At 37.6% G+C, this 131,601-nt stretch overlaps 6 protein-coding genes across 7 annotated transcripts; 4 read left to right on the forward strand and 2 right to left on the reverse strand.

The window, feature by feature from the left end:
• Positions 1 to 5,183: 5,183 nt before the first annotated feature.
• Positions 5,184 to 55,587, reverse strand: commd10 (COMM domain containing 10). The gene is made up of 7 exons (XM_007260782.4): positions 55,431 to 55,587; positions 53,463 to 53,553; positions 51,207 to 51,317; positions 49,079 to 49,234; positions 46,705 to 46,818; positions 6,354 to 6,413; positions 5,184 to 6,220 (listed from the first exon to the last, which is right to left on the reverse strand). The coding sequence occupies exons 1-7, from the start codon at positions 55,457 to 55,459 to the stop codon at positions 6,182 to 6,184; spliced, it is 600 nt and encodes a 199-aa protein (XP_007260844.3). The 5' UTR covers positions 55,460 to 55,587; the 3' UTR covers positions 5,184 to 6,181.
• Positions 55,588 to 61,703: 6,116 nt separating this feature from the next.
• ap3s1 (adaptor related protein complex 3 subunit sigma 1) lies at positions 61,704 to 78,305 on the reverse strand. 2 transcript variants are annotated; one of them, XM_007260784.3, is made up of 7 exons: positions 78,074 to 78,305; positions 69,912 to 70,003; positions 69,690 to 69,801; positions 69,493 to 69,564; positions 68,790 to 68,897; positions 66,939 to 66,980; positions 62,246 to 62,309 (listed from the first exon to the last, which is right to left on the reverse strand). In XM_007260784.3, the coding sequence occupies exons 1-6, from the start codon at positions 78,140 to 78,142 to the stop codon at positions 66,945 to 66,947; spliced, it is 489 nt and encodes a 162-aa protein (XP_007260846.1). In that variant the 5' UTR covers positions 78,143 to 78,305; the 3' UTR covers positions 62,246 to 62,309; positions 66,939 to 66,944. The 2 variants fall into 2 exon arrangements, with proteins under 2 accessions (XP_007260845.1, XP_007260846.1); XM_007260783.3 differs by lacking the exon at positions 66,939 to 66,980 and having other exon boundaries at positions 61,704 to 62,309.
• A 2,386-nt stretch (positions 78,306 to 80,691) lies between these two features.
• Positions 80,692 to 89,477, forward strand: cdo1 (cysteine dioxygenase, type I). Its single transcript, XM_007260785.3, has 5 exons — positions 80,692 to 80,899; positions 82,516 to 82,593; positions 83,470 to 83,627; positions 84,064 to 84,233; positions 88,457 to 89,477. Exons 1-5 carry the CDS (start codon positions 80,730 to 80,732, stop codon positions 88,484 to 88,486), a joined length of 606 nt encoding a protein of 201 aa, XP_007260847.1. The 5' UTR covers positions 80,692 to 80,729; the 3' UTR covers positions 88,487 to 89,477.
• Positions 89,478 to 101,867: 12,390 nt separating this feature from the next.
• Positions 101,868 to 108,860, forward strand: tmed7 (transmembrane p24 trafficking protein 7). The gene is made up of 4 exons (XM_007260786.4): positions 101,868 to 101,942; positions 103,271 to 103,488; positions 106,120 to 106,365; positions 106,812 to 108,860. Exons 2-4 carry the CDS (start codon positions 103,330 to 103,332, stop codon positions 107,046 to 107,048), a joined length of 642 nt encoding a protein of 213 aa, XP_007260848.1. The 5' UTR covers positions 101,868 to 101,942; positions 103,271 to 103,329; the 3' UTR covers positions 107,049 to 108,860.
• Positions 108,861 to 109,906: 1,046 nt separating this feature from the next.
• On the forward strand, positions 109,907 to 111,979 carry LOC103047443 (cation channel sperm-associated protein 3). Its single transcript, XM_007260806.4, has one exon. It carries the CDS (start codon positions 110,636 to 110,638, stop codon positions 111,689 to 111,691), a length of 1,056 nt encoding a protein of 351 aa, XP_007260868.2. The 5' UTR covers positions 109,907 to 110,635; the 3' UTR covers positions 111,692 to 111,979.
• A 2,801-nt stretch (positions 111,980 to 114,780) lies between these two features.
• Positions 114,781 to 121,508, forward strand: fem1c (fem-1 homolog c). The gene is made up of 3 exons (XM_007260788.4): positions 114,781 to 115,243; positions 118,206 to 118,768; positions 119,078 to 121,508. The coding sequence occupies exons 2-3, from the start codon at positions 118,225 to 118,227 to the stop codon at positions 120,385 to 120,387; spliced, it is 1,854 nt and encodes a 617-aa protein (XP_007260850.1). The 5' UTR covers positions 114,781 to 115,243; positions 118,206 to 118,224; the 3' UTR covers positions 120,388 to 121,508.
• Positions 121,509 to 131,601: the final 10,093 nt, after the last annotated feature.

Genomic DNA, 131,601 nt, shown 5'->3' on the forward strand with positions numbered 1-131,601 from the left:
ACCATAACAGTCAGTAAACTTATAGCTAGCTAACTGGTAACACTTTACAATAAGGGTACATTAAGTAACAGTATTTATGACAAAATATTTTATGTTATTAATTGACACAAAGTAAGACATAATTAATAATTACAAAATGTTTAATATATGTAATCTAAATTCATTATTGTGATATATAGCCAATGTGATGTATTATTTATGATATTTGTGACCCTTATTGTAAAGTGTTACAATCTAACAATGATCAAAAAAATAGATATAATGGTCCAAATAAACGTGTTACTGAAAGATTAATTTTTAGGCCAAGCATTTTATAGCAAAGCAGTTTAGCAGTCTCCAGAAAAAGCATTTAAAAATAGGTTATAATAAAAACAATAGCTGACAGAAATTGGACTGAATGAAGTGTTCCTCCCCAGAGAACCTGATGAGCTAGCAAACACTGCTTATCAGAACAGAGCTGGATGCAGATAAGCACTTTTCTACACAAGGGCTTTTCTCCCCAGTGGATGAACAGTGGGAACATTTAGATTTGTCAGAGAAATGTATTTTCTGTACTGTTTCTGAACTGAGCTAGCTAACATCAGCTAGAGTAATTAGACCTCCATCACATCTGCATTCTCAATCACATTCTAAACCACATACTATTACCAGCACCAGCCACATGTTTACAATTTCAGTCCTGTAAATGTATAAAATCATTATTATGCCTTTATACTGTCTAATTCTTCCTGTGATTAAATGTAACACACTTATGAATATTTTACTTTAGTATTAAACGTTCATAAACTATACTAGTGCATCTCAAAAAAATTTACATTATTAAAAATTACTTTATTTCAATAAAGTAAATTTAGTTCAAAATATAGATGTAATACACAGTGATCTATTTTAAGTGTTTATATTTTTAATTGTTGATGATTATGGCTTAAAGTCAGTAAAAACCCAAAAATCTGTGTTTTTTTTTTTTTTTTATTTGAATATTATATAAGACAATTGGTACTTTTGGCAGTGTGCCAAGTAAAAAAATCTTACAGCACTTCATGCTTCCCCCTGTTGACAACTTTTTAATGAAGATGCAAATTTCATTTTCCAGCAGGACTTGGCACACTGCCCACACTGCCAAAAGTACCAATTGGTCTTATATAATATTCTAATTTTCTGACATACTGGCTTTTGTGTTTTCATTGGCTGTAAGTTATAATCATCAACAATAAAAAAAAATGCTTAAAATAGATCACTCTGTGTGTAAAACATCTATATAATATACAAATTTCACATTTTAAACTGAATTACTAAAATAAAGTAACTTTTCAATGATATACAATTTTTTTTCGATGCCCCAGTAGTCATTCAACAGTGTCTAGAGACAGCGATCAACCAATTTGTTGACACACTTTCTAATAAATGCATTTAGCAACTACTAGTAATATAAATACAGCCTTATAATTATACTATACTTATCAATACTATATATTCTACTTATTAGTATAATGATTAGTTATTTTTATAGCTATTAAATGCTATTGCTATTAATTGCTGTAGCATAATACCAGGTAGCCATGCGCTGTTTAATTAGATACTAGAGCCTTTAAAACTGTTAATTAACAGTAAAAAAATATAAAATTGTCTCTTACAACAAAGAGTAGAGAAGATAAAAAGTGTCTTGAAAAGGTCTTGGCTGTTTTAACATGATTACATGATAACGTGATTCTAAAACTGCCCCCAAAGTTACAGTCATGATAAAATATTGTATACTGACCAGCAGGATTATAGATTATTGGATTATGCTAATTCCAATAATATTGTGTCATTTGGGTCGAACCATAGTCCTGGTTTCTCCAAAGATTTATTCCTCTTAGAGTGAGGGAGTTTTTCCTTGCCACTGTTGCCACTATCATCATGGTGCTTACTTATAAGAGGCTTGCGTAGCTTGTTTTAATACGGTAAAGCGCAGGCTACAGTCCGATATACTCACCTCTGAACAGCGAAAGAGCTAAAGTGGTTAGCGGCTAATGCTAATGCTGCTCCAGCGGTGCTAGTTGGGGTTAGCAGCAGGATACAGGGCAATAATACTCACCTCCAAACAGCGAAAGAGCTAGCTATTAACACTTAGCGGCTAATGCTAATGCTGCTGGAGAAACTAAACTGCAACATCTGTATAACGCTGTACTTTAGCAGAGTGGCTTTACTGCTCCTTTTTGACCTGGTTAAATTCATACATAAGGCGCGCTAGATTATAAGGTGTTGATTTTTGGGAAAATTAAAGGATTTTGAGTGTGAAAAATACGGTATATAAATATTCACTTTACACAATGGAGAACTGCAGGGGAAGAGAGTGGGCCCTGTGTACAGCCCCAGTTGTTAGGTTCTGGATTTGTCATCTTCCTGTATTACATTATGTAGAACATGCTTAAAATCATTTACATATAAAACTATACGCAGTTCTTACCTTCAATTTCTCCATAATTTCTCATGAGGATTTCTCAGACATAGAGAGCCCTACTGCTTTAATAACAGCTGCTATAAGTTCAAATTTATACTCAGATACATTAATAATGTATTTTAAGTAATGGCTTTGCATAATCATAATAATGACAGCAACAACAATAAGTGTGAGATCTGTATTATAATAACTAGAATGACTGTCACCCAAATTGAAAACGTGCTGTGAAATCCATGGGGCGTGTTCTGTTTCCCCATATACTACATCTCAAGCGTAGCCGACACATTTGCCATCCAGCACAGTGGAGGATCTATTTTCCCTGAACTGTTTCTGCCTCATTTTCTACTTACCGAGGCAGAACTCTAACTACTCTCCATCCAGCTCGTCAGGAACCGCTCCAAGTCCTCCGCAGGTTAATCTACTTTCAGTGGGCTACCTGCAGACCCGAGCCTGTGCCTAAACGCCTCTTAGAACTGAGCCCTCATGTCAGTGTTTACGGTCCAGAAGGCCTCCAAACCCACTCTCTATTATAGAACTCTCTGTTCTGTGTTTTGCTCCTTCTCTGCTGGAGTCATTCAGCACCAACCGGTCTCACCATCGCAAGGCTCTGAGCTGCCATCTGTTCTCCATGCTGTGGGACACACTTTTCCCTTAGGCACCGGCTTTGGTGCTTTTTCCACGTTGTGAAGGGAAAAAAAATGTAAATTGGGTACAATGGCAGCTTTCGCGGAGCACATGAATGGATGTTACTCAAAGTCTTCTAAAGGCACCTGGCTATTTTCGAGATTTCATGCAGGGAAGAGAAGGTTTTGTGAAAAAAAAGGCCTTGGTGTGTGGAAGTGAACATGTTCCATAAGCTAATCTTAAATGAAGGACTTACTCATCCATTTTATAGCATATGCCATTATCCTATTAGCCGTGGTGAAAAGTAATGGGCTACATGCATTTCATTACTCTGCTTAAGTAGCTGTTTCAAGGACCTGTACATTTGGATTCCTGGTTTTTGGCGAGCTTAACGTCTACCTTCTAACTCACGGTATTGCTGGCTATACATTATGGCCATGTAAAAGAGTGGCAGCTTATTTTTCTTCATATGGGACACAGATGTCTTTTGTGTGGATGTTCAAATAGCATTTGGGTTTGATTTCGGGCACTTTCAAATGTGTTTTAGAAATTTGATATTACAGCTCTGAAAAAAAAATAAGACCACTTAAAAATGATGAGTTTCTTTGATTTTACCAAATCGAAAAACTCTGGAATATAATCAAGAGGAAGATGGATGACCACAAGATCACAAGAAACCAAGCTGAACTGGCATAAAGTTATCCAAAAGCAGTGTGCAAGACTGGTGGAGGAGAACATGCCAAGGTGCACGAAAACCAGGGTTATTCCACCAAATATTTATTTCTGAACTAAAAAAAAAAAACTTTATGAATATGAACTTGTTTTCTTTGCCTTATTTGCGGTCTTAAAGCTCTGCACCTTTTTTATTTCAGCGATTTCTCATTTTCTGCAGATAAATGCTCAAAATGAATATTTTTATTTAGAATTTGTAAGACATGTTGTTTGTAGTTTATAAACAAAAAAAAATCTCAATTTTATTCAAACATATACCTATAAATAGCAAAGTCAGAGAAATTGATTCAGAAAATGAAGTGGTCTCTTAATTTTGTCCAGAGCTGCACAACCGATGGAACATTTATGTGAATGAGAAGGAAAAAATGGGCCTGAAGAGAAGGGAAAATGAACAGAAATAAAGAGGAAAATCGGCAACAGCAATGAGGGAGGTTTTCAATAGCAGGATAATGAGAAAATATGTGAGGTAAAGGCTCAAATAATATTAAAAGGCACAGGTCACAAGTGTTTCTAAAGAAACTGACAAACTCAGCCAAAAGGGTGTGTGGCTAAAAGTTAAAGGAAAATAAAAAGATTAGAATCAACATTAAAAGTAATCAAGGACCCAAAGCGAACATGTCTTTTTTTTTTTTTACAGTGACGAGTCCAAATGTGAGTCTTTGGACCTCCTTGATAGCTACTGTGATGCTGGTGAAGATGAAACCGAAACTTCACGTGAAACATCACCCTTTTGCACATACATGTTGATTTAACGGTGCAACTATTCAGACAAATCTAGAATATATGGTGCATTTAAAAGATAGTGTGAACAGCTCACAATTAACATTGGATTAGGGGGAAGAGTCCGATTTTAACCACTTTTACTATCGGTGTGAGCTACGAAAGGCTATGAAAGATCTGCCTGCTATTATGATGAAGATGTAAGTAGTTGAGAGGTGAACTGAATAAAAAGTGCTCAGGTTTATATTTCAGGTCTGATTAGAGCAAAGGTAGACAGAGTGATGATCACCACAGCCCATCAAAGCGGTCAGATTCCCTGTAAAGGAATGCAGTAGCTTGACTTGTTCTGTAAATCTAAAGAGAAAAACCAGACATGAATCACACATAGCGAGCACTTAAAATTTTAAACACTTGAAAATCCCCTCATAAATAATTGCAATACATTTCCTTCCACTGTCTATCAGTCCCCAACACCTGCTCTTTCTCACATTATATATATATATATATATATATATATATATATATATATATATATATATATATATATATATATATATATATATATATATATATATACTGTGCATTATACCAAAAACTAAGAAAAATATATATATTATATAAATAAAAATAAAGGAAAATAGTGACCCACAAAACAAAGAGAAAGCATTTTTTACACACTGCTGCTTTAATACACATTGATACACACATACAAAACATTATCAATTATTAACGTAATGAAAGTTTGGTCCTTGATTGCCACAGTGATTGTAGCACAGAAACAGTTCTCTGCAAGATTACATGGTACAGGGCAGAAATCATGTAAGGCAAATTAAATAATTCATGTCATGTTACAACTTGCTTGATACAAAAGGAAAAATTAATTGCTCTACTTTTTCATGTTAGTATAATTATATTCATATTATAATTAAATGCTGTATTACTGACTTCTTAGGGAATCTGGTCAAAATTTATATAACAGAACAACATATTGTATAATATTGCAATTATATTTTTTCTCAATATCAGGCAACCCTACTTTACATTAAGACTTTACAGTGTTTTGTGTTTTTGAGTCAAACAAGGAACTTAAACAATTCTAGTTCCACGTAATCCCAATTAGCACATGCTATATACATCGTCACATTACCGTTTAATAGGATTTCATAAATCAAATCTGTAAAGCCATTTAACGCAGGCACTCCAGTACACTTAGTAACTGATCAAGAGTGTGACTTCACACTCTCACACTTTTTAAGTGACGAAACTTCGAGCTGCATATGATTATGGGGAGCTTTAGGCGAGCATGTACTTTCATGATTATCATTCCTGCACTCTGCTACGGAGTAAAGACACAGTCAATAGATTCTGACCATTGCACAGTTTAGGGATCCAAAAAGGAGAACTGCTTGAGGCAAGGTCTGTGCTCTGATTCAAATCTGCAGCAGAGCACCTCATTCATACAGAGGAGGACTATACACACACACAATCCACGCAATTTAGACCACAGACTGTTGCATGTGCATGAGGTGACAATTAATGAAAGTGTGAGAAAAACTGTGGTTATCATCTATTTTTTTTTTTTAGATCAGACTTTAGATCAAACTTACAAAAGATAACAATGGGAAATAATGGGGTTTGCTCTCACAAAGGTCAGCAGGAACATCAAGTAAGGGAGTCCAGCTGAGCCTGAATCGTCTCTAGCTGCAAAGGAAAGAAAGAATGAATGAAAGAAAGAAATAAACAGAAAAGAGTGTGTGACAGTTTGAAGATAGGTATCGTGGCTGACAGCGTTGGCTAAGCAGTCAAGCGGAAAACTAAACGAATGTAGTCTGACCTTGTTGTAGAACTCCAGCAGTTCCTGGTGGCTGAATTCCACAAAAACGTTCTGCAGATGCTAGAGGACAGAAAAAAAAAAAGAAAGAAAGAAAAACAGCAATGAGCGCCACAGCCGGCCCCTGTCAGCTCCCCATATAAATGAATGAATTATTAGTGCACATCTGTCCAGATAAAGTCAGTTTCCATTAAACAGACAAAAGCGTCTACATTGACCTGTTTTTATCTGTGAGCAGGACGCATTGATAACATAAAAATGTGGCAAAGAAAAAAAAAGCATTAATATATATATAGATTTTATATTTATATGACTGTGCATTAAACTACTTTCAAGGGACAATTCTTACAATTTAAAAAATAAAGCAGTAATAATATTGCTTTTACTACTGTTGATTTTGAGTAGAAAATGCAACATGTGGAGACGTTCCAGTAGGAGACTCCCAACATCTGAGCTAAAACGGAATGCCCAAATCCCCAAAATCCCCAAAAAATACAAATTACCTCTTTAACATACACTCCTTAAAAACATAAATCAGCTTGAAAAGGTTTTGAACGATGCCACAGCAGAACCACTCTATAAAAACCCTAGAGTTTGTGGTAGATATGAAAAGTGTGTGAAAACCTTTCAAAGTGATAAAGTTGGGGGGCTCCTAGTGGTCCAGCAGCTAAGCAATGCCACTATAATCAGGAGATAGCCGGTTCGAATCCTGTTCATGTAGCTTGCCAGTGGCCACTGGAGCCCTGAGAGAGCACAATTGGCTTTGCTCTCTCGTTCTCTGGGTGGGTAGATGGTGCTTTTTCTCCACATCACTTTTGAGGTGATGTCGCTCAGCACAAGGCGTCTGTGAGCTTATGTATCTAAGCGTGCTGAGATGCTACTTGGCAATGCTGCATCAGCAGCAGCTCCAAAAGAGGCGGTGGCTGACTTCACATGTCTAGGAGGAGGCATGTGCTAGTCTTTACCCTTCTGGTGTGTTGGGGCATCACTAGTGATAGGGGGAGTCCTAATAAGTGGGTTGGGTAATTGGCCATGTAAATTGGGGCGAAAATGGAAACAATATTGAAATAAAATATAAAAGTGATAAAGTCAATGTTCCCCGAACTTAAATATGGTACATAATGGAACCAAAAAAGAAGGATTTTTTTTTCTATGAATTCGCGCAACCACAGAACCATCTGAAGCTCCAACATGTATAAGAATAATGTATGAGAAAACCTGCAAAATGTCAAGGCAGTACCATGCAGAAGTGCACATGCAGTAACTGTCATAATAGAAATCATGAATATCACATGTATGCTGGTGGTTACTGTGGAGCGTCTTTCCTCGAACCAGAACAGAAGTGGCGTGAGGCTGAGGGGCTGAAATCTCTTAGGGGGAGCAATGTGTCAGCCCACATTAATGGCAAGGACATTAATTAGACGCGACATTATCATCCATAATTAAGAGTAAAAGGGGAAACGTTATCTTTAGCAGGGGCCACTGGAGATATGGTGTATATGTAGGCCAGACTCGTCCTGGACAAAGGCAGCACATTATCTATAGGCTAAAACAAACATGATGCAAATAACTGAGTGTGCATAGAAACTGCTCCAGCAAGAGAATATTCCAGTCTTTTGGGACCAAATCAAAACAATGATTACCATCTTAACTGTACAGAACTGTTCTGCTTTTGTGCAGACAATGTCTTTCCAAAATCTGATGTAAGAGTAGGGGAGGGCGATATGGCCCTAAAATAATATCACAATATTTCAGGGTATTTCTGTGATAACTATATTTTTTTAGATATGAAAAAAAGAACACTGATAAAATGTATTTGTTTTAAGAATTTTACTACTGCAGCAAAATAACTATTCAAGTTTTATTTTATATAGGATAACAGTTTCAGGGTGCTGAGTGGTCTAGCCGTCTACTGCACTGCCATTATGATCGGGAAAATCACTGGTTCGAATCCTGGTCATGCAGCTTGCCATCAGCTGCTAGAGCACATTAAGTGCTCTCTCAGGATGGGTACATGGCGTTTTTTCTCCTCATCACAGCTAGGGTGATGTCGATCAGCACAAGGCATCTGTGAGCTGATGTATCAGAACCGAGTCGCTGCGCTTTCCTCCAAATGTGCTGTGATGCTACTCACCAATACTGCATCAGCAGCAGTTTAAAAATGGGTTGTGGCTGACTTCACATGTATCGGAGGAGGCATGTGCTAGTCTTCACCCTCCTTGTGTTGAGGGAGATGTACAGCTGACTAGCAGCTGAATGGATGGGACAATTGGCCTAGCTAAATTTGGAGAAAATGGGAAAATTTGAGGAAAAAAAGGATAACAATTAGAATTTTTATTCCGCACAAACTAGTAAATTAAGACCATATATTAGTTTAAGCTTCTCTAACTTTTTATTTTTTCCTTGGCTGTGCTTACATGAACACAGTCCACAGCGTACAGAGCTCCCTTTGTTGCTGCATGTGGCTAAAACAATTTGAGCTGGATTTGAATCTGATGTTTTTGCAGCTCTTTTGATGTGTTTATCGTAAACACATATTGCAATAACGATAAAAATATGATTTATCTTTTAGCCCTGATCTGATGTGGAACATAAAACAAAAACCTGCTGCCATATGAATCTTAAATCTCTGGGAAAACTAAAGTATCAGCACACTCTGGGAAAGATTCTCAGGATGCCCAAACAATAACAAGCCTTATCTTTAAGCCTGACAACTATGTGGCATGAAGACATTCTCTATATCCTAACGTGGGAGGTTTGCACTGCAAAAAAAACAGGAGATCTGTGCTTTGTGTGTGTGTATGTGTATGTGTGAGTGTGTGTGTGTGTGTGTGTGTGTGTGAGTGTGTGTGTGACGAGCCTCCTGCACACCAGGGATGAAAGCAAATGTGTGTCAAATAGCAAGGGTTAAAATCCAGCCCAGTGTTGCAACACAAGAGCCATGCTTCTTCTGACATATCTAGGTTAACACTAATGGGTGTACTTTCCTGCACACCCAAAACGCTGAGGTGAACCTCAGAACTCTGGAGATAAGCCCTGAAAGAGAGGTAGCTTCTTATCGTTTTCACCCTCTCATGGCAGCACTGTGTTCAAATATACAGCAGGGACAACTCTCAGGAAGACGACGCCCTTTGAGCAGCCATCGCCGAGGTTTATTTATGATTTCTGAATGAAACATTAATGACTAATGTTGATTCATACGATGGTGGAGCCTGACATTTTTCGCTTTTCGTTTTTTTTTTTTTCTTTCTCGGAGCTGAGCAAGTGAGGAGGAACAGCTGACACAAAAAGGCACTTCTCATGAATCATTTGGTTTCGTGGGCCACAGATTTTTCTCTCTTTTTTTCAAAGTTTGATGTCAGAGAAATTCCCTAAAAAATCTTCAAAAATATATATTTTTTAGTTTTATTCATACAAAAAAAAAAAACAACACAAACTAAAAACTAAACGGCCAGTCTGCTGGCTCCCCACTACCTCTCTACCCCCGTCACTCACAGGCATTACAGTGCCAAACGGTGAAATGAGTATATATAAGCAAAAAAACGAGTGCTAAGCGAAACCCCCAGGCGTGAGTATCCTCGTCTCCAGTATTTTTTTTTTTTTTAGACCTCGCATTCCGAAAGCTCTTTATCAAGAAGAAATTATATAACATATGGTGAGCAGAGCTGCCAGATGCAGCGACAGATTAAGATTGAAATATATCCGTAAATAGGGTTAAGGAGCATTGTGTTTGTAAGCATGTTAAGATCTGAAAACTGACTAAACGCTGCCCCTGGCGTGGGAGAAGAGGCCGGCGCTGACGACAACGGCTAAAGAAATATCGCATCTGATACGGCATTGTGTGCTGCGTCAGTGTAATTTGAGGATTCAGAAAATACATTCAAAAGGATTAAATTCCTATCCTCAGAAATAGGCTGCAGCTGAATCACCACCTGTGAAACCTAATTAGAGCAACTCTTTATACAGTCTTAAACTGGTATAACGCCTCATGTATGAAGAAAGAAAAGAAACAGTGATAGAAACCCTCGCCAAAGTGGAGAAGATAAGAGAAGACAAAAATCAATACAGAGAAACCTGTGCGCTGTGGCTTAGATTCTGAAGGATATACTGTATGTATATATATATATATATATATATATATATATATATATATATATATATATATATATATATATGGAAAATGTATATATTGACCCTGCAAATCTTTGACTGAAATGTTGACCAAAGCCGAGCTCCTCCAAACATCCTTAATTATGAATAGCCCCCCCCTCCCAGCCCTCCAACCCCCCCCCCCCCCCCCCCCCCGATTCCTAGGTTAACTGGTTGCCATGGTCACCGAGCTCTTGGAAAGCCTTTTCTGCCATACTACGCTGCCTGTCTCTGTACAAAATGTCAGTCTCCCTTTGTGTAATTGCCCTGCCGCTCTGAGGAATACATTGTAAAGTTTTGTTTGTCATTTCAAGGTGGTGGGAGTTTCTTCTGGATAATGACGAAAATTGGGAAAGCATGCTGGAACAAGGAACCTGCAAATAACTATGCTTAAAAGCAATTTCCTATTATGCCTGGCCTCGACATTTACAAAATTAATAATATGTTTGCAGAAAATTGTTTTCCACCCTTCCTATCTAAATGAAACATGGGGGGGGGGGGGGAAGAAATTCTGACCATCTTAATTGAGCGGTGCTGTTTTTCAGCCACTATGAATTGCTAATGAAACATGCTGGACAAATTTAATGAGCATATTGCCTGGGTTTAGAGCAGCATTATTATCTACATAGTAAAATGTGTTTCACATCCTGTCAAAGAGGAACGGCCCTCAAATATTTGGCCATGCACCCTGATGCTCGTAGGGAACAAACAGTGTGGAGATATAAAGACCGCAGCACGACCGTGAACTCTGCACAAATAAACAAATAAAAGGTCTTAAACAAACTGAAACTTTGTAGCTCTAGCTATTGTCTTTTAAAGACAATGGACTAAACTGAGAAGGCCACGTACAGGGAGGGGGAAGAATGGTCATCTCCCCCCAAACTGTAAACATACCGGAGGACGTTAGCCAATAGGTGGCTGCTTAGAGACAGCAAGACAGCAAAGCCTCTAAGGAATTGGGATCAGTCCCAGAGCAACCAACAAGCGAATGAGAAGCAGCAGGATACAAGCACAACGAGACGTGCTAGGAGTCATATGTGTGTGTGTATACAATGTGAAACATGTGAGCCAACTGTAAGCATAAACAGGGATGGGGTGTGGCGGTTAATCGCTGTGTTTTTATTTCCTGTTGATTTCATACACAACACAGATCATTCACAAAAGACAGCTCAGGAAGACACTCGCTCAGAGCAACTCGATTCAGAATTCCACCGCAGGAAATGCAGTGTTCAAAAAAAGAAGCATGTCCCCTTTTTTTCAATCTACAGACTGAAAACTCATTTATTTAAAAGGAAGACACATGCTGCCAAAAATCAGGCTCGGTTGTTCCCCTCGCCGTAGGACGCACTTTAGAGTAAACAGAGCCCAGATGTGATATCAAAAATATCCAATAGTTGATGTAGAGGCGGGTGTGCGCGGCACCCTCTGTTTTTTTCGCACCTCTTCTTCAGCAACTGAAGCACCCTGGAGGCGAGTGTGTGTTTTTCATGTGTTTTCAGCACTCGGAGAACGGAGAAGCCTAAATGCGGATGCGCTATCAGAGAGGCATCCATCCGCCTCGCCGCCGGATTGGCATTTATCGAAAGCCAAGATGGAGTCGGCCTCCAGATAAATAGAATGATCCAATTAGAGGAGAGAAGAAGAGGAGAGCATGTCAGACGCTCGCACCCGTTCAGACAGAAAACAAAATGGCATTCGTGATTGGAAAAAAAGCAGAGAAACGGAGGGAGCTCACAACAGGCCACTTTAATCTGAGTAATGCATTCTCTTACAGGCCTCTGTAGGATTTTGTTATCTCGTAAATCAGTCCGCTTCTTGTTTAGAGGCACTGATGATTTCTCAGTTCCCCCACCCCCCCCCCCCCCCCACAACTGACTTAACTACTTAATAGGTACCTACAGCTCTGGAAAAAAATTAAACCATTTAAAAATTATGAGTTTCTTTGATTTTACCCAATTGTAGAACCTCATATGTTAATTAGTTAAGAGGAAGATGGATGATCAAACGCCATTAAACCAAGCTGAACTGCTTGAATATGTGCAACAGGAGTGGCATAAAGTTATCCAAAATCAGTGTGTAAGACTAATGAAGGAGAACATGCCAAGATGCATGAAACCTGTGATTAAAAACCAGGGTTATTCCACCAAATATTGATTTCTGAGCTCTGCATTTTCTGCAACTAAATGCTCTAAATTACAATATTTTTATTTGGAATTTGAGAGAAATGTCGTCAGTGGTTTATAGAATAACAAAATATTAATTTTACTCAAATATATACCTATAAATAGCAAAATCAGAGACTGATTCAGAAACTGAAGCACAAGAATGATGCAAAATCCAGTCCGGTGATATTATTTTGGTATTCTATTAATATTGGCACATTCCCCATCCACTGAACTACAATACCTAGAAGGTTCTACACCACATTGGGTGCTCCATTCCTCCTCCCTCCATGACAGAGGCTACATGCAGTGTTGACAACTTTGCGAAAAGCAACAATTCTAGCAACTTTTTTGGTACAACACAGCTTCACAGATACTTCCCACAGAGGACAATCATCCAAACTGCCCAGCGTGAGCTTGCCCACTCTCTCCCTCACTCCCCCTTTAGAAATTGATCCCATGAGTTATTGAATTTGCAGCAAAACAAAAAAGATGTGAGATGTCTAGTTCAAGCAGACAGACATGTCCTCTGGCCCACGGCTTTATTGAGACTTTAGGTCACTGACACACCTCCTAAAAACTCTGATTTTTATAACATTACAGTTATAGTTTTTTTGTTGTTCTTTTATCTCTATCCTAAATAAGATATAATAAGCACGATAAAACAATATTCACCAGAGATTATACAATTTAAAAGCTTCAGATACAAAAAAATGTGGTAACATGAGAAACAAATAGTAGGACAACTCATCCACAGGCATATTACAAGCAGCAAATAGTCATCATCAGGTCTATCCACACAAATGAGGAAGCAATGAGACATAACTCCTTACCTTGTAATTTGTTTAGTAAAGATGAGGTCACCTTGGACAGGGGCGGACCCTTCGCTGTTCCACCATCACAATAAACCACATCCACTCTTGTGGCTTTGGAGGCGGGGAGAGGGGGAGGAGGAGGAGGAGGGCAAAAATAAATCTGGATCTCCGCTCCAACAAAAGCAAGCAGGGTGCACATCCGACTCCTGACCCACACAATATGCATCAAGCATCGACAACAGACAACCACAGACGACGCGTCTCAGGACTTCATATTAGTCTGAGCCCCGAGCCTCCAGGCCATTTGTCTGGACATTTCTTTTTGTTTGTGAGCAGCAACTGGAATTGAAAAAACATGCCTCATTGTTCCACCGAGGTCTTGGTGTCCCCCTGAAGCTGCCTGAATTCATGTGAGCCAGGGGGGATTTTCACACGATTTTCACACTGCCATTCAGTACAGTACACAGCTAGAGTGCAATAACGGCCCGGCACAAAGACTGGGATTGTCCCCCGACGGCTCCCAGCTCAAAAGGCGCGGAATGACAGGCCTGGCCATACAGAGCGCTCTTTCAGCGCTGGCCTCATCCAAGGACAGTGGGGTAGGCCTCACCTTCCCCACTGCTTCTCAAACCACAAACCAGCTTAGCATGGAAAAAATAAGGAAATGAGGAAAAAAAAAAGAAAAAAAAAAGGCCTCTCGCAGTTCTACTCCCTCTAATAAGCCTAAATAATATGCAGAGAGGCGCACTCAATGGAGCTGGAGTGAATGGTATGAAGCATGAATGGAGTGTAGAGCACTGGTTTAGCATATGGTAATAGTACCAACCACAACAACAACCGGCAAAAACTATATCACCAGCCATGCATTTCATTTCCCTCGACATATATGTTAGATGTTGTTGAGAAAGAGGTTTCTTTTTTCTCTTTGCAGCCCTTAAGCGACTGTAAGTGAGGCTGAAATTGTGAGTTTCCAACCAACTGAATGCCATTTTACAGTCATCCATTGACTCAAACCATAAACAAAACATAAACACATATATTTTAAATATTTATCACAGAGCATGGATCCAAATTCAAGAAAATAACAAATTTAAATGGAAATGAACAGTACTCTACAAATAGACTACCATAAATGTAATCATGTTTTACTGTTCTGGAACAGAAACATTGGTTTGAAAAAGAGTATGGTTCCAGTTAGCAGAGGGTCACCCCATGTGGCCCACAACTACTTAACAAGAATCTGAAAGAGCTAATAGATGCTTCATAGATATTTAATAAGCAAATATCTTTAAATTATTGACATTACCTGCATTACCCAAGTGGCCACTCCGAGGGAAAGGCCAGAAGAACGAGTAAAGTTAGCTTCATCGTGCTAATCAAATATCCTTTTAAGCATTTTGCTTTTTTGAGAGGTATAAATGCTACTTATGTTGTTTAAATAATATACTACATAGCAATTTAGTAAACAACACCTTCAAGTAATATATTAACTTTTTGTTGTTGTTGTCAGCTTTGTATCTTTAGCTAAATAAAACACTTGCAGAATTAAAACTGGATCAGGAGTCATATTATAAAGGGGAAGACTTTGCAACCTGAAGCCGACCAACTCAGTGTTAAACTTTTGGAATATTAAGCAATGTTAAAGTGCATTGACAATCCAAAAGTTATGTTAAAGTTGGAGTACAGCACCTCTATAAGGGGTGAGGTGTTACCTTCTAAGCGAGGTTGACACCTGGCCAACATGTAAACTTGGAAAACGTCATACCATGTATTACTGTCCACAGTAAACAGCATAGTGGGTGATAATGATCATGACCAGCGGCATCTGGCTAGAATTGTCCATATAACAAAACAAACAATTATGACAGAAATCACATGGACATTCAAAGCAACAGTAGTTTCTGTCCCATGACTTATGGACTGCCAGGGAACTCTGCTGCTTTTCTTAGGGCGACAACTGACAAGGAAAAGCATCATGTCACAATCACTTCTGAGGACATTTGTTGCAGAAGAAGACATCTGTCAGTTTGTCTGAGGCCTCATTTAATTTCTGTTCAGCTAATAAAGTAATACAACGACCCTAAACCTGGACTTAAGGGTCATCAAGGACTCACCAAATCAGAACTTGTGAGCAAAAGGACAAGGACATGGTAAAATGATTAATGAGACACAGTTTTAGTCACTACACCACTAAAGGATGAACCAATGTACTGTATATTATATTCAACATATTATAAGAATTTTCTCAAATTTCTCATCATAAACCTCATAACCACAAAGTATGCATTATACAGATTTTTCTAGACGTGTTTGTTGTTTGCCAGATCTGATAGTAATATACAATCTAATGTGTGCACTGTGCAGTGCAGGGAAATTGATTAATTTTTCCCTTCCATTTCTTCCATCTTAGCTCTCTCTCATTGAGTAAGTTATCAGTTAACAGCACATTTTGCGCATGACGCTGATTCATTTCAATAATCTTGAATTAATATTATTATATTAATTCATACTTGTCTGCCGGGGCTCAGATTCCTCCCCAACAAAATTACCACTGTTGAATTTATTCCCAAGTTATGTCTGCAAGGACTCGGATGAACACTGCGAGTTCATTCGGTCCCTGGGGCCCTTACTGAGTTGATTATTTTGCTAACAGAGTTTCACAGTTGCTCTATTTGAAGATATCTTCAGTGAGTGATGAGGGCTTTTGGTTCTTTCCTCTTTAATGAAAACCATAAACTCAATCCATGAGCCTCTCATCAAGCTTAGCATGATGTCTTCCTATGGCTCACAACTTCACTGAACCCTGTCCCCACTCCCCTATAAGCCACTGCGGTCGGGACTCATTTTCGAGAGTTTGCTCATAAGGCCAATCACTGCTCCGCCACATCACAGCCAGCCAGAGCCAGGCAGCAATGGTCTGGGGCTGCTTTTCATTTGCCAGGGAAAGAACCGCTTGCACTTGCCCGGGACCGTAACCCTTTAAAACATGGCTAGAGGGGAGTTCAGAGCCGTGCCATATTCAAGAGGACACGACTGATCTCAAACCAGCAAGCTTGCTGGAGGCCTCCTCACAATTTATTCACCAAAGACTCACACAGACACACAGACTAATCACATCTGACACAGCGGGTTTAATTTGTGGACAGAAAGTCATTCTCAAAGTCCCCGGTGGCAACGCACGCACTGGATGGATGTAAACGAGGCACAAATTGAAACATTTGAAAACGCTGTACAACTTTTCTTATTATCCATAAACAGTTCCGCTCAATATTCATCCTCCACATATGGTTTGGTTTTTGGAGATATTATGTGCAGAAAGCAGTGGTGTAGAAAATACAAAAGTGGCCAAATTAAGAAATCACCCTGTAAACCACCCAGTAAAACATGACTATCAATTGAAAGATCAGAGAACATATTTAACAGAGTATTAAACATATTCCTCAACAAATAAATATACTATTAAATGTTACAGTATTTATTGAGTGCACTAATTTATAGCTTGCTTTCACTCTATAAGAATTTCACCACGCCTGCAATGTTCAGTCTTATTTTCTCACCACCCAAATAATCAAACACATGCTCAATAATGTTGAGGTCTGGACTTTGAGGTGGTGACTCAAAGTTCCGAGAACATCAGCAGCTTCAGCAGTTTGATTTGGAGATCAAAAGCTTATTTTTAAGTTTGTTTCCATTTCTCAGAACCTCCCAATCATCTCCACATCCTTTTAGACCCACAGTGTTAAGTCATCTTCTCACAGTGGAAGGGTAGACCGATACAGTGGTAGGACGGACATGTGGAGCTTTTCTGATCCAGTATAGCTTGATGAGTTTTCCCCTCCATCAATGATGAAAGCTTTAAATGCTGTTTATCTAATGGGGTCAGTTTGACAGCCTACTAGGACTTGGTCAGTTGTTAGGAGTAGAGGTATAAATTCCTGTGAGACCCACCACAATAACTTTCGTTTCAGGACTGCCAACTGTCAATGATAAAGTCTAAATAAAAACTAAATAAAAATTGGGAACAATATTCAAAATAGATTATTCAAGACCAGAAACACTACTATAATGTATGATGTGGTAATAATTAGAGCTAAATAATATATAGCTTCAGCATAGTCATCACAATGTCTAAATGTTCAATAGTCACATTGAAGGATGTGCAATGTTAATTTAATTTAAATAATTTAATTTAAAGAAATGACCATTTTTCTCATTTTCCAATCTGCCAGATTATATCTGCCAAACATTTATTTTCAATACACAAAGGGCATTATTAATATTATGACAAGAGCATTATGGATATCATGATTAGAGATGGAAAGATTGATTGGCTTGTTGTATTCTCCACTGTATCTGCAGGCTTGACTCTGTCAGTCAAGCATTTATTTATTTGCCCTTTTTGATTCAAACTCATATTTGTACAGTGTGTAGGACTAACTATGCTTGTGATGGAAAATGAACAAAAAAACAACTTTTACTCCACTAACCAAACTAACCAAACTAAACCCTATCAAGAGTGTATTTTTCAGTACATAGAGTGAGTGGCTGTTAGCACAGCAATTCAGCAGAGCTAACAAACACCACTATCCACACACAAACAGTGCACACTACATTTAGCCACCACTGAAAGTACATCAGCAGCAGAGATGTACAGAATATTTCATCTCGAGGGACATGCTGCATGATGATGCATTACCAGGTTTGCCTTGATGTATTAATGTGATTGGTCTTAGCCATGGTATTCGCCAATTGAACTAAAATACTATCTGCTTTTATTATCATCCCCAACAACAATGATTGGTCCGTATCTATTCAAAACATGTTGCCTAAATGACTTTCTGCTTATAAAACCTCTATTTTCAAATATAGTAATGTCATTTTGTACCTATACAATGCAGCCCTAATTAATAATAAACCATCACTAGAAATGAATGCATTACTGTTTTACCTATAGTGTATCACACATTTTTTAATTGGAAATAAAAAGCCTATGGTAAAGTTACTTGAAAACAAATGTTAACAGGCCCAATGTAAATAATTCTTTACATTATTTCTGGAGAAACATTTTTACTTGTGAATAAACTGTGTCAAATACATTATGTGATTCAGCATCTACAGGACTGCAGGCAGAAGTAGGGTGAAATGTTTAGGGTGGGGGTGGGAATGGGGGTAAATGACTGCCAGCTTTCTGGGGAATGCTGTATGGAAGCTCGCAGGAGCGAGACTAAGACATTGGTCACACACAGACCTAGAAACGAGTGCCATATTATTTCATTTTGTTTAAAAAAAAATAAGTTTTCTAAAAAGTTTTCTCCCAGCAACTTATTTTCCTATGGCATTCCTCATCCTTATGTACATACACTCACAGTAGTTGTACCCAGAAGGAGTCCAGCCTACAGGAACGAAACTTAATGGGTAGACCACTTCAGTTTCTGAATCAGTTTCTCTGATTTTGTTATTTATAGGTATATATTTAAGTAAAATGAATATTGTTGTTTTATTCTATATACCACAAATTCCAAATAAAAATATTGTCATTTAGAGAGGGTTTTTTTTTGCAGAAATGAGAAAATTGCTAAAATAACAAAAAAGATGGAAAGCTATCAGACCTTAAATAATGCAAAGAAAACAAGTTCATATTCATAAAGTTTTAAGAGTTGGTGGAATAACCCTGGTTTTTAATCACAGTTTTCATGTATCTCGGCATGTTCTCCTCCACCAGTCTTACACTCTGCTTTTGGATAACTTTACGCTACTCCTTGTCCACAAATTCAAGCAGTTCAGCTTGGTTTGATGGCTGTGATCATCCATCTTCCTCTTGATTATATTCCAGAGGTTTTCAATTAGGTAAAATCTAAGAAACTCATCATTTTAAGTGGTCTCTTATTTTTTTCCAGGGCTATTTATGGTCTGGTCTTGGATGCATTATATATGCACTACACAACTAACATCTGAAAAATCAGCAAGAACTGGATTATCACAGGAGACCATTAGGAACTTCAACAACTTTTTTAAAAAGATGTTTTATCTAATTCCCTCAGAAAAAAAAACTTTTAATATCTAAAAAAAATTTACTCCTTTTTTATGTCTGAAAACTATTAAACTGTGATTTTTGCAGAGCACTGTACACAGAACTGTAGAGCATTAGGCTTCTCCGTGCCTTGTAAACATGTTTTGGGATTAACTCAGCATTTTCATGCTTCTGAAATTCAGCTTTATGTGTCCCAATATATTTACATACATTGCTCCACCCCTCCCCCATCTCCACCACCCATCGTTTCACTTCTCCACAGTAACTGCGAGGAGATTTTTGATGTGCTCACATCCAGCGTTCCTTTAATGAACAGTGCCCTATTTCCCTCATCCACGAGTTGGAGGCCACAGACTTCACAAGCGAAGGTTCTTCCCCGCAATTCATTACTGTTTGTTTACTTTCTGATAGTGGCCTCAGAGGACAACAGGCCTGGTTTGAGGAGCTTCAAACTACGCAGAGGCGCTCAGTTCTCCCATCCCACGATGCGACTTATTTCCATACTCCCGCTCTCGCTTCGGATAAGTCGCCCTCATTAAGACCCCCGCTCGTGAGGAGATTAGCGACTCATTAGCATATAGGAGGGCCTAAACTAATTATTTGCCACTTCACAAAATCTGATTTAAAAAAAAAAAAAAAAAGAACCGCAGAGGAATTGTGATATCTGCTGTGGTGGAGAGAGCCGAAAAAACGGGCTGGAGATGTCGATTTCTGAAGGCGTAGATGTCCAGATCTCTCATGCTTGGTTTACTTTTTGCATTAATAAGGATCTGGACACATTCAGCTCTCTCACAAATTTGGCCTGGATATTATGCCAAGACCTGCTGCTGCTGCACACAGGAAAGGGAAAATCCTTGTCCTAATTAGGAGAGAGCCATGAGTGGGTTGCTCTACAGGGCTGAGGTACCTCAGCAGACTCCACTGGGGGAAATGCAGGATCTTGTTTACATCTAATATCGAAAGAAGCTTTTGACATATACTGCAACATGCTGAGAGACTGGCTCCATACAGCCAAATCTGCCCCCCGCCCCCACTCTGAAACCCTGCAGCCAGACGGTCAGGCTTAATACCAATCAGTGCCGTGAGGTCCGAAAATGTTTGGCATTCCCAACATGTGATATAAAATGTACCAAATGAACTGGTCTATGAGTAGGGCTGTGAATTGGCAAGAAGCTTGAGATACTATATGTATTTTAAAATATATTGTGATCATTATGTGTCATTTCTGATTCAAACTCTCATATATGTAGAACATTTAACTCTAAAAAAAAAAACACAAAAAAAACAAAGAACATGCATAAAATGAAAGGTTTCCAGCACTAACTGGATTTCCCTCTCAAGAGTGCATAATTCAGCCCATACTGTGAGTAGCTATTATCATAATGAGGTCAGAACATGTTGGACATATCAAACCTGAGCTATGAAAGGATCTATCGAACAAACTTGAGATTGCAGTATTTTGCAATACTGTCAGCAAATAAATTTTAGGTATATCATACTTTTTTAGGTAAACTGTCCTAGTATACACAACACACAATCACTGAGTACAACACTGCTCTCTAGTGGGAGAGGTTTAAACTCTAAATTATCTGAAAGCAATCTCTTCATGTGAGCCAAGAATTAAAAAATCCATATTGTTTTTGGGAACCGATACACAACAATTGTCTATGAGGCTCACTTTTGAGTGTTTACTCCAGTGACTGTATATAAGCATGGACAGTGCAACTCGGTGCAATCTCTTAAAAGTGAAGTCTAGCTTCTCTGCCAACTATTATTTTTATTTTCCTAAACCTGTAAACTGTCTTTCCATCTGTGCTAATATTGCCACATTTATTTTGCCCCATAAATTAGTTTCTAAAATATTATTCTGCAATATTATATAAATGCAGAGTTACAATTAGGAACGAAGTGACTGACAGTGTTGGCTGAAACAGACTGTAAGCATTAGATGTCAGATGATTGATAGATATCAGGTAGCGCTAACTAGCTAGTTAATCATACTATTATATACTGGGTTACTCTGTTCGAATTTGTCAGCAGTTTATTTGTTAAGTCTGACGTTAACATAAAATAGGTTCAGTTTACCAGCAAATAGAGCTAAGCTCCAATAATGTAATTTGATGGGAATATAAATAGTTATGTAATAAAATAAAGATTTGATGTTACAATTTTACACCTTACACATTGCTTCTGATCCTTTAGGCAGTGCTGTAAGCTCAATGAAGGCAGTCTGAGACAACTGTTCTGGAAGAATGTGTATATCTAGCAAGTAAGTAGGCAAATTTATTCAAGCCACAGATTCTGGTTGCACATTGGACAACATGGTAGACATTTCTGTCTTCATTTCTATAGAACCACTGGCCTCTACAGTTATTGGTTTACTCGGTCGAATAAAGACGGGGTTCATACATATAGGTTTTTTGGAAAGTAGGGCACACGGTGCCTTGAAGCTTAAATGTAATGCTCTATAGAATGCCGACTGAAGCCTGACATTCATAATTTAGCACAGACCGTCGCCTGACACACTTTCAGTAAACATGTCTGAAGCCAGGTGTATTAAAACCAGCTGCTGAATGACTGAACACATCAGTCCGGCATGAATTATATAGTGTCTGCTGGTCCAACGCCACGCGAGCAACAAATCTGGAGCCACTGTCAGTTTTGTTTTGAGTGTTGCTGGGTGTCTGTATTTAAATATTTTTGAGATGAGCATCTCAATCATAGAAACGAGGGACTGGCTTCAAACCAAAGCTTAAGGCAAAGTAAATACTCAAAATGTGGGGAAGATGGCGCCTCAAATAAGGCACTTTTCCACACAAAACTGCGACTAAAAGGATTGTGAGGAGGGTTTCTCGTAATGGTTAGAGGACTTCTTCACTGGGTAATTACCAGGAGCAGTTTAAAAAAAAAAAAAATCCCTGTCAATCTTATCTTTCCATTTCGCCCCATACCAGTACCGGTTTTAGGGTTTGAGAGCTTGGAGTCTTATCAAGAACTCACAGGTTTGCTGCTATCCACAGCTGACAAACCCCGCCAAATGTCTGCATCTGCACAGCTCCTTCCAGCACCATCACAATGGGGTTGACGTATGCATGCTGCCCACATTAATATCATACCATAACAAAGGCATAACTCCACAGTGAGGGAAAAAAACACATTTAAATTGGCTTTAGGGAAGGCAGTGGGAGCAAGCATCAAGATATGTTACCAACGCTGAAATGATAGGCTGCCATTCAGTCGCAGAGCCTGACTAATGGCTTTATTTTTTATGGGGTGTTTATAAGTAAAATGATACTGCTGCCAAGTAATAATAATAATAATAATAATAATAATAATAACAGTAGCAACAAAAATCTATTTTTTCCTACATACTACACTCATCACCCAGAAGGATTCAACTGACAGGAATGAAACTTGCTGGGTAGTCATACTAGACTGTCATGAACTGACTGACAGCAGATCATCTTCAGTGATGAGCCTCACATATTTGTCTCAATGGTTTGTTGTCATGCACCACAAGTCCAGAAGAGCTGATGTCATGATGTGGGGTGCAATTCAATACAATGCCAGATCACTTTTCGTCTTCATTACAGGCACTTTGATAGATCAACTTAATGTTAGGGTATTTTCACACCAGCACTATTTGGTCTGGTTAAAACAGACTCAGTTTCGTTTGGACCCTTAGTGTGGTTTAATTGAGCAGGTGTGAAAACAGTAATCACACTCGAATGCGGATAAAAAAACACAACAGTACCGAAACCAGCTAGAAGAGGTGGTCCTGGTCCAGTCCTAAACAAACTCTGGAGCAATTTGCTTGTGGTGAGAACATGATCTGGTCTCGATCCGTCACAGCTATGAAATATACTCTTTATTTAAGCTAAACTGCTGATAAAGTGCAGTTTAATCTGATATATTAGCCAGTAATTACCTCAGAAACCACTAATTACCACAGCTAAGAACTAATGCTGTCTCTTTTTTTTATGCTGTTTACACAAACAGTCTGTGCAGCATTCACTACTCATAGCCACGCGACTCCTTTAACTATGCATACATCTATAGTGCAGGATATTTTAAAAACGAACACTGTTTAAAATTTAATCTTGAATACAACAATACTATCACATGGTCAGCTGCATCGCCAGTCTGACTCAAGACGCAGGGGATGGATTATTGCAAGTCACAATATGAAACCTCCACAACTTCACAATGAGACATCTGGCATTTTGCGCCAAACATGCGATAGACATACATTACAAGATACTTCTGTATGCCACTATGATCAGGAGATCGGCGGTTCAAATCCTGTTTATGTAGCTTGCCATCGGCTACCTGAGAGAGCACAATTGGCCTTGCTCTCTCTGGATGGGTAGATGACGCTCTCTCCCCACATCACTTCAATAGGTGATGTTGCTCAGCACAAGGCGTCTGTGAGCTGATGTATCAGAACCGAGTCGCTGCGCTTTCCTCCGAGTGCTACTCGGCAATGTTCAAAAAGAGGTGGTGGCTGACTTCATGTGTCAGAGGAGGCATGTGTTAGTCTTTACCCTCCTGGTGTTGGGGCATCACTAGTGATAGTCCTGATGAGTGGGTTGGGTAATTGTGTATCATTATGGTTCCTAAAATCCTTTATACCATTTAATAAAAACCTTTAATAGCACTGCAATCCAACACTTCCTTCTAGGTGCAACTATTTTTGCAACCTTTTTTATTATTATTTTTTTATACAGAGAGCGTATAATGTAACATTCTCACACCACCGCATTACTAACCTGTCAAACATAATGGAAAGGTAACACCAAAAAATATATATATATACACTGCGCCCCATGTACACCTGGACAAATAACCCTGCTCATGGAATACATCGCTTAAAATGGAAATATATTCCCACTGCTGGGTTTCATTTGCAAAGCCACAGTCAAATCGGAATGAAGCAGGGTCTAGTACAAGACGAAGGTGGGGCAGCTGACACGTTGTAACCCCAATTCCATGCCCACATAACACAGAACCAGCCTTAGGATGTGGAAGACCCTGCCCTCCTGCTTAAGGTTCTGAGACTTTTGTAAGCCACTCGAATACTATAATAATACTTCCTCAACTCTAGTCCCAAGACAAATACAAGAACTCCTTGCTTCAGGCATATAAAGTCTGAACAAAGGAAACACACAGCATTTGTGGAACAGGATAAGAAAATTAAATATTTATAGAAGAAATTGTACGCATTAGACAAGAAAGTGAATACGAAAACATTGTTGCAGCATTTGTTTCATATTGATTTAGTACTTGTACTTATCAGCTTATGCTTGGAAAATGAAAAAAAAAGAAATGTAGTAAATTATACCCATCTGATATTTCTTTTATACAAACCACTAGTTTTCAAAATGGCCCATTTTTTTTTACTGAAGTGCATCCCTTAAGCTCAGCATATTCATAAATGTAGGCTATTATAATAAAAAAAACACTCACAGAAATCACACTCAACAGGACGAAACAAAATGCTACCAATCACAGCATAATGTGTTTTAGACCAACATATTACACCATATCTGATGAAAATCGACATCATACAACTGTTATATAATTCAACTAAATAAAAAACAGATAAAAAAAAGAACAGATCATAATTTATTTGTTTGTTGGAATTACAATGGGGTTATAATCAAACCTTTCAGTAGTCTGACCCAGGGCTGATTGATATGGACAAAATTTATAATGAAAATGTATTAATTAATATTAGTTAATACAATCTAATTCAGATATCTATTACACAAAATAAAAAGCACAAAAACTGAATGAAAGAATGAAATAAACTGAAAAATGTATTAATTCACAATTTATGTGACAGATGCTGTACATAATGTAGAGTGCAAGCGGTCTATAACCATTGATTTCCCCGAATCGAACCAAACCGGTTCAATTCTGATTGACAAGGTCCCAATTCGATTTGATTTCTCAATATAAGATCTCAATATATTTTGGGACATTTCAGTTACAGTAACAGGTTTTGTTGGGTATGGATTTTCAGAGAATTAATGTTATAATTGTACAACAAACAATCGGAAGAAAACTATCATTAATAACATATAAGTGTCCACATGATGAAAGAACTCAAAGTAGTAAATGTGTAATCAATTTTAATTATGTTTTTGCTTCTGTCTAATTTTACTGATGTTAGTTAAAAAATTAAAACCAAATCATTACTTAAACATTTTATTTTGTTATGAACAGCTCTGGAAAAAATAAAAGACCACTTAAAACTTATGAGTTTCTTTGATTTTACCAAATTAAAAACCTCTGGAATAAAATCAAGAAGATAGGAAGATAAATGATCACAAGCCATCAATTCAAGCTGCACTGCTTGAATTTTTGCACCAGGAGTGGCGTAAAGTTATCCAAAAGCAGTGTGTAAGACTGGTGGAGGAGAACATGCCCAGATGCATTAAAACTGTGATTAAAAACCAGGGTTATTCCAACAAATATTTATTTCCGAGTATGAACTTGTTTTCTTTGCATTATTTGAGGTCTGAAAGCTCTGCATCTTTTTTGTTATTTCAGCCATTTCTTATTTTCTGCAAATAAATGCTCTACATGACAATATTTTTATTTGGAATTTGGGAGAAATGTTGTCCGTAGTTTATAAAATAACTGAAGTGGTCTCTTAGTTTTTTCCAGAGCTGTATATTGATATTGATTTTTTTGTCCATCCCTAGTCTGATAGATACTGCTAAAGCAATAAATAAATGTTTAAAGACACGTCACAAGTTTGGCACTTGCTTGTGAAAGCCTGGTCACAGTTTCCTCTTAGAGTAATTACACAGCTATACAATTTTGTTTTCTGCACATTTTTCCAGCTCAGCTCTCAAACTGACTTAAACTAACTTTTTTCTGAAGGGGTGAATTATATAACCCAGGAGCCTCTGGGCCCTCAACCAGGTAAACAGCTGCAATAAAACTTTAAAAATCCAGTTAAATAATTGAAAAGAGCTCAGCAAGACATCTTGATGAGGACGGCACATTTGCCTGGAGATGCAGATGAAAAGAAAAACCAGAAGGCCAAGCCAAATCAGCTCCCCTTTCATACATTAATTCGCCTTGTCTATTTCGAGTAAACGCTGCCACTCTCAAGCAGATCTCCATAAAGAAATGAGGTGTATGAGGAAGACGACAGGCTGAGAAATCCATACACACTCCATAAGCAGCTTTTTTATACTAAATGTTTCTTTAATGATAGCTTCCATTTCTGGCTTTTAGAAAGAACATGCGTTCTGAACATGTTTGACCTACAAGTGATCCCAGAGCACTGTCTTGTTTCTGACTGCAGAAAGCTCTTAGTTAAAAAACAGGAAAAAACAAGAGTCTAAGGCTAAGGGAGGACGATACGGACAAAAACACGAGGAGGAGACATTTCCTCAAATAACCTGTTCCACTTTTCTAAGGTTTGCATTGGAAATGGCTGTTAGATATTACATTGACATGCCGCAATTCATATGACAGAAACGAGTATAGTGTTCGCTAGGGCTGCACAATATTGGAAAAATTTCACATCACGTTTTTTTTTCCCCGATGATATATAGCTCAATATCAAACAATGCAGGACCTGTGACATCACCAGCCTTACCCCCACCGCCCCACTGTCTCATGTCAGAGAACCGGACCGACCTAGAGTCCGCCAAGCACTCAAAACATGAGGAAAACAGCAAAACAACAATAATCTGCCATTTACCGTATTTTTCGGACTATAAGGCGCACCGTATTATAAGACGCACTATCAAAGAACGCCTATTTTCTGCTATTTTTCCATACATAGGGCGCATCGCATTATAAGGCGCGTTAAGTGACACTAGAAAGGGTGCCTATATCAAAGTGAACAGGGGTGGCGCCATGTTTCCCTTCCCCCACCGGGGGTGGTCGCTTGCCGGTGGAGCGTCTCAGTATACAAATCTAGCTCTTTCAAAGTCAAACGAGTGCTGGATATTAATCTACACAGATTCCTCTCCTGAAAACTGTTTATTTGGGTGAGTAACGTGCTTCAGTTTATTTACAGTAAGCTTAGATTTCCAGATGTCCACTAAGGCTTGCTGCACCAGCGTTAGCATAGCTATCCGCTAGCACACTAGCTAGTCACCTAAACTAGTAAAGTTAACCCAAACTTAAACGACAGCGTTACACTGAGTAATCCTGCGTGTTCTGGTAAGACAGTGAGATATTAGCTAGCGATTCGTCCCCCGTAGCTTGTTTTAACACTGTAAACAAGCAGATTACAGGCTGATAAAACTCACCTCTGAGAGAGTTAGCGCTTAGCATCTAGCTAATGCTAGCCAGGCAAAGCAGCACAGACTTACAGGCCGATAACTCACCTCTGAACGGTGAACGCTTAGCGATTAGCATCTAACTCTAATAATACTGCTCCAGCAGTATTAAAAGTGCTAAATTTAGAAAATACTGATCTCTGAACAGTGAAAAAGCTAGCTAGCTAAGCGGTTAGCATCTAGCTAATGCTATTGCTGCTCTGCACGGAGTGTGTGTTTACTGCTCCTTACACCTGACGGGTAAAATTTAGATAATACTGATCTCTGAACAGTGAATAAGCTAGCTAATGCTATTTGCTGCTCCAGCCTCGGAGCTGCACGGCTCTGGACTCTGTATAGCACTGAAACTCTGTATAACGCTGCACGGAGTGTGTGTTTACTGCTCCTTACAACCTGACGAGTAAAATTTAGATAATACTGATCTCAGTGAATAAGCTAGCTAGCTTAGCGGTTAGCATCTAGCTAATGCTATTGCTGCTCAGCCTCGGAGCTGCACGGCTCTGGACTCTGTATAGCACTGAAACTCTCTATAACGCTGCACGGAGTGTGTGTTTACTGCTCCTTACAACCTGACGAGTAAAATCCATACAAAAGGCGCACCGTATTATAAGACGCACTGTCAATTTTTGTGAAAATTAAAAGTTTTTAAGTGCGCCTTATAGTCCGAAAAATACGGTAATCAGGCATTTAATGGCATTTTAAAAGGTAAAAACGAGTGTTTTTCTGGGATTAAAAGCAGGATTTCTGCTATAACTGGAAAAATCTGCCCAAAACTGTCCCAAACTGAGGTGCACAGCTTTCGACAGGCAGGCTGCTGCTGCATGCCCAACCATGTGGAGGCCATGCGGTTACCTCCCGTTTTTACACCCACAGCACCCGACCCCCCCTCCTCCTTATGCTTCTCAGGCAGCAGCAGCAGCAGCCTGTCACTCACACAGATACAGAGACAGCGCTGCTCATTTACAACACTGTGTATCTACAGCTTGTGTCTAGAATCTAAACACTGCAACATGACTGCAACATTGATTTAATTGCTTTAGTTGACATGGCACCTCCTGCACTGTGACTATTGCGCATGCATACATCGCAATGACGATACTTAACCAATATATCTTGCAGCCCTAGTGTTCGGTGACTTTTGTCATGTCCTATTAAATGTGGATGCTGCCAGTCACAATCATTACAACCCACTGCCCTGTCCACTGTGGGTGGTAAAACCTTCCATCTACGAAGGATTCATGGGAGAATGTGGATTGAGGTATTTTAAATGACTGCACAACATTGAAAATAAAATGTCCCATTCACCTGGCATCCACTATTAGGCCTCGTTCGATCTCCAATGATTCACATTGCCTTACCCTAGATGCACTGGCCAGCTTCAACTGGGCAACCCCAGGCAATTCCCTGAAGGTAACATTTTAATTATCAATTTATATACTGTTATCCCATGACTTTTGGCATGTTGGTGTAATGGCATAACAGAGTTGACATCCAGCTGCTACTATATATTGGTTTTTACAATTCTGTTCATAAAGCATTTCACTGTTCAAGGTTTTTGAATCATACTCAAGATTTCCAAGATATACTGGAAAAACGTGAAGTGCAGTGTAATAACAACATGGACTGGAGTGTCAGACTGGCCACCCCAACATTAACAATTGTAAATCTTGTACACTATTCATGAAGTGAGCTGGGAATTCCCAGAGCTAAGGCCAGCTATAGGTGGTAAAGGCAATTGCAGAGGCCAGGGGTCATCAATTACTCTGGAGGGTACAGTTTGGTGGTCTCGCCGCACAAACAGGCCTATATACAGGCCATATAATTAAATGATGAGTGTAACCATGTGTGCTTCAGCTCTCCAGCTCTGAGATTGATGATCCCTGACCTAGGATCTCTGAACGGCCAGGTTTCTTCACATAATCACGCTGCATTGACAAAAAGAGTAAATACGTATTCATTTCCTTACAGGATATATTGATTGGTTGTCACTGTTCTTAAAATCACTTAACATCACTGATTTGGGTGTTTGACAATTGACGGACATGACGCAACAGCTAAAATAAGTAGACCTAATGCTAAAGGTGACATGCATCAGCCTTATGTTCTTGTCCACATTGTCAATAAGTCACTTTTATAACGTTTGCATTAGACATGACCACCACAATGTAATGGCATAACTAAGCTGACATTTACGCTACTGCTATATTGGGTAGATAACCGGGGTGGAATGAGAAATTCTTTGTTAATGCAGCAATTATGAAAAAATTGCAATTTTTAGGCTTTAGGCTAAAATGTGTATTTTAGTGCACCCATACTCTTCTAATCTGGTCTGGTTCTGATCACAACTGAACAATTCTAACTTCTTGTTTATTTCGATACACCTGCACATTTCACATGAATACATCTGGAATTTTTACATCAACTATTCATCTGTTTATGAAGAAATGTAAAAAAAAAAAAAAAAAACACCAGATGGACTTCTCTTTAAATTCCCATTTAAGAATTGTGCTGTAAAAGTGTAATTGTATTTTTGGAAATGTAATTAGCAACATATCACAATATAGTTTAATATAAATACACTTTCTTTTTTCCCCAATCATTTGCATCCTTCACACTGAATTCAAAAAAGCCACTCCAAAATAATCCATAGCCACAGAAACATTTCAGCATTTGAAGAAAAAATATAAAAATAGACAACAAAGTTTATTTCTTCTAAACAAAACGAAAAAAAAAACCAAACCTCTTTAGCTGAAAAATCTTTTTTTGTAAGCCATCAACTTATCATGTAAACCTAGACAAGTTTACCTAGAGGGGTCTCCAGTATAAACCTGCCTAGGTTCCCGTTTCACATCCCATAAATACAACAAATTTGACAAGCTTCCTATTCATTCTTCTTTTCCCAGTGGTCTCAATGTTTGAACCCGTAAGGAACACCTGCACAGATCTGGCCTCTGATCCCTGCCTCGTTTCTGATTTGCACATGTGAGAAGATAAGTCGTGGGCTTTGTCTGCAATCTCACAATCAGCCAGAAGGAACGCATGAGAAATCTGACCAGACTTTGATGCCACCCTGGTGCAGCAAGGATATCTGCTATCCTTTTCTTTAGACTTACTCAGATGAAAACCTCTGATCTCTCAAGCATCAGGTGGAGCTGCAGATTTGCCATGCGCCCTTATGAAGTAAAGCCTCCCAAAGGCTTCTTAGGATGGATGTACGATTCACACAAAAACCTTTAATTGGCGAAGAACCTTTACATGATGTTGACGGACTTAAGACTGTTACACATTCGCAAATCTCATTGACAAAATTGGCTCTGTAAATGACCTGTCCCTTGAAAAGTCCTTTAGGTAGTCTAGCGTTGCTCCAAACAACCCTTTATGGTAGGGATGCACTAAAATGAACATATTGGACAAAAAGCAAACCAAACAAAACGAAACAAGGAAATGCAATTAAAAAACTTAAAAATATACAGGTCTGGAAAAAAATAAGAGATCACCTAAAAATTATGATTTTTTTTAATTATTTTACCAAATTGAAAACCTCTGGAATATAATCAAGGAGGAGTGGCATAACCAGGAGTGGCATAAAGTCACCCAAAAAGCAGTGTGTAAGACTGGTGGAGGAGAAGATGCCAAGATGCATTAAAACTGTGATAACAAACCAGTGGTGTTCCACCAAACATTGATTTGTGAACTCTTAAAACTTTATGAATACGAAAAAAATGGAATTTGGGAGAAATGTTGTTTGTAGTTTATAGAATAATACAACAATGTTCATTTTACTCAAACATATACTTAAAAATAGCAAAATCAGAGAAACTGATTTAGAAACTGAAGTGGTCTCTTCATTTTTTTTTTTTTAGAGCTGTATAAATTTATTAGCCCAACAGACAAATGAACAATATATAATTTACCTCAACAATGCAGCAGGTATGTAGGTGTGTTTGTATGTATTTAGCAGCACTCTGAGGTGAGAAGGTATGGAGCCTGCATCCTCTGCTGAAAAAAATCTTAATGGATTTAAATGTAGTCGCTGTTTAGTATGAATTATTTGGCGCTTTCCTGTATTCTGAATAAATTCTGTTGCCAAATATTCAGTGCAACATAAAACTGTTTATTTATACTGGGGCAATTTCATTGGGAAAAAATCCAAAGGAACTACTTTCTACATGAACAGACTGGAAAACTACAGCCAACCATATGATATGATGCAGTAGGTAAAATGCTTACTAGGTCATTCCACTGTGCAACGTTTTTTACCGAGATGGCACAGCGCAGTAAAAGAAAAAAAAAAAGACCACTTAATGCTTTTAGTCTCACACTGCTAGGGTAAGCATCAATACCATTATATAGCTTTGATTATGACAGTGGGAGGCCAAGGGCAAGTTAACTCAGGAAGAAGGCGGAGCAAATATGGTATACTCATATAGCAGAGAGGACAAGCGCCAATGGGCGTGCCAAAAGACAAGGAAGCAAAAATGTATCAAACTGAGCAGCAATGTCAAGTAGAAATTTGAGCACATATCTACTGAGAGAGATTATGATGACAAGGAAAAATGAGCTTTGTTGTTTGGGATGTACTTTCCTCTACTGAATATCTTAAGGACATCCAAGTTTTGGTAAGAGATAAGTCATTTTCTGTGGACCCAGTAACACAAAAAACGATCACCACCACCACCATACAAAAACTGGTGATACTGTTTTGAACTATAACTAATTTAAGACCATTTATTAGGGACAAAATAATAAATTACATTGTGTTGTATCTAACTGAAACACAGCAGATCACAGTCATTAACTGAAGGCATATCATTTTTATATGCCCATATTTGGAACTGGAGAGCAGGACAACCCCGAAAAAGAAATGGTTTGCAGGTGGTGACCAAAGACAAATACTCTCTTCTGATTCTTCCTGACTGATTTTCATGTAGTTTTGCGCTTTGCTAATGTCCTTGGCATTACCAATGTCTATCAGCACAGTCTCGAGAGCATAGAGGAGATACCAGGACACGGGCCATTACACAAGGAGAGCTGGACAGGGTCGTAGAAGGACATCATCAACCCGGCATCAACCCACTGCTCCTTTGTACGAGGACGAACAGGGAGACGCGCTGCCAAAGTACATGAGGCAGCTCATGTGACAGAGGTGAAAGAGTCTGGAGATGCAGTGGTGAACGTCAGGCTGCCTGAAACATCATCCATCATGATCTATTTGGCGACTGGTCAGTGATGGTCTGGGGAAGCAGATGCTTGGAGGGTCCCACAAACCATCACATGATAGCCAACCCTAGGTACCTCTAAAACTGACTGCTGTTAGACACGAAGATGAAACCCTCTGAGCAACTGTCAGAATATACATGGCTGCAATGGGACCTGGGTTCCTTCTAGTGTAGGACAATGTCTGGAATTCTAGGGCCAGAGAGTGATGTTGTTGACTGGCCCCTTACTTTTTCCAGGCCTGAATCCAATTGGAAACCTCTGAGATCTAGGAGAAGATCTCCAAGGTCAGGTGGTTCCTTATTTTTTGAGCAATCTATATTAGATAAGAAACATTAGAGTAAAAGCAAATTCATGCGTCTGCCTCATTTCTAAGCCATATTCTACACAGCACCCGACACACAGTCCTGTACCCCAGTCCATAGACTACACCACATCTTAACATGCAGCTCTGCAGAAATGTTATGATGCACTGCAATCCTGAGCATTGTATTTCCATCATTGTATTCCTGCCTTTGCCTATTTATTTGTCAGTTTAATTGCAGAGCGACACAAAAGCACCAAAGAAAAGTATAAATGCTCACAACAGCGTGAGCCACTTGTGCATCCCTTGTGCATTGTAGACTCTGCATTAGGGGTGGGAGATATGGGAGATATGATAATATCCGAATATTTCATGGTATTTTCACGATAACGATACTTTTGGTGATATGACAAAACACTGAATTAGAAAAATTATTTAGAATTTTATTATTGCATGCAATATGATATGGCTAACTGAGAAAAAGAAAAAATAATTTTATCAGATTTGTAAAAGAAGTCAATGATGCAGAATGTCATGATACTAGTAATGCACTCCAAATATCTCCATATATCCAGGATTAAAGTAAAATAAATGATACTGAACAGATATAATCTGTCTCTAGTAGATATATAATGGGAAATGAGAACAGTGCGAATTTTTCTTTTGCTAAAAACTACAAAAAAACTAAAAAAAAAAAAAAGTGACGTGATAATTAGGGGTGGGTGATATGGCACGATATTTCAGGGCATAATATCGTTCACAGTATTCAAAATGTTTGGCGATATTACCACGTACGATACGATATGGCACACCCCTACTCTGCATGGACTCTAAGCCAAATCAGCCTTAAGAGGTTATACATATTTATTCGGAAAAACTACCAGTGACTTGACTGAACACAAACTTTAATTCAATAGGCTGGCATTGACCTTACCAGCAACTAAGAATTTTGCAGTTATTTCTATAAGACCTGTTTCTGTTTTGATTTACTACATTTTTCTAAAGCAAAACATCAAAGGCCAGGTTATAAAATAGCATTCACTGGCACGAGAAGCACTCGCAGAATCACCTAAGGCATTCCAAACACAAACGAGGCAGTCCTGTACTCCCGTTTTTGCATTGCATCGTATGTGATGTGCCTAACAGGAAGATGACATACTGATGCTGCATCTCCATCTATAATTCATCTTCCTGCACCAAACAAAGGCCTGAGCCTGGGGTTTGATCACACGCAAAAGAGCCCTGCAACAGACAGCCTGTGCTCTTCCCTTTTGAAATTTAACTCTATGACCTTCATGTCAGTCCATTTATGAGCACAGGTGTGCTTTCTCTCTCATCCGTCACAAACCTTCTTTGAGTCACACTGGGGGGACGGGAGAGAGGGGGGGAAGGTGGTTGGTGGTGTAGGGTGGCTTCTCCTCTTAGAAAAACCTCAAGTCACAAATAAATCTGGAACTTCTGGTGCAAGGCAAAGGTTAATAATGGATATAAATGTTCCAGATTTTCACAATCATCAATGAATGACTATGAGGTTGGCTTGCAAAAAGTTTAGCTTGCCCTTGTTATTTATGGTCAGGTTAATTTAGAGCAAAATTCTTTAGAAATAGTCTACACAGGGTTCTTGGTTCCACAATGAACCACTTTTGTAAAAGATTACAGTTATTTAACAACAGAACCACATAACTGTGGAGTAAATTTGGCAAACCTTTGTCAAACACTACAATACAGATTTACCTTCACAACCCTCACTTAAAACTTTCTGTGCAAAACAGAAGCCTTATATTAACCATGTTCAAATGTGGCATCAACTACAGGGGGCTACAAGGAGCATCTGGGATGAACCAATAAGACATGGTTTTGCAAAAAAACCAACCCAACTTATTTTGGAATGTGTTGAAGGTCTAAAATGCAGGAATGTATCTATATTAAAAAGTAAAGAAGGTTACAAAACATGAAATATGGAGTGTTCATACTGTCTGACTTTGACACTGATTTTGGGTTGTACATTTTTTTTATAATTGAAAAAAAATATATATTCCAAGGCATGCCTCAATTGCACCGTATATCTAAATTTATAAGCATGTAAGCTGCAATTTGTTTAAATCTGCTTTAAAAAATATCTGCCAGTCCCGTGTCTCATCCGGGTGAGAGTCTCTTCACCTTGAGAGACTGAAAGATAAAGTGGGACACCCTTATCACATTAAAAATGCATCATCAACAGTCCCTTATCGGAAGATGGTAAAAGATTACACATATGCTGGCAATATCTTGGAAACTTTCAGGGCTTACTTTCTTTATGACAAAAGAACAAAAGACAAAACAACGATTGAATCATAATTGCATTTGATTGTTATACTGCAGACAATAACATTATATAGCGATTATATATATTAAAAAAAATGTATTAATTTAAAACAATCTACATAGAGGAAGACCTATATAGTAATTTGGCTGAAGAAGCACAATGCACGACTGCACCGTTTTTAGTGCTAGGAATAAGCCGATATATTACACAGGCAATACAATTAATTAGCAGATGCAAGATATTGATTTCAGTGCTGAGCTCAGACGATTTACCAGATGGAGATGAAAAGCAGAAAGTACTAAGAGAGTAGCATGTAGTGTTTCTTCGTTGAAAACGGAGTAGTTTTAATGTCTGCCAAAGAAATTGGCCCTTGAAGTACCTGTATGTCAATAAACCAGACGACAAAGTAAACTCTGCTGACAGGCATCAAGCCTTTAGACAATTTAAATTTCAGATCCATACAAGCACCGCAATAACCTACAAATGGCAGCAGCTGAAAATGTCAATGTAAGGAGCTAAATCAAAATTTTCAACTAAAGCCATTATTACCCAGTGAAGCACACAGTGCTCCAACCTATTAAACCCAAGATTGTACATTCATCTACTGTAATTCACATTTCTGTTTTATTAAATGAGCAGCTTGTCAGGTTTTTCATGTTGCACTTGATGTAGAGCTTACTGTGAGCGAAAAAACCTAGGGGGGCTGGGAGCTGACTGAAATTGGGTAGATCAAGCTCATTGTGCATGAGAGCCTCTGTGCAATCAGCCATCCATCTACTGCCTGATTAGGTAGCTAAAGTCTTATGCAGGTAGCAAAGACTGAAAAGTTTTTCAGAGTGGAGTCATTTCTCAAAAAGCTCTGCAGAAAATGCAAGATATCTGGGTCATTCTACAGAAACGTTCACTTTTTTAATAGGAAAATACATGATTTGTTTTTGCCTCCCAATATTTAAACCATAAATATGCTATTACACAACATATTGGCTGGATAATTGTGCATAAATAACAGCGTAAAATTTTATTCTATTCTGTGCATTTATCTAAAGTTTGTGGGTAACAAAGAAAGCAAACACCAGTGACGTACAGCTCTGAAAAAAAAAAGAGACCACTTAAAAATGATGATGAGATTTTACCAAATTGAAAACCTCTGAAATATAATCAAGAGGAAGATGGATGATCACAAGCCATCAAACCAAACTGAACTGCTTGAATTTTTGCACCAGGAGTGGCATAAAGTTATCCAAAAGCAGTGTGTAAGACTGGTGGAGGAGAACATGCCAAGACGCATGAAAACAGTGATTAAAAGCCAGGGTTTTTACACCAAATATTGATTTATGAACTCCTAAAACTTTATAAATATGAACTTGTTTTCTTTGCATTATTTGAGCTCTGGAAGCTCTGAATCTTTTTTGTTATTTCAGCCATTTCTCATTTTCTGCAAATAAATGTTTTAAATGACAATATTTTTTTGTTGGAATTTGGGAGAAATGTCAGTAGTTTATAGTTTAAACCACAATGTTCATTTTAGTCAAAGATATACATATAAACAGCAAAATCAGAAAAACTGAAGTGGTCTCTTATTTTTTCCAGAGCTGTATGTTAATTCAATTTTCAAGTTTCATATGAACTCATGAGCTAAATGAGAAAAATTCTGATTTACAACATGCTTTATATCATAGATCTTCAGTACTTACATCAATGAAATTCAGATGATGCCATCAGTGTGGTTTTAATTTCAAACTAAGAGTTTATTATTTTGAACATGCGTGGCAACATCAATAACATAACTCATGGGGACCAGAAATATCCTTATATTTTTTAATAATATTTATTTGGCATTTGAGTTTTTATGTCCTTTAAAACTATTTTATAATCATGTGCATATTATTGCAGTTAAAATTGTAGAAAAAAAAAGTTATTTACATGTTATTTTCAAAACATGGCAGTCACATATTTGTGTAAATTATCTGCAAAGGCTAGGGTTACAAAAATGGACATAAACCAGTGAAATGTAAACAGCCAGATTAGACGATGAGCATGAATTCCTCATCCGAGCTGTAATGAGAGAGGCTGCATCTGCTACCAGCATGGGTGGAGTACAAGTGAAAGCAAGGAGGCATAACACCCTCATATGCATTGAATGCCATTCATGGAATCTATTTATACCCACACTGACTCATCTAGTGGTAGAGACAGCAGGCATCATACAGGATATAAAAGATGCCTCACCCGCTCTGTTTTTCCAGCTTGTAAGCAATGTTGACTACAAGAGAAAATGCCTGGCAGAAATATGATGGGTCTGAGGAGAGGACAGAGTGGGATAAAACGACTACACAACCTTGTGTACATCTGGAGGGAAAACATTCAGGGGATAAACATGAGCAGACACTGACGGGAATTGTGCTGCCTTTTGCTCGTCCTGGCAGACATCTAAGCAAAATTAACATTTGAGTGGATTTCTCTGGGGCAAATTCATGAAAGCCAAGAGTGAGAGCGTGTGGGACGATGACATTTAAAAAAGTCACAGCAGAGTAAATATGTTCTCGTATCAGCATTAAAGTGTTAATAACACTGCATTTTAAAGTCCAGTCTCAATGAAATACAGCCATGGCAATTACCTTCAGACACACAGGTGCCGATAGTTGTTCAGAAGAGAGATTCAGAATACTCTGCATGACAGTGGCATTAACATGAACCTTTCCCTTAGGGCGTACTCACATTAGGCAATCCGTGCCATGCCTGGGCAAGGTTGCCTTCCAAAGCATGGCTCGATTGACTAGTGTGATCCTTCCAAACTGTGCCCTGGCACGCTAGAAGAGGTGGGCCAAGGCACGGTTCACTTGGACTTGGGCATGGTACGTATGCAGTGTGAGCACGATCCATGTCCAAGCACAGAACTAGATGATGTCAGTGATGCATAGACTATGTTCGCTATGTATGTAACCGTGACAGAGATAACTGTGACTTTTGGCATGTATTTCTAAATTAAACCGGATTATCTCCACTTTTATCAAGAAGGTGTTCCCCCCGAGAGAGGGTGCTTTTCATGCTGGGGGTGCTGAATTTGGCCACACACCAGCAAGCCCACTGAACAGTAACGAGTAATGACGCAAGCGTGCTCGGGCACGGATTTTTTAAACGCAGTGTGAGTGCAGGCCGGTGGGGGAGTGTGGACGGGGTAGAACCATGCTCCAGCACGACTCAACCATACTTTGCCTATCATGAGTATACCCTTATAGTTGTGAAAAGAATAAAGATGCACTAATACCACTTTTCCATTTCTGATACTAAAGTACCATTTGTGCTGATTCCTATTACAGATAGCGATACAGATTGCTATACTGATTCCTATGCAGCTATACTAAACTACACAATAGGTGCCTATAAATCCTAAAATTTACAGCATTCATAATTATATAGGTTTAGGGTTTATTAACAAAGACACTGTTCAATATACCAAATAAGATATGATAAACTTGAAAGAACAGCATTGACTGGTAAAGTAACTGCACATAAAAAAAAGTTTGAGTTACAGCTTTGTGGTATGGGGTGTTTTTTTTACTGTCAATACTGTGATATTGTGTGTAAGTGCCAGTATCAGCACTGGTGCAGACTTTATTGGTGTATGTGTAACACTAATAAAGAATAATGTCATGTTTTAGGGTTTAAATGGGATTGTGGCCTCTCCTGATAACCAGATTTAAACCAAGTTTAAACTAGGGAAGCACTGAAATTAGCATTTTTGGCCAAAACAGTAATTGGAAAAAAAAAAATATTCAGCTGAAGCTGGAATAACATATTTTCACATTGGCAGAACAAAAAAAAAATGTCTAAATGTTTTTGGTTGCCCAATATTCAGTGCATTCCTAGTTTAAATGAGTACTAAATCAGATCTAAATCAGCCCATCTGATTTTTGGGTGGGAGAAGGAGTGTGGGAGTAAGAGGCTTGGGGGACAAAAATATGTGTCCTCATAAAGTCTATAAAAACCATAAGCCATAAGTTTAGGTCCCTTAGAAATGGCTTCAGATTTGAACCCAGCCTAGTCCTTTAGCTGTACTGCCCTGGCTAAGACACCATGATGCGCATAGCAGAGGCACGCCAAATTCCTCCTCTGCTAAAAACATCCCCTTCACCCATTTTGAAACACTATAGCCGCTGAGAGGGAGGCTCACGGTCTGCTATTCATAGCAACAGAAACCTCTCTTGTGTGGCAACTTCAGTGATTGCCTAGGCACCCTTTTAGATCCCTCTGGTATGTCGACACTGCAGCCCCTGAGAGCTAGAGGGCCTCGTCCATTATACTGTACGGCTTGTGGGAAAAGAAAAGGATTCGCACCAACGGGCCATCTAGAACTGCGCCCCGATCCAGCACCATCAGCCGACGCAAGCGTTCAAACACATGGCAGACTGGCGGTCAAAAATAGGACGTCTCCCCTGCACCTGCGATGACGCGAAGCGCATCCTGAAATCACCTCTCGTTAGAAACACGGCAAGCGCTGAAATGTGGCCTGCTGCCAGCATACTGCCTAACTTAGATGTCACTTTGTCGTGTTTGTACTCTGAAGGGTGTTACGTCTACCGTGCAATGCCAAAACCAAACTTTTCTAATACACTTCACATAAATAAATAAATAAATAAATAAATAAATAAGAAATAGCAAAAATCAAAACATGCTTTCATCAAAGTACTGCACTGCAGCACTGTAGTAATTTAACTGTCCAGCAAATGACAGTTTAGCCAAATAAGAACTTTCAAAGACTCAGAACAAAATAGAGTGTGTTTAGACTTGTCTGCTTTGGTTTGATTAAAATAAACCCTGATGCGATTGCTCTGCTGGGGCAGTTCGTTAAAGTACGTGTAAATGCTGCCGTTTGAACTCTGGTGAACACCAAACAATGGGACTGAGACTGCCTGGTGTAGTTCTTTTTAATCATGAACACAACACAAACCAAAAACATCTAACGGAGCCAAAAGAAGAGCATGGTGTGATGAGATGAATGTGTTATAAGTTGGGATGCACTAAATATTCGGCAAAGAATAGGCCGAAAAAAGTACAAACGAAAGCGAAAAAACATCAATTTTTATGACAGTGCAGAGTGCAACAAAGGTGAAAAAACTTTGAAAAACTGTGAAAATGGGTATCCATCCAGGCATCCCCAATTACAGGCAGCTAGAGTTGTTGCTGGGTCATTCTCCGTGCTACCTCCATTTCTGTGCTTTAACTCCTTCTGTTTGAGTCTTCTTCTATTTTAGCTAAATTAAGCCATGCAAACCACGACACTAAAACATTTTAAAACTAGTCACCACTAGAATGACTTTATTAGACAGTGGGGTAGTTGCCTCAGTAAAGTAGGGAGTTGAGATGCAGCAAAAGTAACATTACATTTCATAGCATTAGCATTCGTCATTCTTTCGTAATTAACATGTCATGCCATGAGATCTCGCGAGATTAAATCGGCACAATATTTCTCGTCAGGTGGTAAATGTGTCTTGGAAAACTTATGCACAGGTATCCAAACCAATGTTGATGACAGGTCAAAGGTCTGAAGAGAGGTTATTGGGTTAATGGTAAAACCACCTGCAGCTCTTGCATGCTGTTCTGTCCTTTACTGCATAAGATAAATCAATTTTAATTCATAATTCAGAGTAAAACTTAATTGATCTCCATTATTTGGAGATGATTGCTTACAAAATATTTTTAAATTCACCTGCAGTTTTTCCATTTCGTGAGTTTGAAATCATATATTTCAACTTTAAAGAATATATATTTTGTTGAAAACTTGTCTCGTCTATATCAAAATGACTTGACTGAATAAGCTTACTTTAATCAAGTTTTGCAAACCAGGAATAGCAGGGAGCGTGCAGGACCCACAGACACACACCCACTTTGTGCAGGCCTCTTCAGTTTTAGCTTTTGCAAGTATGTCAATATAAATGCAAAGCAAACCAGGTATAAAATGTAAAAATGCATTGTTTTCTTGTTTGAAGGAAACCCATTAATAAAGCAAAATTCCGGTTTACCTGCATTCAGATCAGTCTACAGACAAATTATGCAATATATTTTGATCGTGTTCAACAACGCTGGCACTTTCTACCCACAATTTTTGCACGCTGAACTGTGACCATACGAACAGAATGGAGGAAAAAAAGAACACGGCCTCGAATAAAGATGTGACATCATGCACGGATGCTCGCCACTGGACTGTGGTAGTAAACAGAAGGATAAAGCATGCCACAATAGGCCCAGTCCACAGGAACCGAGCCGAGAACGCCATCCAGTCTCCTTGGCAGAAGTACAGAATGCTCGCATGGAGCATCCTTTATCAAATAGAGCGAGACTCAACACAACAGACCTTCACGGTTCCTGCCTGGCACTTCTCTTCTCTTCTCTTTTTTTTGGTGTTTGTGCATTATGTGTTGACAAGGTATATTTATGCTAAGAAGGTGGCAATTAGAAACTGCCAGCCTGATTTTTCACTTTTAGCTTTGCGTGAAAGTCTTAGCTGCGTTGCTTTCCTCTGCCGGCGTGACGCGTGAGACAAGCGCAGCTGTTTTGAAAGGCTATGATCGTGGCATTTATGCACTAGTCAAAATTTGATGTTTAATTACATTCTTTATCTCTAGGTGATAATAAATGAGGCCACCGCCTTCGCCATTGAGACTCGCAACAAAGAGCTTCTCGCTCCTCAGTGGCTAAACCCAGAATAACAAATTAGAAGCGGGAGAGGCTTTCAAGTCAGACACTTTGATAGAAGTTGTGGAGGTCTGACGACAGAATTAGTTGCCGATGTTAACAAGGCAGATAAGCAGAGGAAAATAAAGACGCAGAGACCCGTAACCTAGGCGGTCTCGGTGTGAGGCTACAGAATACGCTCTGTGAAATAATTAGGTGAGGGTTCAAATTCTTCTAAATAAATAGCATAAAGTACTACATAAATTACAGCAGTTGACAAAAATGTATATCAGTAAGGTGTATACGACCCTTTGTAAAATAATACTCCAGTAAAATGAAAAGTTATCAATTTAAAGCTTCTATAAGAATTAAGGTGATTTAACATCTTGCTTGTGTGGATTTTTATTTCAGTCTTAATCAAAAAAGCTAGTGTAAAAGGTGCCAGGTGGCCTGTTTGTGTGAAAACACTTAAGAAATGGTCCAGACTATGAGACCAATTGCAAGAAGCTGAGCAGGCTATCTATCATTACCCATAAACTATAGAATAAGAAAAATAACTGGTGTTGTGCTGAAATCAGACTCTCTTTCCCCTTACCTGCACATGTGTAATGCAGCAGTATGAGCACAACAGATTACCCTCATGATTCCTGTATCTACTGTTAGATTTACTGTTAATGAAAGATTTCCAAATCTGGAACTGTAAAATACAGTACAACACACAAAATATTTTTTATATTTTATATTCTTGTATGAGTAATCAGTATTTAAGAGTGGAGTTTATGTGTAAATATTTGCTATGGCTGGTTAGCTTCAATTTGCTCTCACTTTGAGTATTTGCATATTAAAGCAATAAACTATCCAGTATAAAGTAGAAGAGTGGAAAGTCTTTCGCTCAGAAATGTAGTGGGATTGAAATAAAAAATCTCAGATGATACAGTAAGAAAGATCTCAGATACTTGAAAAAATTAGATTTGAACTGCTTTCACTGAATAATTTACCCTGTTGCCTCAACTGGCCGATGATCTGGCATCTACTACTTCAATATAACGCTCGATCTGAGAGCTAGATGCCAAATATGACTGTTGAAGTGAAAACACTTGAAGAGTCTTCAAATAGTAAAAAAAAAAAACGGCAGGAAAGAAAACCCAGACCTGTCACTGAGATAATTCTCTATCGGCCAAAACAGTTCATAGATCCTCCCCTGTTTTGTAGTCTTTCTGTGAGGACAGAGATTGATGAGGCATTATCTTGGAGGAAAGGGAAATGGGAGGGACCCTCAGAAGTTATATCAAAGAGCCTGACTCTTTAAAGGAGAACCCAGCTGTTAACTGGCCACGATAAGAGCGAGTCTGTTGAGGAACAGGGCACAATCCTTAGGGACTAGGCTGATGAAGCACCTTGCCCATCTAAGGTGAATTCTCCAAAGCCACTAGGATTTCCAATCGATAATGCACAGCTGTCCTCTGCCGCCTCCCCTGCGTCTGTTTCATTTTATGAACTTCTCTGCTGCACGCGGCTTGTTCAGATTTTCCATTCAATACATAATACTTATTGTAGCCACAAAATTGCTGTGGTGTGCAATACTCCAGCTATTCAAAATACAAGAGGGTTCAGGACGTGCAGCACGCAATTTAACCCAAACAATCAAAGTGGTTTTCAAATCGAATGTGGAAGACGTGGAAAAACTGAGCAACGCTGCGCCGAAAAAATTCTAAACATACGCAGAAGCCAAGCAATAAATTGCTCTCCTAACGTGAACACTTTTCATTAGAATGCCACCTCATGGCCTCAGTACAAATACATACCAATCAAGCATAACATTATGACCATCTCATTGTTTCTAGTCGCATTACCCATTATTTCAGCGCCACTGAACATATAGATCACTTTTGTAGTTCTGTAATTAGACTGTAGTCCTTTATTTATTTCTCAGCATACTTTATTATCTTCCTTTCTGTGGATCAGACACAGCAGTGCTGCTAAGTCTTTAAACACTGTGTCCACTCTATTAGACATCCCCACCTAGCTGCTCCAATTTGCAGATGTAAAGTCAGATTTCCCAGGATGCTGTCCACAGACTCTGGCCACAGGGCACTGTTGTTGGACAATTCTATGTGTTTAAAAACTCCAGCAGCACTGCTGGGTCTAATACGCTAATCAGAGGCGTGCAGACATAGACATCAGGTGGTGCTAAAGCACCACCAACTCTGCCCTTTATCAACCAAAGTGCCCTTATAAAACTTCGTTTTTTGTTTTTTTTTAAATATTATTATTATTAAGATTTTACTGAGGCCGGTTTGAAATGATCTTTTAAAAACCTGAGCGATTAAAAACGAGTGAAAACAGAATACCCCGAAATCAGCTCGCACACACTCGACCTCTCTCTTCCTCCGTCACGTGACCCTACGAGATTGCATGCAAGGCACACTAGATTCGCTGCAGCAGCAGTTCAGTTCAGCAAGTCTTCAGCACAGCACGCACGGCAACAGATAGGCTTCTTCTCCCCCGTGTCCCACCAGCCAGGTAACATACACATCAAGTAAAATCGTACCGTTTGCCCTCTAAGCCCAACGTGAAATCATTTCGTTGTGCAGTAAAATGTCTCATACAGCACCACACTACTAAGCATCTTTAGCCGACTGATCACCAGATAAACTAGCCGCTCTAGCCCAAATCAATGAGAGATAACGTTTTTTTTATAATGAAGTGTTCCACGTGCGCTAAAAAGTGCCCTTTTTCCCCCCTGAGCACTTGCCCCCTAAAAATGTGCACACCACTGCCGCTAATGTTCTCCAGTAGTCCTGAAGGGTCCTGGACAGTATAGTGCAAGTAGAACAATAAAAATTATGCAGGGAAAGAGATACAAGTCTGCAGTCTGTAATTATAAAATTACAAATTGCTCCTATGTGCTTAATGAGGGTAGAAACAAGAAGCTGGTCATAAAATGATGACTGGACTGTGTAAATATCCATGGGTATTTGTATACGCTCTGGAAAATCACCACCTTAAACATAGAAAAGTTTTATTCTTTAAACGCAAGTTTGCTCTGGCAAAGCAGCAACATATGGTCTGCTTCACTTAACATGGAGCCAAATCAGTGTCCTCTTTTTTCCTATCCAAATTAACACCTTGGCAGATTGCTAATTTCAACATGACTGCTTAAGATCATCCATCATCTGAACAGCTGTCACTGGAGCAAGTCTCCCCAAAAATAGGAAACTCGAAGTTTCTTGTAACGAACTTCAAAGCAATCTTCTGTTGTTTTTTTTTTTTTTTGTGAAGACATTAACCAGGTTGGTTTGATTTATGATGGAGGAGAAAGTCGACCAATTCTGTTCAATGGTTTTGAAATCTATCTTCATAAATCATCTTAATAGTTCCACGGCAGAACATAATACAGACACAGAACCTAATTCTATTAGTGTCAGGACTGCAAACTATCAAAAGCTCTGCAAAAGCTTTTGTAGGATCACAGTCTATAAAAAGAGATCATTTTATATTTTTAAGGGTTTTAAGGACCCTTAAAACAATTCGACCAAAACTTGATTGAATTAGACTCAACAGTTATCTTAACCTTAGAACATCGTTTAATGAGCGCTTATGCTCTTGCACCTCAGCTTCGTACAGACAGGCAGAAAAGACCACTATCTGCCATGTGGCAACAGTGCCCCCACTTGTACAGCTGAGGAAGATCCACTTTACACACAATCCCTGCCATTATTCTGGCTTGCTCCAGGCTTAAAGCTATCAATTCCCAACAGAGGCCTTGTAAGTGGATTTATTGTGAGGGAAAATTTTCTGTTCTTATGCTGTTAGAATAAGGGGGAAAAGCAAAAATGCATTATGACTTCCACATGCTGTGTGTAGAGTATACTGTACTGCCTCGAAACGAGAAGAAAAAACAAAAAACTAAAATGTGGTTCATTGAACCCATCAGATTTGATTAGAAGGATCTGAACTGTAAATATATCCTAACCTCCAGAAGACTCGGAACCACAGCGAGACAGGGGATTATGTTTTTTCTCTCCCCATTTTTTTGTATTTTCAGATGCTTCGTTAAGCTGCAGACTCAGATTATGCCTGGTTCTTGGCAACTGAGATAGTCATGGATAAACATGGATCTCTCGTACGCTGCAATAACACCTAGAGAGGCAAAGTCTCTCAGCCACAGCCTCTAGGGCGACTTTAACAAGCTCTTCCCCTTCCGCGGCTTCTGTTTTTCTGTGTCAAGCCGGAGAATCGAGCCCGAATTTGCATCTATTTCAAAGCCCGAGCCGATCCCGGGAGATTATGGATAAGTAAACATCTCCACGCTTGAAGGGCTTGGCGGGCTTGGAGGGTTCGTCGGGTTCGGATGGCTGCGGATGAGAGGTGCGAAAGAGTTTACCTCTGATTCGTCCTCCTCTCTGACTCCCAGGTCCAGAACTGCGTGCGGCGCCTTGAGCTTGGCTTGTGAGGATTGGCCCATTTGAAGGTTCAGCTGCCAGCCTACATGCTCCAACTAATGAAAAAATGAGTGTATAATATTACATGTCAGCTTAAAAGATTATTAAGTCAATCATTAACAATATATTTTAATATATAGATTATTTAGGGATACCTCTGAGTATTTTATGAAATCTGAAACGGTTCATTTTGATTATATTTGTGTAATTGTAAATGGATTAATTATTACTAGAATAATGACTAGATAAATGATTTGGGCCTTTTAGGACTGACACCAGCCAAGAAAATTACATATATAAATTAATATTAATAAAATAATATATTAACTTGCAACATACAGCTCTGAGAAAAAAAAAACAATGAGTTTCTTTGATTTTTACTAAATTGAAAACCTCTGGAATATAATCATAAGGAACATGGATGATCACAAGCCATCAAACCAAGCTTAACTGCTTGAATTCTTGCTCCAAGAGTGGCATAAAGTTATCCAAAAGCAGTGTGTAAGACTGGTGGAGGACAACATGCCAAGATGCATGGAACTGTAATTTAAAACCAGGGTCATTCCACAAAATATTGATTTCTGAACTTTCTGAATATGAACTTGGTTTCTTTGCATTATTTGAAGTCTGAAAGCTCTTAATCTGTTGCTGCAGTTTGTGTTTGTCATCCTCTAGTCCTTCCTCAGGACACGGGTTGCCTGATATATGTTTAAACTCCAGCAGCACTGCTGTGTCTGATCCAATCCTGACGAAACACTCACTCACAAACACATCACCACCGTGCCACAATGTCACTGCAGTGCTGAAAATGCCCTGCCACCCTAATTAGTCCTGCTCTGTGGTGGTCCTGTGGGGTCCTGACCATTGAAGAAAGATAAAGTATGCAGAGAAACAGATACAGGACTACAGTCTCTATTTACAAAACTAAAAAGTGCTCCTATATAATAAATTGAGCTGCACAGCATGATTTGTCACAATAGACCCACTCAACCACAACAGCATTCATCTGTGCTAAACTAGTGTCTATGCAAAGCATCTAACCACCCACACGCTTTCAAATCTGACAATTATTTCAATAGCTATTATAAACGGTCACGCATAGCATAAACCCAAATAGGACTAAAACCTTTAATACGGCAGCCAAGGACTGTGACAAGATAATACAGATGCTATGAGGTTTGAAATGATCTCGCCTACGAAATCCTCACAAGTCATAAGAAAGCCAAGCATTGTTAAAGGATTTCCTGGGTGGAAGATTAAAAAAAACTACTTTAATTTAGTCGTGATGACTTTAGTGTTGTCCAGACACAGATTAGTCTTTCTGTTGGGCAGTGTCAGAGTGATTCATCACGGGATATCATTTTTAGCCTTTGTTCACAATCATTGCTTCAAGCATATTGTTTCAGCAAGCTGTTACTAAAACAGCAAGAGAGCACTCAGAAAGCCTGCATTAGTGCGTCCGCTTTTAAGAGAGAGCAAAAAAATGACATTCAAAATAAAAACATGTCATGATGTAAAAATTTGTAATGACAGATAAATTTAAGAGTATAAAAAAATAAGAGGCTAAATATAAACTAATATTTGACAACATCTTCCAATATTCCATTATAGATTATACAGTCAAACCAACTGACTTTTAAATGTAACATAAATCAGGCAAATATGTTCAAATGCAAAACAGTCATACTAAACTTTTACCAGCTTTAAATAATCTGCAGGCAACAATAAAGCGTTTACATATTACATTATACTGGTAATTATTTAATTATTTGCATAATTAAATAATTATAACGGTCAATTAAGTAGGTCTTTCCATAGTTTTAATATATAGTTTTAGGTTAAAATTTTACAAGCCAACCTTTTTTATTTATAAATAAATGGATTGTATTTGCAATAACTTGTAAAACTTTTATTTTATGATCATAAATCTATATAATTACCTTTCCCTCTAAAATTGTTCCTTACTGGTTCTGAATATACAGTATAAATGCAGGAGATCTCCACATTAATGGGGAAGTGTATCAATGCTTAAATTAAATTCTTAACTAAGTAGTTTAAATGTGGATAATTTAATTCAGAATTTGATGTACAATTATACATTTTCAGTGTTGATTTTGATTATATTTAAAGCAATGGTAAAGAGAACAGGGCTTAAAACACACTTCAATAGAAAGTATAACTGTAATGTAAAATAATGTCATATCTGTTTAAACTGCAGTAATGATTAGTCTATTTTTCAAGCACTAAATTGAAATAAAGCTTTAAATAGAATGAAAGCAAAATTAAGGTACCCTTACATGAATATAAATAGCTTACCTTTTTAGGGGCAAATATTCTTTGTCTAATCTTCTCTACGACATCTGGTCCAGCTGTGGCCCAAGCCTGACAAAAGGCTTCTGCTTTATCTGGAGCAACCTGTATGTTCTCAAGCTGCTGCTTGAAGGAAGCAGGCTTAATATTGTGATACACAGCCTGTACAGGGAAAAAATAAATTAATCAATAATCAATCTATACATAAGAAACTCTTACAGACACAACAATTACACCTATATATCAGATTAGTTTGATGGCTTGTGATCATCCATCTTCCTCTTGATTATATTTCAGAGGTTTTCAATTTGGTAAAATCAAAGAAACTAATTTTTAAGTGGTCTTATTTTTCCAGAGATGTATACGATATCTACATTGCCATTCATACAGTAGCCTGTATTAAGATAACTGTGACCAATGGCAAGTATGGGTTTGAGGGCTATATATAATGCCCACAAGCTGTGGAGAAGTGGAACTGTGTTCTCTAGAGTAATGGAGCTCCATCCAATACCTCTGGGAGGAGTTGGAGTGGCGTATGTGATCCAGAACTAATCATCCCATATTACAGTACAGGATCTCACTAATGCTCTTGTGGCTAAATGCAATCAAGTCATTTTCACAGTAAGGCCTTCAAAGAAGATTACTTACTGCAGCAAAGGGAATAAACTCTTTATTAATTAACGGCCAGAGGACTGGGTCTGACCATATCTGAAAGTGCAGGGCTGGTGTGGTGCTCTCAGTCAGCGCAGTGGTGAGCGGCTACGGACAGCGGTCCCAGATGGTACGAATTATGAAGTGGCAGCATCATGCAGGATGCTCAAGGTTTCAAAAATGTGCTCTGTCTGATCTGATCAAGCCCGAACCAAAAGAAGTGCCACTGTGGCATCATTAATTTGAACGATGGTTAAAGGAAGAAGCACAATACTGTACAGCTTTTTTTGACAGTTTCTTTGATTTTGTCAAATTAAAAACCTCTGGAATATAATCAAGAGAGAGACGGATGATCACAAGCCATCAAACCAAGCTGAACTGCTTGACTTTTTGCACCAGGAGTGGCATAAAGTTATCCAAAAGCAGTGTGTAAGACTGGTGGAGGAGAATATGCCAGGATGCATGAAAACTGTAATTAAAAACCAGGGTTACTTCACCAAATACTGATTTCTGAACTCCTACAACTTTCTAAATATGAACTTGTTTTCTTTGCATTATATTTGAGGTCTGAAAGCTCTGCATCTATTTTTGTTATTTCAGCCATTTCTCATTTTCTACAAATAAATGCTCTAAATTACAATATTTTTATCTGGAATGTATGGGTTTAGAGGCGGGGCAGGAGGGAGAGCTGATTGGCTGAGCTGCAGCAGAAACAGCAGCAGTGTGCCTCTGATACCAGTGAGAACCAGATGATTGGACGTCAGCATGTGGGCGGTATTACTGATTGATTAAATATGCGAATTGTGATGTTTCCTGCAGATCAAAGAGCACAGACACATCATCCTCGCCTATAGCACAGCTGATCCTGAGAGGACGATGCAGAGGCAGAAATTACCACAATAAAAGTGTTTTTTAAAGGTTAGGTAAAGTTTATAAAAAAATTAAGCAGGACTGGTATGTTTTATTACTTCAAAGAAACACATTTCAGCTTTTTTGGAAAAAAAATGGTTTAGGGTTTAGTGGCTTTTTAGGCATATCGAAGCATAAGCATAACACTGCTTAAAGAACACTGACCTGCATGTTTAACTTCAGAGGGCATAATGAGCCCAGTTTAACTGTATGAATTGCAGTACATTTTGAAAAGGTCATTATATTTGAAAAGCATTTAAATAGTGTTTTTTCAGGTTCTGTCACTATTGATACATTTTGAGTGCAATCACATGTATTGCAATATAGCATATCATAAGGAAAGTCTTTAAATATTGCTTTATAACCTTTTTTTAAACCATATCAATCAGCCCTGAATTACAATATTACATAAGTTATTTTGAATGGGGTTTTTTTGTATTTACTTTCATTATGTCAGTGGCAGAAAATCTTAAAATATATAATTTTCCAAAAATGAATATTGTGACAGGCTTATCCATGTAGCCACAGAAGAGACCTGAGCGATAATGTACCATAAGTGCGTTTTAACACCAACCTGCTCTAATAAGAAAGAAGTAGTCTCAAGGACAAGGTGCAGGGCTTGCTTCTCCATAGCCAAAGCTGTTTGAAGTTTCTCCTCTTCATCTTCACTGAAGGATCGCTCTCCCTGCAGAGAGGAACAAAGAGAACACAAGCATTGTTTATACACAGAAACTTCCATTCACACTGTTTTACAAGAAGCTGACAGCTCTTTAACAAATTAAAGAGCAAGAAGGTAAATGTGTTACATAGTGAAGCTCATTTGTCTATGATTAAAAGCACACGTGTTTTGAGGGAGCAACATTAAAAAAAAAATGTATGTAAATATTGTCACCTTTAAGACAGTCTGAAAACTAAGCTGCAAATTTAAATTCACTGTGATGTCAGAAAAAAAAGACTGTGGTACATTAATCTTCTCTGCAAAAATACAGATTTATTTAAGAATTAAAATGTCTCTCCCTCTGTTTATTATAAATAATTCTGTCTACACAGAGATGAAACAGGTTGCCTGAGGATGTTAGCCCTGTATGTGGTGATAGTATTTCATACAAAAAGACTTTAAAACATAAAAAGAGGTTTAAAGCCAAAGATCACAAGCTTATGGATCATGTGCATTAACCTAAACAGAGCTGCATGCACAATATTGCTACAAGTCTCCGCCTGCCTGCATTGCATTTGGTGATGACAAGTGCAGAATATTAATTCAATGCATATACATTTCAGAGGAACCAGCACATTATCCTAATATGGATTTGTTTAAAAAATTATGATATCAAGTACAATACAATATAGGACACCCCTAATAGGAGGTATTTGGGATTCAGCCAGAAAAATGCATGCTTTAATGTCAACATTTTCATAAAGCTCAGTTTTGCCTGCTAAATTTAAAATGACCAAAAATCATCAGTTTTTAAAAATATCCGAATATGGCTTTGAGTGGTCAAGCGGGCTAAGCGATTATGCCATTATGATCAGGAGATCGCTGGTTCGAATCCTGTTCATGTAGCTTGCCATCAGCTACCAGAGCCCTGAGAGAGCACAATTGGCCTTGCTCTCTCTGGGTGGTAGATGGCGCTCTCTCCCCACATCACTCCAAAGGGTGATGTCGATCAGCACGAGGCATCTGTGAGCTGATGTATTAAAACCGATTAGGTGTGCTTTCCTCTGAGTGCACTGTGATGCTACCCGGGGTCAAAAAGAGGCGGTGGCTGAATTCACATGTGTTGGAGGAGGCATGTGCTAGTCTTTACCCTTCTGGTGTTGGGTCATTACTAGTGATATGGAGAGTCCTAATGAGTGGGTTGGGTAATTGTCTGTGTAAATTGGGGAGAAAATGGGAAAAGAAAATTTAATAAAATTACTAAAATAAAAAAAAAATCAGAAAATTATACTACTTTCCAAATTATGTTTACATGCAACTTCCAAGTTGGAAAGTCATATTTATTATAAGTCCAATGGCTACCGGTTGCTGCTCACATTAAATTCAAAGCTCTTATGATTACCTACAAGGTGATGACAGAACAGGCTCCCTCCCACTTGCATTCACTCTTAAAGGCTTATGTTACCTCCTGGCCACTGCGCTCCTCCAGTGAACGTCGCCTAGCTTTGCCAAACATTCACACAAAGCAATCCAGACTGTTCTCATACAGAGTTCCCCAATGGTGGAACAAACTACCCTCCACTACAAGATCAGAAGCCTCCCTCGCTATTTTTAATAAACTCCTGAAGACAGAGCTCTTCAAAGAACACTTACTCTCCTAACACCTCTAACAAACCAACAACTTCTAACTTCATTTCATCTTCTATCCTACTACTACCCCTTGGTCTCCTTAAGGCCTTGTCAACAAATGTTTTTGCCTTTCTATGTCCTCTGTCCTCTGTTGCTAATGTGCATCATTATTTGTAAATTGATTTGGATAAAAACGTCCATTAAATGTAATGAAATGTGAACACAGAGCCAGATCAGTCTACAGCAGTTCAGCTATCATTACTTTCCTAATGAGGTACACACAGTACAAGCCATCAGGGTTGTACTGTTATTTCCATCAGGTTTTTGTTATTTCCCAAAGGCTTCATATCTTGATCTCATCTTGAGCTCATATCTGGTAGAGAAAGGGTTAAAGGTCCTACTTGCTCTTAAACTTTACAATGATCTTGTGTTGGAGAATCGATGGCCATGTGAAAATCAATAGGGACTGCTTTCAGGGGAAATAAAAAAATACAAAAAAATATATACAGAAGATATGAGCTCTTTGATCTCACCTGATCCTACCTTTAGATGAAGTTTTTGAAGAATGCGGGAGAGAAGTCTGGTGAACTTATTGGCGTCAATTGCGTTGATGTGAGCTACTGCCTCTTTAATACTGCAATGAAAAATACAGTAAAATCAAAACAGTGATGGACAGTAACAAAGTAAATATAATTAGTTACTGTACTGTAAAAAAACAAAAAATGTGTATGTACTATAGCTAAATTTTACTCCTCTACATTATATATATATTAAAATATAAAACGTATGGTGTATGTGTGCAGAAAGAAACGTAACATATAAAAGCAGTACAAAACAAGCTCGCCAATCAGGGTACAGCTTACTTATTAAAGTTATCTGACCTGCTGGAAATACTGTAGCTACCAAGTGCAAGCATGCACAACAACATGAATGCAACAGTGAAAAATATTGGAACACCAGCAGATGGCATGTCTCTCCAAACAATCACTGATTGTGGAAACTTCACACTAGACTGTGTGTATCTCCACTCTTCCTCCAGACTCTGCTCCCTTGATTTACAAATGAAATGCCAAATTTATTGATATTCAGTGATGGTTTGGAGAGTCATGTCATCTGCTTGTGTTGATCCACTGTGTTAGTTAGTGCAGTGTTTTCCCTGAAAATCTTGCAGCACTTCATGCTTCCCTCTGCTGACAACTTTTATAGAAATGCAGATTTCATTTTCCAGCAGGACTTGGCACATTGCTCACACTGCCAAAATACCAATTGTTCTTATATAATATTCTAATTTTCTGAGACACTACTTTTTGGGTTTTTACTGGCTGTAAGCCATAATCATCAACAATAAAAGAAACAAACGCTTAAAATAGATCATTTTGTATGTAATACATCTACAGTTCTAGAAAAAAATAAGAGACAACTCAATGATGAGAAGACCTCTGGAATATAATCAAGAGGAAGATGGATGATCACGAGCCATCAAACCAAGCTGAACTGCTTGAATTTTTGCACCAGAAGTGGCATAAAGTTATCCAAATGCAGTGTGTAAGACTGGTGGAGGAAAACATGCCAAGAGGCATGAAAACTGTGATTAAAAACCAATGTTATTCCACCAAATATTGATTTCTGAACTCCTAAAACATTACAAATATGATCTTGTTTTCTTTGCATTTTTTGAGGTCTTAAAGCTTGGCATCTTTTTTGTTATTTCAGTCATTTCGTATTTTCTGCATATAAATGCTCTAAATTACAATATTTTTATATGGAATTTGGGAAAAATGTTGTCCGTAGTTTATAGAATAAAACATCAATTTTAATTTTACCCAAACAAAGACCTATAAACAGCAAAATGAGAGAAACTGATAAAGAAACTGAAGTGGTCTCTTTTTTTCCAGAGCTGTATATAAGAGTTTTACATTTTGAACTGAAACACTAAAATAAATTTACTTTTTAATAATATTCTATTTTTTTGAGATGCACTAGTGTATATATATATATATATATATATATATATATATATATATATATATATATATATATATAGGACCTAACGTTACTCATTCGCCACGTTGAATTGGACATGGATATGCCCTGTAACAATAAATTAAAATAAAATAGATGAATAATAAGATATCGCATGGGAAGGTATAATAACCAAAAGATGGGTTGTTGCTTAAGGACAACATACTGACATAGACGGTTAAAACATGTAGTAATTAGCTAATACTACGAAAAAATAAACGTTTTCTCAATGTTCTGTGTGGTGAGTTGATGCATGGCTGTGCTGAAGTGACTGCAGGTCTCTGTGTCTGAGAGACTGTTGGGTGTTGTACACTTATTCTCACTGTCTTGTTTTTTTAGATAGTTATATTTTTTATTATTTAATAATAATCAACTTAAGTAGCTCGCTAACCCAGCGTTACCTAAATATTACACCAAGCGACCACCAGCAGCACAGCACAGCCCCTCAGCCCGAGCACACACCGCGAGTTTCAGCTCCACAGCTCTTACCTCTGAGTCTCTTTAACGATAGCCGCCATACCGAGCAGTCAGAAATATAAATAACTACAGTTAACTAATACTACAGTGAATCTACACTTCACTAGCTATCATTATTTTACTGCTGCAAAAACACTTCCTGTGCAGCTGTCACATGACCCGTGACGTCAGAAGTTAACCCTTTAAGACCATCATGACTCTTATTTTATAAAGTCACAGGTGAGGAATATTTCAGTGTTTGTATATTTAACCTCAAATGCACTAATAAATAAATAAGGAATGTGTTTCATTCAAGAAAATATATTACAACTTTTTTTTTTAATTCCATGATCCAAGATACAAATTGGAAAAAAGCATGGCTTTCACCCTTTACATTTTGTATCCTAAATAAAGCTAGGGATGTGCATTTAAAAATAAAACATATATCATTTTGTCAATCAGAATGTGAATTAGTATCACATCTTTTTTTTTTAATGTTCCATTGTATCTAAATTCTGGCGAGACTTTGCTTCATTCTTTTTAAAGAAAACCAACATCTCTGTGAATCTGAACCTTGATGATATAATATGCTTTTTTCATACATTGACCTAAATATGGAGTACATTATTAATATTAAAATTTTTATTTTATTGAGTAAATACTACTGATGTATTTACTCACCGATGTAAATACTTGAATATTATACCTGAATATTATTGTTGGTAAATTATATACAGACTTTTTTTTGTAAGGTTTTGTAAAACCTTACAAAAATTATATATATATACAGTATACAATACCAGTATATACCAATACAATACCAAAAGTCATGTCTTTATTTAATTCATTTTCTACATTTTAGATGAATATTAAATACATGAAAACAATTAAGAGACATATATGGAATTATGTAGTATTAATTGTTTGTCCTCGACAATCCCCTGACCTAAATCCAGCTGAGACTATTGTTCAGAATCAAAAGTATAAAACATATTCTGGTTTATTTAACACTTTTTGTTTACTAAATAATCCCACGTGTTTCTGTATGGCTTTAATGTCCTCAATATTAAATTTACAATGCAAAAAATCATAAAAACAAATAAAACACATTAAATAAGGAAAGGTGTGTCCAAACTTTTGACTGATACTGTACATATACACTCTCTGTAGGAAAATATGTGATTTTACACAAATGTTCTTAATGTTTTTTAGGGAAAAATAGATTTGCAGTGGTGGAAAGCCAGTGGGTGGTAATAATCATGACCGGCAGCATCTGGCTAGACATTTGACATTTAATAAAGGAGGCTCCATACATCCCACAGGCCAGTGCAGTGGTTTTAAGTTTCCATGGGACACAGCAACAGTCATAGGCAGGATACTAATTCCTATCCCATGATTTTTGCCATATTCCATGAAAGCTAAAGAATGCTGCGCTTGTGGGATGTCAGCATATATACATACATACATAAAATAATTAAAAACAATAAAAAAAATCAATTAAATTAAAAAGTAATGTAAAAAAACAGTCAGTACAGTCAGTTTCTCAAAAAACTCTGCCCATCCCTAACAGGCCGTTTCAGCTGAAGCCATGGAATGGCTCACAAATTCTGCCAAGAAGACCTCATGGGCCTTTAAGGAGTCGAGGATGTGAGTAGATTAATTATCCATTAAGTGCTTTAGTACAGCAGTGCCGGCTCTGTGGTTAGAGCTCTGGTTTATTGATCACAGTGTTGTGAGTCTAATATCTAGGCCCTTAGCTGCCATTGTTGAGCTCTTGAGTTTAAGTGTTACATCAGAAGAGAAAAGGTCTGTTACTGTATATTTAACATAGTAAAAAAAGATACTTTATTAATATAGGAACCATACAATTTTCTGTAAGGCTATGGTGATACCATTAACCTGATTAATCTAATTATCCAATACCAGGAGTAGTACTGCATTCATGGATACCTTCGAAATCTTCTTGTGTATGTAAAATAAGTTTTTTTTTTTTCTCTATGAATATAATGTTCAATTCTCATACAGAGTTCCCCAATGGTGAAACAAACTACCTTCCACTACCAGATCAGGAGAATCTCTCGCTATCTTTAGTAAACTACTGAAGACACCTCTAACACACTTACTACTTCTAACCTCTTTTCCTTCTTCCCCTCCTTCACTCCTCTATCCTATTATTTCCTTTGACCTCCTTTAGGCCCTATCTAAAGATGTTTTTACCTTTAACTTGTATTACTTTTGTACCTCACTATTGTAAGTCGCTTTGGACAAAAGCGTCTGCCAAATGTAATGTAAAATAAACCATGTAAACGTGAGTTGGAGACACAGAGGTAGTGGGCAGAGACATAAAAGCATCATTATTAAGGCCCCCGAGGCTGAAGCATGGTTGTTAAACACAGTAATAGCATAATGAACATTGTGCATTTAGGACATTATTCAGTTTATTTGAAATGATAGATGTGCTTTGTTGTTTTTTTCACACTTATTTATTCTCACACTTTTTAACATGGCAACCAGTACATTAGGGTCCTGTGTGAGAACAGTACTGATCAGCGATGATCTGCCTCACATCAATCCAAGGGCTGATTTCTCATGGTGGAATTATGTTTTTGTTTTGCATATGATGATACAATGTTGTTAAACTTGGAAACATCTGGGAAATCTACTGGTGGCATTTTGCAAAATTAAAACTTCTGATTTTTGCTGACCCTACCCTCAGCTCAAATTTGAAAAAGGCTAAACATTGGGATGGGTAGTTTTGGAGGTGCACTGGGTGATGTATGGGTTTAGGGGTGAGGCAGGAGGATGAGCTGATTGGCTGAGCTGCAGCAGTGTGCATCTGATAGCAGTGACTCATAGATGGTTGGACCTCAGAAGTGGGGCAGTATTATTGATTGACTGATCTGCATATGATGTATGTGATGTGTCCTATAGCACGGTTGAACCTGAGAGGGCGCTGCAGAGGCAGAAATGACCACAATAAATGCATTTTTTTAAAGGTTAGGAAAGATTTATAAACATTTTAAGCAGGACTGGTATGTTTCATCACTTCAAAGGAACACATTTCAGCTATTAATGATAAACAATGCAAATACAAGGTCTGGGGCTAGGTACCACTTCAGTGAGTAATGATGTTGATCAAGTAAAAGATCTTTGAAGTGAGCTTGGAGACCTCACTGTTGAGTTTTTTGGCGTAAACTGTGTCATGATTGGCGTAAACTGTGTCATGTATATAGTCATCATAATCTGTTAGTATTAATGCAATGTAATTCTTAGGATAGACCACATTAGAAATAACCTTTGACCCTGAGCCTAATCTGAGCCTAAATCAATAGACTGTAATGTGTATTTATGTCAATAGAATATATTGATGTTTTAAAAGAATGATCTTCATCGATTCAGTCAAATGGAGGATTTAGGAGAACAGAGCACAACCTGATACAATGTTTTTGTGAAAGCAATAAAATAAAATAAAAAGGAAATGGTGGATAAAATTGCATTCAGTAAAGTCAGGATGTTGGATCCTCTCTTCCTGCACAGTCTGACATTGGTTTTGGTACCAATTGGTTCATGTTTATCCTAATGGCAATACATGGTCTACAGGGAATAGATGAGCTGTGTTTTTATTCTGTGTGCATTTGCACATCTGTGTCAACAATAGGTTCAACTTAAGCAGCTAAATCAACTTAATCAGACAATGCGCTGTCATGGTTCAGATCGTATTTCACTGGGCGCTCGTTCAGGGTGTCATGGCAAGGACGGCTGTCCCCAGCCCACTCGTTACCCACTGGGGTTCCCCAGGGTTCGGTACTGGGACCTCTTCTCTTCTCAATATACACCACCTCTCTAGGTCGGGTTATCCGCTCACATGGTTTTTCCTACCACTGCTTTGCTGACGACACTCAGCTATACCTGTCATTCTCACCAGATGATCACTCAATCTCTGCACGGATATCGTCGTGTCTCTCAGACATATCCGCATGGATGAAGGAACATCACCTCCAACTAAACCTCTCAAAGACTGAACTTCTGGTCATACCAGCAAAACCTTCTATTCAACACAACTTTGCCATAACCATCGACTCTCTCTCTCTCTCACCGACAAAGGTTGCTAGGAACCTGGGTGTCATGGTTGATGACCAGCTTCTCTTCACGCACCATGTGGCCTCAGTTGCTCGATCCTGCCGCTTTGCGCTTTACAACATTGAAAAAAATCGACCGTTTCTGACGCAACAGGCCACCCAACTCCTGGTACAAGCTGTGGTAATCTCACGCCTCGACTACTGCAATGCCGTACTAACTGGCCTCCTGGCCTGTAGAGTAAAACCACTACAGATGATTCAGAATGCAGCATCACGTTTGGTCTTCAACCAACCAAAACGGGCACATGTCACTCCGCTGCTCATTGAGCTCCACTGGCTACCGGTTGCTGCTCGTATCAAATTCAAAGCGCTTACAATCGCCTACAAGGTGATGACAGTACAGGCTCCTTCCTACCTGCACTCGCTCCTGAAGGCTTACGCTACCTCCCGGCCGCTGCGCTCCTCCAATGAACGTCGCCTCGCTTTGCCAAACACTCACACAAAGCAATCCAGACTGTTCTCATACAGAGTTCCCCAATGGTGGAACAAACTACCTTCCACTACCAGATCAGGAGAATCTCTCGCTATCTTTAAGAAACTCCTGAAGACAGAGCTCTTCAAAGAGCACTTACTCTCCTAACACCTCTAACAAACTAACTAATTCTAACCTCATCTCCTTCTTCCTCTTCTCTACTCCTCTATCCCATTATTTCCCTCTAACCTCCTTAAGGCCCTATCTATAGATGCTTTATTTTTAACTTCTATTATTTGCACTTCAATATTGTAAGTCGCTTTGGACAAAAGCGTCTGCCAAATGTAATGTAATGTAATGTAATGTAATGTAATGTAAATGCATTCATTAGAAGGATGTCCATAAATACCAGAACCTATAGTTCCTATATATATATTATGTTATACTATACTTTATATTGTGTCTGTTTATACTGTTTTGGGAGAACTGTTGCATAACATATTTAACGCAATGCAGCAATACAGTACATCAAAGTACAGCACATTCAAATGTTTTTTTTTATGTGCAGACTCACTTAAACAAACTCATCAAGGTAACATCAGTCATCAAGAACTTTACCCACAACACTAACAAATGGGCTTTGTATAATAATATTAAAACCACAAACACAAACACCAAAACACCCTGTGTGTGAGATTCATCCTTCAACAGAATCCAATTAATGTTTTTTTTTTTTTTTCTGGCCAGCAGCCCAAGATTGTGTCTCCATCTGGTGGTTAGTTTTTCAAATTCTCAGACAGACTGAAGATCCGTGAACTATGAAGGGGAAAAAACTCCCAGTATTTATATAGACACAACATTTTACACTTTTTGTTTGGCTACAGATTCGGGTAAACTTAACTGTATGTTTATTTATTTAACAAACAAATATTTAGACACCTAAATTGTTACTGTTGAAACATGTTAAATCATTTACAGACAGCTATGAAAAAAATTAAGAGACCATTTCAGTTTCTCTAATTTTGCTATTTATAGGTATACATAGGTAAAATGAACAATGCTGTTTAATTATATGAACTACAGTTAACATTTCTCCCAAATTTCAAAAAAAAAAAAAAAATACTATCATTTAGAGCATTTATTTGCAGAAAATGAGAACTGGTTAAATAACAAAAATATGCGGAGCTTTCGGACCTCAAATAATGCAAAGAAAATTTTAAGAAAAGTTTTAAGAGTTTAGAAATCTTTTTGGTGTAATAACCCTGGTTTTAATCACAGTTTTGGCACATTCTCCTCCACCAGTCTTGCACACTGCTTTTGTATAACTTTATGCCACTCCTGGTGCAAAAATTCATGCGGTTCAGAGCTTGGTTTGATGGCTTGTGATCATCCATCTTCCTCTTGATTATATTCCAGAGGCTTCAATTTGGTAAAATAGTGGCCCTCTTAAATGTGATCCTTGTCCACATACATGTATAAAAGTAATATAAAAGTAAGTTCACCAACAGCCTCCTGTGAGCAACATCCTGTGAGCACTGGTGAAAGATTAGAGGATGACCAACACAAACTGTGCCTGATACAGAATGGCCCACCAGTCAAATAATACCTAAAAACTGGATAATGTGTGTAGAAATGAGGAGGTGCTAATAATATTATGCTTGATCAGTGTATGGGTCTTCATCTGCATGAAATAAAGAGGGTTCAAGGAAATCAAGAATATCAACAAACGAAAAAAAAAAACACACAAACACTATATAAAATTCTGCATTATTTTATTTTGTTGCGAAAAGGAGGAAACTCACATGCACTGATTAAAATAACAGCATTTTTAACAGCATTTGTGTAAGAAAAGAAGATAAATTATATATAAAATACTCTGATTACATACAGTATAATACCAGTAATATAATTTAAGCATATACAGAGTCATTTAGACATTTCAACATACTTGAGTATATCTTTAAGTCTGATGTACAAAGCGCTATAAAGATATGATCTTTCAAATACTGTAGCAGCCAAATTGTAAGGGCACACTTTCAGAGAGGGCAAAGGAATGTAATAAATACTTCATTTCCATAGAGGAAAAAAAAAGACACATAAAGAACATTCCAAAACCAGGAGCAACACAAGAAATCACACAGTACCTTCATAGCGTCTGAAGTAACTAGACATTTTACTTGGAGTTTCGACGTACGCCTCTCTGTCCATCCCTGACCGGGAGCTTTACAACTGCTATTTGAAAGAGGGCAAGTTTGGCACTTTTATGCTGATGTCTCCGATGTTGATGTTCTTGGGCATTTCTGGAAGGTTCATGTTCTTTACTGCCGATACAGCACGTGCAGGAGCCCCTGCTATGCCAGCCTGTGCACACACACACACACAAACACATGCACTTAATAACGCAACTCAAACAGGCCTTTAAGACATTTCACAGGACAACAACAGGCAACAGAGACACTTGGTCCATCACACTGCACAGATACATACGGTCGACATCACACAAAATGCGAAGCACATTACAGATGTGTGCAACGTTGGCATTCTGGTTCAGAGCTCAAAATGCACATGCATCAGTCAGATCAATTAGAACAGCACTTGCTGAGAATAAGACAACTATGGAAACTATATGAAATTATTAAAATATATGAGTTTTCCTAAAAATGAAAATATCTATTTTATTATCAAAACAAACTGACCAAAGCTTTGGGAACAGATACGCAAGGGTAAAAGTTGGGCAAAGCAGATGAATGGAAATTAATTGAGGAGGAAATGAAAAGCTGAGACTTTTAAGACACACAAAAACCTGACATTTGACTTATGACTGAATGAGTGAGCTGGTGCTTATCAAATCTTTAAGACCATAGTAAAACAAAGAGGTTCTCAATAATTCTCAATAATTCATCTAAAATGGTTCTTCTTCTGAGTTGGTGAAATTCACCCAATGTAGAACTTATTAAACAGAATGAGATATTTTTTACAACGGTATAAATAGTATGCGGCTACTAAAGGTGCAACAAAAAAAAACAACACTCTGTAACTTTAATCTGTACATTAAAGCTCCATTAGGTAGGATTGACATTTTGTGCTCGTTGGCTCCCCTTACAGTTGTAGAGTGTAATAAAGGTTTTAGTTTCTTTCTTTCATGTTTTCTGACTTTCACAGATATATTTTATATACTGGCTTTTCACAGGTCTATGTCCAGCTTCTGAGAGTGTCTGTGTGTTAGTTTGTAAAGAATGAACCAGTAGTCCTTGTAGAACTGTTAGAACTAAAGGTCAGAAAGCAGGTCGCAGTTCTTCCGAGTGTTGGTCACGGCCGCCTCGGAAAACATACAGAGGCTGGTTTGAGCGAAGATGAGCCTGGCACAGACACGAGAGAACCGCTATTCCTCCTATTACACCTCAATGGAGCACTGCAGTGAGTTTCAAGCTGTAATTTTACTTCTTTAAAAAGATCCAAAATCAAGGAAACCCTACCTAGTGCTGCTTTAAATTAGTAAACACTTTTGTGCAGATTACACTGCAGACTGGAAAAGGGGTGTATTGAATATAAGAAAATTGTGCTATGGAAGTTTTGCAATAATGCCTTAAAAACACAATAACTTATATGTGAAGACTGGTGGCAGGCTGTGGTTTATTTTGTGCAGTATTGTAGGGTGCAAAGTTTGGTCCTGGTCCGGATCAACTGAACCATGGTACAGTTCATTTGCAGTCAGAACACTTTTGTGGATGTTTTGGACAATTACACAAAGTTAAGGCATGCTATCATCACCCATTAAAATCCAAAATCCAACTCCTTGTTTTACCTTCGTTGGTAGTGTAAAGGCTAATTGATTGGTGATTAATTGATTACCTTGGTGAAATAAAGTTATTTTATTCATATAAACACAGAGAGCCTAAATCTCCTGAGTCTTTAACAAAGTGAATTGTTACACCCCTAGTGGCAATTCATTCTCCCTATGCCCCAGAATCAATCTGTATAATCCGAAATCCAGTCGATTACATAATGTACTTGGCCAGGTGTTCAATATCACTAACAAGCTAATCTGTTAGAGTAGGCGTTCGCTTGCAGCAGACTAATCCTTTTAAGTTCAATGCAACTATACTACAACAAACCGTGGATTTCAACACTGTCAACAACTATTGTGTAAAACTGCGACACCCCTCGCAGGAACCCCAAGTGCTGATGAATCATTCCCGTTTGACGCAGGCCTAAGTAGAAGCCTGTTCAAATACTGCCAGATTACATTCCTAATCCTCACAGTAGCGGTCTTAAAATTAGATATTTTTAGACCATAAAATACCAAACAAGAGACACAAACAGAGCAGAGAAGGTATGCTCCGGAAGTCCAGCTGCCCTGATGATATTCATGAACTTGCCATTTTCCAAGAGTCAGCATATGCTGTACTTTAAGCTTAGAATGTACTTAACAACATTCTACACTATGTGGGTTCGTGCATTAGTGAGTTAAAAGATTAGTAAATGTCCCAAAGATGTTATTTTAGTAAGCAAACAATATTGAACACATTGGCCTGTTTACACCTGACATAAACAAGGAGTTTCCGGTGATCAGATCGCATTCAGATTACTTTGGATTACTTGTAAACATAAAAAATCAGGTATAAACTAGGGTTTGTTATATAGTATAATTTACAATAAACTGAATTAACTGAATTATTTTAAGCTGAATTAGAAGGAAACATGGAGACACCCCTGTTTCTTACTAGTGTTGCATATATGCGCCATATAATCCAGTGAAAAAGATAAAGACCAGAAAAAAGATGTTTATTGATAGTGTGTCTTATTGTCCGGCGTGCCTCATGTATAAAACTTTACCAGTAAATTTAAGTTTATTGATAGTGCGCCTTATGGTGCAAAAAATACGGTATGTTTAAAACAGTTTGTTCTTGAAATGTTTTAAATATAAAAATAAAAAAAATAGTTTTATATTTGGCCCCTTGGGTGGCCTATATAGGATGTGCTCATTTGGAGGTGGTCCAAGATGAATCCTGTCCACATTTAATACAAGTGTAAACAGAATGCATTTTCTGTGATCTGTCCAACGACCAGGCAAACAGAAATATTTTTAGAAAGTTAGGAAAAATAGTCTGTCTCAAAAAAGGGATCCACTGATTCCCCACATTATAGAACCTGGATCAGAACAATTTTAATATGAAATGTATTATTGTTTACCAGTGTTCTTTTTAAGCAGGACAACAAAATTGGTATAAGGACTAGTGTAAATAGAAACCATTCAAAGCATATCAATCTGGATACAAACTAATTTTAACATCAGGTGTAAACAGGCCCATTCTGACCAAAACCTGTTTTAGTTCCAATGAATAGAAAGAAATACTAATCCCAAATATTTGCAAGTTCTTAAGATATGAGACTGGATTGCTTAATTGTTCAGAATTCTAAAAAAACAAAAACATCTAAACAAGAGCACAAAGACAAAACTGAAAGTTTAAGTAAAATGGAACTACAACTACAGACGTATAGACACAACAAAGACTGGTAAAAACTGACTGACCGAATACTGCATGTCTGTAATTTTAATATATGCATAAATAACTTCAAATTGTACATTAATGAACATGAGAAAATTGCCAATTCCAGCTGCAGCTATACCATTCATAAGCTTAACACTGAAACATGTGATTAATATTTACTAGATGTTCTTAATATACAAGTTAGTCACTCAGTCAGTCATTACCAATCATTTGGCTACAACAAACTGGTAGCGTCACAAGCACTGCCAGTGAACAATCTGGGGGAAGGAGTTCAAGAAACAGAGAGAGAGGTGCTGTACTTACCAACTACGAGAGATCAAATAAGATCTGTCTGCTTTTTTGTGTCTAAATCTATTCTAGACTATGCTATGGTAATATCTATTTACACATGGATCAATGGTCTCAATAATAGTTAGGGAGCTGTACATAGATGTGAAGACAAACCTGCCGCATTATACCATGTTATCCTAAGGACAAACACTGACAAAAAATAACAATATAGTTACTACCACTTTAATACAGTCTTTGAGCTTTATTTTAACTACTTTTCTACAACCACATGGTGGAAAACAAGGTAGAAATTTACAAAGAAACATTTAAAAGTATTTAATTAATTAACTGTGTATGTAATGCAACAAACATTACAATATAATACAAAAAATATAAATAAAAAACATGGACTCCAATGAATCTCTGGAAAAAATAAGAGACAACTTAAAAATGATGAGTTTCTTTGATGTTACCAAATTGAAAACCCCAGTAATATAATTAAGAGGAATAGATGATCACAAGCCATTAAACCAAACTAACTATGCTTGAGGGAAGCAGGAGTGGCATAAAATCCAAAAGCAGTGTGTAAAATTGGTGGAGGAGAGCATGCTAAGATGCATAAAAACTGTGATTAAAAAACCAGGGTTATTCCACCAAATATTGATTTCTGTACTCTTAAAACTCTAATATGAACTTGTTTTCTTTCCATTATTTCCATTGTTTTCTTTCCATTATTTTCTGCAAATAAATGCTCTAAATGACAATATTTTTATTTGGAATTTGGGAGACATTTTGTCTGTAGTTCATAGTATAAAGCAACATTGTTTATTTTACTCAAACATAAACCTATTATGTTTATAGAATTAAGCAACATTGTTTATTTTACTCAAACATAAACCTATTAATAGCAAAATCAGAGAAACTGATTCAGAAACTGAAGTGGTCTCTTAATTTTTTCCAGAGCTGTATTCCTGGACAAGGCTTAATCTTTATCCGGAAAACAGACCTTAAAAACAGGGCTAATAAAATGAATGTTAAAATAAGTCCAGTCTAGTACTGTAAATGGACATTACCCTTAGTGTGTGGATTAAAATGAAGTCCAAAGTCTGTAGAAACTCACAAATCATTTTTGTTAAAAAAAATCTAATGTTTGTCCTTAGGATGAAGACTTGAGTAAAATTACTTGTTTTGGAATTCAGAGCAGTACCTGGGTCTACCTGTCTTGCCTGGGGGACTGAAAGATAAACGTCTGCAAAAAGAAAGTGGAAAGAACTAGAGAAAGTCAGGAAAGAGGAATGAGTAATGGTAGTTAAAGCAGATCAGAAATCACAGTTTGTAGCACTGAAGGAGTGACAGAACCCATCTTAGACCGCAGACAGTAAAAAAAAGTTATAAATATAAATTATTCAATGTGAACTTGTGAATTTTGTTGTTAGTAAGATACACTATAAAATATACAAAAAAATACAACTTTATTTGTATTTTACTTTGTTGCCTATACTTCACAACTTTGTTGTAGGACATCTTTGATTCTTTGACTAACAAAGATGCTCCACTCAATTTTCACAAGATTGCAATTAGATACCTAAAATCTAATAGACAAGTTTTTGTGTTAGAAAGCGAAGTGTTAGCGGTCTAGGGTAGGTAGCCAAAAGAGAGAAAGGGCAAAAAGATTTGATGCTTATCACAGCCAAAAATGCTAAAAATTATTCAGTTCTCCAGCTGCTTTTAGAAATCAAGCTCACTGGTTAGGCCTTTACATATTTCAATACATGTGCAGTCTCAAAAACAGAACAAACTTTGTTAATTCTTTGGTTAACTTAAATAAAGCAATCAAAAAAAGCAAGTCTTTTTGCTGTCTGAAACTGTTGAAAAAACAAGCAACAGGCTACAATTATGTTGCTATAGTCTGTCTTCATTTACATGTTTTAATATGTAAAAAAAAAGGATAAAATGCCATCAGCATAAGTTTAAAGCACACTTTAAAACACATATAATACATCCTACCTATTCATACAAACAAAATGCACTAGTGTGATTATGCCTGTCACGACAACTATGTTTTATACAGAACAATATATTTTGTTCCATAAATTATTCTGATAAATTATTTTATCACAATAATTTATTCTTTTTTATATATAAATGTTACTGTCTGCTCACAGGCTCGTCCTTGCCTTTGACAGAAAGCAAAACAGAACTGCCTAAAATTTAGGCTGCAAAAATTATTAAATGTCATATTCATATATTGTATGATACTTTGACAACATAATTAGTGTGACAGGCCTAAGAAGTGAAATAAAACAGTAATAAATGCCGTATTTCCATCTAGTGGTGGAATAAGAACTCCAGCTTCCTGTGATCAAGGAGCTTTAGGGTAAAATAGTGTAATTCTGATCTCATGAATATGATCTGATTGGCGCTCAAGATCAGCTAATTTTAGAAATACTGGCATAGTGTGGCTGAAAATTCAATTATCGTGAGTGGCCTAGGTGACATGAAAATATTAAAAACAATAAACTTCATTAAGGAACTTCATTAAGGGACCTGTTAAGAAACAGCTTCCTGCTTGTACAGCTTCCTAAAAGTAAGAAAAAAAAATAAAAAGCTGAATCATTCTAGCAACCGATAAACGTCTTTGACTTTAACCATCAAATCTTCTCATCTTCATTCATAACAACATCATCCCCTCAACCCCCAAACCCCCACAGCTTTTCTAAACATTATTACTGTGGATTTCAACAGGAGATCTCACTCAAATGAATGTAGTGATGGTGCAGTTCTGTTGAGTCTGCTTGGAACTGTCTGATTGTCGTGAAAGAAGCAGCAGGAATCATGTGAGTGTTTGTATAGAGTCCGAATTGTACTCCCTGCATGAAAACCGTAACTGCATCTATGTTGAGAAGAGCTTTCAGTGTGCAGCATAGCAATAGCAGTGGGCCGTAGAGCCACAGACACTGAGAGCAAAAGGCATCACATGAGAGCATTCTTACACATGCAGTCCACACACAGACATGCCTGCATATACCTAAAGCAGAACTTTACCCAACATTCTTACCTCCGACTTCTCCATTTTGTTTTGGGCATCTACTTGTGTAATGATCTCGTTCATGTTGGTCTCTAGAACCATACCACCCATCACCATCTCAGCCAGGATATTGTGAACCTGGCAAACATATAGCCAGAACAAAAATAAGTGAAAATGGATTTTGATTTCAGAACATACATCTATATTAAGAAGCAGTTTACTGGCGTGAAACTGTGCAATTGAAAGGACACTGTAGTAACCTATTGGGCTGCCTCTAGCTTAGATACAGCATTAGATACATTCTGTTAATTGTTGAGTTAAAAGTGGGGTTTGCGCTCTGCAGCACTGTGTGTGTGTTTAACGAGCAGGGATGTATGCACGGGCGCAAGTATAGGAAAGGATGACTTACTGTTGTCTAGGTTTATTTCAGTCCGTGGAGCCCCTGTGTTTTCCGCCACCAAATTAACCAGATATTTTACCTTTATTCACACTTTATTTCCAGACCGCCACGCCCATCAGTGTAGATTTATTCCTAAATCCAATGTTACTTTAACTTAAAATAGACTGTTGAGGGGATGTAAGACCTCAAAGAGCATTGTGACAAGCCTTGCGTAGGGTGTACGATAGAACCCCTAGTGTCTAAAAAGAACACATCTGTAATCATTTGCATATCTGCCTATTTTTGCAGCAATCCAGCTGACTTGTTTTTTTTAAATCATCAGAATTGACTTACCTTGTCTACATGGAAAATTAGGTCAAGCTCACAGACATTCTCAAAACATTTGTCCAATGTTTCCACAAACACCTGCAGAGAGACAGAGAGAGCAATTTACTGTAAAATTTATAGTGCAAATCCAACCAATATTAATATTACAAAGTAGTGGTATAATACAAAATGAAAGCACCTGAATTCATACAAAAATAAAGTACCTGGATTAAATCTAGAATGCCAAGTTCACTTTCTGAGGAGTCTACACAGAAGACAAAGTACAATGTGGCATAGTGTCTGTAGATCAGCTTGTTGTCTGATCCACCTATCAACCTGAGAGCACACAGAAAATATATATTCATTTAACAATGGAAGCCTTTTGATGGGCTAATTACCATACATGATCATTAAAAACATGCTTATTAAAACGTAGTCTTCCTTACATTCCACCCTCCAGGAAATTGCAGACGTTCTCGTCTCGCTTTGAAACCAGATGAAACGTTTCCCTAATGATCTGCTGTTCTGTGTCTTCAGTCTGGGGGAAAGATGAAAGGAACGTAACGTTAGAACAGCATCCGCATGTCAGTATTAAACTTTTAATATTTTTATTGTTTAAAGGGAAGATGTGGATCTTTGAATAAATGAATTAATTAATATATATTTAAACCACTACACTGTCATTAAATGATCTGCTTTGTTTGAGTGCAAATGCAGGCACTGCAGTCATCATTTTTAAAATAGTGTTTTAACACATAAAAACCTGAATAAAAAAATAAATAAATATATTGCTAAAAACATACATAGGACAAGGTGGAAGTCTGAATATCACTAAAACCAAACAGAACTAAAGTATCCATCAATCATTCCTGGTATTTGCTTATTTTGGAGTGTTTTATTATCTTCAGTAACACGGATGCTGTGAAGTACCATAGAGAATTGTCTTGTGCTGGATCAAGCATTGCAGAATCACAGTATCGTGATACCATGGTTATCATGGGCCAAGTATCGTGATAATATTGTATTATGTGTTGCCCTGTGATTTCCACCCCTACTGTGCAAATGTCTTACACAATTACACAAATATGCATTATTTAAATATACAGCATGCTGTGTTTTTGGTGTTACAGATCAATACTGATGATTTAACGATATGCTTTGTTAAGGATTTTCATCATATCATACAGTACTATATATGGACATTTTTCCTAAACACACTGAGGCATTTTCAGTCATATCACCCAGCCCTAGTGTACACCCAAAAAAATATTCTGCATGCTGCTGTTACCATTAGAAATGTCTATGTGCAAAATAATTGCAACACAGGAACGTGGAAGTTTATACTAATCACTACAGGAAAGGCCCACTAATGGCCTGTAACACTTATAACACTTATTACAGAAATTGCCTGCAGTTGTTTATTATTCCAGACTCAAAAAAGTGCTAAATAAAAGCAGAAACAATTTAAATACACTGTCCTGACAGTGCATTTCCCAGCAGTCAGAGAAAGATTGCAAGTTCCAGGCAGTTTTAAGGTGCCCTGCCTGCTGGCATGGTGTCATACTAACATTCAAGTGAGAAACTCAAATATCATTCCAATGTCAGGTGATAAGGCTGGAATGCTGCAACCCAGGCACTAATGTCCGCAGTATTCAATGAGAAAACATCTTTAAAATACATTAATTTTAAAGACCAGCACTCGTTATGTTTTAGCAGTGTATTGCTTTGGTAACAAGTAAAAGGTAACATTTAAAAGGTAACATTTAAAAGCTATTTCTAACTTAAATGTAACAGCTGATGGATATGAATACTTTTACAATACTAACAAATTAACAAACCACTAGACTCGTTTTTTTTTTTTGCTGGTACTGATAATAACATTGGATTCTTGAGTACTGCCTGATACCAATCAAATATCTTTTCTTTAAAAAAATTACCTAGTTGGTGCAGCTATGTAAGAGTCTCTCATCATCAGTCTCCAACATAAGACTGTTGGTTCAATTCTTGGTAAAGCCACAGCCATCTGTGGAAAAGGGCTGCAACTAATGATTATTTTGGAAGACAACTAATCTGATGATTATTTTTTCGCTTAGTCGATTAGTCAACGTTTTTTTCTGCCATGTCCTCCATCTTTAAAAACAAGAGAAACAGCTGAACATGAAATTAAAAGGCATTTAAATGTATGGATGTTGTTTAAATGTGGAAAGTACTGATATTTAGTGATTAAATAATCTAGTAGTCTGTTGTGTTTGGGCACTTTTGGAGACAGAGACTAAGTTGAGTGTAAACTGTGTGAGTGAGCCATTTACCCGTCTCCCATTGTGCTTCTGTCCCTAGCACTTTGTGGAATCCAGTACTGTTACAAATTAACGATTAATCGACAATGAAATATGTAGTGGACAAATTTAAATAAATGTCAACTATCAACTAATCGTTGCAGCCCTACAGTGGACTGCGTTAAACAAACGATTATCACCTACTCTATAATTGGTATGATTTAAAAAAAAATCATTTAGATTTGAGGATGAATTTACAGAGAGAAGATTGATGATGTTTTTTTTTACATAGTCTTTGCTTTTAAAAGGTAAATTAGTACAGCATTTATCTATGCGAGTATTTTTATGTAAGTCAAGAGAGTTATGAATGACTTTCTGGCAGTTCATCAGAAGAGGTCAATTTGCCCTTTCAGCTCATGGCTATGTTTAGAATACTCTATAATTGCTAAAACAAAGCGATAGGAGGTGCGAGACTATAGACAGCACCAGGTGTCCAGAGAAAGGTCAAAACACAGTGTTAATCTAATTATCTCTCACTGCAGGCTACAAAAAATCTCCTGACTCATTTTAGTGGAAACATTCCACTTAAACTTCTTCTCAAACTTGATCTGCTTGAAAGACCTCTCTGTATGGCTCACATAAATCAGGAAAATTTAGTATATGTATTAAGCAAACAAACACTTTAAATGGGCCCTGTAATAGAAAATTGTGTTTATCCTGACAGAGTTGAATAGTACGTTTTGTACATGGAAATAGTGTACTGTAAACCTGAAACACTGCTCTAGTTAACTTATTAAAATGATAATTTCAAATTCAGCATAATAAACATTATAAAATCCCGAAACTATGGTGACCTGCAAAGCCCACCAAGCAAAGCCTTAAAAGTCCAAATGCAGCTGTTTATGGGTGAATCCAGTCAGGAAATCCAAGTGGATCATACACCACCATGCTTTTAAAAATGGACAAAGCTAAAAGAATGCCAATCAGAAGAGTGGGAAGCTATCCAGCTATCTGCATATCATGGCAAGTAGGCCCAAATAAAACTATAGGTTGTAAATACGTTTGTAAAACTGCATCTGAGCATTTTCACCCTAAACAAAGTGATATACTTACTGCTTCCTACAAAAACATCTCAATAAATGCATACTAAGAAGCATCCCAACACAAACCGCAGCATGTTTCCTGTGCAGTCTATCATTCATCTGGCAGACTTTTCTTTCAACACATCACATATGGTCATCAGTCATTTCTCATTAGCACAGAATAAGATGCAGAAGCATTAGCAATCCCAGCAGTCCCTTCCTGTCAGGTATAATCAGCTCTCATCATGTCTCCATAGCTGGCACTGTTTTCATTAACGCTCTGTAAGTACAAAGCAGTGGCCTATTAAATCAAATCAGGCTCCATTACAAAAACAGGACTGTTTAATGAGATTCCAGCAACAAAGTTTGTGATTAAGAAGTAAACAAAGCTTTTTAGAGGGCTTTTCATTTAAAATGCTTTGTCCAACAGACAATTAGACCCCAGTTACATCTGGTTACTTAATTCACCTTGAGTTTCAGCCAGTTAAAAGTGCAAGTGCAAGGGAAAGTGCAAAGTCATCCAAGACTTAAAAGACTTAAAAACAGATAAAAACTCATTTGATCTGACTCAAAGTGATCGGAGATGCATTTGAGCCATGTCAAAACTGAGTAAACATAACAGTATCTACAAGATGCATTTGTACAGATCTGCTCAAAGTGCATTGTGTGTCTCCTGACGCACATCAGGCAATGACCACATCAAATCTAAAGCGACAGAGGGGCAGGGATTCAACAGCATGGCTACATGTATGCTGACTTGATTCCTATTGGAAGACATTGTAGAAACAAAGGTCTCTGTATTCATAAAGAAAAAAAAATACATACAGGTGTTACCAAAGTATGGACAGTTTTCTGCTAGATAAGAGATTTTGCTGTTTTATCATTAGCTGCTAGCATTTCATACCAATTAAAAAGAAGGCTACTATACTAAACTTCGATTCAGACCTGCATAGGTGCCTTCCTGCCTCAGAATCCTGCCTTAATAAGCAATATTTCTCCCGATTCAAACACAGGCAAAGTTACAGACACCTAACTTATCACAGCAACCAATGCAGATTTATGGTTTATGATGTTATGGATACGCAAATACGATCTAATTACTAGCAAAAAACACGGCAGACAGTCATCTTAACAGCTTTTTAAAAAACACACTGTCCTGCTGTACAAACTCAACATGTGGTCTTATGTTACTGTGCTGGCAGTGCAAGGCAAGTCAGTTGTTGCTGTAACACCCCTAGTGGCAATTTTCACAATTGGAATCTGATACAATTTTATACGTACAACACACTTTATAACACGGCAGCTTTGCAGAAATCCGGATCTAGTCTCCTAATGATTAAGCTGTGAGTGGCAATGTCAGAGAAATCCTCTCTCATGAAAAAAACTCATCAAAAGAATGGAAGAATGAAAATCCATCACTCCAGATAATGTAGTTCCACAGCCAGGGCTGAGGGGCTTTAGACCCATCTGGACGTCTGCTGACTTTAGGCTCATGTGTGTCCCATTCTTTAAAAAATGTTTTTCTATGATGATTTTCCCAGCATTTCGTGCACAACTAAAGGCCTGTGCCATACCAGCAATGGGTGCACCTCAAAGAAGCACACATATTGGTGAGAAAGGTAGTCAGAAATTGGGTCTGAAGATACTTAAATGCAGAAACATCTGAAAATCTATATAGTCATGCAATTTTCTAAACCAGCCAACCTTGCAGCAGCAGTGCAATTTTTTAGTCATGCAGACACAGGCTGGCCACCTGAAGTAGTACATGCAATGTTACTTCCTGGATGATGAATTCCTCATGTCCAAAATATAAATAAATAAAAAAAAATCACAAACTGGTTTAACGAACATGTCAATGAGCTCAGTGTTCTTCTGTAGCCTTCCCAAGTCACCAGATCTCAATCACTTTTGGGATGCAGTAAAACAGAAAAGCCTTATGGATGTGCTTCTAAAAAACACAATCACCTTTTAAGAACAATAATTTAAGTGATAAATATTAAATGAATGTTTGCAAAAATAAAATATTATATTTGGGTCAAGCTCATTGATTGGTCTGGCAGAGTACATTCACACAACTAGCAAATTCAACTGGTGCATTAGCAACTAGTAACAATAATTTTAGTGGATGTCTGAGAGATATGTTTCAGTCTTATTGTATTTGAGTTTTTACTCATCATGCATAGATGGTTAAATGGGTCTTTCACAACAAAAGATACTGAGGCAACCAGTTAATTTGACAGGCTACATTGCCTACTGTGCTGTATTTTATTTAGATTTCAAATGGTCATTATCATGTTTGTGTGGGTCACAGAAAGGTGGTGGGTGAAAGTGCAAAATGATGGGAAACCATGGTACTGACTTTCCTCTTAGTCAAAACAAAATAATGTTCAATGTATATTGGAAAATAACCATATTCACTATGTAATAAGCACAATCGGTATGTGATGCAAAACAGTCAATGTAGTCTTTGTGAATTTATACAAAAAATTTGAGTGAAATATTTTAATGCATTTAGTGCAAAATAAGTAGTAGCACTGTATCGACCAAATGGCTAATACTGATTATTTAAAAAAGAATCAAATATCAGCCAAAACAGATACCAGCCACACGATATCATTGTGCACCTAACTGATTTTATTATCCATGACATATCATATTTTTAAAAAACACATTAGATCAGCCATTTATCATTTATTATACTTCAATATTGGATACACAATGTGTTTTATAATGTTGGATTGTAGGGGTGGGAATCGATTACTATCTCACGATTCGATTCGATTCCGATTTTGGGGGCCACGATTCGATTCAAAATCGATTTTTGATTCAAAACGATTTGAATTATAAATATTTCTGCTTCTGGCTTATGAATCGTATTGAAAAAAAACCCTCCATAATATACACTGGTCCTGGAGCAAGTAATGTGTTACAAAAACAATAAAATGTGCAGGAATGTGGGTCCTCAGTGACAGAGGAATCACTGGGATATCACAATGACGTTAATGAACAATAAATACATAAATAAATAACACTGCTTTATTACCAGGCTACTAGCGGTGGTGTGTAGGTGACGCTGCTGGGCTGATGTGATGATAGCAGTGGAGCGCTAAAGTTCAGGAGCAGCTGCTGATTAACTAGTTAATTTAAGGTGGTTGTATTTCTTCAGAAAGGGGGCAGGAGGTGGAGAAATTAATTCATATTGTCCATTCCTTAATTCCTCTGTGATGAGGAGCTGAAATTAGCTCTGATTAGCTTATTGTTATTTTTCCGTTCCGCCTTAAATGCTGCAGCCCGCTGCCACCTGTAGCGTTATTTAAGGTGGAACTGGAAAGTTAGCTAGTTAGCTAGCTAACAGTTACTGAAACTAACTACTAGCGATCTTTTTTATGCTTGTTATGAAGCATTCTGCCATAAAACATTGAAACTACACGTTAATCTAAGGTAATATAGTGCTTGTTCTGCCATCTTACCGGTGATTCTCAAACACCTACGCTCTGTGTGTGTCTGGAAGATCTCCAAAGGGACAAGCGCTATCCCCAGGGTTGCCAGGTCCAACAAAAATACCCAGCCCAAAATCAGTCTAAAACCCGCCCCTCAGAATCGATTTTGGGACATTTTAAATCGATTCTGAATCGTAGTAAATGAGAATCAAGATTCTTATGTGAATCGATTTTTTGGCACACCTCTATTGGATTGCTGACCTTATATTTTTATATTACCACAATATATCACAGACAAAATATACTCGTGCAACTCTTACAACTCTTGCACCCTGCACCATGTTGCACTGTTTCACACTGTACCTACCAGTGCCCAGTCCCATACTTATCCCACAATCAGTATTCTGCACCCTGTACTCCCCACACAACTCATTCTGTACCTGCACTTACTCATAGTTACTCTGTCACCTATTGGACTATTTCCTCACTTACACACACTTACTCTAGATATCTGCACATGTACATAGCATCGTATATTTATATATTCAGTCGTACTTAACGTATATACATGCAATATTATATATCTACAGTGCAAGTTATTTTGTGGATTGTTATTGTGTGCATTGTGTATACTGTACATACTGTAAAGTAACTGCAAATTTCTATTTTATTGTATTATTCTACTCTACTAAATATTCTTCTCTGCATACTAGTGGGAACCTGCACCCACTTTTTTCACTCACATTTTCACACCTGCACTTTGTTGTCAGTTCTTTTCCAAAACCATACAGCCCTAAAACTATTGCCAATTTATTTTTAATTTAGTAAAATTTTCTTCAGTATGCTGCATGAGTAGGTTACTTGCTGAAGATCAGAAAGGCATGAATGGAGAGTATTGAGCTGCTAAACAGGCCTGAACAGAGTCAGTGAAGTGAGCACGAGTCGATCACAAGGCGAAGTCACGCTGTAAACCAATACTGGTTGCTGTGTAATCCTATAGCCTGAGTTAGGATAGGCAGACAATGAGCTCAGAAACACAAGCTCACTTTTCACCAACGTAAAAGGATCAGCCTTAATACTTTATGAACAGGATTTGCAATGCAAAAAAAAAAAATACAATAACAGTAATCTTGATAACAGTGTCTAACTTTAATACTGCTGATCCAGCTGCAAGTATTAAGTATTTCATCTGCTTAAATAGACAAAATACTTCACTGAACAGCTGTATTAACACAATCAGTCTACTCTACTTAATTGGAAAGGTTTGCAAAGCTAAAATAATCATGCTTATATTCTATAATCTAGGTAGGTTAATCAAACTTATGAATAGCAGCTAAGTTAGTGATTACACTAAACAAACACAGCAGGCAGAGTGGGCTCTTAGCTAGTTAATTAGCTTGATGTCTACACAAGTAATCCCTCCATCTTCAGTTTATGTCCTCTGATAATGAATCACTGAGTAAAAAAACATTAAAATATATTCCACTGCAGAACACACCCTTAAAGCTGAGAAAGTCAGCTAGTTAGTTAGCTAATGCTAGTTAGCGTTAGTTAGCTAGCTGTCTAGCAACTCTGTTGCAGCTTTAAATGTAACGTTAGCTAGTTAGCTAGCTAGCTAACTAACCTACTTATACTGTAACTACAAAAAGTAGGTTATATTTATAGTAAATAAATATATTATTATCGAACTAGCATCACATAAATAAATGTCTATCTAAAACTAGCTCCAGGACTGACGTTCAACCCACACACAACAGTTAGCTATAGCCAGCTAGCAGGCTAAGCTAGACCCACTGAAACTCATACTCACATAGTGTTCGTAGAATTTGGACAGCCTGGGTTTTCCATGGTTGTTGAATATCAGTATGGCTTTTATCATGTTATTATCCTGTCAGGCCGTGTATTAAACCGACAGACTGAGGTACGGACGTCGTTCTGTCACCTGTGTGTTCCAGTGTACCTGAGTGAAACTAGAGCCACTCAGTGGCAGTCTGGCAGCACGGCGGAGGGATACGTAGCAGACATTAGTGAAGTTAGCGACCGCAGTGAACTACGCCAGATTCTTCCGCAGGAAACTGTAGATTTCAAAAATAAAAGACACGTGTAACTCTAGTAGAGAACGAGCCACACCTAACCTAATCAATCAAATAAGTGGTCTCTTTTTTATAGAGCTGGATATAAATATATTAAACATAAAAATATATAAATATATATTTCAAATATTAGCATTGTTTTTTCTAAATTAATATGAATTTGTTTTCTAAAAAGCACTTAATCTTTCTCATTATTTTGTCCGTTTCTCATTTTATGCAAATAAATGCCCTTAATATATGTTTTTTTATTTAAAATTTGTTTAAAAAATAAAAAAACTTAAGTTAATCAGAAAAACTGATCTTTTTTCCTGAGCAGTATTATTACATTTATACGTAATATAAATTAAATATATATATTTAAAATATTTTTTAAATATTGCTAATGTTCATTTTTATATTAACAAACATACAAGCGAGCACAATAGCCTGTATCAAGGTCAGCAAACATTTATTGAGGTAATTTCCATATACTGTAGAATAAGCCTAAAAAGCCTATCCTGTACTACATATTATAATAAAAGTATCATTTATATAAATACTGCAAGGCTTCAATACAACCTTCCTAGTGTGTTCCAGTCAAATTTTACTAGGTCTCTCTAAAACATACAGTAAATTTAATCTGACTTTGCCCACACAGTGTATCTGGGCATCAACATTAATTCAGATATTTTCCGTAAAAATGTAAGTGTTTATCTTTTTGCACATTTGTGGTGTTCCCAATCAAATGCACCAGTCATCAGAAATGAAAGTAAGATTATAATATGCGTAAAAAAATTGGGTTCAGATATATGATTGTGGGATGGACACGTCCTTCTCCCACCATTTCACACAAATATATGTACAGCATATTTGTGGTGCTGATGGAAGTGAATCCAGGCTGGAGGATCATCAAGATTTGACTATTCTTAGATGAATATGTCGTTCCTTTATCTCACCCATACCCTACAGTTAAACAGGCATTTTCTTAAACTGACCTCTGTTCTAATTGGGTTTCAGCTCATTAACAAAGCAAAAAAAAAATCAGTTTTCACTTTGTGATTGTGGGTCATTAAGTGCAGACTGCGGAATAATTGGAGGTTTTTTATTATTATTTTAGCACAAGGCTGTAACACAACAAAACGTGATATATGTGAAAGCGTCTAAAGACTTTTCAAATGCACTGTAAATATATTGCAAAGGCAATGACTTTAATAGTGGTCCCAATGATTTGTTTTCATCCTCAACCTTAAAATATATATACTTATATATATATATATATATATATATATATATATATATATATATATATATATATATATATATATATATATATATATATACTTAAAAACATGTACGCTACATACTGCATTGTATTGGGAAAAAAAACATCAGAACCAATTTTACTGTGCTTGGTTATCCACGGGATGGCGCGAGAGCACCGTCAACTATACCTCAAAAATCTCAGCATAAAAACCCTTCACTGTTTTTTTGTTGCTGTGGCAAATTTAAAGTGTCCAAATTCATAAATATTACATAAATACAGTGGACTTATTTTTCTTTTGATGTGCTCGTTTGTGCTAAGCGCCTTATATATCATATAGTTAGTTGGTGCTTAGTTTAACACATGTTTAATATTCATGAATATCAGTGGAGATTATTCACCATTAATAACTATAAAACTATCTTGAATCTATCACATATCCATGTTTTTTGGAAAGATGGTCTAAATCGTGTGTTTTAGCTCGTTAATGTTTCTATCAGCTGAACATTAGTCTCTTTCTAATGTTATTGTTTTGCACATTCCCCTCAGCCTAATCTTTATTCATGGATTGCCGGATTGTCCATTCATAGCCTCTGCCTGTGAATGGGGGTAGTTTCTAAGAGCTCAGTGGTTTTTAAAAGGTTTAAACATGTTGTTGTTAAAACATAAATATACATACAGTTTTACGCACAGTGGTTAAAGTTTTAATGTAACAAAAGAGAGATTAAAGGCGTCAACTGCAGAGCCGTTCTTTTTTTCTGGTCCAAAAGTTGAACACATGCCCAGTTCCACAACGAGAACCAGAATGTGTGGCAGGGCGAGTCCAAGTGTTAAACACAGGGGTGACTAGACTGCTTCAAAATAAGCCCAGACCTGTTTCTATGATTTAATTTGCTCAATATTATCTCTCTATAATATATTTTAACGTTTTTTTATAAATATTGTATCGTATTTTGCTCGCAACACCCGTGCATAAATGTATTTTGGTCAGATATCTGTTTAAAATAGATACCAAAGACTGCTCCCCCCTCTCTGCAGAGTGGTAGCGTCCATTAAAGTTTTGCCTATAAAATCTATAAAACGTGAGCTCTGCTCATTCAGACAGGCTCGGATCTACAGGAGAAGCGCTAAAAATGGAGCAAACCGAATTAGTCAAGCCAGAGACCCTGGATGATCTTATTAAAATCCTGCACAAAATCTTTGAAGATGATCACGTCAATATTGAAGAGGTGCAGAGCATCATGGAGGCATATGAGAGTAACCCTCAAGAGTGGATGAAATTCGCCAAATTTGACCAATACAGGTAGGCAATACTTTATTATTAATATTATTAGATAAGAAAATATATATAGAATTCTATATTAATGCAGCAAATGCAGGAAATGTGCAGTGCAGAGAAAAGGACAGTAATGTCAAGCATACATTTGTATATATATGTATATATTTTTTTATTTTTATTAAATACTTTTTATTAAATATATGAACGTAACTAGGTCAAATATAAGAGGAAACATTTTACTACTATATATTGTTTGTATGTGATGTTAAGTAGTAAGTAGAGATGTTGCACATAAGTGAAATAAATAAATAAATTGAATAAATTGCTTTTGCTAAAAATAAAAGTTGTAATATTGCACACAGTATGTGTATATATACTGCACGTGGCTAGTAAACAGAACAGTACACAGTTATACTGCAAATTGGAGGACAGTGATAAAAGATAAAATAGCAGTAAATAGTTATGTTGTACAAGTGTACTTATTATTTGAGCCAAGTGTATTATAAGTATAAGTATCATAATAATTATTATTGGCAGTGCAATTAGTGCATAAATTTTTTGAAAATATATATTTTTATCATTTGTTATTTTAATTTTTCAAATGTTACTCTTTACTAAATACTTTTTTTTCTTTTTTAGAATTGCAGCTACTTATGGGCCCAATATTTCTCTAAAATAACCCATAGTTGTTTTTAATCAGGTTATTTTTCTGGACGATGCTCTGACTCCGCCCTCAGCACCGAGGTCTCTCTGTAGTGTTTTGAGAGGACTTCTAATAGGAGGTGTCTCAGGGTGGGGATGGAGGCGCCAATCACAGTCCAGTTTCTGGCCCACACCCGCTAATTTTTTTAGACTGAGGGGGGCGGAATTTTACTTCCCACCCGCATTCCGACACGCCCCGCCTCCTGTGCCGGGATTGGCTGGCAGTTCTAATTCATAAACGATTCATAAGCAAATTTAGCCAGCATTCTAGAACAGCTAGCAGCCAATCCCAGCGCGGGGGTGGCGGAGAGGGGGCGGGGTTTAGAAAGCTTAATACGGGTGGGTAATAATGATGTGATGGATTGATTGCAGGGTCTCCGGGTTGAGAAACTCAGGTTCCATTGCCATGTTTGTAAATCTAAAGGTCGTTATTAACAGCTCGAGCTGTTGATGGCACCTTCTAGAATTAGCACAGGTGGAGGTTACTGCACTGCACTGCAGTACATACCGTTACTTCATCCAAGATTAAATTATTTGTAAACAAATAATAATAATTACACTTGAAAACTTTATTTATAGTTTTTTTTTGTTGCAGTATAACAAATGCAGTTTTATGCAGAATTAAAAATCCTATAGATATGATGTAATTTTATATTCTGGTGTTTTTTCTGCATTGGTATCAATAAAAAAACACTTTTATGAATAAACAATGTTCAGACCTAGCTGACATTAATTTCTGTGGATGATAATTTAGTCCTGATCCTGATTTTTTTATTGCCTTTTTTATGCCTCTCTGTGGAAAACGGTGGGGCAAATATTTTAAACATGAAAAAATAATACAGATACATAACATCCACAGTTTCACTTTTAAAAATTAGAAGGACATATAAGATTTATTTATTTATACATATTTTTAATGTCCTAATGTCTTTGTTTAGGTATACCAGGAATCTCGTTGATGAGGGAAATGGAAAATTCAACCTTATGATTCTCTGTTGGGGTGAAGGCCACGGCAGGTAAGGGGTTACTCCCAATAATATCAACAGCAACTGACCTATAAAAGCCACTTATAACTTCACTCTGAACAGTGGCTTCACATAAAGCTAAACATGGGAGAGATGTTCTAAGGAAACTAAAAATATTTTTAATACACTCATTAAATACAACATTAAAATGTTCCTAACCTTCCTGTATAACATAATATCCTATATTATCTTCTTAAACCTAAATGACGTCCCTCTGTAATCTATAGAACATTGCTTTGACGTAGTTTGTGGGCGTAGTTGAGACCTGCTCTGTAAGTATATTGACGAGCTTGGTTAATGTTAATGTTAATGTTAAACGTTAATGTTAATGTTAAAGGTTAATGATCAATTGCACCAACTCAAAAAAATTGGACTGAATAATAATTCTGTCCTGATGAACACACGCAAGCTGAAGATAGTGAGGTTCAATGGTCTAGTGCTGGGGGAGTTATGAGGTCATAAATGGAACTGGTACATTGATAAGCATAAATAAACTGATTGTGAGGCAGACAAACCTGGATGTGAAAGGTTTACCTTTTATGGTCGTTTTAGGTTAATTCTATACTTTAAAAATGTTATTGACTTGTTTTAGAGAAGTAATGCATGGGGATGTATAGAAACCGGACAAGTTCATTCAGTTAGACCAGTGAAAAAAAGAAAGAAAAATCTTGCGTGAGTGAAATTACAGGTTTGCATGAAATGTCGTGCCATTCTATTATTAAACTGCACTCTTCTACCCCTGCACTGCTTTTTTTCACAGAGCTTATTTTCATTTAATCATTGGTTTATGTGGATTCTAAAAGTAGTAAAAGTTTTTGGGTTATTTCTAAGTCTTTTCTAAGTGTTTTTGTTTTATGCAACTTGCAGTTCTATCCACGATCATGCGGAATCACACTGCTTCATGAAGCTCCTGCAGGGCCAGCTGAAGGAGACACTGTTCGAATGGCCTGACCGTAAATCACACGGAGACATGGTCCAGAAATCCCAGCGAATCTTGCTGGAAAACCAGTGTGCTTACATCAACGGTAATTGTGCTTGATGTTCTTTCCACTGCCTGCAATGAATGGCTCTCTTTGAGCCAAATGGCACAGATTGGTACATCCTTTTAACTATGTCACTGCTTACCAACCCATTAATCCTTAGTAATGAAGCACCAAACAAAAGTGCTAAGGCAGCATATCTCTTTTCCTAACAGGACTAGCCAGACTGTCTGTAGCTCTAAATGTGGGCAGCTAATCAGATTTAGGTTACATATTGCATTACCAGTTTATAAATATCAAGGCTTAAAAACAGTACCCTAAAGATATGAACCGAGATATATATTTAAACACTCCATTCAGAGATACTGTACTCTGTGACTTAATGATAGCACTTGCTACGTGTGAAACTTGACTGTACAGTGACGGGGAACTCAATACGGCTTGACTTTAATGTCTCTGCTGGAATGTCTGTCTGTTGCAGATTCCATAGGCCTCCACCGGGTAGAGAACGTCAGTCACACGGAATGTGCAGCCAGCCTGCACCTGTACAGCCCCCCCTTCCAGCAGTGTCAGACTTTTGACCAGCGGACGGGACACAAGAACACAGTCAAAATGACGTTCTGGAGTAAATATGGGGAGAGAACACCATTTGTAAGTCTGAACAATATGTACACAACTAAATCACTGGATTATATATATATATTATACCATAAACTGTGAAAAATAATAGCATATAAAGACATATTTCTGTAAATATTATGGGATTTTTAGGCTTTTTAAACAAAAATACAAAGAACAATAACTTGAGTCCAAAATTAATATAATAATATAATATTCCTATTAAAGATGAATAAAGACGCAAAAAACATGTACTTACTTTAAAAATCAAATTCCACAGATTTCAATAATTACTGCACAATTGTATCATTCCCATGGTTACAAAGTCATTTACAGTGGTTTGATGTGAAGTGGTCCAATATAGGGCAAGGGGGAACACAATGATAATAAGCAAATATAGCTATTTTCTATCTATAAGCATTACTGACAAAGCAGTAGCAGTAAAATAGCAGTAAATCTACACTCAGCATATAACTCTCTGCTAGCGCCAGTATAAAAGCATTGCCACCACCAAAGAGAAAGATATATTACACTAGCTAATGTGAGATTAGGCCAGTTTTACAGTTGAAAATAACATTCCCAATGTAATTTAAAGCCACACATGACCTACATGCTGCAAAAGCTTGAAACCTGTTAGATGGCATGGAGACATGCACACTGGAACACCGGCGCTTCATGGCTCTGTTTGAGTACTGTTTGATTTCTCAGTGCGCCACACAGCATTCACACAAAGTACTGCATAAACACTCATTCCCTTTAAATAAAAGCAAATTACCTAATGAACTAAATTAACTTATGCAAATAGAATAAATATATTCAGCTAAATTGCTTGCAACTTGGTAGTGTTCCTTAGTTTGTGATGGAATTTTGGTGATAACACATAAACCCCATTTCTCATCAAAATATTAAACCAACAAAAGAGAATAGACTCCTGATGGTTAATCCTATATAAATTAGAAAGCTGTAAATCTATCTTTTAAGACATCTGATCTAAAAAGATGAGCTACTTTATTGTTAAATAGACAAAATGCTCAACAGCCAGCAGCAGAGGATTGCTCAAGCCTGATCAGATCAGTGGCATCACTGATTCTAGGCCAAACTGAGGTCGCGAATGGCCATAGCACTTCAGACTTTAGGCTTTACTTTGATTTATGTACACAAGCCATCCAATAAAGGGCTTGGTAATTAGCCAATGAGATAACATTGTTGTATTCATGTCAAGGTAAAAAACACTGCGTCTGCATTGCTGTGGTCCGCAGGGCTGGAGTCCAATGAACCTGCTTTAGATAGTGACCTGATCTACCTTACCCACATGCTGCACTGTGGTAGCAGCTGGCATTTATTTATTACACGATAATGACCACCATATCAACACGTGGTGGACTGAAAGTCAATATACTGTAATGGCCATCTCACTCTCTGGCTCTGATCCCTATTAAAGACCCCGGATCTTAGATAAAGACAGAACATCATCAGATGTCGTAAATGATCAAGCATGAGGAAAAGTTCAAGATCTCCTTAATGTGTTATTAAACAATAACAGTAAAAGTCTCAGTACTGTATGTATGGTTATCATATTGGCTGCAGTAATAAAAGAGTGGTAGATAAAATATTTATTTTGCCCCATTATTACCTGTCCCTTGAACTCTTCTTCGGAAATCCTTTTGTTGTCTGATCAGCTGATAAATATTATCTATTCTTGCACCCAGGGGTCATAATCTGTATCTGTCTGGAACATTATCACTATATTGATGACATAAAACAGGTGTTGAAGTGTCTGTGTGCTATCGGTATCTTCTGTTTGGTGTTTTTGTTGAAGTCACTCTGTTGCTCATGGTGATCAGGTGAAAGTAATGTTTTGAATTTATCACATGCTTATGTAATTTACGGTGGGCTACAGACACTTGTTTTGATGAATGGAGCTTCAGAAAAGTCTAATATACTTTTGTTGGTATGTAAGACTATAGGAAAAGGTAATGAGACTATACTGTTAAATGGATTTTCCTACTCTAAAACGAGCAGGGACCCAATGTCCTACAGATGTACAGCCGTTTGCAAAAGCATTAAGCAAACAAAAGTATTGCTGATGCCTTGCAATGCCCTGACAAATATCTAGAAGGGTTAATATCTCGACTTGCTGTTTTTAAAATTACTGGAAGTTACAGCCAATAAAAATGCAGGACATGGGGTGAGGAGATTTCTCTCGTACTTGGCATTCAATCAGTTCCCATTTGTGTTTTTGCAACTGGAGAAAAACCAAGTAGATTGAAAATTAGATCATATGCAAAACACGCATCTGCACATGTTACTGTTTTTTTTGTTGATGATAATAAAATAAAAAATGGCAGATTAAATGTTAGACTAGTTTTTCTTCATCTCATCAGACAAACAGCAAGTCTTTGAGCTTAAAGGCAAAGCTTTTGCTTTTGCTTTAGAACAGGGGAAATGGAAAAAAGTTCAGTGCAGAACAGCGTCCAACAACCACTGCACATGTTCTCTTAAGTAGATGCACATGTGTTAAAGCCTCCGGTAAAGAAATATTAGAGCATTTATTAGACTATTAAAGGTTGTTTGTGTAGTCTCTGGAAAAACGAAATAATTAAAATGAAAGAATTAAAGTGAAAGAATGAATGAATTAATGCTTGTCATAGAATAACCAAATCTATTTGTTGGTATTTTTAACAGAAAGTGATATTATGTGTGTTATAGTGATATTAGGTTTTACATCAGCATAGTACACAAGTAAAGTAGCATGCAAGCCATTCATTTAATATTGTTGTGGTGCTATAACATGACAATTATTTACATCAATATAGCCAGCTTATGTTAAATCGTCTATATTCCACATTTTCTGCACCATTAGTTTTTCCTTGAGGTCCTTGTGTTATGTTTTTATGGGTTTTTGTTGAATGTAAACATGTATAAGCTTATAGTGAATTATTTTGTATTTTATAAAAATAGAAAAAAAAAAGTTTTATTATCCTAGAAAAATTATCCCAAAAAAATTAAAAATAAGATTAAAACAGTAGTAATAGTCCATTGCATAAGTCCCTTAATGTTAATTTATTTAGAAAAGAAAAATCCCAGTTTTGTTAATATAACCCGTTTGTACAGGTTGAATATAAACAGAAATGTGCGCTCCAGGTCGTCTAGACAAGTGCAACCATTTTGGTGAAATATTTACAGAAATTGGAACAAGAAAACTGCTAAACTTAGAAAGTACTGGATGTTCCATCACTGCAGGAAACTTTCCAGCCACCTTTCATTGACTAGCCCCTAATGACAGTGGGCTTCACTACTTTTTTATGACATGAAATCTTGGCGTGTGCGTTTGGATGGAATCTGAGGAATCTGTTTCAGAAGGTAGCAGACGAGTAGATGAGGGGGAATGGGGGGCTGTTCCTCAGGCCATTCGGTTGATTTCTTCAACATGTGAGAGCTTGCAACGAATGTTCTGGATAACAGTTAATGACGAGCAGACCTGCACATGATCCGCGTCAGTCATGGCAAATACAATGGGCTTATCATCCATTCAGAAGTTGCATAACCTTAACCTGACCAAAATGCTGCCTGTCCAGCAGTATTGCAACATCTGGCCTGTGATAAGATAGATAGCAATAGAACTAATTTGCTGATCTCAACAGGACTCGTGAATTCATTTATTCTAATTTTGAATATTTAATTTTTAGCTTGACAGTCACTTTCATTTGAATCATCACAATACATTCCCTTTTGACTGTGTTAACTTAAGATTTGTTATTATTTTGCCTATTCATCATATTTAAAAGACTTTAGACTACACAGATATCATATTTTTCCAGCTTAATCACTTTATATTTTTACTTTTTTTACTTTTGGCATGTGGTTGATTAAATATTTTCTATTTTTGGTGAATATATTCTATATTAAATATACATTTTATTTTACAAATGTATTATAATTACCTTGATATTTTACCACAACAATGTGGACAGCTTTACCTCAGCTAAATATAGAAAAAAAATGTACATTATGCATTATACTATTCATTGCTGAACATGCAGCAAGTGTCTTTAATCACTTGAAAATAAAATAGTGTGAAGCCCCCCCCCACACGCACATTAAAGAGAACTACCATTCCTCTATACTTGTAATAATGTGTTCAGTGTTTGTATGAAATTTAAACAACTATGCAATTTAAACAACTATGCTGCACACACAGTGTTTTTTTAGTGTTGTATAGACATGCGCTAACATTTCCTCCTTTTATTTTTCAGGAAAATACAATCTCACAAGAAAACAACTAAGCTTGGGAAGACAACACATGGAACTCTCGATTTCGGAAATTCAGGCGTAACTAAGACGACAATAACTTCATAAAAGTAATAGGAAAAGAATGATTCAACACTTTTTTCTATTCAGTTTTTTTTTTCTGCAAAGGACATTGAAGCGGGAACTCTGCGGTAATTAAAGAGGCTTTATGGTAACCCAGTGTAAGCTTGGCAAATGCTGCTGAACACAGGCCGAGGGCCTGAATAGCGGTATTAGGCTGGGCTGCACCATGAATCTGTTCTTTGTTCACTAGGTTCGAGGAGACCCCTTATCCGAGCAGCATTCCTATGTGTCTGTGACCTGTGTAATCACACTTTTGTACTGTTACGGGGCTGGGAGTTGTTTTGTTTAAAGTGATGTGTAATTTATGAGAACAAGCTATTTTCACTTTCCTTTACCTTGTGGTCTCATATAAAAAAAGCAATTGCATAGTGTGCCCTCAATCAACATAATGCTTTCTTTTACGGAGCACTTTCTTTCGCAGATATGTTGATTTTCTGTGTAAATGTAGACAGTGTAAAATTTCTCAAATTTCATTTTCAGTCTGGAGATTTGCAAGTTTGTTAATATTTTTTTGTATTGTTTTTTATTCTATTTTACTGCCTTTAATTCTTATTCGGTACATTTCATTTGTAGAGGAACAAAAAGGGTAATAACTGTTCTCTCTCAGTATGTTGTGAGCCTAGATACTGTATGTAAAATTCAGTCTTACTTGAGAAGTCTTACATAAGAGTGATTTTTTTTCTTTTTTTGGAAAAAGGAGCAGAGGATAATGATATAGTGGAGCAGTGAGTAGTGCTTGTTCTTTTCCACAGGATTTTTTCCAGTTGTAACTGTAGAGGTATTTATAGGTTTGAAAGGTTTGAACAGCTTTTATTATTAATACTGCTTACTCCATCAGCTGAGCAGTGGTAATCTTGAAAATCTTGCTTTTACTGTACATCATTAAATATTATTTCTGTAAAATGCCTGTGTCTTTTCTTTCCTTTTTTTGTCTGTGTATTTTATTCTAGTGTTTATACACTCTATATTCTAGTGTTTATACACTCGGTTACTGGTGTAAACCCCTAATAGATACATTTACACTTAAATAACAAACTGCACAAACTTTTAGAGCTAAAATACTGTTTTTCACCAGTATGTACTATCAGGTATATAATGAGCATCTCATAAAACACCTTATCCCATGTGTAGTAGTGGGTTTGAGTTAACAAAAGGTCAACAGATACTCAACAAGTACTTTACAATCTTTCGTAACGTACTTAATTATCGGGAAACACACCCCTGGTCGGTTTGGAATTCTGATATCCAAAAGGCAGTGTTAAAGATTCAATTAAATTCAAATTTATTTATATACTGCTTTTCACAACAAAAAATTTCACAAAGCAGCTTCATAGAGAAACCAGGTCCTGTGAGCGAGCACCACAGTGATACCAATAATTGGGGTGAAGAAAACAAAAAGCAGGAATTAGAAAGGTTGTGTAATAATAGTGTATATGTTCTATCCGTCGTTTTAAGCAATAGAAGGTTTGGACACCCCAAAGAATTTGTGCTCTCAGATCCTTCTTACTTGTTATGGCTTAGACAAATTAAACCTGTTTAATTTATGAAAAATCTTATTTAATATTTAAAGCTTTATAATTACTTTGACTCTTCAAAACATTAGCCCAACAATCAGCAGCCATGGGCTTCCCTGAGCATTTGCCTTGCAGTCTGACTGCATTCTAAACATTAAACTAAGAAACTCCTGAAGAACTCCTTCAAAGAGCACCTACTCTCTTAACACCTCTAACAAACCAACTACTTCTGACCTCATTTCCTTCTTTCCCTCCTTCACTCCTCTATCCCATTATCTCCCTTGACCTCCTTTAGGCCCTATCTAAAGATGTTTTACCTTTAACTTCCATTACATTGTGCTTCACTATTGTAAGTCGCTTTGGACAAAAGTGTCTGCCAAATGTAATGTAATGTAATGTAATGTAACTGATGCCCACAAAACAGGAGGTGGCAATAAGAAGGCAGGAAAGTATTATAATTAGCCATTTCATTCCTTCCAATTGTACAGTATTTACAGTTAATAGGAACAATAGGTGGTCAAGTTGAGGTCTAGATTAAGACCACACCAAATTGGTGCACTGTTCTATTATTCAGCAACACCTGTACAAAAATGACCTTCTTAGAAGAATCATCAGAAGAAAACATTTCTTCTATCCTCTCCTCCCACAGGCTGATGCACTAATGAAGTTAAAATAGAACTTTTCCCGTTTTGCAATGAGCAATAAATAAATTAAAAACAAATCAAACAAAATAATTGGAGCAGAACATGGTAAGGAACACTTTTTTAACTGTTAAGCAGTTGATGGATTGACCATGTTTTTTCCTTGTACTGCAGCCGGTGGCGCAGGGGATATTTTGCTAAAGGTGATACTGGATTCAATTAAATATCTGCAAATTCTGGAAGCAAACCAACATCACAATGTCTGTAAAAAAAATTTAAGATGAAAAGAAGATGGCTTCTACAACAGGATAATGAATCTAAATACACCTCAATAGATACAGTATAAACTGAAGGTACCCACAAACCACCCCAGCTAAATATCATTAATTATCAGTAGATAAAAGCTTTTTGCAGTGTGTAAAAAATACTGACAATAACTGCAAGACTCAATATTGTCCAAAATGGTTATTTTTGAAAATGTAAAAGATAACTATAATAAGTAATACAAAATTTTGCTACACATCATAATCACACTTTGGTTGTGTACAGAGAGTAATTACAGTATTGCCATACTAGACAAAGCTTGCTGGTTTGTGCCGAGTGTTATTATAGTATATGTATACTTATATGTAGCATTTGTCTAGCAATGTTTCTATAGCTTCATAGAAACATTGCTAGATATCTATAATTATGAAAAACATTTTATATCTTTTGGAAATCAGATCCTTTTTCTACTTATCAGCAGAAATTCAGCTGTTAAACGATGCACAATGCTAAACCTGTTCCAAATCATAATTTTTGACTATTTTAAGTCAGTCCCTGATAAGACAATATGAAGCACAATTTCAGGAGTTAATTTTGTGGAATGTTCTGCTACTTTTCACCCCAGTAATGACTGAAATCCAGAGTTACATAAGAGTCTGGAGAGAACTAGCTGTCTTTTACTCAGTGCCAGCATAAATATTTTACCAGACAAATCAATATTCCTGAGAACCTTGGGCCCAGTGGCAATGCACATTTTGTCACGTATCAAACTGTATTATCGCACGTCACAAACTGCCACAACTGTCCTAAGCAAACAGATTACATACTGTCTCTGGCCTGCACAGCCTCCTATTTCAGCTGCAGTCTAAATATACAGTAACGAGCTGCAGAGACAGACAAATGTGACCTGTTTTAAATCATTGCAAATGTAAATGAAAACAAATGAAAACACCATAGGCAAAAAAAAAAAAAACATAATCCATGTAAGCTTCAAAATCAACATATAGCCTTTTTGCCTTTCATGTAGTTCCTTCTTTAACATTTGGTCAACTCATGTGTGCAGCTGACGTGCCACAAACATTAATTATTAAATATGAATGAATTAAAATAATTGTATTTATATTTTCCAACATCTATAGTGCATCCTACGCAATACTATAATACAATACAATAGACTGAAATACCAAAAGTGACGTGTTACCTCAGAGTACGGCAATAAGAGAAAAAGGCAATAAGCATTAAAAGAGTGCTAAAATGTTTGTAAATGCTCCCTCTTCACAATTTGTGAATTTTCAGCTTTAATTCAGCTTTAAATACAGCTCTGGAAAAAATACCACTTAAAAATGACTGGTGGAGGAGAACATGCCAAGATGCATGAAAACTGTAATCAAAAAACAGGGTTATTCCACCAAATATTGATTTCTGAACTCTTAAATCTTTAAGAATATGAACTTGATTTCTTTACATTATTTGAGGTCTGAAAGCTCTGCATATTTTTTGTTATTTCAGACATTTCTCATTTTCTGCAAATAAATGCTCTAAATTACAATATTTTTAATTTTGAATTTGGAAGAAATTTTGTCTGAACACAGCAATGTTCATTTTACTCAAACATATACCTATAAATAGCAAAATCAGAGACACTGATTCAGAAACTGAAGTGGTCACTTATTATATAATATTGTATTATACTTTTAGGAACTCTTAAGGCCGTGTGCAATCTGACTACTGTTTTCTTTACTCCCAAGTAAAGAAAGACGGTAAGTGATGGTAAAGGCCAGGAGATTTCATAATAGTTCTTTCCTAGACAGATAGCGTTTTGTTTTACATGCCGTCCCAATGCACGTTATCATCTCCAAAGATTCGTTGTTAAAATATCCATAAAACATAATTGCATTATTTATCTACCACACCTTTCCTGGGTCAGGGGTGATCAAAGGATTAACTCCTTTGTGAGCCACTGTTACAGAGACACTTTATCACACGTCCCCTCTGTCACAGTGCGCAGGAAATGTTGCATTACGTAATGTAACATTTCTATCTTAAAATAATAGTTTCAAAATCATTTTCATGCTCCACTGATATGTAATACCTAATATGTAGGGAGAATAGTGCCTTCGTCATTGCCACTACAGGTTCTGCTTATGCAGTATGTAACTTTGGTAGTTTACTTTAAGGAACAGTTCTGTATCTATCTGTAGCTTGTCCAGAAATGCATGTGTAAAGTGTGTCCTTTAGGGGTGTCTCAAAGCATGAATTACACTTCCCAACTGAAGGGAAAGTCCAGGAGCAAAAAAATGCTAATTCTCAAATAACGCAGTCTTGACTGCACAATTTTTTTCTTTTTTTAGATCTTGTATCCCGTGACATGTGTTCCATGTCTGATGGAAGCTAAAGAATGCTGCACTGACCTGTGGGATATGTATGTGGGTAACCTTCTGACGGAAAACAGCAAAAAAGTTATCAAGAAAGGATTGCAAACTTATAGTAATTCACTGTGGAGAAACATTACAGCATATTACTGTATAATAATAGTAATTATTATAGAACAGCTTATTACAGCTTCTTTTTAGGAAGAATAAATACATTGTAATACTGTAACTATTCTTTAGCATAAAGTCATACTTTGCAATAAAAGAAAATGGCACCTTGTTCCTATTTCCTACAACACTGTGGCCAGGGGGACACGCCCATTATGCAAACAGGAAGGATGTCCTTTTTGTGTAAAAGGCTAAGAAATGTTAGCTTAGCTGTTAAAGTTAGGTATTTATTTACTCTAAATATTTGTTAAACTGTAGCCAAACAAAATTAAATTACACAATAAATTTGAAGCAACAAAAAATGTAAAAGGACAAATGATTTTGTGGGGTCTCCTATTTTTAACTTGCTAAAAAAATAAACTCTTGGACCATATTTAATGCCTCATTTTTAGTGAAAACCCCTCCTGTGTTGCCTGTGTTGGAAGAAAACAAGCTCTAGCTCTACTGAAAACAGTAAAGAACATCTGCTGCCTGTAAAGTGAAGTGTTGCCTTGTAAAACTAGACATATTCCAAAAGAACATTTTCTTCTAGGGCAGAGACACCACGGCCTGAACACACAGCCACACAGTCTGTATACTGCCGTTTCCCACTTCTCTGAGATCCAATGTCACCCGGCTTAAATAATACAGCGTGAAGGAGGTAAAAAAAAAAAAACGGTAGATAGACCTGTGCTATGCCATGCATGTTGTAACAGATTTGCGCAGACGAACAGTGTAGAGTACGTGACGAACAGTGGCAAGCGGTGACTGACATGACAAACATTGTCTATCTTGTGCCAGGAGTGACGTGCAGAACGGAGATACAGAAAAAAGACCAACTGCTGACAAAGTACAAACATGGCTGTAACCCCTTTGACACTAATTACACATTAATTACAGACATTAATAGGAAGATAATGACTTGCCAAGCATTCTCTGACAGTCAGGTACTCACATTAGTTTCAGTCTTTATAAACAGCAGCATAACGTGTTTAAAAAGGGTGCATGCATTAAAACAATTTTTAACTTTTTTGATAGATTTTTTTAAGCAGGAGTCATTAAGACGTTTTTTTATTTCAAATTGAAAGCAGTAGTTCGGAGGGGACAAAATGTTCTAATTAATGATATCATTGTCCTGGCACAACCCTCCCTGCAGCATCTAATATATTCATCCTAAATACAAAGTGGTCTGGTAGGTTTCTGTACAGTACCAGTCAAAAGTTTGTACACACCTTAAATTTGTTGGTTTTTCATTGTTTTCCATATTTTTTCTGCATTGTATATTAATACTATTATCCAAACTATGAACATATGGAATTATTTAGTAAACATGTTTTATATTTTAGATTCTACAAAGTAGACACCTATTGCTTAGATGACAGCTTCACACATCTTGGCTGGATTTTCTCAGTCAGCTTTATCAGGTAGAGTCACCTGGAATTCAGGCTTTCAGTTAACAGCTGTGCTGAACTCGTCAAGAGTTAATTACTTAAATTTCTTGCCTCTTAATGTGTTTGAGAGCATCAGGTGTAAAGTTGTGAAGATGTTGAGTTGATAAACATTGAAAAGCTCTATCTGAGTATTGCTCTAATCCATATTATGGCAAGAACTACTCAACTAAGTAAAGAAACAAATACTAAGAAATGAAGGTCAGCCACGTGCAGAAAAGTGCAGTCACAAGAATCTTAAAAAAAAAACTTTTTTTATCAGAGTTATCAGAGTTATCAGAGTTTATCAGAGTTACCAGCCTCAGAAACCCCAAGTTAAAATAGCACCCCAGATAAAAGCTCATCTAAATGCTTAATATTTTGGTTTATTTAACACTTTTAAGTTACTACATGACTCCTTGTGTGTTTCTTCATAGTCTGGATGACTTCAGTATTTATTTACAATGTAGGAAAAAAGAGAAAATAATTGAATGAGAAGCTGTTTCCAAACTTTGGACTCTTACTGTAATAGATGTCTGCATTTGTGACTGTATTTTATAAATGAAGCTGAGAAATTGTCAATATCGAATTCATTGATTTTTGATGTCACTACTGAAATTACCTTTCAATCATTGGTTCTTTACCATTCCCTGTATTGTTAAATAACAGAGCTTGATAATGTATGTGAACAGTGTACTGTAATTTTTAGAACATTATATAACCAAGCTTAGGTTTTACATTCTTTCCATCAGTGCATTCATCAGTGTGATGCTCTGATGAAACAAATGCTGCCAAAATACAGTACTGTGCAAAAGTTTTGAGCTCCTGCCAAAAGTAACATGCTTTACCTTGTTGAATTAGACACTTGCTAGGGGCATCCCTGAAAAATCTGCAACCAAGCTATTTTCTTCAAACTAGCTCACAAGATCTCAATTTGTAAAATTCAGAGAAATTCTTGTTACATTTTGCTGTATTTTTGTTTTACCTGCATCTGTTCTAATGTGATCTCCCAAAATAATGTAATAATCCATTTTTAACGTTTTGTCTAGTCAACTTCATGTAATTTATTAGGGACATGGAAAATGTAGGGCTTTTAATGAGGTAACAAACTAAATAAATAATCATTACATTTTTAACATGTAGGGTCCTATCTTATCCCCTGCACAAGGCGTGTCAATTTTCTTGCCTTGCACCTGCGTCGTTTAAATAGCAAAGATGCTTACAAATATATGTACACAGATGGGGTAAATTTCTGGCGTATTGCTATCTTGGCAATGGAAAACACAGGTGCGCCACTGACTGATTTGAATCCTGACAACAATCAACCGCCAGATGTTCATTCCTATCTTGGCAACACAGGCGCACCATGCACTCTCAACGTACAGACAACCCTGCTAGTTACACACACACAAGGACACACCGCACCAACAATTAATAGAATACAAAATAAAACAACATTGCTGTTCCTGCTCGCACACCTTCCCAGTGTGAATGCTCAAGACAGTTTCCTATGCTGAGAAACACAGAAGCGCTGCACGGTTAAAATAGCAATCCACCAAATTTTGAGCGCACTTTAATCTTAGAGGAAATGGCAAGTGAAACACTGATTGGTTTATTTCACATTATGCTCAAAGCACAACACAAAACCATGTTCTATTAAGAAAATTAATACAGGCCTTTTGCAAATTTAAAAACACGCAAGGCATCCTCGCAATACCAAAGATCTAGCTGTGAGGTGTGTGGTTGACTGATCACCTACAAATTGCTAAAATAGGGCCCGATATGTCAACGAAAGATTTTAATTATGATTTAGTACAAAAGCAGGGTCCACAAAAGGCTGAGCCTCTGAGGAGCGAAAATGGGCAAAGGATGTCTAGTTTGTTACAAATGTGTGAGAAAATTATTGAAATGTTTAAAAACAATGTTTAAAAAAGATTAAAAAGCATTTGCATATTTCTCCCTCCACAGTGCATTACATCATACAATGACTTAGGAAATCAGGAGGAATTTCAATGTATAAAGAGCAAGGATGCAAATCTAAACTGGACATCCATGATTGAGCTCTTATCATTCAAGCTGATTCAACCATGTGGGCAGGAGATTACACAGCCACTTTTTTTCAACAAGACAGTACAAACCACATGCTGCACACATTACAAGTACATGACTCCGTAAAACAGAGGAAGGGAAGTTGACTGGCCTTCTTGCAGTTCTGAGCTGTCCCCTTTCAAAAGTGTGCTGAGAACTTAAAAATGGAATATGACACAATGACAAACCCCATAAAGTTCCACATCTTAAGATGTGTTTGCGGGAAGAACAACTGTAAAAATCACTGCAGTTTTCTGTATATGCATTTTCCAAACTGTCCCAAACATTTCTGATCTAGAGACAGGTTTACCTGTCCATCATTTATGCTGAAGCTATCAGAAGTGTTTCAGCCATATCTATATAAAGTTTGATATAAAAAGATAAAAAGGGGTGTAAAAATAATTTTTGCCACTAAAACCAAACAAATTTGTGCCTAAATATAAAAATCCAGTGAAAGTAAGGATGTGGGTCCTTTAAAAAGGTTCCAATGACTAAGATCCAGACCCAGTTTCATCCAAATCCAGTCCATTTACAACAGGTTTTAAAAAAGAAAATTAGTCACATTCTTTTTCTAAAGGAGACTGACTGATGTCGGACTTTGGTTGTTAGTTAGGAATGAGTTCCAGACTAAATTCCAAAAGTGTCAAGGCTCGTCCAAAACTCACAAATGCTTGGACCGAGAGTGTGTCGAGATATGAAGGCTACGTATGTCTAAAGGCCCAGTGTCCCAGCCACAGGTCCAGATTCCACACAATGCACCCATAAACACGTGCGGCTTTAGAAAGTGACCACACTGTTGGCACCAGTGCACCCTCTTGTGCGCCAAAAGTTCCAGCTTCAGGCCCTCCTGACCCTTCAGACCATGAACGTGGCAGAGCAAAGACATAAAACTGAGGTGCTGTGGAAAAATTTGTACAGACTGTCAGACTCCATTCACATTGTGGAGCACATCAAATCACGCACAACAGCTTGAAGACTAAACAAACAGGAGTGAGACCACTGTTCTACAAACCTGGAATGTTCCTGCAGATAATTATCACATAGCGTAGAACGTTTATGTAAGCTTAACAAGTGAAAAAAAGCACAGCACACCACCGGATACATAATCTCATTGATTGCGTATTATTTGTCTAGTGACTGGTCAACATGTTAATATGAAAAAGCTTAATGAAAATTTTTGTGGTTTTAATAGAGGAAGTGGATTTAACAATATTACTCTAGATCAAATGAAAATCTTATTACTAGGCTTGTAAAAACAATTAAATATGTATTTATCATTCCAGATATATGAATATGTTAAGAAAGTAGAGTCCATGAAAGTAAATTAGCTGATATTTTGAATGTCAGTTGTTTTTTTTCAATGCCTCAGTAATAGTGTTAATAATTAAACGTTAATTGCTTTTAAAATAAATTATGCTATTATTTTTTGCTACTATTTTACAGTGGTATAAAATAATATAATAATACAATAATAAAGTTTATCACAATTGTTCCTGGGACTATGTGGAATTTTAAAAAATATATTGCGATGGACCTATTAATTAATTTATACATTGAAAGTTGTTCTTTCTATGTTTGTCAGTTACACAGTTTTACACAGTTCTAACACTTTTTGAATGTTAAAATAGGTTTAAATGATGTTGCGAAGCAGATAATCATATAAATGAGTTCTGTGTACATTTATTTTGCCTGAAATGCCACAAACTCTGTGCCTTGTGCTGTGATTCGGTTAGGAGATTACGTGGCTGATTGGAATAGTGGGTAAAGGCTGCGCCCTTGTGGTCAACAGTATGAACTGCTTTTTAAGATAAAAAACCTTTTTGAAATGTCATTTAAACTACTTAAAATTTGAATGATTTGATTTGAAACCTGATGTGAATTAACACACCTTTTAAACTCAGTGCTCTGACTGTAACTCCAGCATAAGATCACCAACCAGTCAGCTCGCATTAGCAGTAAGAAAAATTAAAATATACGTAGGTACATTTTCTTTTTCTTTTCTTTTCTTTTTTTTTTTTTAGCGAAATACTTTATTCTAATTTCCAAAATTTCAGGAATATCCAGGCCACGTGGATAATTACTATTTTAAATTTGTATTTTTTTAGCCATTTAGTTCCTTTTATCCTTATTCATTTTGGACTGTCTCCCTCTAGCGGTTTTTATACATTTTCTGATGTAACTGTGATCTAACTGTGCAAAAATCAACACAATACGAGAACATTTAACAGACCTAAAAAGATAAAACAGATCCTAAATTCAAGCACTTAGAGAATCGAAACAAAATTAGGGATAATTCCGGAACACAGTGAGTAACATCTTCTTCACTACTACTCTTTTTTTAAACAATATTTGCATTTTTTCCCACCTTCTTTTACAATATACTTTTCCGATATACAATTTTTTATGTATAATACTCAAATTGCTTTTTTTTTTTTGTTTTTAGCTGTTTTTTTTTTCTTGAATAGAAAATTCTCAATGGGGTTAAGGTCTGTACTCTGTGGTGAACAATCCATGTGTGAAAATGATGATCTTCTCCCTGAACCACTTTTTAACAATTCCAGCCCCATAAATCCTGCCATTGTCATCTTGGAATATGCCTGTGTATTCCATCAGGGAAAAAAAAAAACATTGATGGAATAACCTGGTCTATGTTCAGTATGTTTAGATAGTCAGCTGACCTCATTCTTTCAGCACATACTGTTGCTGAACCTGGACCTGACCAACTGCAGCATCAAGGATTCAAGGATTCAAGGAGATTTTATTGTCATTCGCATCACATGTGGTACATGAGGTGGAACGAAATTGTGATCTCACGATCCAGTTTTACACCCAAAGAGCTGTTATTAATAGATATATAGATAAAAAAAAGAATACAATAAAAGAAATAGAATATACAAAATAGATAGATAAATATCCCAAGAATAAAAAAAATAAATAGAGAGTAGAAGGTTCAGCAACATGAGGTCCAGAGTGCAAGTGTGCTATAGCAGCATGATAATGTGAATTAGAGCAGTGGAGATAAAGTGTCTCAGTGCAAGTAAAGTGACCATGTTGGTAAACAGTAAACAGTAATTTGTCCTTGGTGTCAGTGCAGTGTGTTGTTAAGTGGAGTTTAAGAGTCTTACAGCTTCCGGAATGAAGCTGTTTCTGAGTCTTGTTGTTTTGCACTTAATGCTCCGCAGCCTCCGGCCTGAGGGGAGTGGGACAAAAAGTGCTGGGTGGGTGGGATCCTTCCTGATGCAGGTGGCCCTTTTCCTGCACCTGGAGGTGTAAATGTCTGTGGTGCTGGGGAAGCTAACTCCAACAATCCTCTGTGCAGCCTTCACCACCCTCTGCAGTGCTTTCCTGTCTGCAGCAGAGCAGCTTCCATGCCACACATTGATGCTGGAGCACACAACGCTCTCCACCACACATCTGTAGAAGGAGGTGAGGACTACGCTCCCGAGTCCAGCTCGTCTCAGCCTCCTGAGGAAGTAGAGCCGCTGATGTGCCTTCCTGACCAGAGTGGAAGTGTTGTTGCTCCAGGTGAGGTTGCTGGTCAGGTGCACACCCAAGTACCTGTAGCTGTCAACCACTTCCACCGCAGATCCTCCAATGTGCAGGGGGAGGTGGGCATGCTTGCCCCTTCTGAAGTCCACAATCATCTCCTTTGTCTTTTTTACATTGATGCAGAGGTTGTTTTCTCTGCACCAATCCTCCAGGTGTTCCACCTCCTGCCTGTAGCTGGACTCATCTCTGTTTGTGATGCATCCAACCACTGCCGTGTCGTCCGCAAACTTCACAATATGACAGCCTGGATGGAGAGGTCAGCAGTCATATGTGAGCAGTGTGAAAAGGAGGGGGCTCAGCACACAGCCCTGAGGGGAGCCAGTGCTGAGGATTATGGAGGGGGAGGAGTTGTTGTGAATCCTCACAGACTGCGGCCTGTTGGTCAGGAAGTCTAGGACCCAGTTGCACAGGGAAGAGCTCAGTCCAAGTGAGGAGAGTTTGGTTATCAGTGTCTGAGGAATCATGGTGTTGAAAGCAGATGTGAAGTCCACAAAGAGCATCCGAACGTAGGAATCCTTCTGCTCCAGGTGGGTGAGGGCAGTGTGGACCACGAAGGAAATGGCATCCTCTGTGGATCGGTTCTTCCTGTATGCATACTGGTGTGGATCCACGGTGATGTTGATGGTGGCTTTGATGTGGGTCTGAACCAGTCTTTCAAAGCACTTTGTGACTATCGGAGTGAGGGCTACTGGCCGGTAGTCATTCAGACCTGTCACTGTGGAGCTCTTGGGGACCGGGATGATGGTGGCGGTCTTCAGGCAAGTGGGGACAGCTGCCTGGATGAGGGACGCGTTGAAAATGACGGCCAGGATGTCCGAGAGCTGGTCTGCGCAGTCTTTTAGCACCTGTCCGGGGATGTTGTCCGGGCCGGCAGCTTTCCGGGGGTTAATCCTCCTCAGCGTCCTCCTTACTTCTGCTGGTGTCAAGCTCAGGGGCTCCTCTCCTGGTGAGTGTGGGAGTCTGGTGCTGGGGGGTGTGTCAGGGTTCTCAAAGCGGGCGTAGAACGTGTTGAGAGCCTCAGGCAGGGATGGGTCTTTGGAGCTTTGTGCAACGTTAGATTTGTAGTCCGTGATGCACTTGATGCCCCTCCACATGCTCTGTGGATCCTGGGAGGAAAAGTGTCCCCACATTTACCCCACATCATTTAATTTAATATAAAGCAGTGTTTATTTTAATGATTTTGATAATATTAATAATGTTGTTATCATTACAGTAATGCCAATAAAGCTACTTTGAATCATAAATCTTAAACATACATGACTTGATTAGCATATCAAAGACCTACGTGGCAGCGTCATTACGTCTGTGCGTGCTAGGTCATCGCCGCCGGTGCGCTTCCTTCATCCGGGTAGTGGTAGGAGTTGGGGTGAGTGAATCTGGGCTGCTGGTGCTGTTTCTGTGTTTATTTTGTAAATTTTTGATAGCGCGGTTGTGTGATTATAGCGGACGGGCTGTAGTAAAGAGTACAGTGTATGTGTGAGAGAAAGAGAGAGAGCTGCTTGACGCGGCGGCCTCGCGTTACCGCAGAGCTCTGCTTTTCCCTTCGTTCATTATGGGGATGCTAATGCTGATGCTAGATGAGCTAGCGCTAGTGCTAATGCTAATGGTAGTTTTAGCTAGGCGGCTAACGCTAGCTGTGTGTTGCTAAGGCCGGGTGTTCTGTCGAGTTGTGCGACCCATCGATATATGCTTCTTACCACCAGTGCGCCTGCGCCGACCTACATTTTTTTTCTTTGTGATATTCTCTAGGTTTTTATGATTTTTCAGTTTATATTTGTTTATTTATCTTGTGTGTTATAAACCTGAACTCACTGTCATTCTTTGTTTGTTTGGTGCAAAAGTTTAAATAGCAAATAATAATGATAACAAAAAATAGCAACAATAATAATAATAAGCAGTTAAAAAAAACAAAATATATTTGTTCTAATCTAATCACGTCTCACTGCGTTAACTTTTTAATACATTGAGTTAGTTATATTATCCAAATATTCTGTTGGAGGCATATTTCTGAAAGGGTATTCATTTTTATTTTTTGTTTCACTTAATAATTCCAGATTAGTAACAGTTTGATTTGTATTGAGGAAAATATTGATTTTAAAATGAAGTTTAGGAAAGTGCCAATTTTATTATTTAATTAATTATATTTTGATATTAGCAGATTTTGTTTAAACATTTTTTTTTCTATTACAGTAACAGTTATACTTTTAAGTAATTATCAAACATGAACGCTTTTTATGTAATGCTTGATTTAAAAAATCCTCAAGATTTAGAGGTGTAACGTCAGAAAGACAATTGACAAAAATCCTGTCCTATAAAAAAAACAGCAACAATAGTACGCAATTAAAAATATAAATATATTTCTTTATCTAATCACGTCTCATTTACAGTGAATTGGTTAGCTAGATTATCTAAATATTTTGTTAGGAGGCATATTTCTAACAGGGTACCTTTTTTTATTCTTACGTTTAAATATACAATAGGGTAGCACGATATGGCAAGGTAGCACAACTCGATAGGACACCGGATAAGTTAGCTTAGCTAACGTTAGCTAGCCTAGCTTGGTTAGCTGCTATTTTACTAAACCATCTAGCACAGGATTTACTCAACCTGGAGTCAGTAGTAAACATTATAAGCTGGATAATTTTGATAGTGTGTAACATGTGTTTAACTGTGATTTCCTGTGTTATTCCTCAGTTGTATATTTGTAGAGCTGCTGCTGCTGCTGATCCTCGCTGTGCGGTGAGTTGTCTGAGATGGAGCGGTTGCGGGGCTGGACTGGGCGGCTGCTGCTGCAGGTGCTGCTGTGCGGCTGGGTCTGGGGCTCCGAGCTCACCTTCGAGCTTCCAGACAACGCCAAGCAGTGTTTCTACGAGGACATTACAATAGGGACGAAGTGCACCCTCGAGTTTCAGGTAAGTGGAGTCGTGAGGGGCCTGACAAGCGGTCAGACCCGTTTTACCTCTTTCTAATGAGCCCATAAGGAGACGTGTCTCTTGTTAGGAGTGTTTGTTCAGAGGCTAGCTATCCTATAGCTGCTGCAGGATGTCCAGGCGTATATCTCACAGACCCTTTAACCCTTTCAGACCTGAATTATGTTTATATTTTAGTGATGGAAAAACATAAAAATGCTGTTTTCTGTCTGTAATGCACACAAAAGTAGACACAGCTATTCTAATATAAAATTCATGTAAAAATACATCAAATTAACTATATCACTAAACATGATGATAAAAAGTGTTTTAAACCAAAGAATTAGTAAAAATAAGCTTTGCATTACTTTGCCTTATTTGTTCTGTAGTGTGACACAAACATGACCTCCTTGTGTTTCAGTAAAGGAAAAGTGTAAAATATGAAAATCACTGCCACATAAAAGTGACCAAAGCAAATGTCTATTTACTCAATCCAAGCACAAATACAATCCATTTCGAAAATCACATTAAAATAGTAATTCAATTAACCTCTCGTCCCTAAGTGACACATAATAAACATTCTAAGAGCTTAAACTCGTTGCTCCTTCTAAAACTGCATTTTCTGTATTTACAGGTCTGTTCCAGCCAATAAACTATGAAATTATCTATTTAAATGTTTTACATTTGTATCTGTATACAGAAATGTCTCTGGGATCTTATGGGTTAGTGGCTCCCTCCTCTGCAGCAGTGACAGCTAATAGATTGTTACTGTAACAGTAACTGCTTCAGTGAGATCAGGGCGTGACAAACTGTCAGCACATCCACAGAACAAGTCTGTGGACTTTATATCCCTCCAGCTGAAGCCTGCCATGCAGTGGAGTCCATAGTACACACACCCTAAAATAGGACTGCACGATACTGGATAAAGATATTTTGTTGTTCTGCAATATTAAAACAAATTTTTACCAGATTTATTAAAATCCTAATGGTTGTATCAAATTATTTATATCTGAAATCTAGAGGTGTGCCAAAAAATCGATTCACATAAGAATCTTGATTCTCATTTACTACGATTCAGAATCGATTTAAAATGTCCCAAAATCGATTCTGAGGGGCGGGTTTTAGACTGATTTTGGGCTGGGTATTTTTGTTGGACCTGGCAACCCTGGGGATAGCGCTTGTCCCTTTGGAGATCTTCCAGACACACACAGAGCGTAGGTGTTTGAGAATCACCGGTAAGATGGCAGAACAAGCACTATATTACCTTAGATTAACGTGTAGTTTCAATGTTTTATGGCAGAATGCTTCATAACAAGCATAAAAAAGATCGCTAGTAGTTAGTTTCAGTAACTGTTAGCTAGCTAACTAGCTAACTTTCCAGTTCCACCTTAAATAACGCTACAGGTGGCAGCGGGCTGCAGCATTTAAGGCGGAACGGAAAAATAACAATAAGCTAATCAGAGCTAATTTCAGCTCCTCATCACAGAGGAATTAAGGAATGGACAATATGAATTAATTTCTCCACCTCCTGCCCCCTTTCTGAAGAAATACAACCACCTTAAATTAACTAGTTAATCAGCAGCTGCTCCTGAACTTTAGCGCTCCACTGCTATCATCACATCAGCCCAGCAGCGTCACCTACACACCACCGCTAGTAGCCTGGTAATAAAGCAGTGTTATTTATGTATGTATTTATTGTTCATTAACGTCATTGTGATATCCCAGTGATTCCTCTGTCACTGAGGACCCACATTCCTGCACATTTTATTGTTTTTGTAACACATTACTTGCTCCAGGACCAGTGTATATTATGGAGGTTTTTTTTTCAATACGATTCATAAGCCAGAAGCAGAAATATTTATAATTCAAATCGTTTTGAATCAAAAATCGATTTTGAATCGAATCGTGGCCCCCAAAATCGGAATCGAATCGAATCGTGAGATAGTAATCGATTCCCACCCCTACTGAAATCCATTTTAAGCTTTACTTTTGTTTTTGTTTTGTTTTTTGTCGTCATTATATTGTATATTATATTGTTTCAGCCAAGTCATCGCAATGTGCATACGCACAATAGTCACATTGCGGGACTTACAATTGCCACATAAGGCAGATAACATTTGTTTTTGCTGTTATTTGCCTTATTATAATATATATGATTTAATATTTAGTGTTCATTAATATATTTCTCTCAGGACTAATGAATATATTGTAAATATGTTTAAAACTATTTCATACAAAATAATTCAGAAATGACTACTTTGTAATATTGTGACTGTTATTCAGGTTACCAAAAAGAGTGTGCATGTGTAATTTTGTTGAAATATGGTTGGTTTGGTTTCTGGGTGGGTGATGCGCAATAAAATGCAGCCTTGTGCAACCGATACCATCTTAAATAACAAAATCCAGTTCAGTATGTTGATTGAAACACCACAATTGCAGTTGTATTATGTTAGATAGTTATTATTTAAGCATGCATTATGCTATCTTTGTGTTGTTACAAACAAATACTGATACTTTATCATTGATATGTGGTTTATTTTTTTTATTTTTTTATTTTTTTGGTTATATTGCCCAACTCTATTTTTTCTCGTTAAAACTGATAATGCTTTTTTTTTTTTTTGTGTGTGTGTGTAGGTTGTGACAGGGGGTCATTATGATGTTGACTGTCGTCTGGAGGATCCAGATGGAACTGTTCTCTACAAAGAGATGAAGAAGCAGTATGACAGCTTTACTTTCACAGCTGCCAAAAATGGCACCTACAAGTTCTGCTTCAGTAATGAGTTCTCCACCTTTACCCACAAGACTGTATACTTTGACTTTCAAGTTGGTGAAGACCCTCCTCTCTTCCCCAATGAAAACAGAGTGACTGCACTCACTCAGGTATGTGTTCTACAAATCTTACAGTAGTCCAGAGGATGTTATTAAGTATTTGAGTGCTCTTCTAACCACTCACTGTGGCAAAATTCAAAAGCTGAAATCAGTTCATTGGATTTTATTGCAGGAACTTGAAAATATAAAGCCAAAGGATATGTGTGTACAAGGACACAGAGTTGGAAATTTTGTGAAGACATTGCTGTGCCTAATTAAGATTGATTTAGAATTGGTGAAATTGGTGTATTTGAAATACTAAATCATTGGGAACAGTCCTCATTACAAAGTACTTATTCAGAAAATTAGTTAGAATCCTTATCTTTTTCTTTTTAAGTTTAAATATACCAACAACAGTAGCAGTAGCACTGTTGATTTAACATATTTGTGTATTTAATGGTTCTTTTCTGTGTAGTTTGCTAAAAAAAAAATAATAATCCTTCCAATTTCTGTTCCAGATGGAATCAGCATGTGTCTCCATCCACGAGGCCCTGAAGTCTGTGATTGATTATCAGACGCACTTCCGTCTGAGGGAGGCTCAGGGCCGCAGCAGAGCAGAGGACCTCAACACCAGAGTAGCTTTCTGGTCCATTGGCGAGGCATTCATCCTGCTGGTGGTCAGTATTAGCCAAGTCGTTCTGCTGAGGAGCTTCTTTTCAGACAAGAAAACCACCACAACTCGCGTGGGATCCTAACGCCCCTAGGTCACCACTGATTTCAGTCACTCTCTTTACACACATGGGACTAAAGACAGCCACAGATGTCATGGTTCATTCTCTATTTTAGAACTCCGTACTCTGTAAGATTATTTAAAGATGTTATTGTTTGGCCTCGCATCTTTTAGCCCTGCTTATGGATTTAGGTTTCATATCCGGCAAGTGATATTTTCAATGTTAAAAAGTAAACGTCTTAATTTATTATGTGAGTGTGTGTTTCATTTTTACACTGTAAGCAAACATTAAAGGTTAATTCTGTTCATTGGGTAATTGGAAAATGAATCTACTTAACACACACTTAGCTTTTCAAATATTGAAAACTGCTGATGGTGCTGACAGTGTTAAACATGTTGGAATAAAAAGATAGTTTATAGTCAGAGTGAAGGATTTCGGGACTTTTAGTTCCATGAAAAGAAGGTAATTTGCATTGTTTTTTTATTATTAAGTGTTGCTTCTCATGTCTTCTAATGTTTAGCTTTTGCTGTGTTAAATCAAATCCCACGTTATCTTCGTGTAGTGGTGTAGGCACATATACTATTTTCTGTTGTCAACTGCTAGTTTGTGCTCAGCTGTTACATTCTTGAAATACATTTGTGGTCTAGGTTGGCTTAAACTTTTCAAAGCAAAATATAGAAACCAGGCATTTTTAGAAAGCAAAATCATTTTAGTTTTGTATTAGTCATAAAACATGAGATTCTCTTCATTATGACTCATTTTCTTACCGTACTTCTTTGTGTGTGGTGTTAGTTTTGGCCAAATGCAGGCAATTGTTGATTATGCAACAACACTCCAAAATGTTTAATATTAAGCTACATTTTGGCACAAAACTACTTTTCTTTTCAGTCTCTTATATGATTGCAGACACATAAAAACAGTATCTCAGGCCCTCTACCTAGAGAACCGCGTTCAGGCGGAGTTCACCTGCAGCTCTAATTAAACACAACTTGCTTTCAGCATTCGGGTGTTCTTGAAAACATAAATAAGGTACATCAGATGAACGCCAGCATAAGGGTGGTTCTACTTGGGATCTACAGACTGCTTTTTTTACATAACAGTACACAAAATTATGTGATGTCAGAAGCACTGGATATTTTTATGAATAGGGTCATGGGGGAGGGGGGGGGGGGGGGAATAAGATTTCATGTGTAAAAAAAAAAGAAAAAAAGGACATTTCATTAAGCAAAGGATAATCTTTCGGTGACCAGAAGTTTTTTTTGTCCTATGAGTCATTTTAAAAGCTGCAGACAGAATGTTTCACACACTACAGCCCATATGCATGAATGTAAGGAAGCCTTAGTACTGCAGCAGAGACACCTTCACTCTGAAGAGATCTGTCAATTTCTTGGTGGCCATTATCAGTCCAAAGGCCATTATCCAACAAAAATTAAAATGTATATTGATCTGATTGTCAAAAAATTTGTTTGTTTTATTGGTGACTAATATCTACAACTTGTGATGAAAAATATATAGTTAAAACTGTTAGCCACAATTGTAAACTCTGGTTTAGGTGACATGATTTGGCTAAGTATGGGTTAAGTGGTACATAAAATACATATTGATCATTGTCTAGAAGTTTATGTTCACAGTTGTTATTCATGAAACTGCTTCACTGAAGCGTGTTCCAGTTCTTAACATATATTTTCCTCACAGATTCATTGTACACTGGTTTATTTCTGTGAATTTCAAGCTGATAAACAAGACCTCTTGTATGCTTCTATACATCACTAGCCACTCTGTGGTTTTACAGTGTGTGATTTCTAGTGTACAGAATGAATAAATCTGAGATCCACATTACCGTCTCTGACTGGTCTTCTTTTAATGACTTTTCTTAAGTTCACAAAAAGATTAGCAAGCATCTACCTTACCAATACCTGATGTAAAAAAAAAACTTTGCAGTGTGACTGTAATGTCGTGATGCATTGTGTTAGAATACAATTTGATGTGGTCAGTATATAAACACCTGTGTGTTTGATAATAAACAGTGTAAAATTTGTCCTGTTTTTACTTCAGAACAGTAGGCCAAATACTGACTAAAAATCATTGTAGTCACAGTTCATCATAGTCTGTTTAAACAGTTGCATTACTGTCTCTTTTTTCTCTGATGAAAGGGGAAACATATTGTAAATTAATTAAGTTTAAATGGATTTTCAATGACAACTTTTTTACACGTGTGTGTGTGAGTGAATATATAAATGGTGTAATTGCCCAGTGATGTTTTGAAGGGTGTAGGTTCTGTTACTGACTCTGTATTTTAAACAGTGGGCCTTGCCTGGGCTCTGCCTGTTTGCTGAGTGTTGTTGGTTAGCTAGCCGGCTGCACTGTGGTTAGATTAGCATAGCTTGCTTAAGCTTAGCATTAGCTTAGCTTAGCTTGGCCTGGTTGGTTCAGCCGCTCAGCCTATTAGACCGCGGCCGAGGTGACTGGTGGGTTTTCTTTCTCTTTTTTTCCACAAAAGACGAGCCAGCGCTGCGGGTGAGCGTGCCTTGGCTGGGCGCTAGCCTGTGCTAAGCTAATGCTACTGCTGGTGCTTGTGGAGGTGATGATTCAAATAAGTATTGTGTGTATCAGAGCCATAGATACACACATAGATACATACATACATACATAGATACATACATACATACATACATACATACATAGATACACTCTATGGCTCTGGTGTGTATATGCCGTTGCTCGGCAACGCGTCCTCGGAGTGATACAGATTTAGTATGAGAAGGCCCTGCTGTTGTCACAAATATCAGCGCGATTAAAACAATTCTCAACCAATCAAATTGTGTAACTAACTAGTGTATAAATCCTGATGTAACACGCTCAGCTCTCATCAGTGAGGGCGGTTAGTTCATTAGTTGGTATCAGCTAATAATATGCTGTAAACATACGCTGGTGTTGCGCCGAAAAGTGTCCCCAGTCTCAATCTCTGCAGCTGCGCTGGGACCTCAGTTCAGTTCGCTGTAGCATTAGCTTAACGGTAGCATTGTTCTCATTACGACTCTTAAACAACACGGAAGACCTACGAGGACTACAGAATGACCTACAACTTTAGAGGCCTATTACACTTTGGGCGCGCGTTGTCATGGAGATCCACGTAAACACAACAGCGAGTGGAAAGAGCTACTAACGCGATGCCACGTGACCGAGAAACTCGGAAAAACTCACGGCTCCTCCTGTTTTTTAATTCAGGAGTAGAAGTGTGTAATATTTTTTTACAGACATCCCCCTGATAAACTAATTTCATCCGGAAAGGGCTTTTAATTTAGGCTTTACTGAGCAGAACAAGACCTCAAGCCTTAATTAGCCCTAATTTGAATTAGTTACCAAACTAAATCCATTTTTATTAATACATAACTAAATAAATGAACAAACAAATAAATAAAGCTGTATGTGCCGTCAGTGCGACAGGCTACATTGATTATTATGGGGCTTTTCGAACACAAACAGGGCTGAGTAGAGACGGTGTTCTAGAACGTCACTGAATAGAACGCTGCGGGTGATGACGTCATCGTGGCTATAACAGGCCTGTGTAGAGGCTGAATCAGCACAGACATGTCAGCTCCACCTTCGACATGAATGTGATCCCACGCTACAGCGTGAGTAAAGTCGCCCACTTTCTGAAGACCCTGGTGGTCCTGGGGATTCTTCTGGACGCTGTGGTAATGGGTGTGGAAACAGACCCCAGACTTAGGAGTTCCTTCTCCTCGTTGCTGGAGGGGCTGGATATCTTCTGCATGGTCCTCTTCTGCGTGGAATGCACAGCGAGGGTAATCGTGAAAGCGCACCGATTCAGTGCACAAAATATCTGCAACACTGTCCTGCTGTTGCTGTCAGTCATAGCCAGGGCAGATAGCTCATACTGGCTCTTCAGGATCTTCCGGGCCCTCCGAATCCTCAGGGTCGTCTTCTACATCCCTGGTCTTCAGTACCTGGTGCTCATTCTGCGTCAAGGTGTGAAGGCAGCTGCGTACGTCATTATCATGCTCTTTTTCATCTTGTTTGTTTTCGCCATCGCTGGAGTGGAGTATTTCAGACACATAGACCCCGAAAACTGGGGGAACCTGCGTGCAGCATTGATCTCCACCTTGAGCGTTTTCACAATATCAGGCTGGGTGGATCATAACACCAGGCTGACTGGGTTTGGATCTGTCCACCACCAAGCCTTCTTCTTCATAGCCATCATAATAGGCAACTTCATATTCCTCAACATGTTCCTGGGTTTGGTCATGGAAGCATCCAAACACATGAAAATCGAGAAGAAGGAAGAGGCAAAACGCAAGAGAAAGATAAAAGAGCAGGAGGAAGAAGAACTGCAGCTTCAGACGTCGGCGAAGTATTTTCACCAGCTGAGACTGAAGTATGAACAGTGTGAGGATGAATTCATAGAACCCACGGAGCTCTGCACTACTCTGACATGGATAGATTTACATGAGACCAGCGTAAAGAGGCAGAAAGAGGAAATGAAGAAGCTGAAGCAGCTCTCTGATCAAACTCTTCGTATCCAGCAAGAGCTGCTGGAGATGGAACTGCAGGAGAAGAGACATTTGAAGCGCTTCCGTGAAGTACGAGCTGTAGGCGCTGTAGGCTTTACAGCTATGAAATTTCTTAAAAGAAAACAACATAATTAGACATGAGACAGCAGTGCAATGACCTGCAACCGCATTTCAACCACCTCTGAAAATTTAGATCATATAGTGTATAGTGACTCTTTTGTATTGATTTGTAAGTTGTCTGACCAGAGGAGGATGGGTCCCCCCTGATGAGTCTTGGTTCCTCCCAAGGTTTCTTCCTCCTCCAGCTCTGAGGGAGTTTTTCCTTGCCACTGTCACTCACAGGGGGTTTTAAAAAGTATTTTTTTACTACTATTCTTACTATCATTAATGTTCATAATAAAAAACATATTACTAATACTACAAATGCTTCTGCTGTCATTACTTCTACTACCAATATTACTACTGAATATATCACTGTATTGGGAAGGTTATGTATTGTATTGTGTTCCATTACAGGTTGATTACAATCAATGTAATCTCAATGTACTATTTTAAAACAACATAGTCTAATTATTTTCAGTTTCTTGTTGATTACTTGTCATATAAACCCACACATTCATATAAAGACAAAAGAAAAAACTTGTATTATGTTTTTACAGTTAATTTCCATGCACTAAATATACTATGTTAGTATTTTGGAAGATTTTTTTTCTACATTACACTATTTTTATGTTATGTTATTTATATTGTTGCGTTTTTATCGTTTTATGCAAAATCAGTTTTGGTAAGTTACTGTTGTTTTCAGAATCGACAAAGATTTAGAGTTGCTTTCTTTTTGCTAAATGATTAATTTATACTATATAAAACTTTAATATTTAAAAATACCTGAAATAATGTGATATTATTTTAGGGCCATAGCATCCTCCATCCCCCTCCAAGCTAACAGAGAATGTTAACAGAACGGAAACTGCTCCTATAAAATGTAATGTTGCAAGTAATGCATTTCTTTTTTAAACTATAATTGTACTCTAATTACTTAATTTTTTTTCGTACTGCCTCTAATATTACTCATACTGTTACTAGTTTTTTTTTAATTGTATGTATTCAATCAAGCTACAAATCTTGAATAAAGCTACGAATATTTTGCTATTTAAACTATGGTCACAGATCAGATTAGATGAAAAGGGGTTTCTGGTTGTAAATCACAAAATAATACAATTTATATCAATGTTCAGTTTAAATAGCCAAACCAGACACGATTTAATTGGGTAAATCATGCACTCTAAAAAACAGAGGTACGATATGAGTACTTTTTTGTACTCAAAGGTACACTCTTCATAATTGTACCCTCAAAGGTACAATATTGGTCTTTACAGGGTCAGATTTGTTCCCTCTGAAGTACAAAGTCATTCCTAACAGCAATAAGTACAAATTTGTACCATTTAACCAGCCAAAGGGTACATTCAGTATTCTGTATCACTGTACTAATAAACAATATATATTTTACTGGCACAAAAAACAAGGGTACAAAAAAGGACTTTCACTGAAAGGTACTTTTTTGTACCTCAATATAAGGTACAGCCCCAGCGACAAGCTTTGTACTCTTTTAGGTGCAAATCTGTACTTATTTTTCTTAGTGTGTGGGGAAAACAGTATTCTGCTAATGTATTCCACATATTTCATTGACTAAACGCACTATCCACTAGGTGACACACTTTCATAATAAAGTCATGGTTGTGCCTTCTTTCTATTACTATGTTTTGTTCTGCTGTCTGAGGGGGGCGCTGTGGAGTATGTTAAAGTAAAGCTGGGGGAGAAGCAGGTAGAAGAGCAGGTAAGACTTAAGAGAGAGATCTCTCTGAGTGATTCTTCATTAGGGTTTTACAGCAATGCAGATTCACTATTGCTGCTTATTGCCAGTGCCGTGCATTTCAAGACAGATGCTTGCATACTTAATATTCAGGGCTTAATGTTATTATACTAATGTTATTATTAATATATTAATACATTACTGATTATTTTCCCAGTCCAATCACACAGTAAATGCATAAATCATCTAAGATTTCCCTACCCACCCTGTCATCTCTGGATAATCCAGTTCTGTTAGGAACATAACTTGTGACATCAGTGACATCAAAACCTTCATTTTTTTTTTCAGAGGAACTGATTTCTATGTACTCTGAGGTGCTATAAATATAATAAAAAAAAAGATCCATTTTACGTGCCTGACACTGCCGGGTCGATGAAAAAGTGGCTGGCTGGTGACGTCACGAAGACCCACCACTGCCCGTCTCCCGGCAGGCAAAGATCCAACCCCAACTGAACTTTTGAGTGGTACTCTATACAGTTATGCATTTTGTTCTATTATTGGGACCCTTTAAAGATAAATAACAGAGTCATAAATTTTAACATTGTATGGAAGCTTATTTCCGCCACTTCGAAAAAATAAGGGTCCTCCACTTATAATTATAAGATAGATAATTATGAGATACTAATTCAGAATTCTGAGATAGTAAGTCATAATTATGGGATACTAAGTCAGAATTGAGATAGTAAGTCACAATTGAGATACTAAGTAATGTTTATTTAATGCTTAGTCATTATTATGAGACACTCAAGTCAAATTAATGAGATACTAAGTCATAATTAGGAGATAGTAAGTCAGAATTATGAGATACTAAGTCATAATTAAGACATAGTAAGTCATAACTGAGATATTTTGTCATAATTAAGATATTAAGACATAAATATTAGAGGCTAAGTTACTATTATCAGATACTAATTCATAATTTTGAGATAGTAAGTCATAATTATGAGATACTAATTAATTAGTAATTATGAGATTCTAATTATGATAACTAATAATTATGAGATGATAAGTCTTAATTACAAGATAATACCCCCAGACTCTTAGTATCTCATAAATATGGAATAAGGGAAGACCCTTATTTTTTTTTTTTCTTTCAAGTGGGCGAAAATACGCGTCCATATTATTCCTTTTTATTTGACGGTTATATTTATTGAAGTGTGTAAGTGGAAGGCAGTTGCGTGATTCTTTTATATCTATCTATATCATTTTCATTGCTGTTTTTACAGCAGTAAATCAGCACAACACTTCTTAATATAATTGTCGTGACTACCCCAGCCCCGGGTTAATGTTCAGGTCGTGGACACTGCGCCGACTGAGCGCTCCCTGATTGGCTGGATCGGCTGTCAGTCACTAAACAGGGCGGGGCAGAGAACTCCGCTTTAACAGAGGAGCTGAACGCAGATGGCAGCACACACAGCGTTATTAGCCTAGCTGACTGAATTCGGGAGTTAAATAACCGAGTGAAGTGTCGCGTCAGGGCGAGTTTGGACTGTTTGGAGTTTATAATCGGAGTCGGGGAGAAGCGCTGTGGCCCTGTGGGCTCGCTGAGCTCGATCAGGCTTCAGCTGGCCGAGCAGTTGGCAGCAGGAAGCAGGAGGAGAAGCGGGGGTGGAGAGCCGTGGCGAGAATCCAGCTGGAGGATTTCTCTCTCTCTTTTTCCATGATCTTCTGCGACACCTTTTAATGTAGGTAATGAACAGCGTTTCGACGGCGGTCGTGGATTTCTCCGTCTTCGTGTTGCCATGATTGTGGTAACGTTAGTCCAGTGAGGGAGGTGTGAAAACCGAGAAGCGGATTTAGGACCCGACGACAAAAAGGTAGGTTAACGTTACAGCCAGTCAGCTCTAGATTTTCCATTTACTGTAGTCTATAATGTTTAGTATCGTGAAGTAGCTAGCGTTAACAGTAATTCCCAGCTGTTAGTCACAGTTTTATGTAAAAATAACAACATTAAAACCTTTTAAACAAGTATTCCTGCGGGGTTTGGATTTTGTTAGCTGATCTAACAGCTAATAGTGTTAGCTAGCTGTACTGCTTGCTATTTTTGGGTTGGCCTTAAAAGCAAAAACAGCCACAGCTAGCGTGTGCTAAAGCTAACCGGTGTTCTGTCGAGTTGTGCTGCCTTGTCAAACAGTGCTTCCCTAGTGTAGCTGTATTATTAAAAGGCAAAACACTAAAGAAGCACAATAAAAAGGCATGCTCCCAGTAGAGGTCTAAATTATGTAGTATTTTTGGGTAGTCTAGCTTTTAGTTAAATCACTGTGGGGTAAAGTTAAGGTAATGAGAAGTTATTAGAATCTGCTTTTTTTTTTTTAAGATAAGATAAAATAAGATAAGATAGCCTTTTATTATTATTCCCCTCGGGGGAAATTAATGCATTATTACAGCTGAATACAGAAGGACAAAATGTGAAAAGACTGTAAAGATACATAGACCGCTCAAAAGAGTAAATACACGTACATGTGTTATCTAAACAAAATAAATAGAAATTTACTAATTTTCAGAGGATAAAATAGAAATATCAAATAAATATTACTAAAATGACAAATGAATTGAATACCTTTATTATTATTATTATTATTTTTTTATTATGAAATTGTCGTTTACAACTTTTTATGTAATAACAGTGAGTTCAGGTTGTTAAATGCTCAAAAAACGGAATTATAAAATAATATTAAAAAATGTAGGTCGGCGCATGCGCAGTGCCTTTACGAAGCACGTATCGCAGGGTAGCGTATCTCGACAGAACACCCGGCTAAAGCTAAGCAGCTTAGTCAGAATTTGCGAGCTTGACTAGCCAGTCACAATGTGTTAGCGAATTAGTTAACTACAGGCTGTTCCCGACTTAGAAATTGTAGTTAAGGGCTTTCTTGAAACCAAATTCCTGTGTGAATTAAACTTTTCGTAGCCAAAAAACGTTAGCTTAGCTATCAAATGTTGTTAGCTAGCCTATTTGCACCTAGCTGTTAGCTTGCTGTTTGGTTAACTTGCTCTTTAACTGTCTGTTACAGTAACGCCGAGGTCGTGATTATCCACGACAGACATGATCACAAATTTACATTAGCTATGTAACTAGTCTGTTAACTATGTCCGTTTCTAAAGTCTATGTTAAGCCGTTTTAGCCTAAAATCACACCAATGATACCAATACTAAGACTAAGCCCTAACTTATTTACTAGCTCGCGTCAGAGAGCAGCTGTAAAATAATTGATAAAATAATTCTGACTAGTCATATTACCAGCATATATAATAACTTTTTTTTAACTAGAAAAAATTGTAGTTTCTGATACATATGATTAATCAATGTTGTGGGAAATATAGGCTATACTTTTTTTCTTCTGTCTTTATCGAGTCACTGTGAAGCATTGTTCACTTGAATTTTACTCTATATATTACGTATAGTATAATTTTTAACAGCAAAAACTCCAGTTGTACATGTATATACGTACTTTTTTTTTAACTAGAAGAAATTGTAGTTCCTGATACATACACTGTATTATAAGAATTTATTATGGATGATATATGGTCCCAGAAATTATTGCAATAAACTATATCATTGTCATTTGAAGAACATTAAATGCCATGGACATAATGATAGTAGAATAACATAAAATGTAATTATACCTTTTTAAAGAAAATATAAGCTGTGAAATATAAGCTACACTTTTTTCTTTATTTACTGTAGTCCACATTGTGTGTGAAGTCACTGTGAAGCATTTATTTATTTATTTTTTAATGTAAACAAGAATTTTACTTTCTAAATTGTACGAATAATATAATTTTAACAGCAAAAACTCCAGTTATTGGTATATACACACAATTTTTTCAGAAATTGTGGTTCCTGATACATACAATATATGTAAGTCTGATTAGTAGGCCTGTCACAATAAGAGTATTTGTATTTTGCACATTATAATATTTTAACAAAACACTGATATCCCTTTAAATCCAGCACATTTGTAATGTTATTGAGGTCATGTACATTTGTTGTATGATAAGTTGATAACGTATCATTAACGGCCTACTGATTAGTTGAAACTTCTTCACTTATCTGTACATTAATTCTAGTAAACATGCTATTTCAAGATATGGTTGTAGTTATGATTAGTAATTCACTAGTAATGTGCATTTCAGGTATGTGTAGTTTTTATCTCTTTTTAATATGATTCCAAGATTGCCATTACACATGCCTCCAGTTTGGTTTTAATTTGTGATTTTATTTATAGCTATGACTACAGATTTTGCTATCCAAAATTATTTTTTCTGTATTTTACTTTACAGTTTCTACTAGGAGTAAAGTAATTGTATATATCTGTAACTGGACTTTATACTAGTAAAAAAAGAGATGGGATGAGATGAGATTACATGAGACATGAGGTTCCATGTAAATTTAAAGTAACATATAACTTGTTAAAGGTTATGACCTTGTGGTTATGTCATCCTGTCATAAAGCTTGTCGGAATGGCTTTATATTTATCTGTAAATCTGATATTTCTACTGGTAATTGGGAGATTCTACCAATAAAATTTGCATTACATAGGTCTTGAATTCCACTGATAAAAGGTGTCAGTGGCGTCATTTTAGGCTAAACTGATTTGCCAAACAAGTCAGCTGACAAGCTCTTCCCATGGCATTCATGTAGCTGGAAAAAAAAACTCCTTTCTTTTAAATAATTTATTATGGCTGAATAGACCTGTTGATGTTTGTTTAGAGGAGTGCCAAGCTGGGTCATTGTTTTTTTTTTTTTCTCACTGTGATTATTTTATTTTTTTTTATTTAGGAAGCAGCAACCAAATGCAATGGATTTAAAAACAGCAGTGTTCAATGCAGCCAGAGATGGCAAGCTCAAGTTATTGCAGAAGCTTTTGGAGAATAAAACTGACCGTGAGGTTACGAAGCTGATGGCTGAAAAGACCAATGGAGCTACACCACTGCTGATGGCTTCTCGGTATGGGCACCTTGATTTGGTCGAATACCTTCTGGAATGCTGCTGTGCACCTGTTGAGGTGGGAGGCTCTGTCAATTTTGATGGCGAGACGATTGAAGGAGCTCCTCCGCTGTGGGCCGCTTCAGCGGCTGGACATTTGAAAGTTGTGCAGTCTTTGCTGGGACACGGTGCCTCTGTGAACAATACTACACTTACAAACTCTACCCCTCTCAGAGCCGCCTGCTTTGATGGCCATCTCGATATTGTCAGGTACTTGGTGGAGCACAAAGCGAATTTGGAGGTGGCCAATCGACACGGCCATACATGCTTGATGATTTCCTGTTATAAAGGCCACAAGGAGATTGCTCAGTATCTGCTGGAAAAAGGCGCTGATGTTAACAGGAAAAGTGTGAAAGGTAAGTGGATTGAGTACATTTCATACTTTTAAAATCATAAAGGAGATTGGCTTGTGCAATATTTTGGTTCTTCTGAAGTAATCTGCAGTCTTTTTTTTTCTGTAATTCTTTCCATTTTCTCCCTCTCTCCCTTAACCTTTCTTTTTAGAATTGACTGACTGACTTTGGAGTAATGGTTTCCCTCAGTGGAACTTTGTGTTTGTTTCAAAATTAAATCCTGATTATTGTGTTTTGTTGTGAATGTGTTGAATGGTTACGTCTCATTTTACCTTTACCATTTTACGTCTCATTTATCTTTGTATTCTGTAGGTAACACCGCCTTACATGATTGTGCTGAATCCGGAAGCTTGGAGATCATGAAAATGCTTCTGAAATATGGTGCCACAATGGAAAAGGACGGTTACGGAATGACCCCGCTTCTCTCAGCCAGTGTGACTGGGCACACTAACATAGTAGATTTCCTCACGCAGCACCCTCAGACAAACAAAATTGAACGGATTAATGCGCTGGAGTTGCTAGGAGCTACGTTTGTTGACAAAAAGAGGGATCTTCTAGGTGCTCTAAAATACTGGAAAAGAGCCATGGACATGCGATACAGCGACGTCAGCAACATCTTAGTAAAAGAAGAACCTAAGGAATTAATAATGGCGTATGATTATGCCAAGGAGGTTAGTACCATTGAGGAGCTGGACAGCTTAATTTCGGATCCCGATGAGATGAGAATGCAGGCTCTTCTTATTAGAGAACGTATCCTCGGCCCCTCACATCCAGACACATCGTACTACATTCGCTACAGAGGAGCAGTTTACGCAGATTCAGGGAATTTTGAGAAATGCATCAACTTATGGAAGTATGCTCTGGACATGCAGCAGAACAACTTGGACCCCCTCAGTCCCATGACAGCGAGCAGCCTGCTCTCATTTGCTGAGCTCTTCTCCTTCATGCTTCAAGACAGAGCAAAAGGCCTGCTGGGAACGTCCGTCTCTTTCGATGACCTCATGGGTATCCTCAGCAAGAGCGTGCTGGAGATTGAGAGAGCTATGAAACAGCCCCACCCAGGCCCGGACCCCACTCAACTTAGCAAAGCACTTTCCATCATCCTGCACCTTATCTGCCTGCTGGAAAAAGTTCCCTGTACTGTGGAACAGGATCACTTCAAGAAAGAAACCATCTATAAGTTCCTCAAGTTGCACCCATGTGGTAAGAATGGTTTCAGCCCCCTGCACCTTGCCGTGGATAGGAATACTACATGCGTGGGGCGATATCCGGTTTGTAAGTTCCCCTCTTTCCAGGTGACCTCTATTCTTTTGGAGTGCGGTGCTGATGTGAACTGCCGAGACGAGGATAACAACAGTCCTCTGCATGTAGCCGCCTCCAACAACCACCCAGACATCATGAACCTGTTGATTGCCTGCGGAACGCACTTTGACAGCACCAACTCCTTCAAACAGACTGCCTGTGACTTGCTTGATGAGAAGGAGATGGCCAAGAACCTGATCCAGCCTATTAATCACACCACACTACAGTGTTTGGCTGCAAGGGCCATTATAAAGTACGATCTCACATATAGGGGAAATATCCCAGAGAAGCTGGAGGCCTTTGTGCTGCTACACAGATAATGACTGAGAGGAACTGAAGCGTTTGGTGAAAAACGTCTTGGAGTCTAAAACACGTTTTAAGTACCTCCATGCTCCTCATGTGCTGTTTGTACAGAATAAGAAGTCTAGCACAGACGTTGATCATAGATTGATTCTATTCTGTGGGCATGCCTAATATTTTTAACAGATTCTAACCCTCAGATGCTTATTTCTTGCTGTTTGTCAACATCTTTTGCATTTCTGCCTGATCCCCCTGCTTTGTATTTTCCCCCTCAATGCAAAGGTGGTGGGACCTGGCTGGTTTGATCTTCATTTTCCTGCTGTTATCTGGACACAGTACTGTTCTAATACTGCTGTTTTTACAAATTCATGGTTATGCTCTCATTGCATATTTTTTGTCGAGTGGAATGGAATGCACTCATTACTCCCTTCAAGCATAAAGAAGCTTTATGATGTGGTTAATGGTTGCGAATACCATAAGTGCTTTATTTCTCCTATGCACAGCCTATGATCTTGCGACTGTTCTGTGTTACTGGACTGTGCCACTGTTTTGTAACTGCCTGTTTTATTTACATCTGTCATTTTTTTCCCCTCATCCTCAATCTTCCTTAACTTGAAATGCAACTCAGTAAGTAAATCTGCAGCGAGGAAGCAATTGAGGTTTTCTTGAGTAATCAAGTTTTCAGCGATAAAGCCTGGACATTTTCAAAGCTCATTTGCGAGGACCTTTGAGCCTCATGGTTTTAAGGCAAGCTATAAATTTGAGACAAAGGTTGGTTCCATCTTCTTAATGCACAGCATGTAGTTAAGTTATTGTAGTGCCTGTGTCTAATCAAGGCCGGTATCATCCACAGATCTGCTCTACTGGGACTTCTAACTCCTGTTGATGACACATTTTGTAGGAAGAGGATGTACCTTTAGTGAAGTTCTTGCACATGTTTTTACTCCAGCTACAGTTGTGCATTTTGAAAATAAGGGCTTTTCATACTTAAGAGCACATTTCACAAGCAAAAGAAACAAATGTACATTACTAGCTACCAGAGAAATTGCACTTTATTGCAGTGGCGTTTGAAAATTCCTTTTACAATGGCTTGTCAATGTCCTCAGAGCATATTTAACAATAAACCTCTGTTGCACTTCCATTTTAAGCCTTATTATCTTGTTTCATGCCAGAACGTCAGCAGGCATTCACTGTAGATTTGTAGATTTGAATGATTGCTGTATTATTTTAAGCTGGTAATTTCCAAACTCTCGTCACTTATTTCCTTGTAGCACAAAATATTTGCGCAGTCATTGAACGCACGTGGCTGAGTCATGATTGGGTGGGTACATTACGTTTGCATTACAACAGTTAAGAGCGGGAACACCTATTGTCCTTGAGTGTGATGTGATATTTTATTTCCTTGTAGATTCTAGTGTGTGCGTGTGTGTGTGTGTGGTGTTTTTTTATTTTTTTATTTTTTTATTTTTTTAAATATATAACTTATCTATTTGATTCTGAGTTATATAATATTTTTAGTTGGTGTCCCAAGGTAAAGGAATACTTAGGCTGCATCCACACGTAGCCAGATGTATAAAAAAAAGAGATTTTTTTTTTGTTTTAGTCAAATTTTTTTCCTGCCATGTACAACCTAAATTTTTGGAAAAGGTTTTTTTGGAAAGTACTTGAAAGTGGAGAATTATATTTAAAAAAGGTATAAGGCATAAAACTACAGATAATTGCACAGCACCTGATTTCAGATTCTGCTCCATGAGTAAATGTAAATTCTGTTCTATTACAATTATAGTGATTTTAGAATGCCACAGTGCAGTACTTGGGGAGTAGTGTGTAATTTGTGATTAATCTGTGTTTTAGTTCCTTATTCTCGCTTGCTTTATAAGGTACTATTGCCCACTATTGTACTTTTGTTAGTAGATTCTTATTAACATTCCCAATTTTGAGCAGAATTTAATTATTTATTTTTTTTTATCCTTGTCAATCAGAAAGCAGTTACAAAACTTCAGTTTAAAGATATTTATAGAATACTGAACATTTTTAACATAACAGTTAAACAACACCAACAAAGCACAGTATTGTTATAGAATACTGAACATTTTTAACATATCAACAGTTAAACAACACCAACAAAGCACAGTATTGTTTAGTGTAAGTGTAGTGTAGATTTTTCACTTATTCCTATTCGGGTTGCTGAATATTCAGTGCATTCTTAGTGGTCGTAGTTCCAAACACTTCAGAAATGGCGTTATTTATCCAATTCTGTAGCTTTAAATTCATTTGTATACCAAAACCATATCATTTTAAAGTGTGGGAGAGCTCTGAATCCCAACTAGTTAGACGTGTTTGCCAAAACACAACACTTGCCACATGCTTTATGGACCTTTTGTAGTATTGCTATTTGGACACACCCTCCTGTGAATTACCAGTGGGCAAAGTCTAGCCTCTATTCTGTCGGCCCTGCTCTTTTCTTTTCTATTTTTCATTTTTCGACATGTGACACTCAACCTACTTCTGCAGCGTCTTTAAATAACCTTGAATAGTCTTGCTGAAAATGTGTCCTACATGCAGGCAGACAGCAGCGCTGTTTCAGGTGATGGATCGCCGCTCAGAATCCATCTGTAATGTGAGGTGCAGACGAAGTCTAGACGTTATCGCTCCTGTGTTATGATGCGTGGCCATTATAGTTTTATTACCCATTAATGGTATCACGTTTCTTTTTACAGGTACCCCGTGCATGCAGTGCTGCTCAAACATGGCGCGAGCACGTGCAGTTATGTCAACAGCAGTAATATACTGTGATGATTGTTGGTATTGTTTTGTTATTAGATATGATCCTAATGGCATGTTTAATTTTCCAGAATGGCTCTCCGGCCCTGCTTAACAGCCTGACCCTTTACATAAGATTGTCTGAGTGCATGCTATCCTTTAAAAGGAGAGAGCAGCGGGGTGAGCATGATGAACATGATACCCTGCACATGTGGACCTCAGACAGGCAGAATGTTAAGTTGGGGATAATCGTATTGAACTGCGCTGACAGTTTAGCCCCTCAAGTTGCCAGAACAAGCATCATCCATCCATCCATTCATCCATCAATCCACCTAACTTGCTTAAGTCAACTGTGAAAACAACAGATATTTATAAGACTGGATGTAGTAATGCTGTATCTATGGTTCCTACTGTCCAATCATAAACCCATGCCACATCAAGGACTGTGTAATAATAGGTCAACACTGTGCTATATCAGGTAGTACGTAAAATATATCTATTGGGCCCAACTTTAAATAAGATAAAATACCTGTAGTTTCAATACTTAACCAAGTAATTACCTGTTTAGTACTGAGAAAGTACCACTTGTGGTCTGACAAGACCTCTGATAGTGTCTGGCACAAAGATGTTGGCAGCAGATATTTTAAGTCCTACAAGTTGTGAGGTGGGGTCTTCATGGAACATATTGATGGGACTGCGTTCACATTGGCCAGAGATTGTCTTGGGTGTGTGTGTTCATTGGATCAGCGTGGCCAGTTATTAGCATGCTGGCTAGGCTATGAAGCTACTCATGAAGCTATCATTTCTTATCATTTACTTTTACTGTCACCTATGTTTATTTCTCTGCATATTCCCTTGTTTATGTGCAAATATGCGTCATAATAGACAGGAGACAAAAAGAAAGAAATGAACCTCTCTTCCATGTTCAGAATTACACTGATGAGAAGAGAAAGAAATGGGGTAGGAGCCAAAAGCTCACAGAGCAGAAGCTGGGGGCCTCCGACTCTTAGAATGTCGCTTGCTTTGTTATTTGCGACTAATCACAAATTTGCGACAAATCAGCAACCCTACCCAGGTAGCCAGGCAAGTGCGGCGTGAAACACTGAGAATGCTGTAGTTGTTTATACATGCCGCTTCTGTTTTTGCAGTATTTTTCATGCCAATGGGTGTAAGGCTAGATAAAAAAAACAAAAGAAGCAGTTAAATGTTTATTTTAAATGAGCTTCCAATATGGACTATCGAATTAGTAAAATACACTACAGTCTGCATTGCGTTTAGTGATTTAAAGGCTTGGATGGAGCTGCTCGGCCATGGAAACACATTTATTAAGGCTAATTCCTCTATGCTCTGCTGTCCTAAAGCTAATCTGAAGGCCACATAAAGTTTGGAGGTCTATAGTGATTTGTTCTATTGAAAGTTATGACCACTGCACACTGTGGCCTTCAGCATCTGCTGAACTCACTCACTGTCATCTTACTTTTGACAGCGCAAGTTGCTTTTGATCCCAGTCGTGTCACTATCAGGATTTCACTATCAGGATATGACACTGGAGCTTCTGAGAGTGACTCAGTCTTTTGCTAATGTTTGTAGAAGCAGTCTGCATGCCTCAGAGTTCAATTATTTGGTTGAGTAAGCAAATACTTTTGCCAATATAGTGTAGTTACAAAAGTTGCAACAATTCAGATTTGCAGGACCACATTGCAAGATTGCATAATTTGCATAATTTTATGTGCTTGTGCCAGAAGCAATACATACAACCTGAGTATAAACCTAGCTTTAGGTGCCTGTTACCCTGTCGCTGGTTCAGACCACTGCATAACGGGAACACCCCACAAGACCTACTTGCCATTTTGGAAATGCTCTGACCCAGTTGTCTAGCCACCACAATCTGACTCTTGTCTGAGTGGCTCAGATCTTTATGCTTGTCCACTTTTAATGCATTACCTTAAAATACTGTTCGCTTGCTCCCTGATACACCCCACACATTGACAGATGCCGCTGTAGATGAAGATAATAAATGTGTCATGTGGCCGATAGAATGTTATTTCATGTCAGGTTTTCTTTTTTTATGTAATATATATATATATATATATATATATATATATATATATATATATATATATATATATATATATATATATATATATATATATATATATATATATATATATATATATATAGACACTGGCTTGGTGTGGTTTTCACATAAGCCCTAAGCTAATAAACTATAGGCTTGCATGCTGGCTTATATCTGTTATCATTTGAGATCAGTTGTGGTCCGTGACGCAGGCAAACAGCTGTCTGCTGGGGATATGAGAGAGGTTTACTTTCTATAGCCTGGCAAGAGCACTCAACCACTGGGATTTATGCAGTGGTGTACATTACCCTACATTACATTGCCAAGCAAAAGCCGTGCTGGAAGAACATGAATGCTGTAACAGCAGCGTGTCACGTTTCAACTTGAACCCAATTTAAAAGCAATATGCATCTGTTAACTGTGACCCCCTAGTCGGTACAAGTCACTGTGTGAGCAACACAGACTTAGTTGTCTGTGCAAAGTTGCATTAAAAAGGAACATGCAGACATCATACCCTGCAAAAACTCGTCCCCATTGCCCCACATTGCAACTATTGAACTCAAAACTTTTAGATCTGCAGCTTTGGTGATACTATTTGGGTGCATACTTGTTAATAAACTCGTTAACCAAAATGTACATGTTTGAAATGTCAGAACACCTACTGAAGTGGAATACACTAATGTAATCACAAACAAACGTTTTCTTTCACTAAATGTGTTCTTAAAGGGGCACTAAACCCCTGACTTCACCCTGAGTTTAAATTTAAAAAAGACTGAAAAAAAAATGGGAGGGGCACGGGGTGATGTATGGGTTTAGAGGCAGGGTAGGAGAGAGAGCTGATCAGTTCTACCTGGTAGATTTCGTTACTTCAATGGAACACATTTCAGCTGTTAATAAAAAAAATATGTTTTAGGGATTAGTGGCTCTTTTAAAGGGGTACTATGTAACTTATGACAGTATATATCACAGTGAAGCACCAAAATGTCTGAACAAAACAAATGCTTGCTATTCAGCCACACCTCTCTCCTCCCACTCATGTTCTCATCATGGTGTTTCGGAGCCAAACTGAGCATTTGGATAAAGAGGCAGTGATTTTGCAAGTATTTTTAGCAAATATTCTTAGAGTTTGTGCCAACATCACTGCGTGAAAGAAGGCTGGGATCTCTCTCTGTGACTGACATTTCTTAGTCCAGCAGTTAGCATTGTGGCTAAACCCGCTCCAAACTTGCTGAATCTGGATACTGTGGCTGTTAGCATTGTGGCTCCAACCCTACATAACCTGTTCCAACACTGTGCTAGTCCGGCTGTTAGAATTGCAGCTATTCTGGTTCAAACCTTTAAAATGATGTACAGATTACTTGCAGTTTTCCAAAAAACTTAATCTGAATGGTTTGTGCTGCACTCCTGCCTGCACAATGTTGATAAGGCTGTTCACTGTCTTCAATTATGGACCATCATTGAACTTAAAGAACAGAAAACAACACTTTCACAGAGGCTGTGTGATAATATAATATAAGAATAAATTTAATTTGTCAATGATGATGTTCTTACAATAGCAGATGAGGGCATTTCTCAGGAACCACCATTGAAAATACACCATGAGAGTGAGAACACCAAACTACTGAAAAGACCAGCAGCACTGGCTATGGCTCTTCTATCTTTAGCAGGTGTTGCAATCAAACTATTTCCTGTAGAAATGCTTTGTGTAGTCCTGCCTTCCAGTCAGTGGGAACTGCTGTAAAGATGATGTGAACATTTGAATAATGAGGCTGCTTGTTGAGGCAGCTATGTTTAAATGACCTTCAGGAAGCTTTCTGGGAAAGATGAAATGAGAAGGAACACTTCTGCATTTCGTTGCCTGTAAAATGCATGTCTGTGCTGAGGCTGGGTAGACTTTCATTTCAGAAACTCTTTTAAAATAAGGGCAACAAACTAAGGCTTTTTGTAATACTACTTTAATACTATTTAAAAGATTGTTTGTTTGTTCTAAATTGCACACTTTAGCCATTGGTACATCTGTAGTAAACAAGCCTGATTGATTTCTCCAGTGCTGTACTAATAGTCTCATAATCTTGTTTTTTTTTTTTTTAGTTTAAAGATCCCAGCCCTATCCAAAAACATTTAGCTGCTCAGGGGGCTATCTGTAAAAAATATTTCACACTTCAACTTCGAGATAAAACTCCTGCATCCGGACTGCAATTAAAAAAACAGGAGGACCAGTCAGTTTTTTGATAAAAGAGAAAATTACCCAAGAACCCCATGAGAAACTACTCCCGTCTGGATAGGGCTCCCATCTAATGATCATAATTTAAAAAACTAAAGTTTTTGGGACAGACAATATGCGTCTATTAGCTGTTTTTAGCAGAGGAGAAACATATTTATTACATCAAGGGGGTTCGCCGTGGTTATGTCTCAAAAGTAAGGAAACTCATATAAATTGGACACCAATTTATTTCTGAAATTAAAATGGCATATCTAAATACATCAACAACTAAAATAGGTAAGGGGGGCCTATCTTTCATGCTGTGTCTGAAACATGGCCGCCATCTTGAAAGCTAAAGCATATTTAGTTTCTGAAATAAAAGGGTGTCCTGCGACTTTTTATTCACCCTGTAGTTTGATAGATGGTGATGCAATCTTAGATACAAACTATGGAGAAAACTTTTTAGGCCATCTGGAATGCCGCCATATTTTTGGAACGGGACGGTATTTAGGTATGTGACACATCAAACTGTCTGAAAATGTCTGTAGAAAATCACTGGTGTGTTTTATGTTAATGTATCTGTATTCATTCTTAACTAGGCTAAAGTAGAAACACTCCAGTGAGGGTTTGTGTCTGATCAGTATCAGTGATTTCTTTTGTTTGCTAATTCCATTAATAAAACAATGTATTGAATAGCTCTGGATTTGGGAAACCGTGTATTATCTAAAGTAGGGTTCTCAACTAGTCTCAGACCAGGACCCACATTAAGTCGCGGCCCACTTTTACAGAATACAAACCAAACAAATTTATTTCTAAGAAAAAGCCTTAAAATTCCATTTAAACACATATGCATGCAAAGTGAATTTAAGAGCAATCTTTTAAGAAACTGAGCAGGAACATGAGAACTACACGTATAAAAGTTATTATAATAAAATTAAATATCAAAACTGCACAAAATAAATAAATATCTCTGCATTCAGAGTACATTAGTAAGAAACTCCCTCTGTTTCTCTTTTCCCTCAATATAAAAGACGAGTACAAAATTAGATGAGCATACATTATTTAGGATTTTTTTTTAAATGTATTTAATTTTTACAAGCTGTCTACAACCCGCCCAGAAAGTGGCCATGACCCACTTTTAGGTCCTGACCCACCAGCTGAGAATCGCTGATCTAAAGTAAGTGCTGTCACCCATTTTGCAAATTCTACTCAGTGTTCTGGGTCGTTCTTGGTCAAGTTTTGCATCAGAAATAATGAAGATCTCAATGCATTCTGCTTTGGGGAACACCGCTACAAAGAAACTGCTCGGAATCCTTTATTTTTTAAAGTGCACTCGCTAGCTGCTTCTCATTCTTAACAGCTCTAGAACTCAGTTAACACCTGACCCCAGGATGACTTCTTGGGACACATCCAGGGAGAAAGCCTTCCAGATGCCGTTTGCCTGGTATGGAGCAGTGCTGGAAGGTTACTGACCTATGTGGAAATTCTGGAAGGTAAGATGTGGCGAGCAAAACGTGTGCCATTAGCAAGACTTGAATTTCACTGACACAAACAAAACATGAATATCCTCTTGCGTAAATATGAAGGAATGAGCATGTGAGCTATATATTCGACAGAGACATTTTAAAGAGGTGAATCTTTAATTGGTTTCCATAAACACACTTTATGTATTGTCTTTTGTCTAAAATTTTTAAAAGAAAATCTGAAATCTCAGTGTAATGGTAAGTATCTACCTAAAATGAAATGGTAACTATAAAGCAATTAAGAAAAATGTCAACAGAGCTCTGTAGTGCTGTTTCTTGAGTCTACAGTCTTGAGTCCAGATTTAATCCTATCCTGCACAGATATATGCATGTGGTTTTACCTGGAACATGTTTGTTTGGACATTTGGTCTTGCACATTTAACCTTCCAGGAACTAGCCAGACATGTGACTCAGGATTATGTACATAGATCACTGCTGCCTTAGTAACAGCCACTTGTAGTTCATGTACACATACATGTACATTATCCTCAGTAATCACACGTCAAAGCACTTCAGATCATAATATTTGGATAGTAAGGGTGGTAGTTAACAATTTGTTCATAACTGTCTGACAAGGTAGAAAAAAAGCTAGTGTGGATGACCTCAGGTCACTTAGTAGTTTGTTTTAGACCGTGTTTTCCCCAACTCGTCACTACGTGCTGTAAACTTTCACGGCGTGACCCTCAGTGTATTAACTTGATGCATGAACGTCAGAAGTGTAAAGGTACACCAAGGCCTACAGGTGTTGTTTGAGTTTAATTGTTTAGCTGGTCTACTATCATGGTCAACTAGACAAAGCTAGATCACCAGTATGACCATCAATCAAAACCAAAATCTCCTGGTAGAAGCTGCTCTGACTTTGGACTTGATGTAACACAGTGGATTAACACCAGCAGATGACATATCTCTCCAAACCATCACTGATCATCAGTAAATTTTGCATTTCATTTGTAAATCAAGGGAAATCAGAGTCTGGAGGAAGAGACACACAGTCCAAGCTGCTTGAGGTCTAGTGTGAAATCTCCACAATCAGTGATGGTTTGGAGAGACATGTCATCTGCTGGTGTTGGTCCACTGTGTTACATCAAGTCCAAAGTCAGTTCTGTTTTTTCCCGAATATTCTTCAGGACTTCATGCCTCTCTCTGCTGACAACTTTTATGGAGATGCAGATTTCATATTCTAGCAGGACTTGGCACACTGCTCACACTGCCAAAAATACCAATTGGTCCTATATTATATTCCAACTTTCTGATATACTGATTTTTGTTTTTTTTCACTGGCTGTAGGCCATAATCAACAATAAGAAATAAACGCTTAAAATGTTTCACATTTTCACAATTTGAACTGAATTACTGAAGTAACTTTTCAATGATATATCATTATCAGTCCTTTGCTACTGTACATCCCAATTGCATACTTCTATAAAGCATATAGTAATATAGTGGTGGGAGACATTTTGATTCTCAGATGCATCTCAATTTAGATTAGCTTTAACTGAAAGCATAATATATGTTCAATACATAATGTTCTTTGCAATATTGTTCCCTTTCTGTTTCCCATTAAAACTGATTTTCGATTTCAATTCAATTCTGAGTATGTTCGCCTTTCATACATTTTTTTAATATATATATATTTTTTTCCCATTTTCTCCCCAGTGTACACGGCCAATTACCCAATCCCCTCATTAGGACTCCCCTTATCACTAGGGATGCCCCAACACCAGGATGGTGAAGACAAGCACATGCCTCCTCCGACACATGTGAAAGCGGACTCCTCGTCTTTTGGAACTGCTGCTGATGCATCATTGCTGAGAAGCATCACAGCGCGCTCGGAGAAAAGCTCAGAGACTAGGTTGCGATACATCAGCTTACAGACGCCTAGTGCTGAGCAACATCACCTTTTAGAGTGATGTGGGGAGAGAGCAAGGCCAATTGTGCTCTCTCAGGTCTCTGTATCAGTATTAGTGAATACTACACATACTTAAACATTACATACTATTTGTAATGAATACAGAATTGGGATGCATCCTAAATATTTCATTTATAACGTTTGCGTATGTGGACACTTTCATCAGTACTACATATTATAAACAATATTTTTATTTACTATGCAATAGTGGATCCACTTCAAGAGGATCCTTATCTTCAGCCTGGTTTCCACTCATCCCTCCTTGCCTGTATGTTTAGAGTGACCTCAGGCAGAAGCTGGGGCACACAGACACAGAAATGCACTTTGGGATCACTTTCAGTATTACCCTAGATCCACACAGCCGTGATGGTCAGATCCCCGAGGCCCGTCTCTTTGCTCAGCTACAAGCCTGTCACATGTCGAGACTGAGCGTGGTTAGGTTTCAGTGGGGGAGGAGCAGCAGGGCGTCAGTGGAACGTGCTGTTACTGTCTGGCCACACCTGAAGCCATAAAAACAAACCATCTGTGGAGCGATGACACAAGCAAAAAGCACCATTTCACAATATCTACATATAGTGATAAACCACTTATACTTGCTTATAGTATTCAGGTTTAAATGTTCTTATTTTAGATTCAGTATTCAGTATTGCTATATTTAGCTCAGATCTCAATGTGTGATTGTCTGACTGCATTTTTAAAATAGCTTTTTGTATCACTCCTCCTTCATTCATTCAGCTGTAGCCTAGCAACACCTGCAAT

This window comes from Astyanax mexicanus, chromosome 12, assembly GCF_023375975.1.
Source record: "Astyanax mexicanus isolate ESR-SI-001 chromosome 12, AstMex3_surface, whole genome shotgun sequence".
NCBI lineage: Eukaryota > Metazoa > Chordata > Actinopteri > Characiformes > Acestrorhamphidae > Astyanax > Astyanax mexicanus.

Excerpts from the sequence above, each read along its gene's own strand:
- tmed7 (XM_007260786.4), top strand. The coding sequence starts at position 103,330 with ATGGAGCGGTTGCGGGGCTGGACTGGGCGGCTGCTGCTGCAGGTGCTG. Across the intron at positions 103,489-106,119 it reads AGTGCACCCTCGAGTTTCAG|GTTGTGACAGGGGGTCATTA; the intron begins GTAAGTGGAGTC and ends GTGTGTGTGTAG. Across the intron at positions 106,366-106,811 it reads GAGTGACTGCACTCACTCAG|ATGGAATCAGCATGTGTCTC; the intron begins GTATGTGTTCTA and ends TTTCTGTTCCAG.
- commd10 (XM_007260782.4), bottom strand. The coding sequence starts at position 55,459 with ATGGCGGCTATCGTTAAAGAGACTCAGAG. Across the intron at positions 51,318-53,462 it reads TTCAAAAACTTCATCTAAAG|GGAGAGCGATCCTTCAGTGA; the intron begins GTAGGATCAGGT and ends TCCTCTCTGCAG. Across the intron at positions 6,414-46,704 it reads GAGAGGAGGACGAATCAGAG|CATCTGCAGAACGTTTTTGT; the intron begins GTAAACTCTTTC and ends TCTGTCCTCTAG.
- ap3s1 (XM_007260783.3), bottom strand. The coding sequence starts at position 78,142 with ATGATAAAAGCCATACTGATATTCAACAACCATGGAAAACCCAGGCTG. Across the intron at positions 70,004-78,073 it reads CCAAATTCTACGAACACTAT|ACTGAAGACACAGAACAGCA; the intron begins GTGAGTATGAGT and ends TCTTTCCCCCAG. Across the intron at positions 68,898-69,492 it reads TAATTTTCCATGTAGACAAG|GTTCACAATATCCTGGCTGA; the intron begins GTAAGTCAATTC and ends TATGTTTGCCAG.
- LOC103047443 (XM_007260806.4), top strand. The coding sequence starts at position 110,636 with ATGAATGTGATCCCACGCTACAGCGTGAGTAAAGTCGCCCACTTTCTG.
- fem1c (XM_007260788.4), top strand. The coding sequence starts at position 118,225 with ATGGATTTAAAAACAGCAGTGTTCAATGCAGCCAGAGATGGCAAGCTC. Across the intron at positions 118,769-119,077 it reads TAACAGGAAAAGTGTGAAAG|GTAACACCGCCTTACATGAT; the intron begins GTAAGTGGATTG and ends TGTATTCTGTAG.
- cdo1 (XM_007260785.3), top strand. The coding sequence starts at position 80,730 with ATGGAGCAAACCGAATTAGTCAAGCCAGAGACCCTGGATGATCTTATT. Across the intron at positions 80,900-82,515 it reads GCCAAATTTGACCAATACAG|GTATACCAGGAATCTCGTTG; the intron begins GTAGGCAATACT and ends GTCTTTGTTTAG. Across the intron at positions 82,594-83,469 it reads TGGGGTGAAGGCCACGGCAG|TTCTATCCACGATCATGCGG; the intron begins GTAAGGGGTTAC and ends TGCAACTTGCAG.